General features: G+C 43.3%; 4 protein-coding genes and 1 long non-coding RNA gene across 9 annotated transcripts; all 5 read right to left on the bottom strand.

The window, feature by feature from the left end:
* Positions 1-52,327: 52,327 nt before the first annotated feature.
* phf2 (PHD finger protein 2) lies at positions 52,328-84,387 on the bottom strand. Of its 2 annotated transcripts, none has more exons than XM_056437691.1 (22): positions 83,755-84,387; positions 73,981-74,066; positions 73,634-73,748; positions 73,113-73,273; positions 71,414-71,555; positions 71,115-71,301; positions 70,367-70,529; positions 68,755-68,842; positions 68,405-68,511; positions 66,513-66,604; positions 66,329-66,418; positions 65,229-65,582; positions 64,927-65,043; positions 63,183-63,295; positions 62,794-62,972; positions 61,004-61,071; positions 59,640-59,878; positions 57,955-58,304; positions 57,015-57,110; positions 56,820-56,929; positions 56,423-56,738; positions 52,328-54,658 (listed from the first exon to the last, which is right to left on the bottom strand). In XM_056437691.1, the coding sequence occupies exons 1-22, from the start codon at positions 83,850-83,852 to the stop codon at positions 54,570-54,572; spliced, it is 3,360 nt and encodes a 1,119-aa protein (XP_056293666.1). In that variant the 5' UTR covers positions 83,853-84,387; the 3' UTR covers positions 52,328-54,569. The 2 variants fall into 2 exon arrangements, with proteins under 2 accessions (XP_056293666.1, XP_056293667.1); XM_056437692.1 differs by having other exon boundaries at positions 57,955-58,283.
* Positions 84,388-86,525: 2,138 nt separating this feature from the next.
* LOC130208348 (constitutive coactivator of PPAR-gamma-like protein 1 homolog) lies at positions 86,526-106,943 on the bottom strand. 4 transcript variants are annotated; one of them, XM_056437417.1, is made up of 17 exons: positions 106,174-106,939; positions 104,980-105,226; positions 104,804-104,886; positions 101,642-101,770; positions 98,478-98,568; positions 97,788-97,879; positions 97,507-97,706; positions 95,925-96,018; positions 95,622-95,843; positions 95,269-95,440; positions 94,570-94,819; positions 94,419-94,440; positions 92,319-92,528; positions 89,342-89,501; positions 89,133-89,271; positions 88,948-89,044; positions 86,526-87,916 (listed from the first exon to the last, which is right to left on the bottom strand). In XM_056437417.1, exons 1-17 carry the CDS (start codon positions 106,645-106,647, stop codon positions 87,572-87,574), a joined length of 3,027 nt encoding a protein of 1,008 aa, XP_056293392.1. In that variant the 5' UTR covers positions 106,648-106,939; the 3' UTR covers positions 86,526-87,571. The 4 variants fall into 4 exon arrangements, with proteins under 4 accessions (XP_056293392.1, XP_056293394.1, XP_056293391.1 ...); XM_056437419.1 differs by having other exon boundaries at positions 94,326-94,440; positions 105,076-105,226; XM_056437416.1 differs by having other exon boundaries at positions 94,326-94,440; positions 106,174-106,938.
* Positions 106,944-108,486: 1,543 nt separating this feature from the next.
* On the bottom strand, positions 108,487-131,587 carry cass4 (Cas scaffold protein family member 4). Its single transcript, XM_056437534.1, has 7 exons — positions 131,443-131,587; positions 112,936-113,358; positions 111,748-111,831; positions 111,593-111,646; positions 110,158-111,480; positions 109,652-109,735; positions 108,487-109,465 (listed from the first exon to the last, which is right to left on the bottom strand). Exons 1-7 carry the CDS (start codon positions 131,443-131,445, stop codon positions 109,049-109,051), a joined length of 2,388 nt encoding a protein of 795 aa, XP_056293509.1. The 5' UTR covers positions 131,446-131,587; the 3' UTR covers positions 108,487-109,048.
* An 860-nt stretch (positions 131,588-132,447) lies between these two features.
* Positions 132,448-141,791, bottom strand: cstf1 (cleavage stimulation factor, 3' pre-RNA, subunit 1). Its single transcript, XM_056438100.1, has 6 exons — positions 141,743-141,791; positions 139,998-140,186; positions 139,620-139,897; positions 139,319-139,516; positions 138,730-139,120; positions 132,448-133,631 (listed from the first exon to the last, which is right to left on the bottom strand). Exons 2-6 carry the CDS (start codon positions 140,164-140,166, stop codon positions 133,372-133,374), a joined length of 1,296 nt encoding a protein of 431 aa, XP_056294075.1. The 5' UTR covers positions 140,167-140,186; positions 141,743-141,791; the 3' UTR covers positions 132,448-133,371.
* LOC130208777 (uncharacterized) lies at positions 136,312-138,723 on the bottom strand. Its single transcript, XR_008834483.1, has 2 exons — positions 137,026-138,723; positions 136,312-136,674 (listed from the first exon to the last, which is right to left on the bottom strand). It is a non-coding gene; the product is annotated as an uncharacterized LOC130208777 (long non-coding RNA).
* Positions 141,792-144,179: the final 2,388 nt, after the last annotated feature.

Below are 144,179 nucleotides of genomic sequence, written 5' to 3'. Positions count from 1 at the left end.
TAAGAAAGCAGTTTGAGTTTGGGCTCAAGGCTGCAACTGATGAAGTGATTATTATTGGACCGTTCAATTCAATAAAAAAACATAAATTGCTTGTTTTTGTCAAAAAATGTACAATAATAGAAAGTGGGGACAATCCATCCCATCTGAGAAGCTAGAAGCTTTAAATGTTCATCTCCTCTGGATTGTTACAACATGAGGTTTTAGTTTTGTATTGCTGCTTTTGGTTATGATAAGCACACCGATTTGAGACAAACCTCCAGGTTAGTCAAACTTATTTGGAAGAGAAAACAAAGGCGAGCGGTAAGCTTATTACTGAAACTGTAAACACCCATCACAGTTTAAAGAATAACTTCCTGGTTCCACTCTGATTTATTGTGCTTGTGCACGCATACAGTGCACCGAGGTATTATTACCGTACCTCCACAAGGGATCCTGGGAGGAGATTATGTGTTCACTCGAGTGCATCTATGACTGTATGTCTTCTGTCTGTCCGTCTGTCTGTATATGTCTTCTGTCTCTGTCTTCTGTCTGTATTTTTTCTGTATGTCTGTCTGTCTGTCTGTACGTCTATACAGTATGTCTTCCGTCTGTCTGTATGTCTGTATGCCTTCTGTCTGTCTGTATATTTTCTGTCCGTATGTATGTCTTGTGTCCGTCTGTACGTCTGTACGTCTGTATTTCTGTATGTCTGTATATGTTTATTTTGTATAGCCCGATCTAAAAAATTGGACAGATGCAATAGATGTCATGTGTACAGAAGGAATCATTACAAACACATTCAATGAGTATGACAGAGTGTATGAATAGTTGGTAGTAGGCATGGACCACGATCCAGACCTCCATGACCCATCAGGCAGATGGAGGTAGAGAGGAGGAGTGGGCGGAGCATCAGCAGGGCCATGGCATCCGACCCAGCCAGGTCCAATGGAACCTATAAGTAAACATAGTTGAATCTATATTGAGAAGTGAATTGCAATTTTAGACACTTAATCATCTTCTTGTGCCACTACCAGACAGTAAAATTAGTGCACTATATTAATTAGACACAGCCTGGCCCCAAAAACATGATTTAAAAAAAAGTCTCCATCCCAAGTGGAAATCTCACCCTTATTTCTTTGTGCTAATTTTGTTTTTGTTTTGTTATCTAAATGTCTTATACCTTCATAGGAAAGTGTATGAAAGATTGTTTGTTTGTTAAATCCTCCATTGCTGCTTGAACATTGTACTTTTTTCCTTTTATGTTTTTCCTCTGCATCGGACAACCGAGATCATTAATACATTGTTTGAAGAAATGTGTATAAATGGACAAATGATTCCCCTTAGACCAAGTACAATGAATGTTTTCACCGTTTACAAACTTATGACAGCTTGACTGCAGCTGCATCATATTATTGCAATTATGCGTAATTCTAAATCCATTAAACTCGGATCAAAGGCGAAGCATAAAGCAGAAAATTGGTGTGGCTACGTAAAAAAAATCACAATGCCGTTTTGTTCAGGGTATTGTTTCAGCCGTAGCGCTACAATACATCACAAACACTAGTTCTACAAGGGACATCATGAACTCTTAAGAGGATGGAGGTTTGTCCTTTTGTTTTTTGTCCCCGGCCTCTAGTTTGTGGTTGTAAAGTTTCATGAGGCTGTGATTATCATTGAGGTCACAACAGGTCATTTAATATTGGCATCACATTTTTTTTAAATGGTCTCAATGTGAACTGGCTACTATGGGGACTAACATCATCACACATGAATATACAGTGTCTGGGCTCAATGAGTCCACAAAAGTTTCAGACCGTAATATCGGCCGGTTGCAGAGGATTAAAAAGTGTGCATCGCTGCAGTTTCCCAATCCATGTTGTCTGGATATTTATTTGAACAAGACATGCACAATACAATTATCCTCCATAATTTCCGGCAATTCCTTTTAATGTTACAACCTCCTGTGGTGTGTCCAATCCTCTCTCATATGGTTTGATTGCGGGCTGTTGGAATATTCAGCGTGGATTAAAATAGCAGAAGGCCTTCGGTGTTTGTTGAGTGGGAGACGCAGCCGTAGTAATCTTCCAGATGTGCCTCACATGGTTGTGGAATCACTGGAGAGGATTCCAGTGTATGTGGATTTCAGTGAAGACAATCAGAAACTCCTGGCACAGGGACTGTAAGTAATTCTATGATGGCCTCGGAGACGGTAACAAGAGGTGACAGTTATAATCACGGTTGTATGGCCGAGACTAGTGGCAAGATATGTGGAAAGGATTTCTTAACATGGATGTAAAAGATGTGCATGGAAAACATGTTGGACATGACCTGGATGACGGTGGAGGACCTAATCTCCTATCCAGCCTCCTATCTGCTCAAGCTTTATGATTCATTTCTCCGTACATCGAATTTAGTGAGGCTGTTCTGAAAATGAGCAACAGCAAATGTAAAATAACAACATGTGTTTACGATCGAAAGGACAGAGCCCTCTTGTGGCGAGAAGCAAAGGAGGAAGTTAGGTGACGATATTAGAGCCACAAAGTCCACATGGGGACGAAGTTAAGGTGGCAGGGTTAACAAACTTTAATTTTGAAGATTAAAACAGGTTTCTGTTTCCAACCCGTTTGTTGGAGCTATTTAATTTGACATTTGTGTTTAGGTTTTATTGTAAAGTAATATTGATTATGTATTGCTTATTTAGGTTATATTTTGATATGTTAGTTATTTCTTATGATAGTTGTAGTTTAGTTTAATATATTTAGTTTTAGGTTCACTGATTGGGTAACACTGGGCACCTGTGGCTATATGTAGAGGTGGGTAGGCACCAGCATGCACCAGGGTGGGTGGCCAATGTTTTTTTTACCACAGCACAAAGAGGAAGTGTCAACATTTTGTTTGTTCTTTTTTGTTGGTTTAAGAAATAAATGATCAGAATAATAACAGGCGGAAATGAACATTACTTTCTTTTGCCTGCGTCAACACCGAAACCCACGGTGCATCAGTGGCGGTTTGATTTATACTTTTGTTTGAAGTTGAAGGACAAATGGCCACGACACCGTTGTCTTTCCCAACTTGTCCCATGTGGGCGCTTGGTCAGGACCCCCTTGGCGTCACTAATTCCCTCCTGCCTAGGTTTGGGTTCAAATAAGTACTCTACATAAAGTTTTTACGTAACTTAAAATAAGTCAACTGTTGACTTTTAGTTTTCCACGGCACACCATCTGCGGTCTCTTGGGTTGAAGTCCTACAGTTGCTTGACCTTTCCATCCTGCCCGTCCTCCTTCCTTCACTGGCTCCTTATACTCGGCTGTAGCTCAGTGGGGAGAGTGGTCATCCCGTATTTGTAATGTAGCCGGTTCAATCCCCGTTCTCCCCATAAATTTGCATGTCAAAGTGTCCTTGAGCAAGTCACTGAACTGGTCAAATGCAAAGAAGAATGTGGGATCAATACAAGTTTACATTAGTAGGGAAGTTACATGGGACACAAACAGGGACACTGGGTGAAAGTGTTTAAACTGTGACCTCCACGCAATGTGGACTTGGACATTCTTTATACCACGGCACTTGTCTTGATTCACGATTACATTATACACCATTAAATACATAAACATGCTGAATAGAGACACACGAATGGCTCCATTTGAAGACTGGACTAAATTTGAGTTTTAGAAAAAAAAATCTGATCGAATAGTGCCAACTGCTCTTTAATGTAGTACTTCTCGGGTGACTGCAGAAGCAAAATAGTTTCACTGCAGAAAATGAAGGAATAAAAGTTAAAGGTTTTTGCTGCCAAATTGCATTTCAAAACCTTCGTCATGACACATTAAAATCCCCCTCCAAAAAAGTATTGTTCGAAGGCCACCCAGGCCACAGTGACACATTATTCAAGTGTTACTTTGCGCTATTCATATCAAAGATGGACATTCAATCAATACCCCTTCCCTTCTACTCACTGCCCCCCCCCTTCCCCCCGCCGCTGCAAGATTGACCAAATACAACTGCAGCCGCCAAGAATATCTCACCGAGCCATACACGGACTCATGTCTCAACGAAGAAGAAGAAGAATTACAACTTTGTCTTAACAGTTTGGCGCATAAATTGGCAAAAGATTCATGACCTGTTAACACACTCTGGGGGGGCAGAGGCAGATATGCCAGCGCATCCCATTAAAAGCCCCGGGACAGTGTGCATTAAGGAGCTGGCTCTCTTAAACATACCGATCAAAATATTAATGGTGCGCTATAAACACCGTGCCTCTATCTGACAGTGATTTACTTTACAGAGACCTTAATCCGAGAGCGCGCCGCGGCTCTGCTCATTAGCGGTGGCCTTTAGCTCACACTCCCGGGTGACACACACAGGTGGACGCCGAGCCTCGGACCGACTATTGTGTTTATGTTATCTTTTTCATAAGCTCTGTTTGAAATTTGTCAAACTGCATCACTGTTTAACTATGTGCCAGTCAAACTTCCCACTGCCAGATGGGTGCCTTTCTGCTAACCTTGCCCAAGGCTGCTCCGCCACACAGCGTTTCCACCCTTCCTATCGCTCTTTTTTTTCTTCCTCTCCGCCGTTCCCTCTATTTCTGTGTTCCTTCCCAAGTACCGTCAGCTCTGTCAAAAAAGGGCCACCGATGTCTCTAATTTCCTTTTCAAATGAAAGCGGCATGCTGGCTGTGAATGAAAGTCCTCGTGGCTGCGTACGAGCGTCAGCGCTACGGCGTAAAGAGCGCTGCGGTCACAAAGCAGTGGCACACAGAGGTAAGTTATGTAGGGTGTTAATGTTTATGGAAACAGGGAGGGGGAAACCTTGACAGAAAACAAACCTGGTAATTAGCTGCAATTTAGATTTAGCAACGGGACACACACACACACACACACACACTGAAAGAAAGCAGCTCAGCCTCTGTACACACTCTTTAAATCGCCTGCATGGGTAAAGTGGAGAGGGAGGGGGATGGTACTTTTCTCAAATATGTCAAAAGATTTCACAACAAAATTAAGAAAAGTTGGTTTTCTTTAGAGTTTTAACTTATTCACTCATAAACCTTCCTGTTGTGTTTGAGAAAGTTAAATGGCCTTTCCCCGAACATTTTCCATTAATTTATTTAACATTAAACATATATAATTTCAGAGACTTACTTGTGTTAAAAATACTACAAATATCAAGTTTATTATTTTGTGTGAAAGGTACTTTATGTTGTGAAATGTAATTTAAGCACCGATCTACCTCACGGAAATAAAGAGAAATTCAGGGAAATAAATGTCAGCTTTATTTTCACTGTACAATTTGAAGAAAAAGTCTGGTGATGTTCAATGTTTGACTTAAAGTTAGTGTTTAACTTAAATAAAAAATATTTGTTGTCATAGTTGCTCAAACATGTCTCTATGTCTCGACATGTTGTTTTATAACAGTTTATTAAATTCAATTTGTCATAAAACTTTAAATTCGTGATTGAAGATTTGCTTTGTCTTGAAACCAATAGCCCAAATGGAAGCCTAGACATGGTAGGGAAGTCAGAAAATATTATTATTAATTTTTGGTTTTGGTGCTTTAATAGGTTTTGTTGATAATGATAATTAAAAATAAAATAAAATTGATTAAAACCAATGGTGAATTGAGACCACAGCAAAATATGTACAAATACTTTGTACAGCTTTAGAAATTGCACATTTAAAAAATGTAAAGTTGTTATGAATTGTAGATTCTAGAACATGCAAAAGACTAATATAGTCCTTTAAAAATGTTTGACTTTGACTGTATTAGTAAATGTTGAAGCCAAAATGGTGGTAGACTTCTGTCATAATGGCCGACAAATTCTTAAGCTCTAATATGTATTAATAAGCTAAAATATGAATGTAGAGCTCTATGACTATATATAGGTCCTTATTCAGGCCACTCATCTTGTTTAGGCTTAGTCCCACAAACTAATATATTATCAGGTCATGTATTTTAGGAAAAAACAAGAACAACATTTTTTTCCCGTCGCTTACATTTATGGAAAAAAGTCTATTCACAAGACTTTCATAAACAAGCTAATATACATGTGTAATCTAATAACTGTTTATAATCTATGTGTTATTTAAATTGAGCCGGGGACAGTTGAACTGAAATGCCGTGGCCTCTACGGCCACACAGTTTTAGGAAACTGTGAAGGGAGCTGTTGGAACAGATGTAAGGCGGAGTGAGTCAGGAATCTGTTCTGAACAATCATCCAAAAGATTAAGGACGTTAAAAGCCATTGCGGGGCTTTGTTTTGACAAGCTAAAAATGTTCCTCTAGCCTAATATTTACAGCAGACAAGCATCTTCGCACTGGACACTAGAGCGGTGGATGAGCTCCGTAAGTGCTCTGCATCAATTTAGCCCTAATGTCCAAGTTGGATTGTGAGCCGCGCTCTTGTCATCGAATGCCGAACATACGGCGAAATCTAATGTGTTTCTGTGTTGCCTTCTTCTTCTGTTATTGTTAGCGCTGTTGGATGTAATGATAGAGAGGTCCAGCTGGCCCTATCAGCCTCAGCTCCCAATCTAAACACGATGATATAGTGCAGGTGTCCGCCGCTGCCTCCCCTGGCACCTCAGTGGAACACATTAGATCAGAGCAGGGCTTCCTTTATAGCTTTTAAATGGAGGCGCAGGTCAAGGGCTCCCATCCAAGGGCCCCAGATCTATACCGTGACCCCCCCACAGTCCGCCTACTTCGGCCTGGAACAGGGAGGCGTAAACCAGACGCTGACCGATGACCCTCCTGCCAAACTACCTGCACCTACAAAGGAAGCCTCTGATGGATGGCGGTGGAAGATTGCTCTCGCCGCATGTTTGTATATAAGAGTTTCCCAGCTGCTTCTCGCCGTCTAAGTACGCAGCAACTAAAGGTTTTTAGTTCGAACAAATTAAAAACCACAACAACCCGTTGTGGTCAAATCCAAAACTAGAAACCTTGAGGTGTAAAATAGTTTCGGTCATTCACAGGGCCTCTGCTGAGTAACAAGCTAACGTTAGTAGGCGTTAGCATTAGCCATACATATACCCACGCTTTGTCTGAGTGTTCTGTTGGATCGAAAAGGCTTCCACACGTTACTTATTTTGTGATAATCCGTTAGCGAAGACAACTTTAGCCGAGTGGGGACGCCGTTCCTCACCATGCTAGTGTTGTTTTAGCTAATTTCTCAGATTGAGAAATCTATTTGAATAGAACATCTCTCATATTTGTATTTTCAATTCCCATTCAAGAGAAGATTAAAAATGTTATTTTGCATTATGCTGATGACAGAGGTTTTAATCAAACACAATGCCACACAAATTCTCAATAAGGAATTCTTCCATAAGTTATCCACAAGTCTTTGATCATGCACTCTACAACCACTGTGAAGTTTGGAGTGAAACATGTCAGCTAGGTGTCAAGGTTATGTCACAGCTCTTAAATAAACCACCTCCTTTGGTCGTACTGGAATTAACGAGCATGGATTTCTATTTATTTTTTGCAACGTTCTACTGCAGACGGAGCGGACCGGGTCAGTTTTCAGGAGCAACGGCATGCTGGTTCAGTTGAAGATCTCATTTACGCCGAATGGCATGCAGAAGTGTGACGAATTGCATCTTATTAAGGAAACTCACTGAAAGGTTGTGGAAAAGAAAATGGGAGACATAATTGAGAAAAGGACATGATTTCTTTTCACCTAAAACTTCTCATTAACCGTCTGATATTTCCACCTCAGAGACGCGGCCCTTTCTCGCCACAATGTTGAGAGTTGGTAATGTCCATTCAAGATGGCGAAGCGGCATTCCCAAACAATACATCCAGTCAGGTTTGGCTCTGCCTCATCAGGTTTCACCAAATGGATCCGTGGCGTAATTCATCAGACATTCAAACCTTTCAATAAGACATTTGGCACCATCTGTCAAAGTCATACGCCGAAACCTTTTCCACGTCTTCGGCTTGAACACCAAGAGGATTAATGTCACAGCCAGGGCGCTCGAAGGAAGCAGGGTATTGAACAACATATTTAAAGTATTTAATTACATTGATCGAATTGATTGAGCACTGTACTTTAGTTAAATGTAGTAGTTTGGTTAACCTTCACTTTATGCCAATTCATAACATTTTAAAAGGGAATATTGTACTTTATTCAAGGTTTTTGCATGATGAAGTTCTACATTTACAGATATACTATGTATAAATATTTATAGAAATACATATATATATGGACATATATATATACATACATTTACATATGTATATATATATAATCACTGTGCTATACAGGAACTTAGATGGTTGCTGGCATGTTCCCAGTTTAGAGTAGCAGAGGGTAGCGGTACGGAAGCTAATCCATATACTAATGCGGACGTTAGCTCAAATCCAAAAGTCAAAACTGATCGATGCGGCAGGAGACCAGGTACACATCTGTTCTGTGAAGAAAAAATACTGTTTATAGCAAAGGAATGTAGTGACTTCGAAGACTGACTGAGAGCTGTCTGATGGCCAGGTAAAACGGTGAAAATACAGAGAGATTTTTTTTAGGTGTCTAAAATATAGCCTCTCCACCAGACCAGGCCCTACCTGAAGCAGTTATATTGCTTCTCTTCAAAGCGACAAAACTCCATTGACAAATTATTTGCAGAACACGGGAGATACAACCAATCTTCAAGAAATCCAAACTCACCCGTTCACGTTATTCACAACTTTATAGATGAACTTGCTTTGGTAATACATCACAGATTTTGCTTAACGACTGATTTCCATTGGCAAAATAACAGAAAATAACAAAGCTGAAATTGTCTTTGAAGTAAAGGATAGGAATACTTCCTCCACCACTGATTAATACACTCAGTAATTATTAATCATAAATGTGACTCATTAGATTTTCAGACCGTGAAATTGCACCGTGAAAGAAAACCTATTGCCATGTGTGTGTTAAGAGCCCCAGTTTAGTCCAATGTAATCACTCCTCCGTATTTTCGGCAGAATGTCACTTTGTTAATCACAACAGCATTTAGGTAATGGAATAAATATCAGCCCACAGTTTATAAAACAAAATAACACAAGGCCACACACAGATACGGCGCATACTTTGCGTCTGAAACAGTATGTTTTGTCTCCCTCACTAATCACCACTGTGATCCCTTTGTAATTGTAATTGTGCGTGTTGCAGTCATCGGGAACAAAATGTAATATTTCACAGTGATGTTATGATAGCCTAATTCCTCCGGTCCGCCCCGGGCCTGTGAAACGCAGCATAAGCTGACATGCTAGTGCAAACAGGGGAGCCGACCACAGGTGTTAAAACACTGCATTGAGCGCGGGGTAATTTTGACATGTTTTTGTTTTATTAACACTGTATTAATCCATCTGAGCGTCCAGTACACCTGTGCTGTGAACCCGGGACGCGTTCCTCTACACTGGAGCATTCCTCAGTGACAGCCTCCACTTGTCACACCTCTCCATCCCCACGTCCCCACCTGTGGTAGTCACAACAATTTTACCCCCCCCTCCCACTTCTCCGGCCCAAACAGCCCACCTCCGCCCGACTCGACAGTGTTGTTTTGACAGACGGTGTGTAAAGAAACAGCTGCTGGAAGTGTACGGCAATGCTCCAACCGCCCCGAAAGAAAGGTCGCCCGAGTGTTGGCTGACACAATCAAATGCAATCCATTAAGAGCTCCGGGATGATAGCAGCGGCGGTTTGTAACTCAGCAGCTTTGTTAATGGGCTGTCTTAATGTTCACTGTGAGCTGATGTCATGGCACGCCAGTTGAGCCTCGATGAACAAGCGAGGAATGCGTTCTGTCGTGACACGCAGTGGTTGCAGCACGCGGGATCGTTTTATGAGCACGTCTCAGTGACTCACGTGAATGTGCCTCATAAATGTTTTGGAGTGAGAAGGGACAACTCGGATGAAAGGACTGGCACGTCTAAAGTGTTTCTACACCACCGGAACTCATATCTTACTCACGGTTTTTTCTGATTGAAGATGAGGAATGTAACTATTGGTGTGGGGCTGTTTTTGTAAAAGTCTTTTTTTTTTAAAGAGCTGAAAGAGAAGCCAACATAACATCTTACTGGAGAATCAGAATGAGCTAAAGCAGAATGGCCATGAGGTCGAGAACATATACATCATTAAGTAAATTAAATGTCAGCTAATCATATTCTGAAATGCATGCCATTAATAATTATTTTGACAAAACGACTCCAAGCAAATCATAAACGAGTTTGAGTTGAACAGCTGACAAGGTTAAACACCAACTGACCTGTAGCGACACTCCATCAACACGAGCCAATACAACCCTTTATACTGAGAAATGGTGTTCCATACAACTCAACTGCTGCAATACACTTCTACTCTTCTACATTACAGAGGACAATATTGTTCTTTTCACTTTGCTACATATATTTAATAACGATGGTTAATGGTTCCTTATTGTATTTCAATGTTACATTTAAAATACACATCAGTTTCTATAATATGCTAATTTGTTATGAATAAAATGACCCAGCAGTTGATCATCCGGCTATTTAGTGTCGCTAATTTGTTCATGCATCATAAATAGTAATCCAATCATGTTATATGTTGTATTTTTGGGAGTTTGACCTGATCAGATGTGAGGTCAAAGGTCAAGGATGTCGTATGTGTACAGATTGAAAAGCCCTCTGAGGCAAATTTGTAATTCATGATATAGGGCTATATAAAATAAACTGAATTATACTTATATTTATACTTTACATTGTGATTTTACTACTTTTACTTTAGCCAAGTCCCTTAGTCCCTCTTCCACCTCCTTCTCCCAATTACATTGTTGCTGTCAGTACATGAGAACATTCTGTATATATACTGTACATATATATGATGGGAAAATGAGTGGTTAGTGCAATAACACACCCTGACAACCTGTTGCACACAAAGCTACCTACTTGTTGCTTTCCACCACTGTACAGAAAGATGCACGTTGGTTGGCAATAAGCTCCCCCTGTGTCTCGTGTGTTTATTGTGTCAGTATCATAGCAATGAGGCTTTCGGGAGGCTCGCTTGCGGCGGCTGAGTGACGTGAACCCTCGTTGGCCCCTCTTAAGAGAGGACATGCTGATTAGGTAATCACCTGTGTACACAAAGCCCCGCGCGCTCCTCTCCCTCCACATCCTCTCTGACAGACATGAGCGGGACGACACGGTTCTGCATTCACACCCCTTTTCATCGCTCTGTGGATAAGAGCTTTGCTGCAGGCCTGCGAGATGGTAAAACATATTTACCGTCTCGACAGGTGAGGTCTGGCCTGCTCTATTGTACACTCGGTGGGGGGAGCAGAAAAAACCCGGTAACGATGAAAAGTTAATCTTTTAATGCAAGCCAGGTAGAGGCTTATTATCGGCTTTGCATCCTGAACCTGAAGTGGCTCATGAGCTTTTCCTCTGCCACTACAGGACAGGGTCATAGCAAAGACATTATTATGAATCATAAAAACATTTATAGGTTTGTCTTTCCTTTTTCTTCGTCCATGCTTCTACACAGCATTTATTTGTTTGTGTACTACTTTATTATGATCCGCTTGGCTCTGTTATTAATAGGAGAAATACACTGTTGCGTCAAACCGCTGTGCACACATGTTATCTCAGAACGTGCGCGGCGCTCCATTGGCCGATCCATGAAACTCTGTCCTAATTAGCTAAGCGCCGCTAACAGATGAGCCGGGGAGACGGGGCCCCCGGGTGGACCGACTGGCCTCGGAAGGCCTGATGTGGCTCAGGCCTGTCAGTGCTCGGCAAATTGATTCAGTGGCACGCTCCGCGCCGAATAAAAGAGTGGCGGGGTGGGCGAGAGACTGGCGCTCCATTCATTAATCACTGAGGTAAACAGGCCATCCAGTGACACCTGGTCGGGTTAATGCCCGGGACCCCGGAGTAATTACCACTCCCCACCCCCCCTCCCCAGTCGGGGCCCCGTACAGCCACTCACATGAAAGCCTGTGATTATAAAGGAAATGGGAATTAGCAGAAACATTTCAGAAAGGCGGTCCTCAGTTCACCGGTTGTAGGGGGGGGGGGGGGGGGGGGGAAAAGTTGGTGGAGATGTGGGCTGATTGGAGTTTCCCCCACGGGGCATGAGGGGGGTGGTGGGGCGCAGGGGTCAGGCCCACACCAAATTAGTAGTGTCTGTTATTTGAAACCAAAATAAAGCAGGAGCAGCAGCAAATGATTTCCCCAATGCCGCAGTGCCTTTCTGGGCCCTCCTTGTTGAAAATTACCGAGAGGCCACGTCGCAATTAGTGGTTTGTTTCTTTTAGACTGAAATATGGCCATAATTCATAGCTTTCAACTCATTCCATTGGGGAAGATGTATTGGCCGGCCTAACTGGGGAGGTAATTGTAACACATGATATGGCAATTTGTTACCCAAGCAGCGAGTACACAAGGCATTTTGCATGGACGTGCATAATGCTGCGCTGGTATTGCGGGGGAATAAAAGCCATTTGTTCCCCAATAGGGTGTAATCGAAGCGTTCTTACTATTCATTTGGAAAGATGTGAGGCGAAACACTCGTAATGCTTCCAGTTAGTGTCTTTAATGTTAAAGTGAGCCTGGATGGAACATAGCTTACATTTCCTCTTCAGCAAATGTTCTCCAGAGCTTTGGCTCCGGCCGAGGCCCTCGTCAACGTTTTGTTTTTTCTAAAAACAGTTTTTTAAAACCAGACTAGTATCGGTTACTCGATCACAATAGCAATGATAAAAACATTATTTGATCATCCTGGATGTTTTTCTGCACGCTCGGCGTCCTCCAGGTACTATGTTTCCTTGAGATTAGCGAGCTAATCTTCTCGCAATGACTCATTACGCTCCGTATGTAATAATTGCCGTGTGAAGTAACGATCTAAATACAAGTGGTTCCACTCATAACCACTCTTTTATTTTTTCAGAATGTTGACCTGGCCTCGGCAGCTCTTGGGTCTTTTGCCAAAGTGGATGCAGAACATTAAAACCCTTTTTCCTCTTTTTTTTAAAAACTATTTTTTTCTTTCTCTCCATCCCGGAGACTCAACATTTACAGTAAAACTTCAAACTTCCCCAGCGATTGTGCCGAGTTCAGATTTTCACAAAGACCACAATGGGAGCGAGTGTGTGGCGTTAACGTGGCTTCATAACGGAGTTACGATGTTGTAATAACCTGCAGATTAACAAATAAACTATAGTATGGGCATAGCAGCAGGCGCTGAGCTGGATCTCTCTGCAGTCCTCCGCCAGCACCAGAGGGGCTATTACACAAGTCCCTTAATGACACTTAATGATTTAATTGTGTAGGAATCATGGAAACTAAGTGATACATGGCTTACTCATGTTGACGTTCAGCAGACCCAAATCCATGTGTTCTCTCGCTGAAGGGAGTGTACTCCCCGCTCCCTCTCACCCATCTTCTGCTATTTCCACACGGCTATTTCAATCCAGCTAGACTATTCCTTTCTTATTTTATCAAGTTGTCTCCGGCCTTCACCACACTGGAAACCTTTTTAGTGATCACTGCCCAGAGTGAAAGCCAAAGATTTTTAAATCATAATGTGATAGACGATTGATATGCGCCTTTATGTTGTCACTGAGCTCAGCCTCTTCCCGCTATCTGCACTTGTTTCCGGTAGTCTCCGTGAGATGTTCACTGACTCCGGATTTCGTCGGACGAGTCGTCCCAAAGCAGAGCTCGGTCAAAATGGTGAAGCAGTTTAGCAATTAATCGCAGCATTGAAATTCTTAAGGATGAGAGTGCTCTCTCGCTAATGTCTTCAGAGGAAAAAGCCTGGCTCCGGCGGGGCCGGACGGCGCGCACATCTGCCTGGCTGCTTCCCCAGCCATTGACAAATGGAAAACTACACTTAACATCCTCAATCGACGCACACTTTGTTTTTAGTTCTTCTTCGTTCTTGTGGAAATGGGAAAGTTTACAAGTGCTCTGAAATAAATGAGGCCTCAAGTGCACTTAAAGTGACAGCAAGTGTGGATTGAAATGTCCACGTTACTCCGGGGCCCGGGGGTTGCCACTGAGGATCTGCACACGGCAACTGTTGCTCATGCTCAGACGGAGCCTTAATGGTGGGGCTAAATCCTCTCGATCTGGACCAGTATCAACAGTCCTGTATCAACAAATTACTTTTAAACTCAAACCACGCTAAAAAGTTTGTCAGGATAAAGCTTAAAAGGACAGGTGATTGAGTAAAAAAGGCATTGCTAACCGACATGTTACAGTAAAGTTTTTACTTTTTTTCATGATATTACTTTTTTTTGCATCAGGATGGCAAATAATGCATATGAAAACATCAGAACCTATTGTTTTCCATGAAAAACCCACATACTAGTGGGACCTCTTCAAGTTGACGAGTATCAGAGTGTATCACCGTTTTACTTCCCAGTGACATTTAATCAGAATGTTTTCACTCCCAACTTGTGAAACACCAACACTTCAAAGTATGACGCTCGATCGATTCCTCTTGTGTCTGTTCTGGACGTGTGAAGTTTGTTTCCGTGTATAGTGTCTTCCTACGTAGGTCGACATAGTTCTTTAGGTTCACTGATCCAGCAAAAGTATTCGATTAAAGTTAGGCAAAAAAATACTTGGTGTTTGGGCATCAATAGCACTGGGTTAGGTTTGGGCATCAAAAGCACTGGGTTAGGTTTGGGCATTAAAAGCACTGGGTTAGGTTTGGGCATCAAAAGCACTGGGCTAGGTTTGGGCATCAAAAGCACTGGGTTAGGTTTGGGCATCAAAAGCACTGGGTTAGGTTTGGGCATCAAAAGCACTGGGTTAGGTTTGGGCATCAAAAGCACTGGGTTAGGTGTGGGCATTAAAAGACCAACAACATTGTTATTGGTGTTAAAATAAGCATGTGTGTAGGTAAAACAAGAGTGCCTGTTACGTAACTGGCATTAGTGAAGAATGGAAGTTACAAAAGGTAGGGTCCAATAAATTAATGTTAACTTGGATTAACAAAGGACACTAACAGCGGTTTCCTTGGTGAAAGTCCTGCTGTGTTTGAGGGCACACTGGGGGAGATGTGGAGCTGCTGGTCAGAGTTTACCAGCCATAAGAAGCTCTCTGTGCCTCTGCTGCAAAATCTGGTGGAGCTTTTTCATCACAGCTAGGGAGGGTCAAGAGAATGTGACATAACCGAGCCTTCAAATCCAAGCAGGCGGATACAAACCACTTTAAAGCAGAACAAATATGTTCCAGGGATTACTACTTGAAAAATCAATCATTAGATTACAGTTAGTAAAAAAAGCTCCGTTACTTTGACGAGGGGGGCGAGCAGCTATCTCACAGGGAGTGAGTCGGGACCGTTAACTTGCGGATGAACGCACCACTTATTTTGAGCCCGAAGCTAACAAGCTAAAAGGGCTCAATCTAATGATTGATGATGGAACTGTTGAGAGAAAAACTAATCAGAGGCGTACAAAAGCCTTTTCAAATGGTGCTTGTTTTTGTTTTTGTAGACAACCCACATAATCAGCATATAGCTCCCCGATAGCGGTGAGGGGGAAAAAACTCACATTTCCCCATTAGCATTGCAACACTTTAGCTCTGTGCGCTCCTAGGGTTTCTTTAGCAGCAGGAGTTGCTTTTGGCCAAAAAACAGCTAAATAAACTTGGAGGAATTCCCTCTGGTGAACTGCGCCGCAATGAGTTGAGTCACAGAGGTAGAAGGGCAAAAGGCCTCTGGCTGGTACACATGGTCAGAGAAAGAGAGCCGCTAATAGACTCCAATATCACACTAATAATGGACAAACTCTCCATTTCTTTGAATAATATAGCTCACTCTGCACATATTGGTGCCACTTTTGTCGCTTCCTTTCACTCACATGTTTTCAAACAAACTATTTTTAAGTGTTTTAATGTGCAAAGTCAGTTTTGCATCAGGAGGATGTTTTCTACAGGCTTCCATGACTACACAGCAAAACACATTTTTTCCTCTTTTCGCCCCCACTGCTTACGTGCTGCTCGGTGCCTGGTCTCAGTTGAACTTTGCCTACAATCGCTCATAGTTTAATTGAAGGCGTTTCATCGTGTCGGCGCGATTTCCTGCGCAGCATGACAGCTCTCCACTATGATAAGATAAGATTGAAGGGTGGCAATTTTCACTCTAAAAAGCTCATCGCAAAAAGGCGAAACGTCCTCGCCGTTCAAATGTTTCGACATCATCACACTCGACTCTTGCAGCTCTGTTTGAAGATGGATGAAATGGCTTTTAAAGAGTCGGCGTGAAGAAGTGCAGATACCTTGATGAAATATGTCTTGTATACAAAAGAGATTTTATTACTCCGTCGCTCGGACAAAGCCATCAGCTCAGTGCACTTTTCCCACTGGGTGCCTAATGTAAATTCCTGCTCGGTGTTTATAATTTCCACAGCAGGTGATTCACTCAATCAAAGAGAGCTCCAGTTTCCACAGGCCCTGGACTAAATCTGGAATTACACGGAGCATCAGAGAGGTACAAGCTCATCACTGGGACTTTGGAGAATAAAACAAATTTGATTGAATAAAAATCATCCCGCACAACCATCGGTACACATTTTCTATCCCAAAATAGACTTGATTTTGTCAGAGTGAGGTTAAAAACAGTTACCCAGCTGCAGAAGTACGCTGAATTAACAGAGGTTTCTGCATCGATAATCGTCAATCCCCCATGTCAGGAGAGGGGCCTTCAGTGCAGGTCAGAGGCTGCCACATGTAATCAGGGAAGATCAGAAAAGTCTCCAGGGGGAACTGGAGGGACCTCTTACCAATCCCAGATGGGATCCCGCTCACCCTCACTGCACGTGGATGTCAGGCATTACCTCAGCAACTGTAGGCTCCAGATTCCTGCCTGATCCCAGAGTTACGTTTTGACACGGGTGAGTGGCACAGTCTATCTAATGATAGAGTAATGACAGAGACGATCTAATGATAACTATATATTTTAATGTATTGGTGACACTATATTATTTTATCTTAGTTATTAGTATTTTAATTGTTTGATGTTTTTTGTAAAAAACAAAACAAATTATGGCTGTAACAATATCAGATTTTTTATTCAGCTTTATTGTAGCCAAAATAAAAAAATTCTATAGAACATTTTTTAAAGTAAAATAATAATGCTATCACTCAAAGCCATCTTTGTATTTAGAGTGTTTTGTCTTTTTTTGGAAAATAAATTAGACTCAAAGTGTAGGGAGAGTCCATACAACTAGAAGTGCAATTTGGGATTATTTACAACATATTATCAGACTTGTATTATTAACATGATCAATGTTTCATTTTCTTAAATATCCCAGTTAAATATTTACAAATCCTATTCATTGTCCAGCCTTTAGATCTGCAGTCACATATGTTTCTACTTTGTAATACTGAATAACGTGACATTATTTCTTCATTGTCATATTATTATGACGTGTGTTGCTGTGTATCCTTTATGCTGCTGCTTTGAATAATGCTATCAATCCACAGATGCTGTACAAGTGGTCTGTGTTTATTTACAGCATTTGTTTCCGCTGTGTATATTCCGTGTTTCTTTGCTCTATCCTGTTACTGTTTAGGCTGAAACGACCCCTTCTCCTCACCGGGGTCATTAAAGAAGAATCTAAATGTGGTTTCTAAAGTTTATCATTAGCATTTTTATTGATGTTATTTTGTCGAGATGAATAGGTCGCAATAAAAAATGGTTTCACGCTCATTTTAAAGACTGAAGGAAGTGGAAACATTAAAAACATAAATGATACATATGCTGTCGAACAGAGGTGGCTGTACTTTTCCTAATTATTATTCATTATCTTTTAAAATCTCAATGTCGGCATACTATTGTCCAGGAGTCAGAACATGATTAGTTTAAAATTAACTTAACATTGCAACGTAGCAATGTAACGTTCCAACTGAAAATAGCATTAATAAATAACCATATCAGACTCTCATGTGATGACGTAACAGGCTTAAACTCAACGTTGGCTTTCGGTTCCACACAGGACTTGAAGAACGGTCTCCTTTGTCCAACGTTTATTTAAATATAAGTCAAAAGTATTATTGTATTAAGCATTTTTGTAACAAAACTGCCCTTTAATGTAAAATAAATTAGACTAATCTATAATAGCTTTTCTTTAGATTGTAATTGGAGCCCCAATAAATAATGCATCATACTTTATAAAATCTTATGTTCTAAATTCTTAATCTACATAATGACTGGGACATTGCCAGACAACAAGAGTGGATCAATAAATTCCACATTAAATATAACTATTTAATGGCAAATTTTAAATTAATACTTAAGTACACACATTTCCTAAGCGAGTCATTACATTGTAGCGCTTGATTGTTATCTAGAAAAACATTAAATAAAAATAATTATACTGTCATTTCCAGTCTGCATGGCATAAGGATTTATGACATGTTTTGTAATTATTTTAGTTTGTGTGAAATACTGAGCATTTCATTACAAGAGTTACTTATCACTGCAGCCATTAATTCTCCTCCACTTACCCCCAGAACTGAAAAAACAAATGTCCTCCTGCCAGCTACGCTCAGGGTTCCACACGATGTCCTCGTGACGTGGATGTGAACTCACAAACTGTGTTGAAACGCGAGCTGACAGACGCACACGTTTTCTGAAGATTTGTTGAACTCTAACTAATCAGCCAGCGCTGTGTTTCAAGTTATGTTGTACTAGAAGAAGTCATTCGAAATGGATAGCCCATAAAAAGTGTTTTGGAGAAATCTACTGGAAAGTCATTCATCAGGTATTAAATGTTTATTATTTCTACTTATTTACGTTAAATGTCATTGACACAACTTAAACTAATTCTTTCATGGGACTTGGAGCGATGGATTTTCTGAAAGTTGTCTGAAAGAAAACATAAAAAATGCTTTAGGTTTAAAAAAACAAAACATTCTAAAAATAATAATAAATAAATAAAAAAATAATTTAAAAAATATATATATATACACACATACATACATTAAAGTAATAATGGCTCTTTAATTGCATTTTCAACTTAAAAAATAGAACTGAAAAAACGTGCTGTTTAGTCAACCTGGTCAACGTGGCGAGGGATAATTCAAATTAGGGAATGCACCTTTAAGATCAAGCGGCTTTACTTGATAAGTACAGTGGCAGGTAACACCGTGTGATGGCGTAACAGGCTTGCATAACTGTTCGTGCTGTCATCTTACAATCACAAATATGTCATCTTTCTCTCATGATATACGAACACGGAGTTCCCTCTGTTCTTTTTTAAGCCGAGCACAAAACCCCCAATAACGGGGCCGAAGGCTAAAGTTACTCAGCAGGAAATGACAGTAGAGCAAGAGATAATGAGTGATCAACATCTGAAGACGAGGTTTCAATCTGAGCAGAGAGGCGAGCCTCGTGAGGTTTTGATCTTTTTTTCTGCACGTCAGTCCAGTGAGATGAGCAAATACTTGAGCCATGCATACGATGAAGTGCACACCAGCTCTTCTTCACATGTGCAATAAAACAAACTTGAATCAATAGTCAGGAATTCATTCTTGTCCAATTAATGAAGGATTAGTTTATCCAAATATATATATATATATATAGAATTTGTTGTCCAGGTTTGGAGATATATTTCTCTAAAATATTCGACAATTTGGAATTGTATTTTGATAAATAACTGAATATGCCTAAAACTTCCTGGTCAGCGACATCTTCTTATCCTCATATCAAAGTGTCAGGTTCTAGAGACAGGCTGGACGCAATATGAACAACAACAACAAAAAGGCACCCTTTAATGAGGCAAAACAGTTTACAAAAAACAAGGTCCAAAAGGGGCAGGCAGAGAATCCAGGTTCAGGGCAGGCAGGGTCAAACAGGCAGAACCAGGAACACGGACAGCATGACGGGAAAAGGACACGGAACTACAGACAACAATCCCACAGAAAACAAGGGAAAGACTGACACAATATATAGGGGGGCAAACAGGTGTACGACATCAGACAGTAACGAGACAAGAGTGGCTGAGGGCAGGTGCAGGGAATTAAACAATTAAGACAGAGAAGACACAGAGGAGACATAGGAGACACGGAACACAGGAGAAACCGAACAGGGTGTTACACAGAGATCAATCGTGTGCAATAGCATAGCCATAGTTGCATGAAGTACAGTTATCGGGCATGTATTGGCTAACTGGGCGTTAAGCTTACATGTGTATGCAGATTTTAAACAAAGGAATATGTAAATCATGTTTAGTGCTAAGCTGATCTTCTACCTAATGATGATGAGGATGCTCCTACGGGAGCGAGCCAAAGAACCCACGAGGCTCTGAAGTGCAGCTCTTGAATCAGAGTGCAGAGCAAACACTAGCAACTCTAGTCACACTGAATGAAGTAGCCTGACAATCACACAGCATCCACATCATTCTCGAGTTGACTTTGGGTCATATATGTTTAAAAATTCTGAAATATTCAAATTGATAAGCCAGCACATGTCAGATGGACAGCAGCTTGTCTCTGATTGTACGCCCAACGACTGAAATCATTTTATGTGAGTTTTTGTTGAGTGGAGCTGGAGTTCGAGCCGGAGCATTCCACGTCGCCAAGGCCTGATGAGACGTTTGTGATCGAGTGATCTCATTCTTCCAGTTTTACATGGATGCTCAGTTTGTGAAAAGGGTTTCCAACATCAGCCCGGGTTAAATAAATAATGATGTCAGATTATGGATGCTCTTTATGTTCTGTATCTGTGATTAGATCAGCACAGACCTGCTGGATTGGTGGAAATAAGCATATACAGGATTTTAGGGTTGCATTTCAGGAGACGCAGAAGTTCAGTGTAGAGATTTTTTTTAAATGTCATTGACATGTCACATTCTCTATGTGTGTTTGGAGCGGGCCTTTTGCTTGGTCTTCACTATTGATGCTTACAGCGCCGTCGAGGGAATGAATGGCTGGAACGCGTGCGTCTATGTAGCCAAACAATTGGTTGGTTACAGCCTTGAAACCTCTGAATTTTCTGAATTTGTGGTAACAAGTAGCAATTTTAAACATGTATATAAGTATATTCCTGCTATAAAGTTGGGAATTTTAACATGGGGGTTAAACCTGATGTTTTTCTTGAAAATAATTGACCATTTTAGAGTCTGCCTCAAGTGGCCATTTGAGGAACTGCATTCCTTTCTCGGCACTGGAGGCCAGCGGCAACTTCCCGTTGTGCCAAATGAAGTCAATGTGGAATTTTCTTGCATTACATTCTCTCTATTCAATTGGATTCCGTTTAGAGGTCGGGCCACGGAGGCAGGAGGCCGGCCCATCAGGCATGAGGCATCGCGAAAGAAACCAGACCAATGAGGTCGGCCCTTGAGGCAGGAGGCACAGAGAAGGAGACAGGGCTGTTGGGAAGGAGGCCAAATCCAGGCCAGGGGCTGGATGCAGGAAGCAGGGCCAAGGAGTCAGGAGCCAGAACCAGCATCAGTCACAGCCAGGTCCAATGGACCCTATGAGACGTGAAGTCACAAAGACTCCGGGGTGGAAGTAGGTTTAGTAATGTGAAATGGAGAGATGAAAATTCATCCATAAGGAGACAGAGAAGAGGAGATAGGTGCTCAGTGTATCCTAAAACGTCCCCCAGCAGCCTATAAGCCTATAGCAGCATCTCTTAAGGTGTGTTCATACCAAAAGCGTTGCAAATTGTTCACGCGACTAGATTCCAATGCAAAGTCAACGTTACAGCGAGTCAGCTTTCTACGAAATGTAAATTATTAAAAAACAAAGGCTCACCAATGAGTCCCGACACGTGTGCATGAAACTCCCTTCAAGCCAAGATTCAAACAGCTTGCAGATCTTTATTTTTTAATTTTTAAAATATGTTTTATTGATTTTCACAGTTTTTATCCCACCAGGGAAGAGGATTCACACATGTCTCAGGGCAATTACAGATTGAAATTTAAAACCTCATTCCCGACCCCACCCACCGACCCTACCCACCCCACCCACCCATTGTAGGCTTACAGGGATATTTTCATTTTTTTTAAAAGGGGGAAAAGACTGTAATTTTGATAGCATTTAGCAAGAGAAAGAAGATCAAAAATAATAGTCACACAACATCTTCACCTGTATGTGTGTATCAACAGTAAAAACATCAATGGTGCTTCATTGATTTCTTTTACCCACTGACCACAGTGACAAACACAGTAAAGTGTGTTGGTAACAGATCTGTGATTGAAATGTAATTATATTCCCATTCATCACGGACGTGAAAGGTTGATCTAAGGGGAGGACACGTCCTATTCACTGAACATGATTCATAAAGACAGACAATACGCAGTCAGCTCAAGAATGATGGTGTGAGGCAAATGGCCCGCGGCGAAGTTCAAATACCGACACTGGAATGAATGTAGTTTGTGGATGTGTCATAAATCTCCAAGACGCCGCACAGGGTGACATTGTATCCACATGTCACACCCGGGACTTCGCCGCCGCTGAATACCTGGTTATCATTCACCCCGTGAAAGCAATTAACTCGTTATTGGCTGTGTTTACAGGGGCTCTGGTGTGAAGGAATTCCCCTGGAAATGGTGATTACCGCCCGATCTGGAAATCATTTGAAGACACTTGAGTTAAGTTGTCTCACAATGCGATTTCTTTTCCTTTCTTGCCCATTTGTGATTTTAGCCGCGCTGAATATACGCAGAACATTTCATATGTGGGCTTCAGCCCGCGTGGCATCCCACGGGGAGAGCAGTGCAAACACAGAGGATCAACATTGCAGACCGTGGTCCCTGCCGTGTGAGCGGTGCCAGAGGTTATAGAGTTCCCAGGCTTCGCTTTCCAAACCGTTGCTAAACTGAGCTGTAAAACATTTTGTCACCGAGAGTTTAACTTTTAAAAAAATATGAAAGAAATATGCTCCTGCAAAACTCCTGCGAAGCTAAGAGGTGTGATTGGAGATCGGTTCCCCCGAAGCCGCTCTTTGGTTACAAACAGACCCGCTACACTTTTGTAATTTCATCAAATTGTATGAGACACATGTTTCATCTAATCCTGCATTGCTGTGGTCAATCAGCATTATATCTGCAATGTACCAAAAAAAAGAAAAGAATAATCCGTGGATTTCTATCCATGAATGTTGGTCTGTGAGAGAAGACGGATCGAGTTTATGAATCACATCCGTCAAACTCAAAGCTGAGTGAAACCGTCATTGCAGGCTTAATTATCAGCGTGCGGCGAGCGTCTTGCTTTTCCTGGTGGGTGGTCCCCCTTCTGCTGGATGTGGAAACTGAATTAGCACCCGGCCAATTTTTTTCTTTTCGCCTGCGATCTGGAAACATTCTTTACCTTTCAGAAATGAGCCCAATATAGCGCTGTAATAAAACACCTCCAGCCTCTGGCGTGTTGTTTTACCAAATAACATCTAACTGGCCATTACTCCCCATTAAGGCTAATGGTCACACTAATTAGGATAATTCCATAAAAGGCGCTGTGTTTAGACCAAACTGTGGATGAGCATTAACTTAATGACGAGGCTGACCACTCTAAAACGCTGCCGGTGTGCACTTTTCTTTTCTTTTTTTTGAAGCAGGCTATTAGTTTGCAGCTTTTTGGATACTGCAGTGTTGAGAAGTGCTCTCTCAGCGGTATCCCGAGCAGTTTAGCTGGTTCTGAGGTCATGTTATGCTTCATTTCTCTTCATAATGTAACGGTCAATTAAATTGGTCTCAAGCGATAATAAGGTTAGGGTAAACAGAGGGAATATTTCAGGTCGCATGAGAACTATTACGCCGCTGAATCACTTTAAAGCTGCCCCAATCAATATTTTGTATTTAACGTGTTTCTTGGGACAGGGGTGGCGATTAATGCAGTTTCCCCTCCACTCTGGAGAGCGTTTTTAGCCTCTTTCGGTTCATCGCTTCGACTTCACGGACGACAACTTGTCTCCCCGCTCTCATCAACTTGGTTCCCAGCAGCCTCAGCGTGCGGCTTCCAACCAGCTGTACAGCACCAGCTCCAAACAGCTACTCGGCAGCTAGCTCAGTAGCCCTGCTCCTCAAACTGTGACACTCTCCATGGACGAAGTTATGATAGGAGTCAAGGAGGAGGTTTGGTGATGGTGTGTTGGAGTGGATGCCCAAAACAAAGGACGGTCACCCTGGAGACCTCTGTTTGTGTCCTGTAGGAAAGCAAAAGTCAGTGTCTTATTTAAATGTGTGTTACGGTACTATGTCACTTACATAACATAGCCTACTTAGCTATGTCACAACTGTCCTTATTATAACCCAAACCATAATCGTTACCTAGACCTAACTGTGTACTTAGCAGGACTTTCACCCAGGGGACTGGTGTTTATGTCCCGTGTGAACCTAAAAGTCAATGTGGACTTATTTTAACTGCGTTGCTTGCACATGGTAGCATACTCGCAAAACTAATTTCAATCCAAGCCACAATCTTTTCCTAAACATAACCACGTACTTAGGTAGCACCGGACTTTCACCCAGGTGTGAAACCATTGGTCTATGTTGACTAAGTTTATGCTATGTGACATTAGAATGCGCTTATGTAACATAAAAAACACATTTGCCATAATTTTTTCCTTGTCCTAAACAAATTAATGTTGTTGCCTAAACTTAACCAAGCTGTTTCTTTATAAAAAAAAATATTTTAAAATGAGTGTATGCATGTAACAAAAAAATTAAGCTAGAGCGTTATAGTTTGAAGCGTGGGGTTCCTGCTGTATCTGACTAATGTTGCCGTCTGCTGGATGTGTAACTAGGCAACTGCTTTCTAGCATGTTAGCTATAACAATATTATAACATTATTATTATAACATTATATCCCTTAGGAAGTCATTCAACCTTTCTACTTGTTGTTCTGTTGTCATTTTGTAGAGTCAGTGAACGAAGCGATGTCATCGTTTCACCGGATCTCAGGAATTACGTTGGGTAGCATATGATGATTGACAGAAATGATCAGAACCTATAAAACAATAAGTTACAAGGCAATAAACTAATGATCCAATAACTCTCTGGCAATCCTCACTGGCAGCTAAAAGAGAAATGAGTCAGTAATACCTCGGCCTGAAATCGAGCAATGTGGAGTGACACTGAACAAATTCCAGAGGACGTGTTTTGTCGGACCGAAACAGAAGAAAATAATCGACTGCAGTGGAGCAAAAGAATGCTTTTAAAGCTGCTTGTGTTTTTTCCCTCTCTTTCATGTAGTTATACCATTCAAAGACTTTTCTTTGAAAACCTTGCAGCAATCAAGACGATTTTCTCCGGATGGTCCACACAGATTCTAACAAATTCTTAGCGCAGTTTAACGCTGTAATTTCTTGTTTGAATAAGTGAGGCGGCAGGGCAGCATCGAGAGCCAGCACACCGTATTAATTGTATTCTTGTGGGTACCGCTGATTGCCAGCCTGCATTGCTGCTGATTAACACCGGCTCTGGAACGGCCCGCTGTTGTCCCAGGTGCTCTGTGTTTGGAGAAAGAGCTTCCAACATTAAATACTTCACAGAGGAAGTCTCTTCCAGGGCCAAGGCTGCGCGGCCAGACCACATTGAAACACTTTCTGTGCGATTTTCACTTCCTCCGCTTTGTGTTGCTAAATGTTAGGATTTATGTAATGGTGATCACAGCGAGTCGCAAAAAAAAGGAATTTGCAGGCTGAAATCGCCCCGGCAAGTCCAAACAATTAGCTCTGTTTTTTTGTTTTTTCATACTAGAGCCTCCCAGAGGAACGGGCGAAAACCTGCACCAGACGTTTGTTTGGATCACCGCTGCGCAGCTTTCAACATGCAAGATTAACCTGAATTGGTGTCGTTTGAGCAGATGGAAATTGGGCGGATTAGTGCCATGTTGTTTGGACTGGAATTGTCATGTACAATAGACACAACAGCTGCTGCAGAGAAACAGACCCAAGGACAATAATGTGGCAATTTTTGCTCCCCTTGCTGCGTTCTACCAGAGGTGAGCAGAGCTGATTTGTGCGACGCCGTTTCCCCGCCTGCGTTCTCTACAACATGTGTTCCAACAGGCCAGAGTAAAATAAGTGTTATTATTTCTGACTGGACTCTGGAATGGTGGCCTGAGCCCCACTGCTCCCAGTGTGCAAGTGTGTGTGTGTGTGTGTGTGTGTGTGTGTGTGTGTGTGTGTGTGTTCAGCAAGCGGTGTGGCGAGCCCCCCTCGCCGGGTCGAGGAGCTGCTAAACGGAGTTGATTAGCGCAATTGGAGTATTCAAGAGCAGAGCAGCTGCTTTGATTCTGCCTGATTGCTGTTTGAAGGAAACGGCCAAGAGAGGCACTGTTCTGTCAGGAACTGTTTGGCAGACTCCAGATGCCCCTCCCCTACTCTCTTACACACACACACACACACACACTCGCAGACCTCCCACTCTCATATTTTCACTTCATATTCCACGGCCTGCTGGCTTCAACTCCCGCGATCTGAATATTAGCCGCGTGTCAAACTAACCATGAAACAATGAGAGTAATGCTGCTGACGTTAGCGGCGCATGGCGGTCGGCACTCAGCAAACATGAAATGGCACCCAGAAACGAGAACACACAAGCAGGGAGCTTTTTATTGGGGGGGGGGTTAGGATCCCGAGACGTGCCGAGCCGTCCAAGACGGAACCAGATTGTTTCCGTTTTGGATGGGCAGGAAGGGGGGCCGGGCCCAAACGTTTGAGGATGCTTGGCTCGGGAGTCTGGCCGTGTCCGCTCGGCGAGGTTGAGCGATGTCAGTCGGGGATGACGATAATGATCACCTTCCAGATCTGTGGGGTCTCTGCTCGCTGGAAGGCTGGCTTCTTTTTTTTCCGCTTTCCCACTGGCGCTAATTCAAAGGTGATGAATGCTACGTCCCCAATAAGCCTTGTCGAAAGAAATGATCCGAAGAGGAAGAAAAGCTACGTGTGTGTGGGGTGGGGGCGGATGGTTTGAAACAAATCAGTTTTTGCTGAATTCAGGTGTGGCCGCTTCGATTTCCCACCAACTGTTTTGTTAGAATTGGAAAAGGAGGCTGTCGAAGACGCATGAGTTCATATCCCGCGATGATTTCTGCCTCACAAGACTCCTGCTCGGATGCTTCGGTGAATAGCCACGGCGTCAGTGGAGCCCCGGCACTGTGTGTGTACTTTGTTCTGGCAGTCACTCACCGAGCTGAAACACATTATTTCTCCCCCTCCCATGCCAAGTCCGCAGTAATGAATGTTCATACACGCTGACCCCCCCCCCCCCCACCACCACCACACACGCTGCTGAAACATGAATGACTCAAAAGCAGTTGGAGACGTATTTAACAATACTGTCTTCTCCCCTCAGAACCACTCAATCAAACGGCATTTAAGGTGACAGATGGTGAGGCCAACGCTGTGTTATCGTGTAATTTTCGCTTGCTTTTATTTGGAAATGACCTTCCCCGCCCTTCAGTAAAGAACACGTCAGGGGAGGAAACAGACTTTAACTGACACTAATTTGCACCTAATAACAAAATATCCAGCATTACTTTTTTCATTTTTTTTCACAGGGTCAAGTAAGAAAAGCCGTCTTGTTCGTATAAATTCTTCATGAAAGGAAAAATACACAAGGCGAAGTTTAAAGGGAGATGAATTCTTGGAACTGCTACCATTAATAGGTCTTTCTACTTATTCACTTCTGCCACGACTCCTCTAAATACGAGGCCATTTCCACCCCATTGCCAGCAACTATTATATACTAGTATTGTTGGATTAAATAGGTTTTCCTCTGCACTCATATATTGATGTCAAGAGCACAGGACGTGCCTCCAATTTTACATCATTAGGCTTGAAATTATGGCTTTCTTCACTTATGGTGGGAACACGATCCAGCAGCAAAAATGCAATTATCATGCCCAGAATCATTCCTCGTAGAGGGAGAGAGAACGTCAGACGTGTTGACGTCCGATGAAAAAAAGTTTTTTAACCTTGTTAACATGTCCACATGCTGGATTTGATCCTACGTGACATAACGCGAGCTAAATAAACGCTCAACGCCGTGACCGGTGTTTCCGCAAGCAGGTAACCAAAGACAATGAGTCTCAAGTCACACGATCAGCGTGACGCTTCGGCGAAACCAAAAGTACGAGAGGACTTTCAAATCGTAATGTTCCAGACAAACTTCCAGAGAGAAGTCGGCTTTTCCACCAAAAATACGATGGATTTTCCAATTCGCATTTTTTGAAGCCCGTATGACGATCACATCACGCAGCAATCCTTAAATGTCTCTGATTTGCTCGTTAGACTGTCGTGAGGCAGCAGCTTGTGTTTACTTGATGGATTTATAATATTACTATTCTACAGCGCAGTCCGCTGTACATAAGTGCAAGTCATTCAAATATTGCTGTGGTAGTAGGGAGCATGGTTGTGCACGGAATTAAGAGAATTGATTGTGCAATGATTTGTTTTTGTCATTTAACATAAAATATATAGTATACTTTATAATATATTATCACTCATTACATTTATATTTTATGTCTACTCGGCATGACATTGATATCATTTTCTATTGTAGCTTACACTACAGTGCCCAAGTCACCTGTGTGTCCATTTTAATGCATGAAGGAATTTCTTCTATGTGGGTCTGTGGAGGGGATGGAGGGTGTGTGTTGGGTGGTGTGTGTTGGGGGGCGGGGGCACATCTGAGAGCAATCTCGGCGTGTGACAAAACGCAGACATAACAGTCTGCCCCGACACTTGTTACCAGCACATAAACACTTGCCTCGGCGAGATAGCGGGAGAGAGAGAGAGCGGTGGAGGGCTTGTGTCGATCTGTCATTTATCAAGCGCTAATTAAGTGTTAATTTGCCAACCTTTGGGTTCAAGCATGCAGCCAATTCATCACGCCTTTACAAACAGGGGGTCCTGCCGCTCCAGAGGGGTGGTCCACCCGGGGCCCGGCCCCCCGTCGCTGACAATGTGGATCGTCTGCTCCCTTTGTCTCGGCTGCACCGTGATCTTTCCGAAAATGGAGGTGACCCTTGTAGTAACAGGAAGTTGAGAAGACTGATAACCCGGTGTTTGTTGATCACTGCTACTCAACACAACCAGAACACCGTTAGACGGATTAATCACTTTGCTGATTTAACTGTATGGCATAAAGCAAATACAATTTATGGATTTTTTTATTTTGTATTTTAATCCCATGTGGGCTGTAAACTTTCTTTTCTCCACTTGAATTAAAGATATTGTGTGTATGTGTAATGGGTGTTTATCCTCTTGTGTACTTATGTACTGTTAGCATGCTAGGCTATGCTTTATCTTAGCATCAAATACTAAATGTTACATTAATATTTACATGCAGATATTTACTCTATTTTAAAATCTCTTCTTTTGCACATCAATAGGTTTTTTATTTGTCTTATATTTTCTCAATTTGATTCTATGATCCAGAAGAATCATTTAAACTGCATTTTCTATTGTTTGTAATGTGGCTATATTAGTATTAATGCCAAATCTGAAGCTGATAAGAATCCATTCCTGTTTCTATACATCAGGATAAAAAACATGTGTTACAAAAAAATCAATTTCAATCCTTTTAATTGTGTTTGAAACAAAGTCTGACAAATGCCATGCCAATGGACAGACAATGAGACTTAATATTGGGATGACATCAACAATCTCCCAGTACGGTCCTCAGAGAACGTCGCTCGACGCCAACCACACCGGAGAGGCGGTCGTTGAGTTCAGAGAAAAGGGAGGAGAAGGCACACACTCAAAAAAACGATTCAAGCCCTTCTTAGAGGTGACACATTTAAATATTGTTTGATACATTTAAATAAATCAATTCCAAAAATAGATATTTATATTTAATGGGTGTAACACAAAATGTATGAATACTTTCATTTATTAGATTTATTTAGGTTAGATGGTGTGCATATCAACTCAAAATAAATGTGTTTCATTGGGGACTACCCTTTGCGCATGCGCCAGCTGAAAATCAGTTGTTTGCATGAGGTGAAGACACTTTCATGGCTGTATGGTGGTGTAGTGGCTAGCACTGATGCCTCAAAGCCAGAGGGCCGTGGGTTCAATTCCCAGTTGGGGCGGTCCTTCTGTGTCGAGTTTGCATGTTTTGTTAGTTAGTTAGTTAGTTTATATTTTGAGTTGGACAAACACAAATTAATTTAATTGAATGAATATAGTTATTTTATTTAAGATGTATTTGATACAAATGAGTTGGACTAACTTAATTACATTTTATTGCACTGATGTGATAAATTTGAGTTGGAGTTGCATATAATTATTGGATGGAAAACCTGCCAACAATTTAATTGAGTTCATCCAATGAGTCATTTCTTTGAGTGCACCACACCTAAATTAAGCCGGGGCGAGTGAACAGTTTTAGGTTCCTGGAAATCAGCAATCACAGAGCACCTGAAAGATGTCCTCTCACATCTCCACCCTGGTAAAAAAAAAAAAAAAAGGAGCTCAATATGCAGATTCCCATGGAAAGTCATTTGCAATAGAAAATGCTTCCTGACTGGAGACATGACAACCTGCTGTGGTTTGTGCACGGCCCAGGAGAGGAGGGTTCTGCAGCACGTGATTAACACCCCCCCCCCCACCCCTCCTCCTCCTCCTCCCCATTCACAGTGTATCAGTGATATCAGTGCCAGTTGTTGATACTGTGTGCTTTCACTAATAACATCCATATTGACCCTCGTGTACGCATATCAGTGGAAGCCGAATGCACTCTGCAGAGTGGCAAAGAAAACACACACTTGAAAATTAAATGTGATGAAAAATGTCTCCGACTTCTGAGCCAAATCGTTAAATTATTCCGGTGAAAAGCTGTCAGCGGCTGAAATATTCCTAATCCTGATCGTTTTCTTGGCAGACAACAGGGCTGTGTGTGTGTGTGTGTGTGTTTCAGGGATACCTGATAGTGGGTGTTCTCCTGAGCGTGTGTGTTTACTGACAGCAGTGGCTGTTAGCCGGGCAGATGGAAGTGTCTACCACACCGAGGTGACAGCACATGTCAGGGCGGCGGAGGAAATGCTCCCATAAAGCATCGCTGTTGACAGCTATGGCTGGGTTGGCCTGACACCCCCGACATGAAACGCCTGGCCCCCGGGTCACGTCTACTAACACACACACGCACGCACACACACACACACACACACACACACACACACACACACACACACACACACACACACACACACACACACACACACACACACACACACACACACACACACACACACACACACAACCACTCTACCAGTTGTACCAACACAAAAGCTCAGCCCTCAGTCTCACCAGAGAAGTCGGCTTGAGCTGCGGCAGCTTGCACCGTGCTGGACGCCGGCGGGCCGACGGTAACGTCCTCCGCCGACCACCAGAGGAGGCCGGTTACACTCGTGCGTGCTTGTTGCGCAAACGCCAAAAGATAATGTCCAATAATTAAACCGGGTTTCCGAGAGCCGCGCGCACGCTCCACTTGAGCGCAATTGCGCCGAAACAGAATGCGCTGGGCCTAATCCATTTAGAGTGAAATCGCAAAACTCTTTGTATGTAAATAGAGCGGCTCGGTGAGCGGCATCTGAAATCCTCTCTCCCCCCCCCCCCCCCCCCGGGCTAATCACCTCTCTCGGAGCAAAACGCCGAGCGGGTTTGGATTTCACTATAGGGGAAGGAATGCCCAGAGATAGCAAACCTAAAGCTGGACCCCCACCCCACCGCCAGCACAAGCAATTACGCTCACTCAAGCGTAGAAGTTGAAGCCCGGTGCCAAATGAGGTCGTTTTGCAGCAATTTCACTTCCTTGAGCAAATCTCCGAGGCCCTTTTGAGAAAGGACAGACTGTTTACCAACAGTCTCTGATTGCATCTGTTAAGTCTATGAGGGAGAGGTGCAGCACACCTGTCAGACACACACACACACACACACACACACATACACAAACAGACCTGAAAGTACGCAGACGTTAATAACTCTCTACCCAGTGAATGACATAGCGTGACACTGAATGAAAGGGCAGCTTTATCCGCTCCGTCGGCCGGCGGTGGGTCCTTGTTTGCTTCCGCCTCACATTCGCTATTTCATGATGAACGTCTGCATAAGTGAGGTCCCGGGACAGAAGATGTCGTATGTGTACAGATTGTAGAGCCCTCTGAGGCAAATTTGTAAATTGGGATTTTGGGCTGTACAATATTTGTGAAATGGCAAAATTAAGCCTCTTTTTTTTTCTCTACCAATTTGGCTAACTTATTTATATTGGGAATAAAGCGGCGGGGCGTTTAGCGGGAGCTGAAATACTGCCCCAGTGTGCTCCCCCTGCAGCCCGCTCGCTCTAATACGCTCAGAGAGTCCCACCAGAGGATTTCCTTACACCAGCTCCTGGGCCGCGGCTCGCTTGATCAGGCCCAGGCCTCAGTGCGCTCATTCTTACGTGTGCGTCAGTGTGTGTGTGCGCGTATGTGTGTGTGTGCGCGTGTGGGTTCGGCATGTGAGAGCTCACCTCGGCGGTAATGACAGCCCACCGAAAAGGGGACCCGTGGTGAGCCCGAGCCAGCCAGATCTTTTCAAGATGGCTGCAATCAGGGCGCTGGGGACCGTGTCATTGTTCTGCCCGCCGCCGCGCTCTGCGCACACACCGGCCGGTCCGGGGGCCCGCTGACGATCGAGGTCTCCTCGCACTCCGAACTATCTGAAAAATATGCATGAGAGTGTGTGGCCTTTTCTGAAAGGGGGAGGGGGGGATTCAAAGTGAACATGTCCTGGACAATCTGGCCTCTCTGCAGAACTCCCACTTCGCTGTTCACATTCAGCTTAATCATAAGTGAGAGCTTTTTTTTTTTTTTTTTTTTTTTTTTTAAACGTTCAAAGCTTGAAATGCTCGACCGCTGTAAACATCCAAACCGTTCAATGTGCTTTACACAATGTGACTCGGGACAACGGTGAGGCATAGATGTCTCTGAAGTGTAATTCCTGTAACACATCATTTAAGGCCGATTGATCCCAACAGGTCATTAAAATCCCTTTAAAGGGACAAAAGACTGCGAATGTTTGTGCCACAGGCCGAAACACAGCGTTCAATCAAAGCGCTTTACTTTTAACCGGTCGTGTTTCCTTTGCAGTTTGGTGCCCACGCTTTGAAACCGAAGAAACTGAAAATAAACACGCCGCTCCTGGTAAAGACAACACACGGGACGAATTACCCCCGGTGTGTCTTTGTGATCTGGGCTCGGCCCCCGCTCCGCCCTGGGGAAGCACAGCACTCACACACACGCATATACACAGTTCAGGTACGTCTATTATTAACATGTGTTTTTAGGTTTGACATTATGTTAAACCTGTAGTGTAAAAAAATACCGTAATTACATTTGAAATAACATATGTTAATAATATATGCACCATTCTCTCTGTGCAGTCAGGGCTGCCATGGGAGGTGTTGCTGCCAGACTCTGGCCATGTGTGGACACTGTGCAGGCCGGCCTGTGGAACCCGGACACTCTACAGCCCGCTCTGTATTATTACAGCTGTAAGCGTGCCAGCCGGGGGAAATTTGTCTGCAATTCACCTGAATTAAAAGCTAACCCAGCTCTCCCATGGCACAGCTTAATGGTTTGTTTATTTTTGAGGTTTTGCTTTTTGCAAATCATTCCTTATCTGTCATTTGCTTATTGTCGCATTGAGTAGCTCCAAAACGGGGTCGTGGGGAGGAGGAGGTTGCCGCCACATGGCTCTGGAAAGTCCCACCTTTACACTCTGTAGGTGAACCAAACCAGTCCAAAAAGAATGACGGCAGTGTTTGCTTGAATGGGGATTTCGTTAATACGTTTCACAGCCCTCAGACCAGACACATATTTGCAGATATGCAAAACAACATGTGGTTGACATTGTGAAAGCTTAAGGAAACCAAACTAGTTGGTTGAGGTTTGAAAAAACATTATGGTTTTTGTAACGAGAATCACGAGATAAGTGTTACAACCTACGAAGGTAGGTTGTAACACTTATCTGTTACCGACTTGGGTTTGCCAGAGCACAATGACAGCTGCCTGCCGCCCTCTCTTCACCTGTTCTTCCCTGCTACCATCGGATATATCGAGTAGATACTAAATCAAGCACATCCGTTGCAGCTGAGGTTAATTACGCCACCTACCAGCACCGTTACCAGAACCACTCCCACACTCCGCCCCCTCTCCAGCTGAGCCTCACCACGTCACCACCACCGCATAGGATAACAAGGTAGCTTAACAAGGTAACTCAACAAGGTAGCTTAACAAGGTAACTCAACAAGGTAGCTTAACAAGGTAACTCAACACGGTAGGTTAAACACAACTTGCTGATAACACATCCATCCAACTGCATGCATGATGTGATCTCTGCTCCACTCACTCACTGTGTGTATCACTGTGTATCCAGTTTAAGCTTTTAACAACTACTTTGAACAAATGCCACAATTACTCTCAAATTCAAAATGACTAAAAATAGTCCTTGATTATTGAGTTTCCCAGCGATCGCGGGCCGACTACAGTGCATTGTTGTAGCAGTGCAACTCTCTGTAATCAGCGAGGCGGGCTCTGCAAATCCTGCTCAGTAAGCCACATGAATGAGGCCAACAACTAGATGTAAATAATCACATGATTGTCTATAAATCATGTCATATGGTGCACAAATATGGTAACGTGGGAGCGTCTCGAGTCACCCGAACGCTACATTTTCTCTCAAATGAGCGGGGGATAATGTTATGCTTGTCAATTTTCCATTACGCATTTCTTTTTTTCCTTCTGCGCAGTCAGTCAGGATTTGTTTCCATAAACAACTTTAAAGAAAGTCAGCGCGGAGACGTGGGCGAAAAGAAAAGCAAAGTGGAAGATGTCTAAAAAAAAAACGACCCACGGTCGTTAACAGACAAACAAATAGCCATTTGTGTGTGTGTGTGTGTGTGTGTGTGGGGGGGGGGGGGGGGGGTGGGGGTAGCAGGAGTGGCACAGCTGCAGAGCGCTCCTTGATGTGCAGCTAAGTGTGTGTAATGGCCATGCAGATGTCTTTAGCGTTCCTCCCCGTTGAGATGTGGTCAGTGTGGGATGTGGAGAGGCCTTTTATTTGTCTTGCTCTGCTGTTGTCGTTGCTGGGGTTGAGGGTTTACACAGAGCCGGGCAGCCTTAGCGTTCTAAATCAGCCCGTCACACACCACTGCCTCCCTGTCAGAGGCCTATCTGCTACCACTTACTCAGATATGCAACAAATTTACTAATAATTACTTAACATTTTGTCGTGCTTGTGAATACTTGTGTTCTGACAGTTCATTTATTTTCTTTGATTGCCGCTGACTATTTATAGTGGAGGGCTGCCTCTGTGCGTCCTCTCAATTCCACAATGAGACAAAAGTGGCCGCGATGATTATCCACTAGTTTCGGAGTGTTTATTTACTCACTGAGGTCGGGGGAGAATGTGGCTGTAATTGTCGTGCGTTCAGGCTTAGGATGGCGATCCCTGGATCCCTTCAGCATGATGTCATCATTTTGTTCACTATGGTCTCATTGAGGCTAACTCCCCCATTGCTCATTAAATGAATTCGTCCATTAAGCACAGCTCGTTCCCTGATGACTGGAAATGTGCCATTGTTACACCTTTTTTAAAATCTGGAAATCGTCTTGAAGCGAGTAAATATAGACGGGCAGAGAGGCAGCAGGATGCTTACAGACATAGTGGATGTGTTCCCTTCCAGTTCATCTACAAAATAATATGTTGACTAAGAACTAAGTGAAGAAATGGTTTGTTCACAACCTGGTGGATCTTCTGATTCCTGCAGCATTTATCTTTGTTGTAGAGTTGCGTGTGTGTTAGCAATTTGGTGCGTACAATGTTATAATAAGCACTGGCTAAACCTAAAAAATGTACAAAGGAAATGGCCTTAAAATACAATGTTGTAAACATTGGACTCCGGTGTTGGACGCCAACATTAACTAACACACATGTTTATGTTTACTGCTCTGGGTCATTCTACAGAAAGGCTGGAATCTGTGTAGAACAGATCTTCTGACCGCATTATAATTTAAATAACGAAGCTACGCAGCTCACCGACCAAGTATAGGAGCAGCCTGACCACCGGAGGATTTTTATGTTCAGCTGGAGCGACTGATGGTGCCGGGTCCGACCCGGGTAGAGGACCGTTGGCTACTGGAGGTGTCGTGTTTATGGATACAAATAAGACATGAGCACAAACTGCTTTTAAATGGAACACTGTATTTCTTGGCCCCGACACATTAATTAAACACATATGAACATCAATATATCAACATACATTCAAAACAAAGAACACAAACATCTCTCTAGAGAACAATGGCATCAATAAAACACATATGAACATCAATATATAAGTTGATTAGTTGGTTAGTTAATAAGGGAGTTAGTCAGTTGGTTAGTCAGTTGGTTAGTTAGTTAGTAAGTCAAAAATGGTTTAGCCTGGTAAGGACAGTTAATAAGTGAGTTAATTAATTAGTTAGATAGATAGTAAGTGACCCAAATGAGGACGAGCGAGAGCGCCATGCTCAACACCATATTAGGACAGAAGGCCACTTTCCTTCCTTGTGTGGCAGCTGGACGCTGCACACCGCCTCTCCAGGACTCTCCAGGACTCGGCGGGGTCCCACCCACTCTCCAGCTTTGGGCACCTGCCGTTCCTCCTCTGTGGGCTGTACTCCCAGACCAACTCCCCAACTTCAAAATGGTGTCCTCTGGTGTGCACATCGTAGTTCCTCTGTTTCCTTGCCCCCGCACTGGTTCCTGGCTCGTGGGCAGACTCCCAGCGGTCATCCCGGTCAAGTCGGAGCCCGGTTTGTCAAACACGACAGAGACATGCGCCTCAAAGTTTCTGCCCTGATCTGTGTGGATGACTTCAATTTTCACTACCATTAAAATCTTGAGCCTGAAATTCCCTCCCACCACAGCCCTGTCTCCAGGTCTGGCAGGCAGTACGCTCTTTGTGGCGGCAGTAGTCCTCCATGTCACGCCTATGTTGGCCCCAGTAGAACCCCTGGCAGAGGAGGGGGAGGGGTATTACTCACCCTGAAGTTACTCCATTGCATATTATCACCTGTTATCAAATGGCTAACTGGTAAATTTATAAATGCTATATATCAGAGGTAGCCAACACAGTGCCCATGGCATGTTCTAAAAATATTCAACATTGGTGTCAAGATTTTTTTTTTTAAATGGCCATAAGCTATATATATATATATAAATATATATACTGTATATCTTTTAAATATATATATATACTACCAAAATATTATATTATATATATATAAATATATAATATAATATAATAAATAGTTAGTTGTTAAAGAGTGTTATCTGCTTACATTTAGCTTTACTTGAAGGAAATGAAAGGGAACTTAGAAACTGTCTTCATTGAGCGAGCGAATTAGAAATACAAGAAATAACTATCGACATCTCTCTATTCTTTGCATTAATATATATTATTATGATATTCTTTCTCCATTGAATGGTATATTTGATAGTGAGCTAGTTCATCTTTATCTTAGTGATCGTGTCCGATTGAGGATAAAATATCACTCTGACCCTGAAATTCTGTCTCTAAAAATGGATATCCGAGGCCTCAAAATCATAGCCGTGCTGCTTGTTATTATTAGGGCCCGAACACTGACAGTCGGAGCGGAGGACCTATTTTCCTAGAAATGTTAGTTTTTACTGTCCGTGTTTCAGCTTATATGTTCTTAATCAGATCAGTATAGAACGTTGGTCAAAACAATTAAAAGCCGGTCGCTATGAAAGCTTCAGGTTTTATCAAACCACGTGGATGTCGTGTGGCAACTCATTATTAAAAGGTGATCTGTGCAAATTTAAATCATTTTTTATCATTAACTAACATTTTATAAATTATCTAAATCATAAGTACTTAATAATTGGTTTGTAATGTATATATTTCTTAATTTAAAAATAGAGAATCCATCATTTATGAAGTATGAAAACCCATTAATGGAACGCATAATTGTCAAGCGTATTGATTAAGAACAAAACATGTATGACTGTCTTTATGAATTGCACACTAATGTGAGTTAAAGCCCCATTATGGAGTTTTTCCCTTTTAGCGCCCCCTTCAGTTTTGGAGGTATTTAACGTTTACTTCAGTGTCGTAAATACCCAGTTACGATAGATGCAGCCTCGCATACACTTGTATTGATGACCAGACGAAGTCAGAAACCAAGAAATGATGTCAACCGATAAGGTAAGAATATGCAAAGATTTTACATCAATATGACTGCATAGTTTTATTCATTGTGATATCGGAGATGAATGCTAACATAACCAAAAGAATGACAACATTTAGTTTAAATGAAATACCGATCACGTTTTCAGCCTATATACGTTGTTTTCTAAATGTTTGAATGTGGAGTACGTGTGATCGAATACAATATTGTTGACAACACCAAAAAGCTACATATTCATAATTTACATTGGAACATGTAATTCATTACAAGAGACTTCGCTTGCTTCGCCCTTATACTGTAGCTGCGAGCGTGGACTGGCACTATATGACATTGCGTAATCACTGCCAGAAAGCAGGTCGAAGTACATCCGCCCCGGATCGGGCGGCCCCAGAATCCTACATCGCGGAGTTATTTCCCCACAGACCCCCGATGGCAATAGCGGAGGCGCAAATCGCCATATTAAAAGTCATTGTAGCGGCACAATTTTTTTCAAGCTGTTATTTTAAGGTACAATTGTTGCATAATGTTACTTTAATGTTGGAACAATGCTTTATACATGATGAATTAAGTGTTTACTCAGACTTAACTAATGCTATATAGCGTGCAGCTATTTTAAAGTACAAACATCCTTTTTTGTATTATGTGCTAACATCAAGTAGTTGTTGTTAAACACGTAGTTGAGATGGTACAACCATCTGGGGCAAGAGGGTAATGAACAAACCACAGGAGCAACAACAACAACAACAACAACAACAACAACAGTAGGGCGCAGCTTCATGACCTCTAACAGGAGGGAAGAGGATGCCGACTGCGCATCTGTCCTTTCAGCCTTCATTTAAATCCATATGTGTTCATGCAGCAGTGTGTATTCATGTTCAATATTCTGCACAACCATGACATGTTGCTCACCTTTCAGGGTTTATGAGTCTTTGCTTCAATTCTTCTGTCGTGGCATTAAGTCTCATTCGTAGAACACAAGGCTCATGTGAGCACAACTGTAAATAACCCCTTAAAAGGTTTATTGTTCTGTGTTGATTGCCTTATTTTGTATCTGCTTTATTGGTTTTGATGTATGCCTTTTTATATTGTATTGTTTTAATGATTTTGTATATGTTTTAATCTACTTCCGCTTTGAGCTCAATATGACTTTTATTTTGAAATGTTAAAAGGAAGCGCACCTTTATTTTATGTTAAAATACAAACTTGATGGTACGGCAAAATGTTATGGACGGATGCGCATTTCATGTGAAGTTTTAATAGTTTTAATGGTCCCGTATGAGGCTAATGCTCTTACGTATGGAGGACTTAAAATGACTTAAGTATAAATAAATAAATGCATGAATAAATACAAGAATAAATAAATAAATGCTTAAATAAATGTATAAATAAATAAATAAATACAGGAATAAATAAATAAATGCTTAAATAAATGTATAAATAAATACAAGAATAAATGTATAAATACAGAAATAAATACAGAAATTAATAAATATAAGTTATAACTCAACAGGACATCATTAAATAAATGTATTTCTACATTTCTGTATTTCTTCATTTATTTATATCTCTATTTATGTGTCCACACGTATTTCTTCATGAAGAGATATATTTATTTAATGATGTCCTGTTGATTTATAACTTATATTTATAAATTCCTAAATTTATTTATTTATTTAAGCATTTATTTAAGCATTTATTTATTTATTTAAGCATTTATTTAAGCATTTATTTATTTATTCCTATATTTATTCATGCATTTATTTATTTATACTTAAGTCATTTTGAGTCCTCCATACTTACGGTGGTGACAAGGTGGTAATATTTAAGAGTTTTGGTTCATGTTTATACAACGAAAGAAAGGAAATAAAGAAGTTCACCAGCAGTAAAGTCTCACGCCGAATGATATACGGGGATCCGTTACAACAACTAATCGAGATCGTATTTGTCTCTATGCTGCTGATGTTTTACTTTTGCCTCCTTTATATCTACAGTTGTTATCCTCAACTAATTTGGGCACTAAATGGTCCCTATCTTTATCTGTGTTAATACATTGTGAAAGTGTCACCTGTAAACTTTCATTGCCTGGCAGAATTGGGGACACCACTACAGGTTTAGATCCAGCGTGAAACAAATATTAACAGTATATCTCTGGTTGTTCCACCCTGGAGGTTCAGGCAGTCCGGCTACAAACGCTCTTGTGTCCAACTTTTTAAAAAAATCCAATTTACAAAGAATCTGAATCAGGAAAATAAATAGTCTTCGTGGCGGTTATGATCTCAGCACAAAATAAACACACGCACACACATCTTTTCAAAAACATGCCGGAAGGTGCCGGATCTTGAAGGCTTGCGGCGCAAAGCTTCATCCAGATGTTGTGGCCCAACGTGAGGCCGAAATGCTTTCTGCTGACGCCCAGAACCAGAGGAAAGGGGCACATTTAGACACCGCCGTGGACTTCAAGTGGGTCAAAAGTGATGATTAGGAAAGGATTGTTTGTGTTTCAGTCTATGTATTGTTTGCTTAATATACCATTATAAAAAGAAGGGTGAAAAAAGGGACGTCTTTGTATTTGTAGCCACAGATTCAGATGTTCTAGGATCAGATTCTAGAGAAGCTCTTCAAACACATCTGGACTGGAGGGATGCTTGTGGAAAACCAAAACAGTGACACGTACGCGTTTTCTTCTTATTTTGTATGTTCACTTCAGTCACGACAAGGTTGGTGTTTAGGGAGGAGACGCTTTAATTTGCCAGTCTTTACTTGTGTTGCCTTAAGAGGGAGTTGTTTAGATGATAGATAGATAGATAGATACTTTATTAATCCCCAAGGGGAAATTTGTCATCACAGTAGCAGCACCAATAAACTAAACACACGAGAATAAAATATAAAATATAAAGTATAAAAAACAGGGATGAAAGATATAGATGTATACAAGTAAAATATAAAATACAAAATGAAGTATATATATATGTATATAAAATTAAACATATATGTATATATATATACACACACACAAACAAATATAATACAATGACTGTGCAAAGTATACAAAGAAAAATATAAAATACAAAATAGAATATATATGTGTATATATATATATATACACAACATATATGCATACACAAATATAATACTAATGACTGCAGTGTAAAATTTAATTAAATATAGACAGTGTGCAAAATGCAAAGTGTGTGTATGTGTGTAGTGTAAATGAAATGTGTGAAGTGCAGATCAACATAGTGTAAATATGAATGTGTACAGTGATAATAATTATTATGTTATTATTACAGTTATAAAGTATATACTATTACAGTTGTTTGGCAACTGTGTGTATTTGTAGTTTCTGTAGGTATCGCATCCTTCATTTGTTTAACCCTTGTGTTGCCTTAGGGTCATTTTGACCCGAATCAATATTACACCCTCCCCCCGCCTTTGGGTCATTTTGACCCGATTCAATGTTTCACCCTCCTGTTACCTTTATATTTACTAACATATTTTACCCTTTGGGTTCAATTTGACGCCAGCAATTAAAACCTCCAGAAAATTATTAGAATTAATAATGTTTTCCAAGTTTAAGTGTGAGGCACTTTATGTTTGTTTGTTGACTACCGAAAGAACACCGACATTAAATATTGAATGGGGTCAAATTAATCCTAAGGCGGGGGGAGGGTGTAATATTGATTCGGGTCAAAATGACCCTAAGGCAACACAAGGGTTAAAGGGTTTTGCCAGCCAGTAAATGCAATATGTTCACCCTGTGTGTTATTTAGCGAGGTCAATGTGTTTAGTCACGTTTTTACACCATTCTGCGTTTTGTTGACGTCTTTTGGGGCATAATTTAATTAATATCCTCTTATGCTCGTGTTGAATTTGATCCACAACACGCGTCCTCCTGCCTGCCTCCTCAGTCCTTCCTGGCTTTGTGAAGCTTTCCTCCACATCTCACGTCTTCTCCCGCTAACGGAGGTAAAGAAGACTACTCCATACAGTATTTGAGTGAAACATGACAACGCCTGAGTCAATTAGTAGAGATGCACGAGATGAATCCCAATCTGGAGTTTAGCTGAAGCTGCTCATCAACATGTGTATATCATTAGCATATGAAATGATAAGATAACTGTCACCACATGCACATGTCGTGATGGAATGATCTAAGCATCTTCCAGCTCATTGTTTTGGTTTTACAGCCTGCAGCTCAGCACCATTTAGCATTTTAGACACAAAAACATGCACAAAATAAAAGCACCTTAAATGTTCTCACACCGCTGTTGGTTTTTGCTTTCACTCGTCATCCTCTTGCAAACACTCACACACATTGACTGCAACATTTTTGAGCTCAGGTTAAAGAATTAACTGTCGCTCTGCTGGTATTACATCACCAACAAACCAATCAGAATCATGAAAAAATTTAACCTCTCCCACGAAACAGGTGCAACAACACTAGCAAACACACTCTTATCACGTGCACCTTGTTCATTAATTCACTACTCTTGATAACTGGACAGTGGACACTCAATAGTTAAATCCTGGGGCGGCAAAAGAATAAACTAGAATAATTTCTAAAATTGTCTTTATTTACATTGCAGACAAGAGGTTAAACAATAGATGTTGGGGAGGCTACATTTAATTAAACTATCTTTGTCTTAAATATGAATAAATATTTGATCATTTCTACCTGTTCTGTTGGTTACATTCTAATATTAGACGAATAATCACATCTTGTATTCACTATTTATCTTTAAATATTGAGATGGGCCCTGAGGCTAAGAACAGAAATCTGCAACGTAAAAATACTTTAAAAGTTTTCCCCCCACTTCAGAAAATGAACAGTATAAAGAAAAAAAGTTCTTACAGAAAACATAATGTACTTATTTGTTATGTGTCACAATCAAAATTGAAGTAATGGACATAATGTGCTCAGTAGATCAGATAGTAATCTAGTGAAAAAACTATTTCTCATCTGCAGCTGAAGGAGTACTGACACACACATAATACGATATGTATGGCGCTCCGCGTGGGAGCGTCCGATGGCGACGAGGAAGGCTTGTTATCTCACGTTCTTTGCAGAATGACTGCTTCCCTTTGTTTTCTGCTGCAGTTGGAATACCTAATGTGACTGCGGTGCATGAACCCAAACCAGTGGAACATTTCACACACAGAGTAGGTGTTAACTGCTCGGCAGTGACCAACGGCGTCGAGACGGAAAGAGTCTAGTAACGCTTTTTGGAACCTGTAGAAATATCTATGCAGCTCATTGAGTCCGTTGGTTTCCATCACCTCTTCTCCTAGTAAGACCGTAATACAGAGCCAGGCCTACAGAACAGACTGGGTGTAAGAAGTGGACACGGTCGTTGTGACATCACTTCTTGGGTTCTGGCCTTTCGAAGCCCAGATTTGACGTGTTGGCCGTCGCCATCTTGTTTTTTTTGCAACCAGTGAACAGAGTTGACCGTTTTTGGACTGCTGAGAATGACGATGTGGTAGATACACTCTATACGGCTCTAGTAGGAAAAATACAAGGTAGCCCCGCCCTACAGCCTACCTTGCTTTATGGTCTATTTGACTCTATGGACCATAATTAAAATTGAACATCGTGCTGTATTGAAGAAGACTTGAACATACAGATTGAGACCATAAATCCATGTTTACAATGGTTACTGAGGTAATAAATCAAGTAGAGTCATTTTCTCACAGAGTCCATCAGGAGTCGCCCCCAAACGGACAGCAGAGAGAAAGAGAGAATGCAAGTTAAAGGCACTTCAGTGTTGGCTTCACTTTTCAGAACCAAAGGTTGCTGCCTGTTCAGTAGACGTGTGACCAATTGTCGTATGTTGCATTAAAATCTGCACTCAACAATATTCCTATATTAACAATGTGTCAAATGACTATGTGTGAGGTGATGTTTGTCACTCGTGATCAACCCAGAGTTTCCCTCTAACTGGCTTGTGAGTTAAAAGAAAATAACTTATCTTCTCGTCGGCTGTCCGACATCTTCTCCCCCCCCCCCCCCCCCCTCACATCCCTACGGCACAAAAAGGAGTGACAATGTGGCTGCTGTCCGTCTCCCGAAAGCCTCGAGCGGCCGCCACGCTCCACTTCAGCTCCACAAACACACAGCGACGTTCCCCTGATTGAAGGCCCGATAGCGTGGCTGTGCGTGAACAGCTGGCGGTCAAGGGGAGAGGATTGCTTGAGATAACTTCCAACTGAATTGCCACAATCAAACTATTAAAAGAAGCTACGCTGATTACATTTCATTGCGATTTCAAAAGGGACCATTTCCTTTGAGCAAGGCATGCCGAGAGGCTTCAACACCAGCGAGTTGTAATTTCCCATGAGCACACAAAGACTTCTCTCACCCCACAACCGAATCATTTCCAGTTCCAGTCTCACGCAAACATTGTTTAAAAATAAAATCACTTGAATATTATATCGTCGTTAGTTTCGGAACAGCGCCGTGGGTAAATGCCTTCTTCACCACGGTGGCCCTTTAAACTCCACGCTGTGTGTGCAAGCTCACGGCACACCATTCATCTTCATAATAGAGCCTGGCTGGATTTGTCCCCCCATCAGGAGCCCAACTTAGCTGGGTTAAAGGAAAGCATTACAGCCAGCAGGCATGTGACCGCATAATTTCAGCCAGAGAGGCCTACGCTTCCTCTGTTTGCTGTCATTATGCCCTCAGTCAGCCACATGAAGGCCCAGCCATCCTGTGGAGATCATTGCACTCCTCGCCGCTCCGCCTGATTGGCTATTATCTAAATGAACCAATGTTCTATATCAGGGCTTTTGACTACATAACTACCCTGTTAATATTCGGAGGAAGTGCTGGAGGTCAGGGAGCTCTCAGCCGCTTGACCTCGGGGTCGCAGGAACCTGAGCCGCAGAGTGGCACATGGCAATGAATGAGCCCTAATGATTTAGGTGGTATCTGTTACACAGCCCGGAGAAAGCCAATCTCTCCGGGCAATCTGGCCATGGAGAAAAGGCAGAGGCTCGAAAAAATAAACCCCCGTTTGTTTCAGAGAGAGTTCGCGCTGCCTAGCCAGCGCAGCACGTCATTGGAATTCCCGTGCAGAAGGAATAATCACACACAGATGACCGCGTGGCAGCTTTGGACGTGCCGCCGGGCAGATGGGTCTCGAGTGCAGTTCTTTAGGGAACCGAGTCCAGGAAATGCAGCGAGTGATTGTTTGTGTGTTTGCCCGGCGCTTAAAAGACTTCGGCACCTTGTTAAAGGGGCCTCGCGGGGTTCTTGGCGGCGGGACCCTCCACCGGAGCCTCTTTCAGAGGATTAGGAGAGCGTTTTGTTGTTGTTGCCTCAGTAGGTCTGAAAACGGGCCCTTTGTGCAGTCGTTTAAGACACTTGTTGATGCGTGGTGTGGCTCCCAGTTGCCTTAAAATACTTGCGTAAACATTGGGCTTACGCACAGCAACAAAAGCATGACCTTAAAGAGCGCTTTCAAAAGCAATTTCCCTCCCTTACTACTGCATGTAAACAGAGTAATTGTACTTGGGAGACTCCCAGTGCCAGCTGAGTGTAATTTATTTCCACGTCATCCACAATCAGAGGCACTGTGATAACTGTTATGACAGACAATGCAAGTAACATTTCTCACAAATAATACCACTGTTATTACAGCCCGACTGATACTGAATGCTGAGGCACATTTACAGTGATTTATTTGTATTGAATTTTAGTTTCTAGTTACAATTTTGATAGGAATCTCTTGACTTGTTTGGGGGGAGTTTTAATGCAGCAAGACATTTTACAGTTGATTCAAATTCATGTTTCAACTGTAATATACACTGACCGTAAAATAACAGTACATTAACGACAAGCTCATTCACAAACTAGAGATGATAAAAATATGACAATATTCCAATCAAACTTGTGTGTAGTGCAATAAACTTTTTTTTTAAACAGTTGAAGTAGTTTGGGCAGTAACAGTCACTGATTAATGTAAAGTAAATATTCTGCTACAAGTCAAACGACCACTAATGTCAGTACTAACAGATTTGCTGTTACCAATTTACTGTATTCCGCTTGAGCGGGCTCTCCTAAACAATGATCCTCTAAAAAAAGAACTGCTCAACTGTAACAGATGTTTGCGTTGCTGTGTCGTATCTGCTGGTCGGCTCCTCCGTTCGCAGCTCGGGCACAAAGTGCAGCTCATAGATGTTTGTGGCACGAGGCTTACGGCGTTAAAACACTCGGAAACAAAAGCTCTGAACGCGTTTGTTTACGGCGTGCAGCTACATGTGTCATGAGCTCGAGCCAGCGGCTGGAGTTGGATGGCAAAACACAAATAATGTGGAATCAAAAATATGCAGGAGGTTCGCTAATAAGAAAAGGAAATGAAAGAGTCATTTGCCGTCGAGGTTCTGTGGAAAGATGTTAATGCGCTGCAGCTATAAAAACATGTATTTCAAAGAACATGCTGAGAAGAAAACTGGACGCTCTTCAGAGAGCGCTGCGGATGGGCCTTTTGGACTCGTTTGTTTCAGGAAATGCCGTGTTGATTCAACGTATCGTTGTTTTGCTGTATCCGCCTGTCCATCACCCTTTTCTAATCCGGACAAGATACTGTAATATGATGAAACAATCTCCAATATGTTGTTTAAATTCCACAGGAGTCAAACGATGAGATTGCACTTCCTGTCACCTAGCTGAGCTAGCAGGACCAGCTGACCGGGTGTTTGGTTTTCAAGATTAGATTTAGCTGCTAACTATGTTACATTACTGAATATAAGGAGTGGACGTAGTCATGGTGACGTCACCCATTGGTTTGTGTACTAATGTTTAGAAGCCTTGAGTTCAGAGATCTTGGATTTCGGCCGTCGCCATATTTGGAGTGCGGAGGAGTGACGAAGATGGATGTGGAGGAGACCTGTCAATCCCTGTAGCCCCGCCCTAAAGCATACCCTGCTTCATGATCTATTTGAATGGACCATCATTTACTAAATTAACTTCTTAATGTTCCAACCCACACAATTATGCAGTTTGTGAATGCAACTATTATCCATTAGGCATTTCAAAAATATACAGTCTGGCAAGAATAGAGCAGAATGAGGGACACTACTCGGACAAAACAAAGATCTATATGGACACAATCCGGAGAAGAATAAAAAAAGCTGATGTTTTTTCTCTTTTTCTTCTGCAGAGCCACATTGGCACTACAGGGAAGCCAAGCGCGAGATTTTGTCTCCAGTATCCGAGGAAGCTATTTCATTTAATTTATCCTATAGCTTAAAAAAAAAGAGTTATTTTTACGCCGTTCAAAGTTCCACTAAACGTTTCACTCCCACCATCATTACATCATTAGCGTCAATGGATGTTGGATGAAGACTCATTAGAATACTTAGGTTAATGTAACTTCGAGCAATTATTTTGCTTAGTTTGCCCCACTTCTTTCAGAGAAATTAAAAATAAGGAAGTAACGCTTTTAGAATTAGTGTGTACTTAGAACAGAATGAATAGCCACCGATTTGACTGAGGCTAACAGGAGTATACAAAAATAAAAATCGGGCCCTAAAATAAGAGCGCTGTTGCGCAGAGCTTGTCGCCAGTGACAATGACAATGATGTAATAATATAGCCATGAAAATAAGTCTGACTAGAGCTAACTGTAGTCGGGATAATGTAACCCAGTTAGCTTAGCGAAACATTGTAATCCTGAGGTAACGTTGTCCTGCTGCTCCCATGTTGTGTCATCCTCTCAGAGGGATGCTTGAGAGCTAAAGGTCTCTTGTTCTTCTTGCTGTTGTTCTTGTTGTTGTTGTTCTTCTCCTTTTGATTTTGAAAAGCACACAAGGAAGCAAAAAGACATTTCTCTGACAAGCTAGCAGCGACGCTCCCTCCGCTTCCCAGAGACCAACTCAACGTTAAATCTGATGATTTGAACACATTGTTCATGGTTCCTGTCTTCTTTCAAAGAAGCCAACTTCAAGGACAAATGACAACAACGCTACACGTGGTAAATACCCACGGCTTTAACGCTCAAGGTTTTCAAAACCATTGAATAATAACCAATAACGACACCAAGGGTGTTTCATGCGACACATTAATCCACAATTATATTCATTTCTAAGATGCTAAGTGCCACTCAAACCACACTGTTTGTGGCTGCTAATGTGGGAATTAAAGAAACTATAACTCTTTCCGTTCAATGCGGCATGCATCTGTATGTATCTGCACATATGACATGTTGGTCTTCAAGGAAATTATGCACTTTTATGGTTGGACATTTCTTGTCTGCTAAGAACAAATGTCAAAGTACTTGGTCATGATCGTGTATATGAACATGAACTATTGGTATAGAAAGTACTCCAAACATCCCGTACTGCTGTAGTGTGACTGCTGCAGCCAGTGAGTGAAACAACCTTTGCACGAGGCCTCGATCACGCTCACATTAATAATACTCTCAGTTGGGTGGGCTCTCGCTTCACTCGTGACACTCGTTTCCTTGACGGGCGTCAAAAAATTAACGGTTGAGAGTTGTTTTCCAGGTCCAAACTATCGGGCCTGCCAAAGGTTAAGGAAACACGCCGCCATGAAAAACAGAGCCCCTGTGTTTGCCTTGAAACCGGGCAGCGTTCCGCTTGCACTAGTCAAGCTGTCGGACGATCATTTTTACCCAAAGACAACGCTGTGTTTTTGTTTGACAATGCTTTTTGAGCTCGAGCTTCCTCCCGCTTCCATTACTGAAGGATGTTGAAGCCCTCGAATGGAAAGCTTGCAGACGATTAACCCTTTAGCAGCAGTGTGTCTAGGAGGGCTCACAAAAAAATAGCCAGTCGAACGTTTTCGTGCATCATGAGGATAACCTGCCAAATGATATCATCAGTAAGAGGGATACAATTCTTCTTTTTTTTTGGAAGCACACCAAACCAAACCAACGTGTGTGTGTGTGTGTCTCGGCAGAAGCCAAACGTCTCTCTGCACTTCCGCGTTCCCAGTGCAGCACCAGCAGAGGGCTTCCTGTCGGTTGATCCACGATGAGGGGAGCGGCTCCCAAAATACTGCCGAGCAACACCAGCTCCCGGGTCTGTAGCCACTTCTCCAGCAACCGCCACACAAAGCAGGAGGCCTCTTTGTGAGGCTCCCGGGGGCCCGCGCACAGTTTGCAGATCTCTGAAGCTTTACGGATCTGTTGGCGGAGGATTCACTGTGCCATTATTGCTAATGACAGCCCTGAACTCGGGAGAATGGGATGGATAAAAGGCAGAGCAGAGGGTGGTGGTGGGGGGGGGGGGCATCGTTGCACGGCCACACAAAGGCAAAGCTTAACCTGACATTCCTGTGTAATTAAGACATCTCTCACATGGCACGTTTCTCTTGACCACTGGGGACTCTCATACGGGACCGGAGGGGGTTTCAAAGCAACCGAGGGCGGCACGTTCACATCTGCCATCGCTAAGCCGGTGCAGCGTGGCCATGAATGCAGTTAGACTGTAACACTCCGCAGGCATTGTTTTTAATACACTGACGTTTAAATTGTGATCCCACTTGCCCTTTCGAGGTGGACCAACAGCACAACTGACAAAGAAACGAGGACGAGGCGTTCAGGGACCAGATATTTGATATGTAGGGCAATATTATTAGCTTTTTTTTTTTTAGATGTGCTCCATTTTTCCAGTAATAATGTTATTGTTATTATTTTTAAACATGATTCAAATCAACTTGTTGCAGCAACTTTGCTTCGAATTAATTTGTATTGTGAATTCCTGCGCTGCTATTTTCTATTGATTTACTTTGTATGCCACACCAAATTATCTGAGTAAGTGCTGATATAATACTTCATAGGGCCATTAAGCTGGGGAAGAGTAATTGTCTGAGAAAAAAATCAAACACAAAAATGTAACGGGTCAATTTACGTTAAAGAAAATCACAAATTTACAAGAACAAAAGTATTATTCTCTATCATTATAAAGTCATAAATTAGCAAGACTTCCCCAAACAAATGTGGATTAAGGCTTTGTTTTATGTCTGAAGTAGATGAACTGAACAAACTATGTACATTATAGGAAACCATATACTGATTTAAGTTTGGTTTTCTTGTACATTTTTGATTTTTCTCCTGCATTTACCACTTTAATTTGAGAGAATATCACGTTTTTATTTACAATTTATTTACAATCTTGGAAATTCTGGAATACACCTGAATAATGTGTGTCCCTGGCTATACCTACTATGGTCCCAGCAGCTTTTTGTTTTTCTTCCTGCCAGTTCAAGATCTTTTATTGTCGTTACACTGAAAACAGCCTCGTGGTGAATCCATCAGTGAGAGTCGGCGTGTGAAAATGATCCTGAGAGGACAAATTATGTGATTGTTTCATTTCGCTGAAGTCGGAGCACTTCGCGTTCTTGTGTTAACAATTAGCCAACAATAACAACTCACTTTGATGCTAACCAGGGTGGAAGCGGGGTCGCGACCTCTTTAACAGCCGCGCGCCCTCCTCTCATCCACACAGCCGCGGAGGAGACCGAGAGGTGAGGTGAGACGTGGACGCGGGTGAACATGCAGAGTCCCATGAAGATCGGTGCACGCTGTGTGTGTGTGTGTGTGTGTGTGTCCAGATGTGTCATTAGGCCAAAACCAGCTCAGAACTACCCCATCGCTCTTTAATTACACTTAATTGCCTTATTTTTGGCGGGGACTCCAATTTAAGCTCTCATTATGATAATCTCCTTTATGTTAATACAATTCGCCCCTTTTATGTAATTATACATTGTATGATATGACATATAATTGAAACACAACGTGAAGATGATTTGAAAACATGTATCCGTTGCAATATTCATATTTTTCTGGACGCCATCTAGTGGCATAGAGTTGCCGTTGCTTAAATAGAAATCTTTAGAAATAACTATATATATATATATATATAAATGTAAATATACTTGAGAGCACTTTTGAGGTTAATACATATGTAATGGTGTTGGCTTGGTTTGAATTAATTACTATAGTATATATATATGAACATATTTATATATATATATATACTTTATAAATAAATACAAAATATAAGATATATAAATAATAAGATGTATACAATATATATATGTATAAATAAATGTTATATAATATACATATTTTTTAAATATGTATATTATATAACTTGTTTATTATATAATATGTATATTATATATAAATAAAACATATAAATATTATATACATGAATACAAATATATATTATACATAAATTAATAGATACATTTATATATTAATATATTTCTGTACTCCATCTAGTGGCAAAAAATTGCCAGTTACAGTATATATAAAAATGTATTAATTAATGTGTAAATATAGATATTATATATATATATATAATACATATATGAATACACATACAGGACTGTCTCAGAAAATTAGAATATTGTGATGAAGTTCTTTATTTTCTGTAATGCAATTAAAGAAACAAAAATGTCATGCATTCTGGATTCATTACAAATCAACTGAAATATTGCAAGCCTTTTATTCTTTTAATATTGCTGATTATGGCTTACAGCTTAAGAAAACTCAAATATCCTATCTCTAAATATTAGAATATCATGAAAAAGTATACTAGTAGGGTATTAAACAAATCACTTGAATTGTCTAATTAACTCGAAACACCTGCAAGGGTTTCCTGAGCCTTGACAAACACTCAGCTGTTATAAATCTTTTTTTTTACTTGGTCTGAGGAAATATTCAAATTCTATGAGATAGGATTTTAGAGTTTTCTTAAGCTGTAAGCCATAATCAGCAATATTAAAAGAATAAAAGGCTTGCAATATTTCAGTTGATTTGTAATGAATCCAGAATGCATGACATTTTTGTTTTTTTAATTGCATTACAGAAAATAAAGAACTTTATCACAATATTCTAATTTTCTGAGACAGTCCTGTATATAGGTATTACATATTGATCCCCTTACTGAACCCTGTTTGGCAAGCAGGCGTCCTCGAGTAAAAAGAGTCCGACTACTTGAGAGCACTTTTACCGTTAATACATTTTTAATGGTGTAGACTTTGGCTTGGTTTTAATTAATGACTTGGCATGAGCCGCTGCTCGAGAATCTTCAAAGTGAGTCTAGAAGCCGAAAGATCGGGCTCTCTTTTTTTGGCAAATAATAAAAAGAAGAAAGAAGAAAAAAAAGCCAGTTTTGTAATGAGTGCGATGCTGAAAGCACGACAACATGTGAAGCAGGGGAGAAAAAACAAAACACGTTTAGTCGTCACCACAGAAGCCGTCACATTGCAGAGTGGGAGAGGAACACATTACAAAGTAGGGTTGTTGTTTTTTTTCCACATTAACTGTATTGCAAAAAGTAAACAAGGCGGACAGTCATATCATCCAACAACAATATGCTTCTTCCTCGGAATCTTACCATTTCCTTGATGAAAAAAAAGAAAAGAAGAAAAAAAAGAAAAGAAAGATGAGCCCGAATCGTCTAATTACAGAAAAATATAGATTCAGGTCAAAAAGTGTTGTTGTAGATACTTACTATAGTAGTACTGTGAATAACAGTGAGGGAAGACGGCTACGACAGGTCGCATTCACTGCCCGGGCACAGTGGACGCATTTTAATAGGTCGGACATAGAAAAATAAACCACAACAAAGCAACACACGTATATTGTACAAAATAAAAACCTGACAATGTCCCACTGACAGTTTGATCGGAGCGCAGTGGAGAAGTTCATGAACACTTGCAGCTCCTTGTCCTGGCCTAAAGAAAACGGTGCGATGGAGGCGTGAACGCAACTGCTTAGAACTATAATATTAACAATAATAATTATAATTATAATAACACATTGGAAATGTTTCCCATGACAACATTGACATTGAGTGAAGATTGAATGGAGCTTTTGAAAACAAATTGCTAATGTAGATTCTAGTGTGTACAATGTGCCAAACACACAAACACACACACACTTCCCCCCCAAAACAATTATAAGTTGATGACATATTTAAAAACAGAACAAAAAGCTCTTTAAGAATTGTACAAGTATAAAAAAGCTACAAACATTAATAAATTACATCACTGACACAGAAACACTTCACAAGGTGCTAGTAAAATAATTCCGAAAACCCTTCAGGATACTAGAACTCGAACAAGAGGCTGGTCAGAGAAACTTTAAGTGTTTTTCTTTCTTTTCTTGTTTTTTTAACATAATGTTGCCCCTCAAAGCTCCGTCTCTTGTTCAAACAGAATCACAATACAATTAGCTTTGTGTATGTTAGGCCATATGACAATAAAATGTATTATTTCTTCAGTTGTTTTCCAGGCAACACCTTTTAAATCGAACGGAATAAAAAATAAAAAGTTGAAATGAATCTGTTTAAAAAAGAAAAACTATAAAAGTTGATAAATCAGGACTATACTAGATATATACTATATATATATATATATAGTGTAGTCTATATATGTATATTCATATGAATTTTTTAATAATGAGCAAAAAACTGTAAAAATGTAGAATTAAGCCTCAAGGGGAAAGGATACAAAAAGTAGTAATTTTAAAGGCTATATACAAGCTACATTCTATATACTGTACTGTGTGAAGACGATGAGAGATGAGTGGAGGTGGTCGGTGCTGCCTGTGAAAGCAAAGGAAGAGAGAAAGTATCCCCATGTAACTGCAGACATGACATGGATGAGGCTTATCATTGGCCACAGGTCTCACGTAGTGTCACGCGTTCGATACCCGTCGTGTCCCAAACACATTCAGTCCTATGTTAGCCTCGCGATTGACCTTGTGCTTTCCAGTTGTTCCTCCAAGTCTCACTGCCAATCTATGAACTCGACATCAATAAATAAATATCGGTGCCGATAGTGCTCTGCAAACCCAAAGTGTTCACGCAGAGAGACAAAAGCTCCGGTTGACTTCAGTCAACAACAAAAAGCGGCCGGCGATGCACACAGACAATCTTGGCTGGGAGGGAAGGAGGTTTTATTTTTATTTTTTTATTCCCGTGTCAACCCGTCGATCATCAGCCAGCGTGGCAATGATAAGCTGCATCCATATAGTAGGAATTAATGTGTAAAATCCCCCAACCCTGACCCAAGCGGAGCATGCAACTGAATACATGCAAGGGATACTTTAAAAAAATCTTGGAATGACGGCAATGTACTTCTACTTCATGTTTTAGCGACCCCTGATAAACTGACAGCTGTAGTAAAATGAGACATGTTCTCTTAAAAAATATTTATAGTAGGTTCTGTACACTTTAATATCTGAAAGTTATAAAGTAAAAGTAGAGGCAAAAACCTATTTGAGTGATGTTCTTCTTAGAAATTGAAAAATGCATGATTTTCTTGATGTTTTGTTATGTTGTTGTTTTTTCTCCATTATTGGCTTTAATCAGTGAACAGGGGGGGGGGGTGAGGTTGGGATGGGACCCCGCTCATGAATTCCCAGTCCGACAGCAGTCTGCTGCTGCATGCTACAGGAGGAGCTTTCCATTTCGATGGATCTTTAAAATCTTTCCAAGTCTCTGTTTGGCCGTCGCCATGCCTTTCTTTAGCCGCTTAGCTGCGAAGGGAACGAGAAAAGAGTGTTAGTATTCCTGCTGCAGTCATAACTTACAACAGTTTTTATTATTATTAAACCATTGCTTCCATATGAAGCAAAATATTACATATTTCAACTGCCTTGTCGACATGCACGCTTAAACCCCATCTCCCACAAAATACTGTTCCCATACAACTTAATTGAAACATATTTTCTCCATCTGCACTTTTAAACATGTGGCTTGGAAATTCAAACTAAACAAAAACGCAACTAAACTACTTTGTGATGTTTAGAAAAACATCATGGTTTGGCTTAAAAGTTAGATAATGTTTGTATTGGCAAGAATCTGGCGGTACGATAATTATCACAACACAGGGGTTACAAATCAATATATTGCAGTACTAAATGCAAGGTTATATACTGTATGCAAGGTTATAGACTAAAATCTCATTTTAGAATTTTTTAAATTAAAAACACACCATCATCTGCAAAAAAAGGCAGAGTAAAAGAAGTTTACTTTTCTTTGACATGTTTTCACAAATATTTTTTTTTAGAGCGACACTGGCGCGACGTATTGTTGCGATATGAGAGCATTGGTATTTTTTACACCTCTATTTGTTATGTGTTGAATTTACGGGCGTAAATGAAAACAGGTCAGCGTTGATCTTATTCGGGACACAGCGGCCTCCTGGGTGAACGTCCCGTGTTTGTTTTGACCCCCCCCCCCCGCCCACTCTCATGATCGAAAAATGTATTTGCCTATATGTCAAAAAACAAAAGTAATGCAGGAGAAAATATGTTCGCTCAGAGTGTAACTGACAGTGCTGTCTCGTTTTAGGTAAAAGGTCATTTTTAGGAGCTTGCTAGTTCGGACTCTTCTTCATTGCCTTCATACTGGAGCATGGGTTTGTTAATTAGCTCAATAATGCACCCGACTGTCGGTCAGTGGAATAACGTCAACATTGGTAGGCGTGCGTATGCGCCTCCTAATAACATTGTTACTATGGAACCGTGAACCTAAAACCCAACTACAATCATTCGTGTTGCAATTCCTCTCCGTTGAGGTCGATCATTGTCACAGATGAGTTAATATTCCTTTTAATTAAGAGAAATGTTGTTATTTGAGCTCATTTCATGTTTGATTATAAATACAAATGCATGTACTGTTGAAATGCGTTCATTAAATGCTCATTTAGTTCAGGATCAGAGACTTTCTCAGAGCACCTTGGAGGCCTTGAAATCAAGGTGCATGTATCTGAAGGGTTGTGTTCTCTGCATCCGACCATTTACACATCTGCAGTTCATAGAACTGTCGAGCAGGATGAATATGCTTTGCATGCGTAAAAGGCAGCAGCTGCTCAACCGTGCCGTTTATTACTCGTTCCATTCAAGGAGCGCTTTATTGTACGAGCCTGTGAGAAGAATGTCGTTCTATAGGGAAAACAAGGGGAATAAATGTTTCCCTTGAAGAGTCGCTCCATTTGATTTCTCGTAATACTTCATTATACTCTGGCAAAACAATATATTGCATGTCAAAAAATAAGTGATGTAATGCTTCTTCATTAATAATAAAGCTCATCAAGGGCATCAACCCATCGTGTATTCCAAGCGCCGACAACAGCACAGAGGCTCCGTGATTCAAAACCACGAAATGTTACAACTCCTTCTGACCGTGACCAGATCCACCACTTCCTCCGTTTCGTTCTGACCCGTCACACTAATTAATAAATGCTTTGGATTCCCGTCCGCCTCAAGAGGAAGTAATCCTCGCTCCTTCCGACTCACCTTTGGCGTCTGCTGACACGGCGCGATCCCCCTTCGCCGCGCCGCCGCTGTTGGTGCTCGTCGTGTTGGTGCTGTTGGGAGAAGACATCGACGGTCGCCTCTGGCTAAGAAAAACCCCCGGCGCCATGGGCTGCGGCCCCCCCGCTGGCGACTTGACTGTTCCAGTGTTGAACTCGTGGTCCGTCAGGCTGCCGTCTTGGGAGTCCAGATTGTGCTCCGGCGAGCTACTGTCCTGAGAGATTTTCGGGGGCTCCTCGACTACTATTGCCTTCTTTTTGGTGCTTTTCTTCTTCTTCTTTGTTTTCTGCTGCTCCTCCTGAGGACAGGACACTTTGTTGGTTGCGGGCTGCTCGAAGTACGCTCACCATCACGACGTGGAAACTGTGTCACGACATACCTGGTGAGAAAGCTTCGCTGCGGCGGCAGCCAGACCCGTTTCGATGGCGGCCACTCGGGCTCCGTCTCTCGCCGGCCGCTCCTGGCGGGGAACCGAGGGTCCCACGCGTGCTGTGATGACATCCACGTCAAAGGTTTTAGAACACATTTAGTCTGAAACGTGTAGAACTCACATCGCAAAGGCAGGTGTATTTACCTGTCGGGCTGTACGGAGTGTCGTCGCTGCTTTTCCGTTTTTTCGATCTGGATTTGAAAACGGGATTGTCCTCTTCGGACTCCAGCGAGGGGTAAACTAAAATGGTAAAAGATGCAACCGATTAGTAACGCATCCCGACGAGAGGATGTAGGAAATTAATCCCTACAATTATTGTCACATATGTAGAGCATAGAAGACTCAAGTGCACTTATTTCTGCTTTCCGTGCATCTAAAAAATGTTTCCATTGACAGCCTGCGGGACAGCTGTGTGACAGCTGTTGACTCCCCCCCCCCCCTCCCTCTGCCTGCTCACAGCCCAAATTCCATCTGAGACGTTTAATATCGGATAATTGGATAATCAAGATTAACAACACAAAAAAGAAAAAGAAGAAAGGAGCGTGTGCCAGTGTGTGAGGAAAGCTTCACACTGGTCCGAAGGTTTCAGCTCGGGAATGTTCGTGCTACGAGCGACTAATTAGACGCTAATTAGAAGTTAAAAATGCATGTAAAATAACAATTCGCAACTTTTTAATGGCGTATTAACAAGCTGGGAGGAACCCATTCAGCTGTGTTTGGATAGAGCTCACATAGAAAATGTTTCAAAGAGGTTGGGGGGGGGGGGGGGACCACAAAATAAATCACTCTAAAGGGCAGATTTGGAAAAGGAGGCACGGAGAATAAACACGAACCCTATCATCTTCTCCTGATGAAAAGTTCAAGGCCACATTTAGAACTAAAGGCCCACATGTTGATCCATCAAGTGTCAATCTGTTTTGAACAGCACCTGCTGGCTGCGGTGACAATCGGGTGTGGCAGATAATAATTTCTCATTCCATCGCCCTAAGGCGTGACCCCGTGACACTGGCCTGACCCCGGCTAACTCCGGTCCTTCATAATAAATACAAATGCTGCTCAAACGGAAACAAGAGGGATGAGTCACCGTAGTCGGAGTCCTTGAAGCACGCGTCCATGTGGTCCTGGTCGTCGTCGTAATCCAGACTCTCGATGCTGCTGCTCTTCCTGGGTTTCTTCGGGAGCCGCTTGGTGGGCCGCTTGCTGTTGCCGCCGCCGGCCTTCTTGCCGGCCTGCGCGCCGTGCGAGTTGCCCTTGGACTGGCTGTTGCCCTTGGACTGGCTGTTGCCCTTGGACTGGCTGTTGCCCTTGGACTGGCTGTTGCCCTTGGACTGGCTGTTGCTCCACGGCTGCTGCAAGCTGTCTGAAGACGACAGGTTGGCCATGGACAGCATGCCCTGAATGGCCTCCTGTGTGCTGGGAGATGCAGGTGGCTGACTGTAAGTACGTCAATAAAAAATACACAACAACACAGCCATTACACAGCCGTCGGCACGCTGACAAGAGGTGTAGAGTGAAAGGAAAGAAAGGCTTTGAAGTCAGCAGTTGTGCCATTGAGCGTCGTTGGCGTTTGGAAATTCTCGCGCAAAACTCCGAGGACGCGTGATTACTTTTAGAAGCAGGTGCGGAAAATATCTTCACACACCTATTATGCTGCGTTCACAGCAATATTGTTCGCGCGAGTAGATCCCGTGCAACGTCAATGTACCGACGCGAATGGTTGCGATTGACGCGATTTTTTAGCGGGCGCCGCGAATGACGCAAATTGAGGGAAGCGAAAAAATCTGCCTCATTCGCCTCAATAAATATATTAAATATTTCAACTCTGGTGAAAAATTTGCCCGACGCTGAGTTGCGAAAGCCAATCAACGTTGAGATGCTCAACCATTACTGAATCTAACTGGCTGCTGCTGCTCTAGTAGCGCTGGAAGCGGCAGTCATTCAGACGAAGTCGGTGAAAATCAGCGAGCTGTGTGAGCATACGGCTGATGTTATGAACCCAAACACGAGGGCGCTAGATGTTCAGACGTTTATGGGATTGATATCTACAATAAGTATAAAGCAGAACTAGTGGTTAGTTCTTCCATGGTGGATGAAGGAAATGATAACTGTTTCCATGGAGTAAAGCCACGGAGATAAACCACGCCCCCTCACAGTCTTGAATGTAGCGAATAAGCCACAAATCGTCTAGCGAGTAAACTCACGTGAGTAAAGCGTTGCGAAAATTCGCAGCACTTTTGGTGTGAACGCAGCATTAAGTTGTTCGCTGCTGAGCTGCAACAACGAGCAAAGCAGCTTTACTTCACGCGCTCACCGCGCTGCCTCTTCAAAGCCCCGCCAAACAATTTGAGAAATGAACATCATTTCAGCCGATGTTTCTGTCTTTCTTTCACTGCTCATTTGTGGTGGGAAATAGACCATCAAGAGCCGAACCCGACAGCAAATAAGCAGGAGGCAAAGGGAAGAGCCCGGAGCAACGCAGCGTTTGATGGATTACGGCGTAACGAACCAAACATCGACTGAACACAAACTGCCGACCGCTCGAAGCAAAGTTATAAAAATTCAGCTTTTTCATCCAATTACATCCCGGTTTGAGCGTGCCGTTTGTTTGTCAGTTTATTATGGACTCTAAAAATTTCTGCTGAGAGGGGAAAAGAAAAAAAGGGCCCCACGGGGGCCATTCAGAGAGCAGCGCTGCACATGTGCCGCAACCCAAAGTGTGTTTAAATTGGTGCTGAAGGAACCAAGGTACATCATGGGGGGTCAGTCTACCTGTTGGCGCTGTAGTCAATCCCTCCCACTTGCTTGCTCGCCTGCAACAGGTCGAGAATCCCTGCAGCGCTGCCGCCCTTTTTCTTGACCTTGGAGTTGCGACTCTTCGCCTCGGGCTTGGCCTCAGACTTGGCCTCGGACTTGGCCTCGGACTTGGCCTCGGACTTGGCCTCGGACTTGGCCTCAGACTTGGCCTCCGTGTCTATGTGCAGAGTCTCTTCGTCTGAGGAGTCCAAAGTCTGTTTTTGGGACAAAGTGGTAGAAGAGAAGAACAATGTGAGAGAACGTATGAGAGACACGGCCATTCGCAGCCAACCTTCCTGTTTTCGATGGGATTTATAATAATATAATATTTTTTTAAGAATCAAAATGTTACAATTTCCCGAAGTGAAAGCACGCTGTGAAAGGGTTAAAGTTCTAAGACAAAAACACAGATAAACCCTAGACCTGGAAAACGCCATGCTAGCAACCTGTCAATCACAAGGTAGCCTCGCCCTAAGGGACTGCTTTATGGTCTATTTGATTCTAAATGGACTATAATATACTAAATTAACATCATGGTGTATTGAAGAAGACTGCACACTAGAGATTGAGAACATAAAATTCATGTTTACTGAGGGAATAAATCAAGTGAGTAATTTTCTTCTATACAAGCAGAGGAGTTGCCCCCTGATGGACATTAGAGAGAATGCAGGTTGACACCTGATTTTGCTGCAGTTATATTGTTTGTTATATGACCGAGGCCAAAATTACCCAGACCTCAGGACAAAAATTAGGTGTAGACCTCGACCGACACTCACTATGTGGTTATTTAGTTGCACACAAATGTATTTTGAAATTTGCACCATGTCAATTTTGACAAATGTAGACAAAACGGGTAACAACACAACCGCTACAGGGCCTTGTGTCACTTTATCGACGACAAAATTATGAATTCATAATAAATCTGGGGCTTCTGAAACCCCAGAGGATCTGAAGTAAACTATAAGACCGTGTTCTGATTGTCAGTAACCTCTCACTATTAACCCAATAGCATCTGGTATGAGTCTGTTTTTTCTTCTTCCCCCGGACATGCCACAGCTATTTCCTTCATCATTATGTGGCGGTTCACAGCTGAGGGAGCTTCCTCTTCTTCTGATTCACCTAGAATTCACTTTTTCCAATCGTTTTTGGGGTTGTTGTTTTTTTATCTGTGTTTTAAAGGTGTTTTGCAGCATGTCCTTGTGCATAAAATCTTTTAGAAAACGATTGTTCATTTTCACAAGTTCAGAGTGTTAGAATGAGTGGACGGAGCTGTCCTTTGTTTGATCACTGAACAGTCTCTTCATGTAGAAAGAGTAGTGTAAGTGTCATGTAGGACGTACCTTGGTCACCGAGGGTTGGAACTTTGGTTTCTTGGCTGGCTGAATGGGTTCTTTGATGTCTGACAAAACTAGAAGAAAATACATTCAACAATAAGCAATAGCATAAACAATAGTTTGTTGATCAAAATTATATTTGTTCCTTATTAATAGCCTGGCTAGGCATCAGTGCCAATACAAAACCCGATCCTCGGTACTCCTGACAAAGCAATACATAAAGGACCAACATGTCGGATTCAGTGGAATAGCGTGGTAGCAGGCTGAACCGACTGAAACTCCCCTGCTACTCCTCCCTTTCTAAGACTGCGGTAACATCTACCGCAGAGTGCAAAGCCGGGGGGGTGTTGCGGTTGTGGACCTTCGCCTCTGTAGAGTTGTAACGTTTTTTATCTTCTATGTCTATGTTTTAAATGAATACATAAGAAAGATATGATAATTAATAAGGGATAAGAATATTATGAAGAATGTATTAGGTAAAAAAGAGAAGAAAGTCACTGTATCTCTATGCTTATTATAATCTGCTTATGTTTATTATAACTATAAAATAGATAGATAGATAGATATGTACTTTATTAATCCCCAAGGGGAAATTTGTCGTAACAGTAGCAGCACCAATAAACTAAACACACAAGAATAAAAAATAAAATATAAAAAACAGGGATGAAAGATAAAGATGTATACAAGAAGTATACAAAGTAAAATATAAAATAAAATATATATGTATCTATACAACATATATGCATACACAATACAATACTAATGACAAATTAAATTAAATATAAAAATATTAAATATAGACAGTGTGCAAATAAGATGATTCAGGTATGAATGAAATTCAAATGAGATTTTTAAACTGAGATTTTTTAAATTTCCCCACTGTGGGACAAATAAAGGAATATCATATCATATATGTATTGATTATAGGAGGTGTAGTTAAAAAAATGGAGGTTGCCCTTGGCGATCGTATAAACAGCTGTTTTCCAGCCGGGGAAAAACATTTTATTTTGAAAACCGTCTTATTGTGAAAACTGGAAAGAGTTTTGTTCCACAAACAAGAAGTGGGGGAAACTATTGAAAGTAGCGAGCTGTTTGTTAGCGAAGCCTCGCTTCCCGTGAAGCGGTTAGCGAATAGCATGCTGTGTTGAATGAAAGGCGGAGCACGTTACCTTGAAGCCTCACGTGGATAAGACAGACCGTTAACTATGAGCAGAGAGCCTGTGGCCTCCGAGCCACGTGAGCGCGCCCACCCGGGATAACATATATACTGATGACCCTTTTTACTATTAAATACTTTTTATTATAAATCTCTGGGTTTGGGAATCCTTCTTCCACGCACGGGCAACTCGAGATTCTTTAGACTTGACACCTCGCTAAGGGACCATCCTTTCCGTAAAAACACGACTAAAGAAGCAACGAAATTTGCGGCGTGCACTGTTTCACGAGTGCGGTGGAGAACTACGGCGGCCTTCGGGTAAAAACGTTAGTCACCGTGACATCAGCCATAGTTTTGTAGACTGCGATTTTGACATTTTGGTCGCGGCCATCTTGGTTTATAGCTGTCGCCATCTTGTTTATTGGCAACCAGCAGTGACACGAGAGGGTGGAAATAAGTACAACCGAACGCTGACTAATATATATTTTTAAATAAAATAAATGTCCTCATTTTTAACAGGAAATATCAGATCAAAGAAAACACAACTATATACTATATCAGCCACCAATTTAAAAAAAGCATTGAGGTTGATACCCAGCCCCAGACGATACTTTAAATAAACTGACGAACGAACACTCACAGGACAGATCTCTCTTGATGGTGTTCTTTTTCCGCCTGATGGGGAATTCGTCAATCTTCAGCTCCCCCTCGTCGGAGACGTACTCGTACTCGTCTCTCACCGGCTTGGATTTGTCCTCCTTTAGGTTTTGTAATGATCCAAAAACACTTGAGTTGGTCTGAGGTTTCAGTGTCTTGGAGCTGAAAAGGAAAACCACAGGACAATGAGTGAGTTGAAGCGAGACTCAGCCGGGCGCTCGCCAAGAAGTCCTGGAGTTGGCTCTCATGGCTCTGGTGCTGATCGCCACATAGCTCTATAATCACCATAACGCACCACATGAGACGGTGAACACGCTCTCCTCTCCTCGGAGAACCAGTCCGCCAAAAGGTTGCTGCGGCAATTATACGTACCCGAGTGTCTTCTTGTGTGACATGGTGAAGCTGAATCTGTCTTTTTTGCCCGACAACGGTGTCCTGTCAAACTTGCACTCCTCCATTTTCAGCAGGGAATCTGGTTTACTATTCTGAAAGGTCAAAGAGGGAACAATGTCAGAGGAGCGCGCACGCGCAAATGAAAACGCCACGCATCTTTAGTGACGAGAATCAAAAGATCCACTTGAGATTTGACACTTCAGACAAAAACATGTTTTTTCACACACTGTTTATTTTAGAGATTTTAGTCTATTTTGCTTCCATAACATGGCTACGTTCAGACTAGTGGAAAGAAAACCTTTCGAAACACATCCAGGTGTTTATTTTACCGCTTTGTCGGCTTTCATCTGTAGATTTCTCTTAAATTCGCCTAGTTACCATGAGCGAATGCCTCATTTGCATATTTAAAAAGAACATTTAAAAGAAAGTATTGTCTTAACGTCAGTAATCAACTTTTTTTTACCCTCTTCATTTCGAGAAAAGGCTGTTTTCTCTAAATGAGTTAGTGCTCAGACATCTCCCCTTCAGCAGCTCTCACATCCACCAACCTTTACACTTTCTTTCCTCTCTTTATTTAAAGGTTTTGTCGAACAGTGTTTTTAATTTATCATTCATAGCCTCATTTATAAAACATGTAGTTCCTGAAAACTGATTTATTTTGTAAGTAGTTGACTGAATAATTTGTTACCTAAATGAATCCTGACTCCAATGTTTAGATTTCTAATCTAGAAATGTATGCAAATTGACACATATTTAATAAGATAATGCCTCATTTCAATATCTAAGCATAACATTTTCAGAAGAAATTGGAAGACATATAGTATTTCTTTTATATAATGGTGATATATTTTAGTGTTTAACCGTTACACCCCAAGTGATGTCATTTTAACATCTGTTAGACCAAAAAGTTAAATGATACAAAACGTATCAGCAGTAACTTTCTATTCAACTCATTTTAAAACACAAGAAAATAAAACCATTTCTGTTAATAATAAAAAAAAGAAAAATGAAATCATCATGACAGTTGATATTTTCTTGTGACATTTTCTGACCCAATTTAAAGTGAATCAAATTTCCAAATAAGGAATGCAATGCCGCTGCCATGAAGGAAAATCACCACTGAGCCGACTGTGTAATTAACTGAAACCCAAGAATATGCATTTAAAAAAAAAATATTCACTCCCAAACTAAAAAGGCATGCGCCGCCGCCGTGTAACCTGAAGCCGACAGTTAATGTTTGTCTTCTTTGTAACCGACGGCGACATCGTCCTTAACTGCCCCTGGACGCGCTGCAGGGAAGCTGCGAACACTTTGACGTGATTGGACGGCGTTCACAAACCCCCGCCCCCCCCCCTTGTTGTCCAGCCATACAACAAAGATGAGGCCATGTGTAAATACTTAGATGGAAGGCACAGGATACGGACGTGGCCTAATTCCATTAGATAAACTCTGGGATTGTGGATTTTTCTGGAGCAGCTCTTGATGAGCTGCAGGCCTCAAATGTGCGACTCGGGTGCCACATCATTATTTTTGATGATTGCTTTGAAGTGAAGTGTCCAAATCACTTCTGGATGATCCTACGTTTTATTTTCCCTTTTCTTCTGCTAAGCCGCGTCACCTTCACACGTGTTTGAGTCGTCTTTACCAAATGTTTATTTGAACATGTGAAGGATTGTGATATTTACTCTGGCCTGTAACGAGCTGCCATTCCATTGACTCTTACCTTATACTTCCATTTCGCTTCGGTCTTGTTTTTATTCTGCTCTCTGATGTCAAACTTCTCCATGTTGTTCTGCTTTGACATTTCCTTCTCCGATATGCTCAGGACGTTCTTCACAGCCTGAAGAAACACGCAGTGATTAACACACAGAAAGCGGCTGTGGGTGGCTTTTACTATTCTGCAAATGCTTGACTTTGAGCAAGGGGATGCAAAATGGCTCACACTAAGCCAAACCTATGGTTACAAATAATCGCTCCACAAATCAAGGACGATTACATTTTCCGTTCATGTTGCCGTGCGCTCACCTTTGTCTTTTTCGGCTGGTCCATTTTACTCAAGATGTCCTTCGCATGGGACTCAAGTGCAGCGAAGCTGGAGGGTTTAGGAAGCGGCGATGACTCTTTCGCTTTCTTCTCTTTCTTCTTCCCTCCTTCCTTGACCGTGGGAACCTTCGCAGGCTTGTGGGCCTTGGCCATCTTCGGGGGTTTGGGAGGCTTGGGAGGCTTGGGGGGTTTGGTAGCTTTCTTCCTGGCCTTCTCTCTGCTGGGCGAGGGGACGGGGGCCGGGGAGTCGGGCTCTTCAGGCTCGGAGTGGGTGGACGGGGAATCCTCCACCGGGGCCTTAATGCTAGGCTCGCTCTTAATGGCTTTTGTTGCAGTCTAGAAATAAAAGCACGGAATTGTGAAGTGAGCTATAGTTTTGTCATCGGCAATCCCAACTGAGACAATTGAAGCCCCACTGCACGACCACTGACATTACTAGTTAGTTGGCCAATTAGTTAAAAAATGTAAAAACACATCACAATCAATACTTAATTTACTTCACAAAGACACCTCTGTTTGTCTTATTTCCCCAATTTCAGTTAAATTGGTGTCCAACAACAGACCTCAGAACTGAATAACTCCCTTGACTTTAAGTAGTGATGAGATAACATTCAGGAACCATTTCAGTCTCAGTGGTGCTTCTTCTTGAGCTAAATGAAGGTATGGTGACTTTGGGTAAGGGGTGCCTTATGTTCTCTTGTTGGAGAAGCTAATGTTGAATGGATAATTCTGCTCTGGGGAGGATGAATGTTCTTGCAATTTACATGGATTATGTGATATTAGTGATAAATCCCACTTTAATCCCTGCATGGACCCATATCAATAAATGTTTTTTTACTTGACTTTGATGCTACAACAAAAGGCATCAGAATCATTGGGGGCCATGAATATCCACAGTAGATGAATGCAGTTGTTGCAGTCCTAACAGTAGTTATTGAGAGACTCTCATGTTGCACATACGGCCGACATCACCTTCTTGATCTAAAATTTCAAACGGACGTCTCTTCCCGCCAAATTGTCAAAAAATACCTGTAACTTTGAGAGAGCAGCTGATTATATTGACAAAAACAAAATGACATTACCTCTGACATTCTGATCTCTTTGGCGAGATCCTTGATGAGCTGTGATGGTTTCATGTTCTCTGGAAGCTCGTCTTCATGTTCCAAGAGGGCCTGTTCCGAGGACAACAAACAAACCTGTCATTGCTTTTCTTAGCCGCTTCGATGGACGACCGACACACACAAACGCAACCCAACGTGTCCGAACCTGTTTTTTAGTCCAAGACCTGAAAGCTCCATTGATGATTTTGGCACCATGTATCAGGTATGGGGCTGGCTGCTTATTTGCTTTGTGTAAACCTGCAGGAAGAATGCAAATGTTAACACTAAATGAATCCGGACTTTTGAACTTGGAAAAAGTCAAAGCTATTAAGTTCTGTACACGCTCATAGCACCCCGAGAGATTCACGAGATGTAACCAAACGAGCTGACGAAGAGACGCCAAGTGAAGTTGTTCTGTCAGAGCACTCAAACAAACACAGGGACATGAACAAGTTGTTGAGCTACACAATCAACATCTCTCTGCTCACTCACTCACTCTGGACTGTGCATCAGCTCTATTACTAAAATATCATATGAGAATACAATAAGTTAGTTTTCCTGTGTGAAATAAAGCTTATTTAAAGGAATACACAGGATACTATACAATATACTTCTTTTATAAAGTGTACACTATGTATGTGGTTTTTGTATGTTTTGTGAAAAATGTTGCCAACAACACTGCAGTTCCTCAAACAGCTGGTTGAGTTTGGCTCCAAAAGAGAGTCAATCCTCATAGATCTCCATGTTAAAATGGCAAACTTTCAGGCAGAAATAAACATGTTTTCAACCTGGTACAAAAAACGGTCAGTTAATCTTTATATAGTTCACCTGTTTAAGCTTAAAGTTGTTCATAGTTTAGGGCTTGGCTGCTCTGAGCGACAGGTGGGTGCAGTCACATGCTAGCGGCTGGCATGCTTACTTGCACTAACAGAGCGTCCAAACCTGTGCTCCAGGTTTAAAACAATTAAATGATTATATTATTCGACATATCTCTTTGTAATGTAAATGTCCATTTGTAATGTACTCCGAATTAATATCTCAGTTAAAATGAATTACGTATGCCCCTTTCAAATGAAGCTAGCTCTGGGTGACCCCAAACCCGGAGCCTTAAGTGTGTCGCATGTTCATTTACGCACATTTATGTATGCACTTACTGATACACTCCAGGCCTTTTTGACATTTTATTTGAAAGCTGTATACTAACACTAGTCCAATAGGATTGCAGTGCTGAAAATATAAGTGTATACCCTGCACTTTACCACTGCTTCGATGACAAGCTAAACGCTAGCTAGCCATGTCCTAAAATGACTATTGATTACGCTTACTGGTGAGACTGCAATTGAGGGGGGGGGGGGGGATATCTAGTGGCTTAATGTTACCAATTATACCTTTAATTTTACTAATTTAATTGTAACCTTTGGCAAAGACTCACCAGTCAGAAATGTTTGTGAAATTATGTAAATTCAGCTGTCACGCAGATGTGGATTTCCTCTTTAATTTCAGTTTAAAAGCACCAAACACCTAATTAGCTCCATCAACCGAAGTGGATTAATGACAGAAAACCGGAAATTACTCACAACATCATAATCCACTGCGCTGAATGAGCTGACCTCGAAGTCAGCCCTCGAAGAGGAAATAACGTTATATTGTGGGCGAGTGTGCATCGCACACAATAGCAATCTGGCTCTCACACGCACGCACATGCACAGTGAACGGTGGAAACATAAACAGATTGGCCCGAGCCAGCTGAGGGGAGTTTAAACACAGGCTTGTAATGGAGCAAGTGATTCTAGCTGGGCCAAACCGTTTGAAGCTAATCATCTGTGAACTCGGCGATTTCACCGATTTAATGACTGAAATAATATAAAGAGCATCCAGCTCCTCATCTGCGCAGCAGACACGCAGCCATACTTCTGACAGTGTTTGTGCTTTCTCTGCCGTCACGCATTCTTCTGTGGCAGCGCGAGTTAAATGAGGATTTACGTTTACATTGAAATACCACAAAAAAAATAAAAATCATTAACAAAAGAATCCACAAATACATCTGACTAAGTTTACCTTTGAATCGTTCGAGGAGATGTCGTCCCACGTACCAGCACGCCGTCTCGAAGTTGGCGAAGGGAGTGAGAGTTCTGACCTTTAGCCGCTTCTCGATTTCATACGCTCTGAGGGGGAATACACCGAGATGTTTCAGCTAAACATTGTCGCGAGGTAGCAACATGTTTACTGCAACAAACTATGCAATTCACGAGGTATTTTCCAAACGTGGAGAATTCGTAAACAGATGGATGGAATCTGGAGCTAAAAACACAAGTCCTGAACGGAGAATCCATTTCATAGAATGAAATAAAAAGAGAGATATATAAAAACATAGCATAAAAGACGTGCGTTATGACAGGTGTCCAAACCTCATCTGCATCTCCACACTTAGGTTGTGGATGAAGTGTCCCGAGAACGCCAGGCAGTCGACCGGCGTCAGTATTGCATTAATCCAACCTGAGGAGCCAATCACATTTCAACAACCACAATTAAATTAAACCCAATGACTGTAAACAATAGAGATATATACATTAATGCAATATCGCCCTTACCCAACATACAGTATGTACCAACGTTTATTATGTAACACTGTTACACTATTCTTATCATTGATTTTATACTTTAAACACACTGCATTCTTTTCTTAAACTTCCCCTGAATTGAAGATATGGCAGTGTATAACATGATGTTAATAATAATTATAATTATTATAACAGTAATATTAATCATTATAATAATAATAACAACAACACTTATTATCACTTGAAAATAAATAAAAAGCCCCCAAAAAGTTTTAAAGTACTTTCAAGTTTAAGTAATTTTAAGTAAAAAATTAAGGGAATAAATTAAATTGACAAAAAACTGAAAAGATTAAGAATTCAGATTGCCGAATACGTTCCTCTTCCTTTTAATTCATTCTCAAAAACTTTTCCCAGATGAGCTAAAACTCCAGAGGCTTTATCTCGAGCGAACATGTTTCAACCGGTGGCCAAAAGCGGGGCAACCAACATTATAGAAAAGTTCTTTCTCTGGAGTTTTTGATGGATTCATTGATTTATTACGTGTCCCGGAACCACAAGGGAACACATGGTGATAAACAGGAGGGGACAGCGGTCGTCAGAGATTCCACAGCCTTTATATTGGGGGAGCTTTTCCTTTAATATCCCTGGCTGTGTTGGACCAATGAGGATGGAGCTGTGAATAAACGAGCAGCACTTCTTTAAGGTGACGATGTTCTGTTACGTGACGTACTTTAATTATTCAGATGCTTCAATTCCCATTTGTTTGCGTAATTTCTTGCTTTTGTCTATTATCTATCTAGAAAACATCTCATCTGATTTTTACAACGTAAAGTATATTACTACTTTGACATAACATTTAATGGAATGTGATGAATAATTATATCCATATCTCCAACAAAAGAAAAAAAACCTGCATGTCATTTTCATTTTGTTTCATATGATTAATTGTGAAAATACAACATCTACAAATTAGACAAGAGAAGTAAAGTATTTGAATCTCTTTTAAAGTAAAAAATTATCACTTTTATATCTCTGTACTGTTTTTAATGAATTACTTTGTGTCAAAATATAGTGAATACATTTCCAAAGTGGAGTCTTTAGAATAATTATAGTGCATGAGCAACAGTCTAAAACGAAAGATATCCATTTACAGTGGTTTACAAAAACTGAAAGGAAAGCTGGATTTTTATTTGCTTCCAAACGACTTCAATGATGATCCAATTCTGAGAAATCAGCTATTTTGTTAAGAGCTAAACATTCTCTCAAATCCAATGGACATATTGTAAATGTTTTCTCTGCCATTTTGTACACACATACCACACTATGTTTGGACTCTTTGGGATCTCTCCACTACAATTGCAAACCGTTCCGATTGGTCAGTTATAACGGACGCGGGGTTGCGGTGGCAGTATCGTCTACATTACTGGGTGTTCTCCCACGGTCGCGGTGCAGCTCTGACCTGATGGGATGAACAGAGTCTGGCCTTGCTTCAGACTGCATTTGTAACACTTGTCGACCTGGTCGGCGAAGAACATCTCGCTGTGATTGGACGATGACCTCCAGCGCTCGTACAGAGACAGGTTGGCGGAGGTGGGCTTGATGAGGAAGAAGATCTTCTCCCCCTGCAAACACAAACACCGTCACGTTATCTGGCACAATCATCAGCATCCTCATCCTCGTCAGCATCATCAACATCGTTGTATGAGATGGAGTTGAATTAATTCCAAATACTGATAATCTTGTGTATCGCGATATTTTGTCGCGTGATAATGTATCGATTATCAAACACTGTGTTGATTTTTATTGAATTGTAAAAAACAGACAAAAACATTTACTTAATTTGTTTACCTAAAGTGCTCTTTTTCTATTTTATTTTACTGGTGGACAATTATTCATTCCTTCGTTCAGATTGCATAAAAAGTGCATGCTCTGATGTTGGATGCTACAGGGACAGTGATAAAGGCAAACTGTTCTGATTGCATAAAAAAGTAAGACCTTTCGTAACTCAGATTTCATGCATATGGTGGTGTATTCTTTTCACTTTGACAGTTATCGGAAATTATTTTTCATTTTTATTGCAATTTATGCAATATCACGATATATAGAATCGTAAACAGTAAACGTTTCATATCGCCAGATCCCTGCCAACACACAGCCCTCCTATAAACTAATATTTCTGATCACATCCAACCATAAGTGTCACAGACCTTCAGGACGTGGTACCAGACGGAGGCGCCGCCGCACTCAATGTGGAAGTCTGTGTAGCTGTCTTTGACACAGATGAGACAGTATTTGGTGACCTTTGGCTTCCCGAGCAGAGCATCGTCGGGCCAGTAGTTTCCCACCCAAGACAACCGCCGCACGATCTGCGGACTCTCCACTATCGAGTTCATCCTGTCGCAGAAAAACACAACTAGTCAATCAGTACCGGGGGGGGGGTTCAGAGTGCCGTCTTCACACGGCAAAATCTGACTCTGTTTCAAATGTCCCCACCAGAGAGCCTTACCTTGCGTCAGAGAACTCCAGGTTGATGACGTTTAACACTTTCTTTCTGTTCGTGCTGTAGTAATAGTCGACAAACTCCTTGAGCTTCATCTTGCTGTCTGATTGTCTGGTGACGTCAACGACGTCCACGCCGACGTCGGGACCTGGAGACAGGGACGGAGGGACTCTGTAAAACAAGCTGGAGGAACAGTAACCGCCTACAAGCTAAACAGGAAGCTGGTGAACAACATATGTCTGCAGCAGCAGTGTGCTATTGATGTGTAACAAGTGATCTCATCACTGAGCACCAGTGACCAAAGAAAATATAGGACAGATGCGCCCCCTACTGATAAGCAAGTAGTATAGTGCAGTGTTTGTCTTGTTTATTTCCCTTCTTTCAAATATATAGAATACTTTTATAGTAAGAAAGAGTAAAACACTAAGCATATATAATGAAGAAACTACTCAATTAAAAGTTGGTGTTCCCTCTTCAATTTTGCATGCTTTTATTTTGAAAGTACTGACTAAAATAACTTTGACCTGCTTTGTAAATGAAGATATTCATAACAATAGTAGTATAGGAGCATTAGTTGTGTATTTATAGCAGTAATAGTTATACTGGAGTAGTAGTAAAGTAAAGTGGTAAAAGTCGTTAATACATAATACGGCACCTACGACTGTGAGGACAGCAGTAATTGTAGTAGATGTACTAGTACAGTGCGAGCAGTCCAACGGTTGCAGCAACAGTAGTGGTAGTGGTAGTGCAATAGTAGTCTACAGCACTCGCAGTGACCACAGTAGTACTAGCTCCAGTTTTGCTGGTCAAGTAATTACTTAATTAGAAGTGGCAGCAATAGTAGTAGAAGTAGAATGATAAACCGTATTGGTAGTTTTCCCAGTATCAGTAGTGTTGTTAGTAGAAGTATTAGTAGTAGTAGTAGTAGTAGTAGTACTAGTAGTTATGGTGTTACTCATACCACTAATTCCTGTAATAATAATAGTAACAGTTCCGGTGGCAATAGTAGTAGCAGTGATAATATAGTTAACCCTGTGATCCCCACAACCAGCTGGCAGGTTGGAAAAGCATGTTGTTGTTTTGTTTTTTTAAAGACCAAAAATGTAACACAGCCAGAAACTATCGTCGAATTTTCTAATTTCAAATGCTCCATTAATGTATCATTTATGACGAAACTCTTCATTCTGTAAAAGTAACCAAATATAAGCTTAAAATCGTGATATATTAGTAAAGTGTCTCGCTAAATTTGTTGTTGTTGAAATAATAAAAATGCAGGCTGTTTACACCGAGCAGAGAGATTGTAAGTACAGGTTGTATAATGGGATTTATTGTTATTTTTTCTGTTTTTATGTGTTATTGTGTTTTAGAGACTTTTAGGTCTACTTCTAGCCATGTTGGTGCTGCTTCCATAGATGGTGCAGGACAGGAATACAAGGCCACAGTGAGTAAAAAGACAAAATAAAGTAGCACTAGCACAGCAATAGTGTAAATATTATAGCTGGTTATTGCAGTACCAGATGCAGGATAAACAGTAGTGCACCAGCAGCAGCAGTAGTAATAGTATGAGCACTAGTAGTAGTTATAGTGCAGTAGTGGTAGTACTGCAGTAGTAGCAGTGTCAAAAGCATTGATGTTAAAGCCTCGTAGCATTGACAGTTGTAATGGCAGTGGGAGTTGTGGTAACCGTGGTCACCGCGGTCCTTACCGACATAGTTCTCCACATCACTGATGTAGAAGGTGGGAGCGGGCAGGGACATGCCCAGGCCGTCCTTCTTCTGCACCAGGATTGGCTCGTTGAAGCCGCCCTCCTCCAGGTAGTCCATGGTCAGCTGACTGCCGCTCAGCTTCACCACCACATCGTCCGCGCTGGAACCCACGCAGAGGGAGTGTGTTAAGGGGTTTCACCAGTGGAACCAATGCAATGGGCTGATTACAGAGCCAGCAACTGAAGGCAGAACTTTAAACGTTATTAGACAGTGCCCCCTAGTGGGGTTAATGCAAGGAACAATATCGACAAGAGGCCAAACTATCATGACGAATCATTTCATGAGGTTATAATTGGATCCATGAAAAGGCGATCCCAGATAATTATGTCAGACTATTTCAATTGTTATACAGGGTTTACCAGATGATCTCACAAGAGTTCAGCATGTGTTAAAAGTCGGAAAGTTCATAGAGGAGTACAAAAACAGCGGGGGTGTCTTCATGCGTCTGCAGTGTCTTTACCTGGGAAAGGTCCTGCTGCGCAGCTCCTTTATGAACACCTGACTGCCGTTCTGAACAGCCTTGATGTCAGTGCTTTGCCCCGTGTCATGTTTGCTCCAGTTCTTTTTCTTTTTCACTGAGGAGCACAAAAACACTTTGAACACTTAGAACGCAACACGACACAGATCGAAAAAAAAGGACAGATAATTGTGTTTCAAACTCAGACAAAAAAAATTCATGTTATACCGTACTTAAAACGGTTTGATGTGTGCTTAGAGTTTTATATCATGTGAAGTGCTCACTTTGCCACGGCAGGTGTTTCGCATCTGTCATCATTGAGAAGAAACAACATTTAATTTGCTACTTACGTGTGGTTTTGCCTTGGGTCTTCTCGCAGTTTGGGCAGTGATATATGTCGATATTTGGAGCGTCATCTTCATCCACCTCAACACAGCTGAAACAACACAAGAAACCTTTTTTATTGTCGAGGAATGTGACCCTAAAGGACCCCTATTTTTCCCGAAGCATGTGGACGTTTGTTCTCTCTCTCAACTCCCCTGCAGTATAAACGAGAAGTACCGCCTCCCCAGTTCCCACCCATGCTTCTCTAAGACGGCATCACTTTAGCATTTTATCCTTTTAGACATCTGTGTGAAATTGATGAAAATTGGGCATATGAATGTTTGAGTTATGGCCAAAGTCGACATGTAACTGTGACCGTTGACCCTTACAATTCCAATCAGTTCCTCCTTCAATATGAGTGATTGTTTGCGCCAAATGTGAATATGGTTCACTCAAAGCTAGTTAAAGGTGTCGCAAGAACCCGATTGAGGTCGCAGTGATCTTTGACCTAAAAAATCAGTACAGGTGGAGGTTTGTGCCAAATTTAAAGAAATTACCTGGTGCTTTCATGAGTGTGGATGGACTGAAGCAAATAACGGCACAAACACTCAATACCTCTCAATAACGGTAGAAGGAATAATACAAATAAAGTTTGATTTAAAGAGATTTATAAATTAGTTGAGTTCCATCAGTGACACCATGTATGCTTTTACTTCTGTCACAAATATACAGTTATCACTGCATTATTGCAAACTCACCATTAGTTTATGCTCTATTCATTTTGTGAAACGACTTAGGTTCAACTGTCATGGAAAGTGCTAATGTCTCTAAAGAGTCTCACCTGATACCACCAACACATTACAAAAGATAGAGTTCCAGCTCTTTAAAAAAAAAAATACAACAGAGTATCTGTATAGAACTGATATGTTCAGTGAGGTGACATGATCAAAAATAAGTGGTGGTTAGGGAGAGAAAACACACAATGGCCTGAAGCAACTTTAAAGGACACATGCTCATTTTCCCGTTTGTACTTGTACTTGGGGTTTCTACTCGAAAAGGTTTTCATACTTTAATGTTCAACAAAACACTATTTCTCTCTTACTGTCTATTTAAATATACATATATATATATATATATATAATATATAAAAATGTATATTCTGTCTGAAACACTTATATATATATATAAACAATATATATAAATGTATATTCTGTCTGAAACACTTCGGTTTAGCGACCTGTCTCTTTAAGACCCCCCTTACTGGAGAAAAAAAAGCCCAGTTTGCTCTTATTGGTCAGCATGTTCCGCTCCTCTGCATCAGACTCGAGCTTTGTTTATACAGAGTGCAAACTAAGCTTCATTGTGTGAGTCAACTGAACAGGGTATCGTGGCACTTCTACCGGCGACTGAATAGTTGTGACATCACAACCTCGAGGAAGTCCCGGCGGCTCGTTTAAAGGTTTCTGAATACGGGCTGTGTGGACGTGCATACTTCCGCATTATGTATGGCTCGTTAGATCGGCTTCACAATAAAACACAATACAAACAGGGACATGGGAAATCTCCCTTTCTACACTTCGCCTGGCTAATTTCAAGCGTTCTTAATTTGTACTAAAATGTAAAATGGACTACGAAACCACACAGTCCTTTAAAATGAGTCACGGTGCACAGCAGCATTGGGTCCTCGTCTGCAGTACAGCAAAGGAGGACAGGACAGCACCTCCGCCCCCCAGTCGACTTCAAACGCCCCTCTTCCCTGCAGAAGCATGCTAGATTTGAACACTGTGGCTAACGGCTGCTGGGAGAGGAAGTGTCGGTTGAATTGGCGCGAGTTTTTTTTCTTCATAAAAGCTCTTTTAAAAAAAGAAGAAAGAAATAGAAACCTGCACGAGAGATATAAACTGAGGCGAACACGGGACCGGTCTAGTCGATTAGTTTGAAATGATGACGGTGAATGCACCGCTCTATCCAAACAGCAGCTGTCGCGGCCTTTTTTTCCCTCTTTTTTTTTTGCACAAGCAAATTCCACCCATTTGGAGCCGCTGCTCTCAACCTTAAATGAGCTGGGAGTTTCCCCCACAATCTTCCTTCACGTACCCCCCCCCCCCTCCTTGTGAACTGCACAGCTTTACTACGACCGCCTCCTCGCTTTCACCGTGTGGAAACACACGAGTGGGCGGGGCGTGTGTGGACATCGTGGCAATGCCTTTTTCTGATCCTTGACGTGGCCCTGAGGACAACTCCTACCATTCTCACTAAAAATGAAGCGTACATAAAAATAAAAAAAGATGTTAAGACTCTTTCACTTACAGCGTTTTGTGATATAAAAGAGTCCGTTGAGAGTTTAGAGAGGTGTGGTCACGTCAATGTTTCTGCTAAGTAGGAGGGTAAAGTGCACGGTACTTGGTTGGGGCATGTTCTTTTTTTTTCTCCAACTAAGGAGTAAGTTTGAATTTCAGTAACACTGAGAACGATATAAACATCTCTCCATGACGACAGTAAAGCATGGCAGAGCTCCAGACTAATTGTGCTGTCAAGTTTCGGGTTTGAGACGAAACGCACATCAACTTCTCCACATTGCTGCTGCTGCTGAGTTGGTTTCAGAATGGATTTCATAAGTGTAGGACGTATTTTTAAACCAGATCTGAACCACATCGGAGTTCTTTCATCACTTCGTGAGCTCCGCTGCATCATCCTTGAACTCTTCAGAAACTGACTTTGACCTTTTAACTTCCTCTGTGGGGAAATTACTTCTCCTCTGTAGAGACTGATTAAATGTCATACGATACGATTCGGCATACTTTTTATGTGATAATACATAGCGTATGTTAATCACTGTTATAATGTTGTTAAATTTCTACACGTGTGGGGATTATCATACACTCTGAGGCGCTGTGCTGTAGTAGTAAAAACAGTCCATATACACTGTGCAGTGAATACAGTTCGACAATGCTATTTAAAGGGGCACACTAGTATGTAAAAAATGATTGTATAATATCTTCTGGGGAGTCGGAGAATGTACACTGATGAAGATGTCATGATGATGTCATCGTGGTTTTCTCAGTATGGGTTGTGTACATTCGATTGTGTACCAAACTAAATTCGAAAGATTTTTCTGTTTAGGCATGAAACAAAGAAAATACACAAATTTGATGCATTATGGGAAGTGTCGTTTTCAGTTGTTTTGGAGCTTGGTCCATACTAAAGGTCTCTCTCTCTCTCTCTCTCTCTCAAAGTGTAATGCTGTGTTCATACCAAAAGCGACGCGAAAAATCGCGTCACTTTCGGTGTGAACACAGCATGACACTAAGATATATGAGTAGCCCTTTAATAGATTTACTGCCGTATATGCTGCTCAGTAAGTACTAAAGGTCAGGCTACATCACATACTGCAGGTCTGATCATAACATGCTGTAGAAGGTGAAATCAAAGGCCTTCATCAAACTGAGATAGACACCCGAAACAGTAATACATCATAATTATTATTATTATAATAATCATAATTATTTTAATTCTAATAATAATATATTGAACTATGGAGCCTTCATTGCCACTGTTAAATTCCTCTTTCTCTGTCAAATGGATCAAATACTTTCACTTCATTCTTGCTTGAAATTTAAATTCTTCATTAAAGCATTGAGGAAATAATGCTCAATTTGATTCAGAGTTAAGTTTTTGCCTTTTGGTCAGACTGATCACAAATAAATGCTATACAAAATGTAAAAAAATTGTTGAACAAATGATAAAGTCCATATAATACCAACTACAAACCATCAATACCATGATACCATCCATTAACATCAGACAAGTGTCCCACTTGCACCCTTCAGGAAAATTATAACCGTCCTTTGAGTATACGTTGTGCTTTTACTCAAAACCACAAGCATGTCAAATCAAATTCAAGCTGATGCAAAACCAAAACACTGGACAGCGGTGTGATATGCCCACTAGACATCTACTACTTGATTGGCATATGTCTGAGTACAATTGAACACCATACAGGTCAATAGTATGTCATTACATTTGCTCGGGTATGTGACTACGAGATACAAGGTGAGGTTTATGTGACCCAAGGCATCGGTTGGCTAGTATGTATTAGCCGTGCTAGCTTTTAAATAAGGAAAGAAACAAACAACACAACTGTCCGATAACAAGCTCATGTTTGTCCAACAACCTCAGGCGTCTCCTGCAAACACTATCATCGTCTTGCGCAAACACTATAATCGAGTTTAAAAGCTACATGTAGCAATCCCTTTAGTGCAGTTCAACCATAAGAGAATTGTGGCACTTGTGAACCACACTCACTGCTAGTGAGAGTCGCGCGCGAGCCGAGAAGGATTGTTGACGGGGGAGGGGGGGGGGGGAGTGAAACTCGATGGCTCTGGGTTAGATGTCTCAATGTATAAAAGAGGCGTGTCCGTCAGTTTTATTTTTTCTTACCAAGCTATAGTGATTTGCAGGCAGTCTTGCGGGCCAGAGTTAAACTCAAACGGGCCGCATGCGGCCCGCGGGCCGCTAGTTGAATAGGCCTGGTCTACAAGGTAACAGTGCAGTTGAATCCATGTCGTCATGCTCTACTGTATGTCAAAAGTGAATGATCTCATGAATGACATGCTTTTTAAAAATGAGTCGTCTCTGTAGAGAGAAGCCAGATAGGAGCGCTAGCTAGTCGCTAGCTAATTCATTCGTTAGCTTGCAAATGTTTGTAAAATCAATGCCGTTTGAGGCACACCGGGTAATGTTAGCCATTATGCACACACACGGCAATTAACATGAAACAAGCTATATCGTCAGGTAAATGTCACTAAGTTGTCTAAACAAGAAATACATTATTCCCACTTGTCATTAGCTTGTATATTATGGATTAAGTATTGTAAATCGCAGAATGATTGGCCCGGTGAATGAATCCCTATTGTAACTCTTCCTACTGCAGACAGAAGCCATATGTTAGTGGGGGTAAGTTGTTTTTTTAGTCCGGTGTGAGAGGGCTCTGTGCAAGAATAGGATCAATATTATCATGACAGCCGATATGTACAATACATAGCTGACCTGATGTCCCATACGCCTTGGAGATCACCCGGATCATTTCTCTTATGGCTTGTTACTTAAAGCTGAAGGAATGACTGTTTTAAGGATGAAGATAGACAGTAGCTCCAATGGAAATATGTTAACAGCGTTTCCACTTTTTCTTGAAAGACTTATCCATAAATACCCTCAGCTCAACCAATGACATTTAATTTACCCCCATTTTATTGGTGTAGCAGGAGAAATCGAACTAGTCTCCAAATATATCCATACATCTCAAAACCCCTGCAAATGAAGATAGTAACCTGACACCACTAAGCTGGAACCATTAACACTTCACACTATCAATACAGGAGCTGAATAACAGCCAGAACCCAAACACTGCGAAACAGCTAATCGACTGACAGTCAGGCAGTGTGGACTTCTAGTCAAGACAAGACAGATTCATCAGTGCTTTTAAAAAACAGGAACAGATATGAAAGGAACATATAGTAGTTGCCTTAAATGGACTGTTTGTATTTTCATTGTGTGTTTCTAGTATCTATCTATTAATCTCCAAGATAGTCTACACAGGTGAGTCACAGAGCTGCAGGCTATTGTGTTTCCATTATGACTGATGCTGATGCAATTAGGGTCCTTTTGATGTTTATTGGTGTATTCTTTTTGTTTAAAGGCCGAACAGAGTTTTTTTTTTTTTTTACGTGTTTATAGCAAGCTCTAAAAATGTAGCTTTTGTGGAACAAAAACCTTCACATATTCAAGCTACTGTCTGATATCATAGATTAATCTGGAAGAAACTTTTTCACAATATGTTAATCTGGAAGATGGTTTTAAAGGTGCTAAATTCTAAATGAAGAGCAAGCCTCTGTGCGGCTCTCAACATGGTGACTGTTGACGGCCGTTAGCAGCTAGCAGTGCTAAAAGTGAAAACTACATCACGGTGCTCACAGAGCTAGCAGCGTTAACCTGAGAGGGGAAATGCAGGACAGACACTTTCGCAACGTCGCTCTGGGTTTTCACTGGGACTCACATACTCACGCACACTCGGCCTGACCGGGCGACGTAGACAAAGCACAGAGAAGCAATTTATCAGTCGTTTTGTAGCTCCTATATGCAACGTAGCGGTTAATGCTGGTTATAATTTGCCATCCTATTTTACAGTTTCTCCCTTAACACACCGTTTCTTGATCAGCGGTTCTGTTCTGTGCTTTCAGAGATACGGTGAAGTCTTAATGTCCTGCCATTGGACACTTCCTGTGGTTCCCTATTTCCAGTGAACTACCAGAAGGCTTTTATTTTGAAGCAGCTGCGGGAAGCGTTGACTTATTTTCTGCCTGACAGCTCACTTACTCTTTGACAATTGTTTCTCAACTTAAGATACTACACCTGTCTCCTGTGCACTGTTACCCTGCGGTTACAGTCAGTGGAATTAAATCAAGCTAAGCAGCAATAAGCACTATTCTATAATAAGACTGTGTGTGTTAAAAATGTTGCTCATAGTAATAAAACCGCAGAGAATAAGCGGTTTTTGCTCATTATTTTGTTTTTACTGCCTCTGCGTCACACACAGAGGCAAAGAAGACATCCCAATGGAGCTCCTGGTGACCAAAACACAGATAAAAGAAATGTGAATATCGGAAAATCCATTTGTCTGTTGGCCAGAAACACAACGTCAGTGGGAGGATAATCTTGCTCCGTGTCTGCTGGAGGTGTGAATGCGCCACACTTGGCTAACAGGTTAACCTCTGCTACTTTAAACGGGAGTTCCTCTCGAGAGGAGAGCAAAGAGAATAGGGTAAGTAAACCGTGCCTCCAGCACAGCTGAGACCTGCGGTCACCGGGGAGACTTTACAGTGAAGTGTGAATTGTAAAATGTGTTCATCACCTAATTAGCAGAGCTTTGCTCGCGGCTAAACCTGCTGTCTGAGTCCTGTTAAGTTACGGCTTAAGAAAACTCATAATTTATTGATTTAGTTCCTTCAAAATAAACACTTTTAAGTGTCTAAATCACCTTATTGTGAAGAACCAATTGGACAATGTGTTCATCACTGGATTATCATAACTTTGTTTGCAGCTATTCTTCAATAAAACACGTCTACTAATACCGCAGGGAGGAAGAACACGCAGCAAAATATAACGGACCTTTATTGTGAAGAATTTAGAGGAAATAAAATGTGTCCATCCGCTCCTTTGACCACGATCACCATCCGATCAGGCAGGTGGCCTTGAAGTGTCAACAGGACACACCCACGCACAGACACGTGTTCTAATCTGGTGCATCGGATCACAGGAGAGGAGCGCATCCCCGGCATAGCGGAGTGTTCACTCAAGGCAGAAATGTGCAGTAAAAACAAATCTTTGTGGTTTTTGGAGCCGTTAAGAGTTTGAACTATTTCCTGATAAACAACACATGGGCAAAAAAAAGAGTCTCTCTTGAACACGGTCGTGACTCAACCGCGGTCGAAAACAAGATTATTCCTAAATAACACCTTAGGGGTTGTGGAAAATTGTCTTTTTTGCTATCCAGTTTTGATGGAGCTGGTCTAGCAGTCAATCCCCCCGCTGTGTGACTTTGTGAAGCTTAACACGCCTCGTTGAGCAAAAAGAAACTGATACCAGTCTTCTTATCTATGACAGCAATAAGCTGGTTCTCCAAAATGTGACTTGTACCTCCTTCTGGCTACATAAGTACCGCATGCTCACAACCAAATACCGTGTATATTATATCTTGTTATATTTCCACAGCACACAAACTACCCGCTCGATATTTTCTAGAACTTGACAATGTTATTACCAGTTATTACCTCCTCTTGCCACGTGCACATGTCAGATAACGGTCGACAATGAAGTGCCACCCTCACCCTGTAGCAGATGTAGTATCTTCATTACATCCTCTAATCTCATCATAGAGGTACATAGAATATTTGTTTTTTTCACTCTTAAATATACACAGCTATTATAGAGATGTATTTGTTTAACTATAATCATTTGTAATTTGAGTTACATGACTTAGTCCATCCATTATTTTTAACCGCTTATCGCCAGGCGATCACAGCGACAATCATTCACGCTGATATTCACACCGACGGGCAAATAACCGAACAATGAACTGAATTAAATATGAATTAATTCATCAATTAACCGCTGCATGTTTTTGGAGAGCGGGAGGAAGCCAGAGAACCCAGAGGGGACCCCATGCTGACCCGAGGAGAACATGCAAACTCCACACGGCGGGGTCTGTCCAGCCCAGAAAAAAATGGACCAACTGGGGGCCCTTCATGCTGTCCACAGTGCTAACCACCACACCACCTTGCAGCCCAACAGGACTATTCATGTAACCCTTAATAAAGGTCACGCACAGGATCCTGAATGACTGACCTAGAAGAAGAAGCGGAGTGAGAGAGATCCATCTTAACACACTTTCATGAACAAAACACAGGTGTTGGCGACGTGTCAGGGAGACATAAGCCTTCTACTTGAACTGATAGCATGTCCTACTGGATATTATAAATGATACATTCAGCAGCATTAAGCGGATGTTATGGTCTCGATTTGAAGAAGGGAATTTTCCTAATTATGCTGGTATGTTTGATTTTATGCTGACGCGTGACTGGAGGTCATGCCCCCACCCCCAGCATTTTAATTCGCTTTAACACATTAGACCAGTACGGCCCGAGCGGAGCACGAAAGGGTTAACGTTCAGGCGCGTAAATACTGTTCGCTGCTCTGAACGTTCAGCGAACGAGAAGAGAAGGAAAAAAAACACGATTAACAAAACGACCCCCCCCCCCCCCCCCCCCCACACACACACACACACACATTAAAAAAAGACAAGCAGAGTGCAGCCGAACAGCGTGAAACATGACAAACACAAAGACCGAGAGCAGGAACAGACATGTGCAGCGACACAACCGCGACGGCGGGAGGGAAGCGGAGCACGGCGAGAACACGGAGTCGGCCGAGATCATTGCAGCTTATGCTCGGCGGGGAAAGTGACGATGCGTCCCCCCGTTTAAATCGCAGCGAAACACAAATAGCAACATGCTGAAGCTCAAAATGCAGAAAAAGCTTTAGAGAATGTGAATATGTGTGAATATGTGTTTCCCCAACACCCCCCTCTCTCGCCCGCCGAAGCTTAAAGGGCATCCAGGACGGGCTATTGTCAGCCATAGCTGCCGCCCGGAACGAAGGCTTGGACGGGGGGCTGAGCTCAGACTCGGGTCGTGATTTCCAGCCGCGCTTTGATAAATAAAATAAAAACACTCGGCGAAAGCCCGGAGAATGTTTGGAATGTGACATTTTACATACAATAGTGGAGGTAATGTCGGCCCTGAAAGCGGTTATGGAGGGAATAAAACGGGAGACAAAACAAGCGGCGAGTCCGTCGAGGCTTCCCCCTGCTGCCTCTGCCGCCCGCTGCAGCGGGAGAGGATTAGTTCGCGGCTATGCGGGGACGTTGAATACCCGCTAAATGCAATTAATGGACGAAGCCCGCACCGACATCCCTCAATAAACTAGCGGAACTTTTAGAAAAGAGGAATACGTTTCGTGTTATTCTCCAAAAAATGTCACAACCCCGGTCGGCTATGTTTTAACTCCGCCTTCTTCTTCTTCTTCTCCGAGCGGCCTCTCTTCAGATGTAGACGGGAGACCGAGAGCCACAAAGCTGTCAAACGCGCCGAGACCTCGCCATTTTTGTTTGTTTAAAACAAATGCAAACCGCCACACACACAAAAAATCCGCCGCCGCCAACGCGGCGAGCGATCCCGTCTTACCTGCCGTGGAACCAGTCCTTGCAGGCGTCGCACTCGATCATAAACTGGGTCACGTCGTAAGGTAATCTGCAGATGCAATATACTGGTACAGTCGCCATGTTCAATTCACAACTACGTCGGGATGGACTGGGGGGCTGCAGGAGGAACAGCGTCCTGCAAACAATATGATCCAATATGATCTTCCCCAAGAAAAAAAAAAGCCAGGGGCAGACCCGCCGGACACATGAAGCCTAAGCGCACATCTCCATCACACCACGGCCGTGTGGTGGGAACGATGGAGGCTCGTCGTATTAGCAGGCTTTCCTGAAATGCATTATTATTATTATTACTATGTGCATGCCCCCTGGTGACTGCTCGGCACCGAGGCGGTCACATTAAGGAGCCAAGAGATGCTGTAGCGGCGATGTCGGGGCGAGATAAATAAATAATACAAACAGAAATGTGAAAGTTACGTCAGGGAACAGGTTTAAATGAACAAATCAGATGAATGAATGTCCGGATCAATCAACACTGCGGATTGTTTTTTTTATTTTTTCGGAGGGTTTTATTTCCTCTCAGCAGCCTTTCTTCAAACAAACGATGGAGAAATAAATAGCATTTATTACACTGAATAGATATTTTTAAAATGTTACATTCGGATGTCAGATAATTGGAGATTATTTTACGATTACGTAATTGAGGTTAAGTAAAACATATTTAATCCAATTAAATACCGATGTTTAAAAAATGCAATAATAATGATACTAATGATATATTATTATACTACATATATAATAAGACATATATAATACATACTACTTATAATATAACTATATTTATATATTATATATAATTATATATACAGTATATAATAATATGTATGTGTGTGTAAAACACGTTTTATTCATTCTTATTGTAATGTTTACTTTTCTATTTAAATATACTTTTTCCATCTTTGTGAGGCTGCGACACTTGAATCACAATAAAGGCTTATTTTATTGAGTATATATTAGGTTTTATATCACAAAACAAATAAAGACATTATGCTATTACAAAAGCTTTTTTTCCGCCATTTTTGTCAAATATAACATAAAATATAAAATGTAATTTCTTGTGTGACTTTTTGGGGGGATGGGGTCTTAGTTAGCAATGAGGAAACAGGTCATTTATCAGTATTGTTTATACATTTAAGGGTTATCCATTACATACACATTATACATGTTTTGTATGTATGTTTAAAATATCCAAATGTTCAATGTGGTTTTAAGTACTCCGCTAGTCTCAAATATCTTTGGTTGGTGGGGTCCTGGTCCTGGCAGCAGCCCTTTATAGGTGGGGTGTTAGAAATGATCAATACACTATTAGTATTGCAATATTATCTTTTGTGATTCCGCATCGATTCTCAATAAACACACATTCTAATTTATTATATCTTTAAAAATATATACATATACAGTCTGTGTACATACACTCGCCGGCCAATTTATTAGGTACACCATGCTAGAACCAGACGAGATCCCCTTCAGAATTGTCTTAATTCTTGGTAGCATAGATTCAACAAGGTGTTGGAAACATTCCTCAGAGGTTTTGGTCCACATTGACATGATAGCATCATGCAGTTGCTGCAGATTTGTTTTCTGCACATCCGTGATGCGAATCTCCCATTTCACCCCATCCCATTTGCACAAAGGCGCTCTATTGGATCGAGATCTGGTGACTGTGGAGGCCGTTGAAGTAGAGTGAACTCATTGTCATGTTCAAGAAACCAGTTTGAGAAGATTTGAGCTTTGTGACATGATGCATTACCCTGCTGGAAGTAGCCACCAGAAGACGGGTACACTGGTCATACGGCACCCGGTGTGGTCTTCAAGCTTCCACGTATTGTGCGTTCAGAGATAGTATTCTGCATACCTCGGTTGTAACAACTGTTATTTGAGTTACTGTTGCCTTTTCATCATCTCCAACCACTCTGCCCATTCTCCTCTGACATCAGTTAAATCCCCTTTCTTCCCCATTCTGATGTTCGATTTGAACTTCAGCAAGTCGTCTTCACCATGTCTAGATGCCTAAATGCAATAAGTTGCTGCCATGTGATTTGCCGATTAGCTATTTGTGAAAATATGCAATTAAACAGTTGTGCTTAATAAAGTGGCCGGTAAGTATATATGTTACACTGTCTACATTTTATATTTATTTAATTTGATTATTTTGACATACATACAATCTGTATTTGTCAAACAGTGTTGTGTTCAAAGTTTCCTTAAATTAGATTCTCTAAAACTTTATCTCACATTACATTGAATCTCAACACTTGAATCATTAGATTCAAAGAAATCTTCCGACTATTCTCTAAATGTCTGTTTGAGAAGTGGTCCGGCAGCAGGAGATCTACGTGTCTGTATGTGGAAGGATGGTTTAAGTACTGCTGCAGGTCAAAGGTCACCCACACATGTCACTTTAGAGTTTTGACAACTCTTCTAATGTGGTTGAAAGCTCTGAAAAAAGAAAGTTGGGTTTGTTTTATACATTTTTGAGTATGTATTCTATCTTCTGTCTGAAATGGTTCAAATCAGAGGATCAGTTTTCCACAAGGAAAAATAAAATAAAACCCTTACAAGCCATCATTTTGTAATGTGGCCTCTTTTGCATTTGGAGCAGATTTACTCACTCTTAAAAAATTAATGCATCGACTTGAATATGCAAAGTGAAGTCAGCGAGCAGGGGGGTTGAAATATGAATGCCTGCATGCTGTTACTGTGTGATGAGGGATAAATAAACAAAAGAGCAACAACTTGTACTAAAAGAATAGAGTTTTATTAAGCGTTGTAGCCTCCAAAACACACCGAGCCACAATCCATCCTCCAGTATTCAGTCAGTTCATTCTATTCACGATCCATGAGTTAGGAAGAACCTGATCGACTCGCATAGAAGGTAACCTATTTAAAATCTGACGGGGGTGGGCATTTCTCTGATCACGAATGAAAGATGCAACGCTTGAATAGGAGTCAACATTCTAAACGAAGATTTCGGTGCAGAAGGAGTACAAGTGTGACAACAGCACAGAAGTCAATCTCTATATCGATGACTGGTGTGACGGCTGGGTTCTTAAAAGAGGTGATCAAAAGATTTGTATGCGATTCTTTTTTAAATATTTGACTAATGCAGAAAACGGCAACAGAGAACAACATTGTGTGAACGTGCTACTTCCAAGTGGGTAGAAAAACTTCAAGGTCAGAACCGATCAAATAAAAAATTTTGTGTGTGTTTTTTTTTTTTTTACTGTTTACATCGCCGATGTCAGCCAGCCGTTAATTTGCGACTGGAGACGCGGTGCTGTGGGAAGATATAGGTTACAGGGACAACATGCACAATAACTACACATCTCTGGCACTGTGGACCATGCAGTACTTTGTGATACTCAAAAGGAACAAAGTTGATGGTCAGAGTTCAATTTTTTGCGTCTGATTTATTTGGGGTCGCAGCTCATCCGAGCTGCCACACCGAATTGTTTCGATAGGACCAGAACACAACAGATAACGGATACTACGGGTACGTGGTGGAGCGTCAACCTAGAAGAACTCAAATATTTCCAAATGAAAGCGTCTTAAATATTGTAGTGATAAGGAAAAGTATCATTCTCACAAACATGTAAACATATCAGTGATGGAGTGAATTACTCCTTAAACTAGCAGTGTGTCGTGTATCTCGTTTGTTTGACTGAGAACACCATCTTATTATCTGAAAGGGAAAAGGTACTTTGACTGTAGGCTTTTTGAAATTTCCAGATAACCTAACCCTGTTCCACCTCTCATCCTTCACCTTCTCTAGAAAAATAGGCTTACTCTTCTGTATTTAAGACGGCGGCCTCCAGACCTTCCTCTCCGCAGCGGCCGCCGTCCTCGTTTAGTGCATTTAAGTGAGGATTAGAATCGCTCGTCTTGTAGTCATTGCTAAAGGCACTGTCGGGTTGGATGAGAGCCCCGTGTTCCTCTTCCTCTCCGTTCAACCGGTCTGGTTCGCCGTCGTCCTCGACGCCGTTCTCCGTGGTCGAGCCGCCGCACGGTGCCGGGGAGGTTTTCCTCTCCTCGCGGCCGGGCTTTTCCGTCTCCTTCGCAGCATCGTGGTCGGCCGTCGGAGCCGGCTTATTAACCGGCGTGTGAGCCGGCTTAGGAGCGGGCTTACTCTGGGAGAAAAGAGACGAAAAGGATTTTAAACTGATGCCAAAGACGGTCGCTGCAACGGCGACGACGAGGGTTCTTCTTTAAATCATGTGCACGTGGAGAAAATCCAGATGTGTCGCTGGAAGTCCTGGTGAAAAACAAAAAGCAACTGATGAGTGAAATGAAAGGGTGCGAATCAGAACAAAGGCCAGCTGAGGGGCCGTTTAGTTCCCACGCGTCCAATGCCGAGCGCTCGTTAACAATGGTTATGCATTCTGTCGCTGCCCTGTGATTAAACAGTGAATAGGGAAACAGCTGTTTGAAAAAAATCTTTGTTAATGCAGTCCATGCACAAGCACAACCGCCATGATCACCTCACATTCCTAAAAAAAAATAGAAAAGAGGAATTTACATTCAGCTATCTCTGAATCCACTAAAGTGTTCAATGCAAGATCAATAAATCGGTGAAGTCTTCGCCGACCTCTTAAGTGAGAATTAACTCTTTTTTGTTTGCGGGGTGAGAGGGAGACACACCTGGTGGCGATCTACTGGGAGTGCCTCTATACCAGCCGGCATGTTAAATTGCCGCTATGTTTACGTAAAGAAGTGCTCGTCTGAAAGGGGCTGAATTCAGTAGAGCTGCATGAAGCTCAATCCATCTTTGGGTCAATGACGTGCAACAAGAAGACCATGGACCCATCTCTTTGCTTATGCTCATGGCCTGTAGCCCCCCCGCCCCCCGTGTCCTTGAGGTCGTATTTCCATCGTGTCCAAAGGCTGTTGAACCGCTCACCTTGTATTACTCAAGTTAAAAACTACTAATGCTGACTGTGCCTCCAGTTTCTTACAACCACACACACACACACACACACACACACACACACACACACAAGATGAGCGAAAACAAACGTACATCTGGTCAACAGCCCTCTAAGGTAAATTTGTTAATTGTGATATTAGGCTATACAAAATAAACTGAATTTAACAAAAGATTTACTCCAACATGAACGCCAAGGGATCCTAAAAAGGGAAAACGGACTCATCCTTCACTCACCAGGTAAGCTAGCTGACTCCTGAACACTCGAGTGTGGTACCTGCCTCCCCGACCGAAGGTCCGGATGACGGGCGTGGAGACCACCCCTCTGGGACGACTGCGGAAGACAGAAAACGAGTCCACGCGATTTACAAAAAGAAAAGCATGAAGCACGTCTCGCCTTCGTTCTGTGGTGCTTCGCTCACCCTCTGTTCGGTCCACCGACAGACACCACCTGCACAGGGAAGCCTCCTCTTCCTCGGGGGCGTCGAGTTCCAGCCCACTGGCCCACCACCGTGCCGGCTATCTCCAGCTTCCCGCCCTGTGATGAGATGCCGTCGTGTCCTTGAAGAGGGAGGAAGAACTAATGAATCTGAGCACGTGTTTCCGGCCGAGCTCACCGCACTGCACTCACCAGGCACCACCGTGCCTCTCCTTTGAGGGGGCATCATAGGGGGCGGGGGGTAGAAAGGCATCCCGTGAGGCGGAGATGGGAGGAACGGAGGCGGCCGAGTGAAGTTGAGACCTTCCAGGATGCTCTGACGCATCTTCTCCACCTTGGCAGCCAGCTCCGCCTGACGGGGAACAGACCAACTCCTGGTGACCATCTCGACCTTCAACATTCAGATGACTTCCGATCCCCAGAAATTACGACCATTAACGAACAAGAATGTATTCTTCTCTTCTAGTTTTCATGCTTACCCAAAATATAACCGGCTAGTGTCTGCACCAAAAAACAAGTCTGACAAATTTAGACCAAAACAATCGACACTGATTGATAGCACTATAAGTAATGGGACTTAATAAGGATTTAGTTTTTGATTTTAGGGTGAACTGTCCCTTTAAGTAGTTTCTTTATTCATAATAACACCTCTCTCTCGCTGTGCGTAATGCATAGCACGTTTAGTAACAACTTTGGGATTGAAGCTGCATGTTGGGACACTGTTTATGGCTGCGTATTGCCATGGCAACCTACATCACAAGGCGCCGTCGTTTCATCTTATTGAAACGTCCGTACTTACTTGTAGTCCGGACGTCTGGGACAAATATTCATCATTGTTGGATGTTTTTTGTATTCCTACACATGGATGTGGAAGGATTGCACTCCTAACTCAAGTCGGCTGGAACTTTGACCCTTAGAGACTCTCACGACCCTCACTTAACTTAGCCGGTCAACAGTAGATGCCACTCCGAAGTGGTGTACAAACATCTGAAAGCTGGGAACCATAATTTGAGATGCAGCTCAAAACTGGGTGTCAAGTTATTCTAGTTATAAAATCAGTAAACATAAATCATTTAATTAAACTGTGTAAAGGGGCAGAGATTATTTTGATTGGAGTATATGATGCAATCCCTAAACTCACTTATGTCTCATGCAGTTGATACCATTTATTACACAGATATGGAGCTAATTAAAAATTTACAGAAATTGACCAAAATCCCTCTCGAATTCCACTTTAAGACAGTCAGACCTCGAGGAATTTTTGTCTAAAACCGTCTGTTCTGGAAACTGCCCAGAACCCTGTCTGAGAGGTCACACCAGGTCCCGTGTACAAGACGTTAATGGCCTCACTACAAAGACATGGCTACTTTGAGGACTTCATCACACCCGAATACAACCGAGCTCATTGGATCCACAAAAGTATAGTGAGATTAGCCTAATTTTGTTGCGTTATTCTGCCTCATTCCGACATAGCAGGACGTGGTGGATTCATCAGATCGTCTAGTTTCATACAACACTTATATCTCCGGTCCGCTACAGCCTCTACAGTGATGTCGGCCGGGATCATCGGCGATGCTCTTCTTAGAAGATTATGAAAAATATCGTCCAGCCGGTGCTTCTCACCAAAGCTCCCCACGTGTGCGCCAATGAGGGATAACAAATGCGTTGAATGCATAAAACGTTTGTCACGCTGGCCGTTTGAATCGGGCCGTGCATTATTCAGCACCATCGGCTGGCGGACGTCAGCCTCACCTTGCTGCTGTCACATTTCCAAACAAAAAGAAAAACAACTTGTATTTTCTTTTTTCACATTATGACTCTTAAAAGAAAATACGATCCGTTTTCCTGTTTCTCCCAATTTGGATTTTATCCAACAAACAAAAGTATCAAAAAGTAGCTGCCGGGGGCAGATGAGAAGATGACTGATATTTTGACAGGCAGTCTGGTCAAACTCTTGCCCAGTTGTCAGTTAGTAGAACTGATGACTGAACATGTAGGTTGTGTAGAAGTGAAACTCTGCCCCCTGTTTGTTTGGAGTATGTGGCTATTACATAGTTCAAATAATTGGAACAGTTCTCCAACAGAAAAGAGCACAGACTCAGTTGTGTGTTTAAATGTTGCTACGTGTCAGTGTTGTGTGTTCTCCCCTCCCCCCTTGTTTTCTCTTCAGGTGGCATCAATCACCACCTCAACAGGCCAATCCGACTGCACCTGGGTGCAAGAAGGCGAGCTGGCCAATCGGCTTAGTGGGCCCGGTTTAAAAGAGAAGACGGAAGAGTTTCAAGAGGGTGGTTTTTTTGATTGGGTTAATGTGGACACTGCCACTGAGAGAGGTGGAGGTTTGTGGTGAGAGGTTGTGGACAGTAGGTACGTTTGGGGTACCCTGTACATTTATGCACTCATGTAGGTACTTTGTGTCTAGAAACACTAGGCTATTGGTTAAATGTAACCACCTGTTTTTACTATATTGTGTGTTTGTGAGCGTAAGCCTCTGAAGAGAAGAACAATAGGCAAAGTTTCACCACTGCTCATTACCTTCGCATTGAAAATGCGGAAGGTTATGTTTTGATCGCCGTGTATTTATTTATTTATTTGTATGCGTGTTATTCGCATAACAAAAAAAGTTTTAAACCGAATCGCATGGAATTTGGTGGGATGATTGGTTATTATCCGAGGACCATTTGATTAGATGTTGGGATCAATCGGGTCAGAGGTCAAGGTCATGGAAAGGTCAAAATTTTCTTTTTACCATTGCGCGGTAAATTTTTATCCAATTGGCATGCAACTAATGCCAAAATGTTCATAATTCAACGCCCAATCTTGTGATATGCGAAGGTATGCGCTCTAGTTTTAACAGAAATGAATCAAAGATCACCGTTTGTGACAGAGCGAGCGTTAGCGTGATCATCACTTGATCCTGACTTTGATGAAGAAGAGCTCGATTCGTTTTCTGGCTGCAAAAAAGCTGGCGATAGCAACAAGTTTAAGCGTCGCAGCGTGGCTAATATCCAATAAAAGAAAACAACCGATAGAATCCCAATTTGGACGACAAACCCCGATCTCAGTGCCGTGAGGAAGGCAGAGTACAAACACCGACATTCACTGTGGCTCTGTGGACGCGGTGCGATCACACACATGAGGTCCTTTAGCGTGGTGTGGACGACGTTACCTGACCATCACAGAGGTCAATGAGCTGGGCCTTCTCCCGCGTGGCACTGCCGAGTTTACTCTGCAGCAGCTTGCCGTCAAAGTACATCCAGGGACAGCAGTGCTCCCAGGGAACGGGCTGACCGCACGCGTCGTTCGCAAACAGGGCCATGTCCACGCCGCTCATGAACAGAGCGGCCAGCTGGACTCCTCGAGGGTCCAGGTTGTCGATCTGCAGAGGAGAAACATCCACACTTGTTAGCTTTCCAGATGACAGGAGGGGAGGGGGGGGGGCAGTATGTTTCTGGAACAGCCCAACCGAGCATTCACATGGACAAAGTGCAAAGCAAAGCACAGAGCAAGCGAAAGCAGCCCAGTTCACTACCAGAATACAGCGGTGCACAACCTGGACGCCGCTCTGGCACAGCGTGGAGCAGACGGGGCCGACAGAGACGCACACAGACGGACCACAGGGACCAAAGCGCACAGCTCATGTGGATGGTTTATGTGAACAAGAGGGCCAAATGGGAAATGAGGTCCGGGACACGGAGTTGATAAACCAACCACACGCGACACAAGAACCCCTCCGAGTCACTCGGAGCATCTCTTTAGCGGGGAAAAAAAAAGCACCGGCTTCGGGAACAACATGCTCGTACAAAACGGTGTTTTGCAGAGGAGGCTGTTTATGGTCTGCAGAATATGAGGAGTGTCCAGAGAAACAGAACAGCGTGAGCTCCAACGGGAGTCGGACAATTTGACAAATCCAGAGGCCGAGGTTACGCTTGTGTTGTCAGCGAGACTTTGGAGATCGGACGCGCCAGATGGGAACACGGTCGTTTTTGCATTTGTGGACACTTCAATGAGACCTCCCTGATCGGAGGCTCAAACAGTGGATAAACACACTTCCTTTCTGATACATTCTCCACAAGAAAAGCCTCTATTTATATATATATTCCTCCTGGCAGTATTAATAGACTCATTGAAGTATCGCCGCTAACAAAGTTCTGCTAACTTAGTGACAAACACTTTTTCCTTCTGATGCTTCACACCAAAAGTCCATTACTTTGTCATTCAAAAGCTTTTATTTTGAAGGAACACTAATCTGGAAATGTTGCGTTTTCATCAGCAGTAATTTAACAGGACTCGGACAGCCGGTCTCAGCTGCGCTTCGGCCTTGGGTTTTACTCCTCTCAGGAACTCCCATTTGTGGTGGTGGTGGTGGTGGGGGAATAAACGTTTGATGAATTGTCTGGATTGTTCCCACAATCTGTCCACACACCACTGAGATCAGAACTCGATGGCAGCCCGGCCACCTCGGCGCGTGGTCTGGCTGATGGGATCGTTCAGACTCGACCGTTATCGCTTCCTGGTACGATCGGATGACAACAGACGAGTGTACCCGTGGCCCGACTGACGTTTGGAGCTGTTAAACACAGACAGACCAATTGGAAGCCGTTGACAGGATGGCTCATTATGGACCATTAAGGACTTTCATCATTCAATTCAATTCAGTTTATTTGTAAAATTACAAATTTCTACAATCTGTACAATTAGACTTTACAATCTGTACACATAGACATCCCTGCCCAAAAACCCCAAAAGGGACCAAAAAAACTCAAAAAGGAAAAAAGGGAAAAAGAAAGAAAAACTGACTGAAGTATGAATAGTTATATAGTAGGCATTCACCGATGGAGAGATCTCCACGATCCATCAGTGATGATGTGGGGAGGAGGAGGGCGGAGTCTCAACAGTGCAACAGACAAACAGGACAGTGGGCAGTCATGAGCAGGAATTCAGGAAACCAGACCAATCCATCGGGCAGAGAGAGATCCGTGCCGTCTCATAGTCCCCCCCCCCCATGAGACAGAAAAAAAAGGAAGGGGAGGAGAAAGAGTTAGTAGTAACAATTGAGAGAGAGACATTCATCCATCCAGAGAGAAAAAAGAGGAGATAGGTACTGAGTGCATCCTAAAATGCCGCTGCTTGCGTTTCTCAGACACTCCCCATACAATGAACGCTACACAATCACCTTCAGTTCCTGCAGCTGGTCAGGCTCATAAAGTTTAGGAGAAAGTGCTTGGGCTAGGAAAGCGTCAAGTTCGTTACGACGCAAAATTCTTACTCCTGGCCAATGTAACATAAACCTGAAGCAAAACACAGAAGGTAAACAGCGTTACAAATACCAAAGAAGTGTCCTCAGAAAGCCTCGCTCCCTTCACACTGGACTCCACACCGTAAGCGTGAAATCGACGTACTGTGTCCCATCTACTCACCGCAGCACACAGCAGAGTACCAGGAGGGGCGTGGGGACGTATGCGGGGTTCAGCATGGCCGGGGTGTCGGAGCGCATGCAGGCCAGGAATGCTCTCATCCTGCGGTTCTTGTCCTCCACGGCCTTCCCCAGCCACAGCTTCTTCAGGTTGGGACAGGTCCACTCCCTGAAGGACAGAGCCTCCACCAGCTCTGGAGTGTGGGGAGACTTGCCTTTGTAGGCGGCCCACTCTTTGACAATGACATGTGCATCTGGGGGGAGATCATGCACGACTGCTTCATTATGGCAAAAATAATTAGCACTCTTACTTCAGACAATGTAAGAATACAAATCATTTAACTCTCTTACTTTGGTGTGTGCATCATTTATTATACTACATTATAAAAAAATTAAAAAAATCTATTTCTAACAATGGATTATCTCGACTTTTACATGTAATTCAATACAAAAAAGCGAAAGTAAATAAGTCTAAATCAATAAATATTCATTCATAAATATATATAAAAATCTATTTTTTATATTGTATATATTGATGAATATTGATGACTGAATTATCGATTTATATTTATTTCCAATCACTTTTTTGCTTTTGAATTATATTTAAAGGTCGAGAAAATCATTGTTAAAAATATTTTTTGATATAAAAACAAATGTATAGATAAAACTATAAAAAAAAGAGCTTTCTAACCACGGGACTCACATTCGGGGAGGCAGTTCTTCCTCATGGCGACCCTCTCGGCCTTCTTCCTGGCCTCAGCCAGGCTGAAAAGCACTCCGTAGATACACTGGCGTATAGGCCGAAACAGCTGCACTGCTGAAGGCAGGTCTTTGTTGGCTTCATCTTCGATGGTGACGGACAGCTTGATTTCTCCCTGCAGAGAAACACCGTTACCCAAATGCTGCACAATGCCACTGACAGATGTCAATACTTTCTTTGGTTGTATGTTGCTTTGGTTGAACATGATAAAGACCGTCGTTACAAACAAAAAGCTACGAGCAGCTTCAAACCCAAAACACAAATCAGAATGGGACTACAGGAGTCCCGCCCCTGACCTTAGTGAGAGTGTGATAGATGTAGGGGTACATGAGGCCCTTCTGGTGTCTGTGCTCGGCCACCCGCAGGACCTCGGGGGCCACGGCGGGGAGGGCCGGGATGGTGACGTCCATGTGGTTCCTAGTGGGCATGGACAGCAGCGAGGGAATCTGAGCTCTCAGGCCACTGAGACCCTGGGCTCGTGACCCCGGAATCGCAGCAGGGGTCACGCAGAGGTCGGCCTGAGGACACACGGGACACGACACTTTCAACTCGGTTGCTTGATCAGATTTCTCAATGAGTGTTCCGGACGTTCCACTCACTTTTGTCCGTTCCCCTGGGTCGCCCGTTGGCCTGTTTTCAGAATGTGGAGCACATCCGTTTTTCTCCCATCCTCCCTTAAGGTCGCTGACATGACTGACTAAACGGCAAAAAGAGAAAAAGAAAAAAAGGAGCATTTAGAAGACGACACGTTTAAAAAGTAAAAACAAAACCTGGAGATGTGGAGTTTTAAAGAAGCGAGTTCACCAGACCTCGGCTCCTCTCTGCTACAGGCGACACTAGCTGCTACTAGCGTAAAGGTGTGTTCAGAAAAAACACGAAACAGATTTAGTTTTCCGCTGAATGAGACATCATACGCCATCTGCCTGATGGATTGTGGAGGTCTCCATCGTGGAATATGCCTACTATGAACTATTCATACACTCTGTCACATTCATTGAATGTATTTAAACTCTAAATCTGTCCTTCTGTACACATTACATCTATTGCATCTGTCCATCCTGGAGAGGGATCCTCCTCTGTTGCTCTCCTGAAGGTTTCTTCCCCCTGAAGGGTTATTTGGGAGTTTTTCCTGGTCCGATGCGAGGTTTTGGGGCAGGGATGTCTATGTGTACAGATTGTAAAGCACTCCGAGACAAATTTGTAATTTGTGAAATTGGGCTATACAAAATAAACTGAATTGAATTGAATACACATCATACAGAGTTACAAAATAAATGTACTTAAGGCATGTGGTATTTGTGGGGTAAGAGTACTCCCATTGGCTGTGAGAAAGAATATTCATGACAAGGTGAATATCCACGATGCGTTTGGTCTGAACTGGATGGGTCCATTGTGATTTCTAGGTTTTGTTTTTGTTGTTTTTAATATCATGCTGTATCTTCCTAGTGCTGCTCATTATGTATTCACATTATGGTCGACGTACATATGCTTTAGCATCCCGATACCTTCTTAAAAAACGGCTGCCCATGTGACCCGATGTAGGCTACTGCATGATGACGCTGCTGCACATGATACATCTTTGCAGATGTGGGAGTCATAGTCGGTCAATACATCTACAACACGCTTCCAGTTCGGAGAAGCGAGACAGGAGTAGCGGCACCGAAGCTCATAAGTACCGCTGTGGACTCCACGCTAGTTTGGATTCAAAAGTCACACAACAACCAACTAAGCTGCCGTGTTCTTCAAAGTGAAATCCCCGTCTTGTGGCTTTGACGACAGCAGTATAACAGAAAAAAGTCTAACACGCTTGATTCTCAGACGGAACTTATTAACTTCCCTTTTATTTAAATGGCCTTGAGCGTATTTGAGTTCCCGCTGGTCAACACTTTTATTGTGAAAGTTAAGAATGGAAAGAGTAGATCTGTCGGCTTTTGTCAAGGTTGGAAGGAGTAACAGAGTTTGCCGTCCTTGGTTTGGATATTTTGTTGTCCATTACGCACAACGTGACACCGGCTGGTGCCTTTATTGGCCTCTTTTGAAATGTCTTAAAAACAAGTTGTTTGCCATTTTTATATTGCCGTTCTGTGCTCACAATAGTAAAGTCTAATTGACGTGGGAATAAATCACACGTTTGTGGTGCGAGTTTCAGTAACAGACAGGAAAGTGTCGCGTCTGACTCACTTGGCGGTTTTGCCCGAGCTGTCCGGGTTCCCCGAGGAGGAGGCGTTGAAGGCGGCGGCCTCGCCGTGGTCGCGGGGATCGACGGGAGCCGCCCGCTCGTACAGAGACGTGTGCTTCCCTTCGCGAGGGACGCCGGCAAAGCTGTCGCGCTGCGGCGGGTCTTTCCCCGCGGGGTCGGCAGCCGGGTACGAGTGCTGCACCTGGAACACGGCGCATGTTGTTGTGAAGCCAAAACCCACGTGCGGAAGTTTAATCGTCGAGTGCGTCTCTCACAGACTTACCCCGGCGGGTTTAACGGGCAGCGGCTCGTGTGGAATGTCCAGCATCTTTGGAAACGGCCGGGCAGCCGGCGCTCCCGTTGGTTTTGGTCTGACTGGGAAACGGACACACAAACGGGCTGAATAAAATAAACTGAATTGAACATTTTTAAATGGAAAGCACAGATCTCCTGAGTTTGAGTAAGTAAGTTAGAAACTATTTAAGGACTAAGCGACATGGCAAAACGATCTCACGGCGATTGAGAAATATTTAAGAATGAATATTTCCGTATCTTCTGTATAATTAATTATTCACCAAAACACAAGCGATAACTCATTCTAGAGTTTGACCAACACAACACTGGAATCAGTCAACATATGACATCATATCTTTGTGATGAGATGAACAACATGAAACATATTTAGCTGCCGAACTGTGAAAACCTTAAAATCACCGTAGAATGTTGATTCACATGTGATTAGATGAAATAAATTAATTAGTCGCAGCTTTTGCGATTGGAAACCTGCGTTCCACCACAGCTTGATGTGCCCAGGTCTTTCCGTTTGACCGGCAGGTGTCTCTGCTTCATCCAACTCGTGTACAAGCCACGTCAACAAAGACCACACCTGACGGCTCCTCTGTGTCTATTAACAAAAAAGAAAAAACACCAGCCACAGGAGTCGAGGCCGCATGGCCTCATGAGACAGACCCACCTAACTGTGGAGGGAGGTGGGCGGGGCTGCTGGCCACAGAGTAGTACCCCACTGCCTTCTTGAAGCGGAGGACTTTGTCATCGGTGCACGTCTAAAAGAAGATGACAGCCGATAAGACAAAACACACACGGAGCAGCACCACAGAAGAAGAAAAACATCTCAGTTAACGACTACTTTTAAAAACTAGAATGGGCACTCGGTAGATCGCATATCACAAGATTGGGCATTGCATTATGAACATTTTGGCATTAGTTGCATGCCAATTGGATACAAATTTACCGTGCTATGGTAAAAAGAATATTTTGACCTTTTCATGACCTCGACCTTGACCTTTGACCCGATTGATACCAAAATCTAATCAAATGGTCCCCGGATAATAACCAATCATCCCACCAAATTTCATGCGATTCAAGAAGATTTTGACCTGTTCGTGACCTTGACCTTTGACCCGATCGATCACAAAATCGAATCAAATGGTCCCCGGATAATAACCAATCATCCCAACAAATTTCATGCGATTCGGTTAAATACTTTTTGAGTTATGCGAGTAATACGCATACAAATACATAAATAAATACACAGCGATCAAAACATAACCTTCCGCATTTTCAATGCCAAGGTAAAAAGGTGTAATATGAGGCCTCCTAATCCAAACAGGTAGGGGGCGACGTTTCCCCTCAACTACTGTAGATGCAGTCCACAGTCATAACAAATAAATACAATTTAAAAAGCCAACTACTTTACTTTGACAATAACCTGGAGGCTGTACGCTGTGGTTATATTCTTACATATATGTTTAATGGATTCAATCTAAAATTAAAATAATGCAATAACTGGTGTCGTTGTTCCGTCGGCATTTTTCCGTAGAGCGATATGGACGACTGTAGATACAGCAAACTTTCTGTGTCGGCTGTCCGTTACGCAGCTGAGACTAGGGCTGCAACTAACGATTATTTTGATAATCGATTAATCTGTTGATTATTTTAACGATTAATCGATTAATCGGATAAAAAAACAAAAACACTTTAATTTTCAACCCTTTATTCAAAACAGGGTCCGTACGGTCATGGAAAACCTGGAAAAGTCATGGCATTTTTAAATGGCTATTAGCAGGCCTAGAAAAGTAATTGAAAAAAATAAAATCCTAAAATATTTGGAAAAGTAATGCAAATTTGTTTTATTCTGATGTTAATTTACATGGTATATATACAGTATGCTTTGGAATTCTCATTGTTAGTTTAAATACTATATCTTTTCACTTTGTCACGTATGGACAGTTTTCACAAAATGTTTAATCATGGAAATTTGGTTTAAAGTCATGGAAAGGTCCTGGAGATCCACTGGTCATGTGGATGAACCCGTCACAAACAGACTGACAGCTTTCCTCTCCTGAGCAGTGGTCCCCATGTGGCCCCCTGAACAATATCAGAGACGCGTTCAGATTTTTTTTTTTTCACCTGGCCCGCTGCCGTTGAGATTGCAGTGAGACGCGGAAAACATGTGAAGTGGTGCTCTTCGCAATAGAACATCTTTGATGAGACGTGTCCCGATCAGAGCGCACGCGCTGCTCCGCTCCGTTAAATAGCTGCACGCGCAGCGCACACAGCGAGTGGCGTCGTGGCTTATCTCCGTTGCCTTTCTCCGTGGAAAAATATTTTCCGCTATCCGCCACGGAATAAATAACCACGTTTTCTACGTTATACTCTTGTGGAAATGCCACACACGTCGTGACATGTAGCGCCCTGGTGTCTGGGTTCATAACGTCACCCGGAGGCGCACTTAGCTCCGTGAATGTCTCCGACTACGTGAATGACTTCCGCATCCAGCGCCACGTGAGCAGCAGCAGCCAATTAGATTCATCAACAGAGGAGCAGCTCAGCGCTGATTGGCTCTCACAACGCAGCGTTCCTTCTCTCCTCTCCCTCTGCTACACTCTTGTTTCTCCTGCGCGGCTCTGCGCTCAAATCAACTTTGTTTATACTCCGTGACTTATTGAGCGCCGTAATAATCGCGCGACACAACGAATCGATAATGAAATTCGTTGCCAACTATTTTAATAATCGATTTTTATCGATTATATCGATTCGTTGTTGCAGCCCTAGCTGAGACCCAGTGCGCCACAATCCCTCACGACGGCGCACCGTCCCCGTGCTCTATAAAGTCAACACTGTAATCTTTTCACATTCGGGGGACATTTGCGCACTCTTTGAATGCCTTCAACTAAAATGGACAGAATGTAGACGTTCTGTTTTTGTCACTTCAAATCCTCTTTTTGTGTGTGTGTGTGTGGGGTTTTTTTCTCGTGTTTTTTTTGTTTGTTGAAAACTTAAAAAGCAGAAGTGCTCCGGATGTTTCATATTCAAAGTAAAACGACCGACTGACCCCTCACGACGGTCAGAACACAACATTTCCCCGTTCAGTTTTAATGTCAGCTGGAGATTCATTTTTCAGCCTTTGTGTCTTCGATTTCAGAGCACACTAAATTACATTCACGGGACGTGACGTCAAAACTGTATCTCGGATGACACGCTACGAAAGTGCAAAAAAATCTAACGATTATTTAGGTGGTTAAAGAACAGAAGTGAGAGCAGGAACTGGTGACTGTGGTATAATGCAGGACTATATCCTGAACAGTGGGATCGGTTTGTCCTCTTTTCAGAGCAGCACATTTCTCACTTCCACAATCCACTGAAATGACAAGAGGGAGGAAAAATGAAGCCACTTAAAAAAAAAAAAAAAAGGAAAACCTTCCCTGGTAGATTGTTAAATGTATATTTCATCCCAAACAGTATATATTATGTAGGCCATACAACTGAGGCATGGCTCAGGACTCACAATCGAGTCCCATGAGCTTTGACGTACAAGTCCAAAGATGATTTTTTTAAAGAAATGTTATAAAAATAAAGAAAAAAAAGATAAGTTTAAAAGTTTTTGAATCCAGCTTTGTATCTTCTTATTTTCTTTCCCGTCATATTACATTATTCTGCGGCGCTGTAACACTTTAAATCTCTGTTCAGCTCATTTCTGAACGTTTCAGAGGGATCCTGCTCAAAAACACCCGGCTTGAACTTGAAATTAAATTTGACTACCAGTGAGCGATCATGTCCATTCAGCCAAACGGCGAGCAACCCCGTCACCGTGACACGTCTGCTCAGGTTTCATACCTGGGAATGTTTAAAGACGTCCTTCCCGACGGCGTCCAGGTCGCCGACGTCCGGGATGTTGCGGACGTAGTCGGCCACGGCCTTGATGACGACATCGCAGGGAGGGAGCACCAGCTGGTGGGCGCGCACCTGAGGAACGACCACAGGTCAACCACTCGCGTCTTACAGGACTTTATCCCGAAAGAAGTTTGAGTTATGGCCCAAAACATATTTTGTTAGGTCAGTGACCTTTGACTGCCACATTTGAATGAGTTCATATTTGAGTGGAGGTGGACGTTTGCACGAGAAACTCACTCCAGGCGTTCTTGGAGATATCGTATTCGTGAGATCGGGACAACCCAAAAAGCAAAATCCATCGAGTTTCAAGTCTTCTTCCGTGCAGCGGGATGTTCATTCAGTAAATGATGATCCTGTAAAATGTCGTCATGATTTCACTTTGTCGCCAAGTGTACTTTGCTAGCGAGCCACGGTTTCAAATGAACTGCTTTGCTCGTCTCTCGATACTTTCCAGATCTCACACTTGTCTTGGCCCTGTGTGTTTGGCTAAATGACAGAAATTGAAAGGCAAAGAATTCATTGCCCGAACACACTGAAGAAGACGAATGGGTCCACAACAGTCCGGGCGACGGCAGCTGCAGAATTAAACACTTTGTACTCCCCGAGTGCTCTTAGGTTATGGATGCCCACACAGCAGCAGTTTTGGTTACCAATATTCACAGTGAGATGGGCTAGTCTCATGTGTAGAATACAGACTACAGCAACCAATAAAGTGTGATTTATTATGTATGAATATGCATTTGTTTGGCTATCTTTTCAAATATATTTATACATATATTTGTTCTTTTTCGTTTAGTCCATGCTATTTTTAAGTCAATATGAGAGTACATGGTATTTGTGGGGAAGTGCATGCTCCATTTAAAAACAATCTTTATTACTTTTTGAAAGATTGACTGGGTGCCACTGATGGGAGCCAAGAAAAGAGTAAAGAGTAGAGTGGAGCGTCATGCAGCAGTGGAACTTAACGGGTCCGGACGGTGGGTAGTTCAGCCTCTGTGAACCAGATGGCTTTCTGTTTAACACAGCCAAACATTTCAAAGCTAACAGCTGGACCATTTACATACTGCTCCCTAAATCGGTCTGGCACTGCTGTCACGCAACTGTTTGACTCAACCATTCACCAACCCATGACCATCCTATTTCTGTATTGCACCGGCCGCACGTGAACATCGAGCCAAACCACTCCGTCCTGCTGGCAGCTGGCGCTTAAGCCCACAGCGTTGTCCTTATTTACCTCGAGAAAGATCCTTCACCCTTTCAGATTTATTTGTGGTCCAACGAGCAGAGGTGGGAACAAATCACGGTTTTGGAAGCCACAAGTATGTCCTCAAGTCCCAAATCAAGTCCCAAAACAGACGAGACCAGAGTCAAGTCCCAAGTCGAGATATTTGTGTCTCCGTCTGGAAATTCGGACCCACACATTTTGCAGACTGAACTATGTTTTTATTGAAAATGGCATATTTGTTGTAGATGAATCAATTTATCTTTGGTAAAAAAAATATGCACCTGCTGCTCAGTAATATAACATGAGTTTGTCATGTTGTGTATATTTGAGTTTGGAGTCTTTCCATTGTCTTATGAGACTCTCACACAATTCTGTATTTGATTGGGTTTTCAGTATTTGCAGCTATGTGTTGTGAAAATATCCTCTGCATTTGCAGCTATGTTTTTTCTAATGTGTTGAGCTCCCACAGCCACCGTAGAAAAGCCTATAACCTATACTTTAATTAAGGGTGATCAATTTGAAATGTAGAGCCCAATTATTGCCTCTGCACGGCGAGCAGCTGAGGGCGTTTACAGCTCTAACTAGAATGGGCACTCGGTAGAGCATATCACAAGAGTGGGCATTGAATTATGAACATTTTGGCATTAGTTGCATGCCAATTGGATAAAAATTGACCGTGATATGGTAACAATAAGATGTTGACCTTTTCATGACCTTGACATTGACCCTTGACCCGATCGATCCCAAAATCTAATCAAATGGTCCCCGGATAACCAATCATCCCACCAGATTTCATGCGATTCGGTTTAATACTTTTTGAGTTATGCGAGTAACACGCATATACATAAATAAATAAATACACGGCGATCAAAACATAACCTTACGCATTTTCAATGCGAAGGTAACAATGCAAACAACGGCAGCAGAGCTGACGGAGCTGACACTGACGGGGCAACCGGTGGGGGTGGGGGTGTGTGTGGGGGGGGGGGGGGGGGAGGCTTTGCCTGCACAACGCCAGGGGTCGGGACAGTTCATCAGCTGTCATTTGGATGCAGTTCAGAGTGGCGGCCATTAGCTCACGTGCACTAACAGGCGCAACTATGAAAACAAGGCGTAGAGAAGCTCAGTTTCCAACACACACAGAGGGAGAGTGACTTCATCCTCTGCTCAGGTAGACATTACTATATCTTCACATAGACACTTGTTGTGTGATGCTATATTAATTCTCTGGATATCTATATAAAACCTTTAAATAATGCATTCAGAGGGCGTTTTAAAAAGGGATAAGTATGAGAGTTTTGCATTTTCGCAATTGCAATCTTGGTTGTTGGCAAACGCCATCTCAGTTGTTGTTGTTGTTTTTACACGAGAGGGTGGAGCTAAGTACATCAGAAGATATTAATAGGTGATTAGAAAAAGATTACAATCGACTTTCATGAAGTGAAAACACACTGTGAAAGGGTTCAAGTTACCGACCTGTCAATCACAGCAAGCCCGCCCTAAAACATCCTCTGCTTTTTGATCTATGTGGCTCTAAATGGACCATAACTGACTAAATGAACATCATTCTGTGTTGAAGAAGACTTTAAGCTAGAGGTTGAGAACCATAAACTCATCTTTACAATGTTAACTAAGGGAATAAATCAAGTCATTTTCTCATAGACGTCTAAACAATCAGAGGTGCTGCCCCCTTGTGGCCAGTAGAGAGAATGCAGGTAAAAGGCACTTCAGCATTGGCTTCACTTTTCAGAACCAGGAGGTTACAGCCCGGCTGAAACACTGTCCCACTGCTACTGCGAGTCACTTACAAAGCTTACAGCAACACAACAGATAACCAGTCCCGTGATGATGAAGAGAAGAACGCCCGTTCAAAGTGTTACCTTCAAAGATGCCAACGGATGCTCTGGACCGAGTAAGCTCCAGTGAAAGGCAGCCAAGTCTTCATCAGGCAGTATGTGATTTCCTAGAAACACACGAGACAGCATTGTGGTGTTAGTCAGTCTCATTTTAAACGAGCACTTCCTTTTGTATTCTGCCCTGCAGTGTCACAACAAACCTAAAAGCGATGCAAAAATGACAAAGCGATTTGGGTTGAGATCGAGCTGCCGGGCCACCTCGTGCATCAGGTACTGGCAGGTGGTGAGGCTCTTGCCGTTGCGGCTCAGCTTGAGTGCGTGGGCGCTGAAGTAGCACGGGATGTTGCACAGGGCGTAGTCCGAGTCGTAGGCCACCAGGCCGTGGAAGCCACCCTCCCTGCACATGGCGATCACTTCTAGGTGGTGGTCCTCCACACTCTGGATAACCTGCGGAGCGGCCAGGACAACAATTAGGCCGTAAGATGATTAAGCCTTAAAATAAAACCCAACACAGACATGGTGTATTAGACATTTGAAAGAAGGCTATACGGGAACCGGATTGCAAACCGGTTGCAGTTTGCTTTGAGCTGCTCTCAGTGATACCCGAAAGAAAGACACATAATGAGATGGATATCTAAAAAAACACAGAGTATGTGACGAACTTGATTTTAAAACAGCATAATATGAATACTGACACCCCGTTTAATTAATTCCATCAATGCGTTTCTCCCTTTTCTGATTCCTTAAGGTTTCCTTCAAGAACCCAGTGGCGAGTCGTTGTTGTACAAACCCGTCCCTCTGTGGGTGAAGTACTCGTTTAATAAAAAGGTCAGTATCGACCCTGTGGCAACACGGTTGAAGAGGAGCATCCCTGATCTCTTTATATGCAAACAGCGCCTAAATATGGGATACCAGCTCTGTTTTAGAGAGTAATGAACTAAAGATATGAATTTGTGTATTCTGTAGAGTTCCTGCATAGCAAACATGTAGAGGCTATATAAATAAAATAAACATATATATATATATATTTGCAACAACAATTAATCTGCACTTTGGCCTACTTTTTTCACAATTACAGTATTATCACAGCTAAAAGGAGACTTTTTTCCAAAATCACTTGATGATCAGTGGACTTGCTTTTCTTACTCCCCCCTGACTCTGAGACAGTTCAGTGGTTTCCTGGCCTTTGACTGTTGATCACATGCATTCACAGAAATAATGTCACAATAATGTCCACTGCTGACGCTTCACACGGAGTCCCACATCCCTTCTCTAATGGGGCACGATGACAGTGATGGAGTTAGCCGGCTAACCAGAAAGCCGGCTAACATCCACCAGCGGCGGTCCGGAGTGGCTCCGCTCAACAGGCGTCGCCAGGCCGAGTTCTCACTTACCCCGACGCGGAACCTGAGGAGCGCCAGCCAGATGCAGTGAGCCATGCACACGGGAGGAAGGAACCAGACCTTGGGCGGCGGGGTGCCCTTGTTCTGGACGTGGCTGATGATCTGCTGGGCGGTCTGCCTCTCGTTCACCTGCCGCTTGACCCACTCGTGAAGGCGGCCTTTCTCCAGGGCGCCATTGAAGCACACCAGGAGCTCAATGTTGCCGTGGAAGCAGGCCTTGGAGAGGGCGGCCAGGTAGCCCAGCATGTGGTTCCACTGGCCCCCGCTGACCCAGTCGGTGTAGAAGCCCCCGTAGAGCCGGTGGAGGCAGTTCTCGGCGTCCACCAGCAGCCTCAACGGACTGTGCGGTGGTCTCTGCTGGCCGCCTCCAACAATACTCCCGCGGGCGAGCTTCTGGAGCTCCACCGGCACCACAGCGCTGGGGCAGTGCTTCTCGATGTACTCTTGCAGACCCTGGACCCCCATGCTGAGCGTCTGGTAGAGGCGCCCGTCAACGCGAAATAGCGGAGGAAATGAAACCAGTCCGGGGTTGCAGTCAGTGTGCCGCTCTCTCCCTCCCCGCCCCCGACAGTGACTGACAGCCGGCTTGTCGCGGCGAATTTTGCAGGAGTTGAAACAATTTCGAAAGAAATCACGTAAACGTGCGATTTAAGCGCCGTATTTTTTTGGGCGAGTTGTTGTTATGTGTGTTCATGGCTGATTGCAGACATGTGTTGGTTCACGTAGCCATGGAAGAGGTTGCGAGTCTGTCGGGAGAGCGAGTGAGAGTGGAACAGGTGACGTCATGACGTACGTGTACGTACAGAGGCACGCGAGGTCAACAAGAGAGTTCACTGCTGCTCTTTTCCGCAGCTCTATAGCGCAGCACTGCTCTCTGTTGAGGGACAATCATTTTCTAGTTAAAATAAGTCTTTTCATAATTGTCAATGGATATGACTTTGGCAAAGAGAAAATGGTGATGTTTTTTATTATTAACAACAACACAACGCAGACAACCTGAGCTAACCTTTCGTTTATTTATTTGAATTTTTACAACATTACACGTTGTTTTTGGTGAATGTACACCGTATTTAGGAGCACAGACATGCACAATACGGACGGCTAAAACAAATAGACGACATAAAGTGAACTATAAATTATTCTGCAGTCATTTAAATCTCTGATTAAAATATCACAATAACTTTTATTATGTACTGATATAAATATGATGGGAAACACCTTATGACATAACGTATAGGTGTGGCCAAAAAAGGCTACATATTACTATACAACTATTTAACAACGTTTGAGAATCCAGCGGACCTGGGGTCCATATGCTGGAGATGAACTATTTTACCAAATTTGAATCTTTGTGTGTGCGTGTGTGCGCGCGCGCGTGCACGTGTTGGGTGGACGACATGTGTCTGCTGTTTTCATGGCAGGTAAGTTATGCATGTAACAGCTTTTACTATTTTTTCTAAGTCCTCATTGACCAATTTTTTGGACCAAAATATTTTCCTGGATTGTCACCGTATCATGTATCAGCCCAGGCACGTTTTGGTTTAATAATATTTACAGCTAGTTTTATAATTTTTTAAGTTATGAGAAGCAGACACCTGCATATAGTGATTATGGTGTACAGATATGTACATGTGATCGGTAATGAAGTAACGTACAAATGTCATGTGTAGATAATCAGAATATAAAATCCTATCCACGCAGTACTGCTAGAGGGCAGCATCTAGTAAGGAACTGCTTGTGTGTGGAGTTATTTTTGTTTTTGCAAACTCAAGCTGCATTCTTTTTACTGTGAGTGGATAGTGCAGCTGCCCTTACAAAGTAAACACAGATGCAAGCAGCATGCGTCCAACTGGGACCAACTATTTCCTCATGACAGTGCATCTTGAACTTTGACCCTGTTGCTCATATATCTGTAGAGCAGATTATTGTTGGTCAGGGTAGCCAGAAAAGCTGTTTGGCTTGTATATTTCAAAATGTGCTAAATGTAGAAGAACATCCTGCTACTTTAGCTATTCTGTATTTGACATGCGATGTATTGAGATAGACTCAATCTTTTTGTGACATTCTGAATTGTCGCATGGTAGAATGAGTATTCGAAATGATGAAAATGGGAGACATAAGAGCATTAAATGAACACTGGCTATTTTCAAAGAATCAATTATTTGACACAAGCTGAACCTGGGGCTTTCGGGAACCATTTTGTCAATCAGATGACCTTAAAAGTACTTACTGTGACAGAGGACACTGTAAAAAGTAAATTCTCTGTTCATTTTCGTCTGGTTCGAATAGAAAAAATAAGAGGAGTTTCAGTTTTTAACTTTAATATCAATACAAATCCACCATGTGTTTGGGAATGCATAACACATTTTTTTTAAAGAATATTTACATCGATATTCATGAAAAGTAGTATCAAACTACTACTCTGGAGATTATACCTCTTACATAATAACGTAATAGAATACATAAAGCAAATAATATTCAGAAAATACAAAAATGTTGAAAATCATATCAAACAAATGATGTTATACTTTACATATTTTGATTGCATTTAAAAATGGGCTTGTGTACAGGATCCTAAATGTGCAATTAATGTTGGACCTTCACTGTGGTGAAGTCTTCAATACTGGTACAAAATACAGCTCCATATTTCAATTGTTCTGCTCGCCCCAGCAACATTTTCAAACAATATAAACATTTTAACCAGTACCTCAATTCATTATGAGAACAAACATTCAGCATAAGTCATGTTTTCACTGTTAAAGCTTGAACATAGTTCAATATGGCATGAATGCAAAAGGAAACTGATGATGAGTAAACCGATGTCTTTTGCCGTACAAATGAATCAACGTGCTTGAAAGGTGCGTGCTCACAGGTCAAGCGATATCCGAAAGTGCTGTGCTCTTTGGGCCAGTTCCTTTGCAAACTCTTGAGCCTCGTGCAGAGATTGCTTGTCCGGGTAGTGCAGCGCCGCCTTCTTGGTGGCCACGGCCAGCTGCTTCAGGAGAGCACACAGGTGGTTGCTCTTGCACAGGAGGCTCTGGGAGGACTCTCCCCGCTGGGCCTCCCTGTACAGGGTGTTCACCAGCCTCTGGCCCACCATGATCACCAGCTTACTTTGCGAGATGAACTTCTCCGGCGGCTGGCCGTCCCGAAGGCTGCCCACAAATCCATTGATGGCCTTCTGGAGAGCGCCAAAGTAAAGCCGGCAGTGCTCCGACATGGAGGCCGGTCGCTGCTCCTCTGGGCCGCTGCCGGACTCGGAGGAGTGACACTTGTCATCAGCCTACGCAGCGGAGACATGGAACAAAGAGCCTCACGTTATGTCTTCCGGACCACAATGTTGTCTTTGACTACGAGGAAAGTCTTACATCTTGGAGATCGATATAATAATGAAATTGTGATGACATTGTTGATAACATCATGCTCATGAGGTAGGAACATATCCCTTTTGTTAGTAGAAGGTACTCACCTGTGTCTTGATAGAGACTGGTGTGACGTTTTCTTTTAATTCCTTCTTCACTTCCTTCTGCTGTTTTTCAAAGTCATTCTTCGTCTGAGAAAAGTCCAAATGAAATTAATTAGTGTGAAAGTTACATTACCAAATAATCTTTGGGTTTGACATGGTTGAATGGCCATCATTAAGTTACCATAGTAACTTATATTATGTGATGACTCAGGGCCTGATTAGATAACTCAAAGTGCATCGCACTGCAGTTTTGTTACCTGATTTCTTTTGCAGTTTGCTGCGTCTTTTTTAATCGTTATTGTTTACAGGAAACCAAGCGCTAATGTTAGCTTAACGCAATTCATGAACTGTACAGTTTAAATGACTTGCGGAAAAGACGTGAGGCGCTCAGAAACACAACAGCAGCAAGCAAGACACTTTAATCTCATTGAAAACAATTCCCAAAAACCTCACCGGGCTGCAAAAACATTTCTTTCCGATCAGGGTCTCAGAAGATAAGGAGCTCGTACCTGTAGCTCTACGTAGTCGTTATCATCCTCCACTAAGTTCCCTCCTTGTTCGCGTCCATCGGGACCTTTCTTCGTCTCTGGCTGACCGATGGTGTTGAGGGGCTCCGGAGCTTTCTGTGGGGCTCTGAACAGAAGCTTGCCATTGGCATTGATGATGGACACCAGGCGCTTGACGTCCTCCGGAACGGTCCGCGCCACCATGACGAAGCGGTCCAGTTGGTCCGGGGTCTGGACATGCCCAGAGTCCTGGCAGAGTGTGTTGAGGGGCCACCTAGCCATGTTCAGAGCACTCACTGTTTGTTGTAGGATCACACCCGAGTCTTCTACGATGGACAGCTGTTTAAAGAGCCTCGACTGAAGGTTGGCATCGGTCAAATGACGAGCGTTGCCCTTAACGTCCAGCGCGAAGCTCAGAAAGCACGTCAGACGACAAGCGATCCCCTCCGCTGCTTCTTTGATCTCCGTCAGGTGTTTCTCCAGATGTTCTCTGCTCCTCCAGTGACTGCTGACAAACTCCATGAGACGGGGGACGGCGCTGCAAACGGAGTCCCGCAGGTCCAGAAGTCTGCAGCAGGCCTCGTCCTGGCTGAGCGTCACCTCTCGCAGCGGCTCGGGAGAGGACGAGCTCAGGGCCAGAGAGTCGCAGGAGCTGCTGGAGGAGCTACTGGAGGAGCTTGAGGCGGTGCTGATCCGTTGACTGTCGGCTGCAGAGAGACGCAGGGTTCTACCTCGCTCGTTGTCCTCCTGCGCGAGCGACTCCCCGTTTACAGGAAGTTCACGGAGTGTCGCGCAGGTCAGGAAGTTCCTCATTCGCTGCAGACGCACCCTTGCAAGTTCATGTGCATTGCTTGAGTCACCCCTGCACTCTAGGGGTATATGATCACCGGGGGGATCACTGATAACTCGACTGAGGGGATCCTCCTGGGGTGGAACCGCATATACCAACTCCTCTGTAAGCCTCTGAGTTGGGAGCTTGTCGTAAATCGGGACCCTTGGCAGCACTTTGGGTGGACTCGAGATGCCAGGCGAGTTGGGGTTTGGTATATCATAGAGAGAGGGAGATGGACTGCCTCTTTGAATGGGCCAAGCACGTGCTGGAAAAGTGTCATAGAGTTGCCCGCAAATGGATTTGGAGGGGTCATAGTGGCCTTGGGGTGGACTTTGCTTTTCAGGACCCACTGGCACATCATAGATCCACTCAGGCTTGCACGGGCTGGGAAGGGTGTTGTATCCACCCGTCATTTTCTGTTGGGCTTCTGTGGCCGAGGGAACAGGGATGTCATAGTTTGGGTCTTGAGGCAAAGACGGTGGAACGGCATACACCTGCGCACAAGAACAAAGTTGTCAGAAAGGGCCGTTAGACTGCATGATTAAAAAATTGAGCACATCATAGGTACGTTGCTTCGTTAATCCCTTCTAAAGGTTTGAAACTTACGTAAGAGTCCCCTGGACTGCTGCACTGTGGCACATGTTTTTGAGTTGTTGACATCTGCAAATGGCACATCATAATAGCAGTAAAGAGTCAGCTCATCTTTAAACAGCCGCGACAGGTTTGATGCATTTTGTCGGTGTCTAGTTCCAAGAACTCACAGTGAAAAGGGAAGCTCGTCTCGCCTGGCTCGGGACATCATAAACCTCCCCAGATGGACGGGACGCCATGCTGAAGAAGGAAGGCTGCAGGCGAGACAGAGGGGCTGTAACATCGGGGTCGACTAGTAACACCAGCTTTGCTTTGATCAAAGCTGCTTCTACCTCATTGACCTCTGCATCGCCACATTTATGGGTACAGTGTTCGCTCTGAAGCCTGTTGGGAGTGCTGTAGAGAACCCCATGATGCATGCACTTTGCCAATTAACGAAGCCCCTATAATAGAAACCATGCTGCTAATTGAATATCAGGTGGCTACCACAGAAGGGAACAGGACTCCCCTGGAGCAGGAAAGGAAATCGTGAACATGTGGGTTTATTTCTCCCCACCCTTCTGCTGCACATTCACCCGTATAGACACTTCTGTCTTTCTGGGGTCCCTGGTGGCAAGAGCTGCTGTTTGCATTTAAAAGTGTCTGAAGTCGATGTCTGTTGGTCTTTTATGGGCCCATAAAGACTCCGGTGCTGCATGCCTGTCCCATAGAGAGGCCCCTAGTCCCCATCTGTAAGCTCTTTTGCCAGCAGGGGTTTCACAGCATTGCATTTCTGCAACAGTCTACCTCTCTAATCATGAGGGTGAAAACTTCCCAAGGAAAAAGGTACAACTTTGACCCCAGTAAACAAGACAGGCTTCTGGCCTTCACAGACCGGGGGTGTTTTGTTTCTGTGATTAACAATCACATCAATATATTTTTCCAAACTGTTTGGTCATGAATACATTAACACCGAGCGAGAACATTTCACGGTGCGGGGTACATTTTTCTAAACTTTTGCACAGCAAAGAAAGTCATCAACCAATCACGTTGTTAAGTTACGCATATATCTATGAGGATTTAAAAACGATAACTTGGAGGCTCTGTATTCAACAAAGAAGGTACATTTTATGACTCTATCCAGTATATAATGTATAAAGGCCTTACCAACTATGGATTTGGTGTGTGTTTCCTTTGACAAGAGGAGTAATTAAGTTTGCAGTCATGGTTTGGACAATGGTGCCTTTAAGTTGTTGATTTGTAATCCTCATATATATCAAAACGGTTGGCAGAAATATATTTATTTGTGAATTATTCAAATAAAAAAGCCCACCCCCAGTGTTCAACATAACTTGTACTTGTATAAAAACAATTGTTACCTTGAATCCCTCCAGTCCGTCTGTGCTGTGCCTATGTGCTGCCGGGACCGCCACTTTTGAAGGTGTTAAAGGAGTGCTCGGGACCTTGTAGATCATATCCATGCGTTCATAAGCTGGGCTGCTGCAGGATCGGGGTACACTTGGGATCTGGTATATATTTTGCGTGTTGTCATCAGTTGCAGCATCCGTTGATTTGGGTTTTTCTACGTCATGGCGCAATGAGCCCGCAGTGGTTGTAGTTTGTGGTAAAAGCTGCAGTCGGTTTGCCGGGGCCAGACCATGGCGTCCATAGAGAAAACACATCCACCATCCGCTGGTGCCGGCCACGTTTTGATCCATCACTGTGACGATGTCCCCTTTTCTGAAAGCCAGCTCATCCGCACACTCCGCGGTGTTGTCATACAGAGCCTTCGCAAGTTTGTTCTAAAATCAAGAACAAAGAGAATGGAAATTAGGATTTGGAGTTAAAATGGCAGATAGTGTGCAGCACATTTTAAACTAGAATGGGCACTCGGTAGAGCACATACCTTCGCATATTACAAGATTGGGCATTGAATTATGAACATGTTGGCATTAGTTGTATGCCAATTGGATACAAATTGACCGTGCTATGGTAAAAAGAAGATTTGGACCTTTCCATGACCGTGACCTTGAACTATGACCCGATCGATCCCAAAATCTAATCAAATGGTCCCCGGATAATAACCAATCATCCCACCAAATTTCATGCGATTCGGTTTAAAACTTTTTTTGTTATGCGAGGAACACGCATACAAATAAATAAATAAATAAATACACGGCGATCAAAACATAACCTTCCGCATTTTCAATGCGAAGGTAATGACAAAAGTAAGATTCTTGACACAAAGACTAAGTTTCTATATTGTAATTTGCATGGCATTAATACACATTGAAAAGTTGTTACTTAAAAGTTGAAACAGAATGTAGTGCATTTATTTTGCTGCTGTAGGCCTCTGACAACATTTCCTCTTGCAAAATGTTGCTACAAGTTGCATCATCAGTTGCCATCCGATTCATAAGAAGAAGAAAAAGAAAAAAGGATTTTTCTTTCTTTTTTTAAATGAATAATTAACACATAGTTGTGAGTCTTTACCTTATTGTTAAATGGATTGTTAAACAATAACATATACGTAGACTTAAGCTTTTGGTTTCAACATGACATCTTCCTTGACTGTATTTTCACTTCCTATTTGTGCTTTCTGCATCGAGATAAATGATATAACAGTTCCTTCTTCCTCTCGCTGGCTTGCAAGCATTCTATCTCAAAGACAGTGACTTACTCTACATATTTTGAATCAGAACTATAGTGCATCCTATTGTGACAAACCCTCGTGCACGCTGTTGTGAAGGACCCTAGTGTACACTCTTACTGTATGAAGGACCCTAGTACACGCTTTTATGAAGGACCCTAGTGTACGCTCTTACTGTATGAAGGACCCTAAGTGCACGCTTTTATGAAGGACCCTAGTGCATGCTTTTGTGACAGAACCTAGTGCACGCTGTTGTGAAGGAGCCTAGTGCACGCTGTTGTGAATGAGCCAAGTGCACGCTGTTGTGAAGGAGCCTAGTGCACGCTGTTGTGAATGAGCCAAGTGCACGCTGTTGTGAAGGAGCCTAGTGCACGCTGTTGTGAAGGAGCCTAGTGCACGCTGTTGTGAATGAGCCAAGTGCACGCTGTTGTGAATGAGCCAAGTGCACGCTGTTGTGAATGAGCCAAGTGCACGCTGTTGTGAAGGAGCCTAGTGCACGCTGTTGTGAAGGAGCCTAGTGCACGCTGTTGTGAATGAGCCAAGTGCACGCTGTTGTGAAGGAGCCTAGTGCACGCTTTTGTGAATGAGCCAAGTGCACGCTGTTGTGAAGGAGCCAAGTGCACGCTGTTGTGAAGGAGCCTAGTGCACGCTGTTGTGAATGAGCCTAGTGCACGCTGTTGTGAAGGAGCCTAGTGCACGCTGTTGTGAATGAGCCAAGTGCACGCTGTTGTGAAGGAGCCTAGTGCACGCTGTTGTGAAGGAGCCTAGTGCACGCTGTTGTGAAGGAGCCTAGTGCACGCTGTTGTGAAGGAGCCTAGTGCACGCTGTTGTGAAGGAGCCTAGTGCACGCTGTTGTGAAGGAGCCTAGTGCACGCTGTTGTGAAGGAGCCTAGTGCACGCTGTTGTGAAGGAGCCTAGTGCACGCTGTTGTGAAGGAGCCTAGTGCACGCTGTTGTGAAGGAGCCTAGTGCACGCTGTTGTGAAGGAGCCTAGTGCACGCTGTTGTGAAGGAGCCTAGTGCACGCTGTTGTGAAGGAGCCTAGTGCACGCTGTTGTGAAGGAGCCAAGTGCACGCTGTTGTGAAGGAGCCTAGTGCACGCTGTTGTGAAGGAGCCTAGTGCACGCTGTTGTGAAGGAGCCTAGTGCACGCTGTTGTGAAGGAGCCTAGTGCACGCTGTTGTGAAGGAGCCTAGTGCACGCTGTTGTGAAGGAGCCTAGTGCACGCTGTTGTGAAGGAGCCTAGTGCACGCTGTTGTGAAGGAGCCAAGTGCACGCTGTTGTGAAGGAGCCTAGTGCACGCTGTTGTGAAGGAGCCTAGTGCACGCTGTTGTGAAGGAGCCTAGTGCACGCTGTTGTGAAGGAGCCAGTGCACGCTGTTGTGAAGGAGCCTAGTGCACGCTGTTGTGAAGGAGCCTAGTGCACGCTGTTGTGAAGGAGCCTAGTGCACGCTGTTGTGAAGGAGCCTAGTGCACGCTGTTGTGAAGGAGCCTAGTGCACGCTGTTGTGAAGGAGCCTAGTGCACGCTGTTGTGAAGGAGCCTAGTGCACGCTGTTGTGAAGGAGCCTAGTGCACGCTGTTGTGAAGGAGCCTAGTGCACGCTGTTGTGAAGGAGCCTAGTGCACGCTGTTGTGAAGGAGCCTAGTGCACGCTGTTGTGAAGGAGCCAAGTGCACGCTGTTGTGAAGGAGCCTAGTGCACGCTGTTGTGAAGGAGCCTAGTGCACGCTGTTGTGAAGGAGCCTAGTGCACGCTGTTGTGAAGGAGCCTAGTGCACGCTGTTGTGAAGGAGCCTAGTGCACGCTGTTGTGAAGGAGCCAAGTGCACGCTGTTGTGAAGGAGCCTAGTGCACGCTGTTGTGAAGGAGCCTAGTGCACGCTGTTGTGAAGGAGCCAAGTGCACGCTGTTGTGAAGGAGCCTAGTGCACACTGTTGTGAAGAACCTAGTGCACGCTGTTGTGAAGGAGCCTAGTGCACGCTGTTGTGAAGGAGCCTAGTGCACGCTGTTGTGAAGGAGCCTAGTGCACGCTGTTGTGAAGGAGCCAAGTGCACGCTGTTGTGAAGGAGCCTAGTGCACGCTGTTGTGAAGGAGCCTGCACGCTGTTGTGAAGGAGCCTAGTGCACGCTGTTGTGAAGGAGCCTAGTGCACGCTGTTGTGAAGGAGCCTAGTGCACGCTGTTGTGAAGGAGCCTAGTGCACGCTGTTGTGAAGGAGCCTAGTGCACGCTGTTGTGAAGGAGCCGAGTGCACACTGTTGTGAAGGAGCCTAGTGCACGCTGTTGTGAAGGAGCCTAGTGCACGCTGTTGTGAAGGAGCCTAGTGCACGCTGTTGTGAAGGAGCCTAGTGCACGCTGTTGTGAAGGAGCCTAGTGCGCTGTTGTGAAGGAGCCTAGTGCACGCTGTTGTGAAGGAGCCTAGTGCACGCTGTTGTGAAGGAGCCTAGTGCACGCTGTTGTGAAGGAGCCTAGTGCACGCTGTTGTGAAGGAGCCTAGTGCACGCTGTTGTGAAGGAGCCTAGTGCACGCTGTTGTGAAGGAGCCTAGTGCACGCTGTTGTGAAGGAGCCTAGTGCACGCTGTTGTGAAGGAGCCTAGTGCACACTGTTGTGAAGGAGCCTAGTGCACGCTGTTGTGAAGGAGCCTAGTGCACTGTTGTGAAGGAGCCTAGTGCACGCTGTTGTGAAGGAGCCTAGTGCACGCTGTTGTGAAGGAGCCTAGTGCACGCTGTTGTGAAGGAGCCTAGTGCACGCTGTTGTGAAGGAGCCTAGTGCACGCTGTTGTGAAGGAGCCTAGTGCACGCTGTTGTGAAGGAGCCAAGTGCACGCTGTTGTGAAGGAGCCTAGTGCACACTGTTGTGAAGGAGCCAAGTGCACGCTGTTGTGAAGGAGCCTAGTGCACGCTGTTGTGAAGGAGCCTAGTGCACGCTGTTGTGAAGGAGCCTAGTGCACGCTGTTGTGAAGGAGCCTAGTGCACGCTGTTGTGAAGGAGCCTAGTGCACGCTGTTGTGAAGGAGCCTAGTGCACGCTGTTGTGAAGGAGCCTAGTGCACGCTGTTGTGAAGGAGCCTAGTGCACGCTGTTGTGAAGGAGCCTAGTGCACGCTGTTGTGAAGGAGCCAAGTGCACGCTGTTGTGAAGGAGCCTAGTGCACGCTGTTGTGAAGGAGCCAAGTGCACGCTGTTGTGAAGGAGCCAAGTGCACGCTGTTGTGAAGGAGCCTAGTGCACGCTGTTGTGAAGGAGCCTAGTGCACGCTGTTGTGAAGGAGCCTAGTGCACGCTGTTGTGAAGGAGCCTAGTGCACGCTGTTGTGAAGGAGCCTAGTGCACGCTGTTGTGAAGGAGCCTAGTGCACGCTGTTGTGAAGGAGCCTAGTGCACGCTGTTGTGAAGGAGCCTAGTGCACGCTGTTGTGAAGGAGCCAGTGCACGCTGTTGTGAAGGAGCCAGTGCACGCTGTTGTGAAGGAGCCTAGTGCACGCTGTTGTGAAGGAGCCAAGTGCACGCTGTTGTGAAGGAGCCAGTGCACGCTGTTGTGAAGGAGCCTAGTGCATGCTGTTGTGAAGGAGCCTAGTGCACGCTGTTGTGAAGGAGCCTAGTGCACGCTGTTGTGAAGGAGCCTAGTGCACGCTGTTGTGAAGGAGCCTAGTGCACGCTGTTGTGAAGGAGCCTAGTGCGCTGTTGTGAAGGAGCCAGTGCACGCTGTTGTGAAGGAGCCTAGTGCACGCTGTTGTGAAGGAGCCAAGTGCACGCTGTTGTGAAGGAGCCAGTGCACGCTGTTGTGAAGGAGCCTAGTGCTGCCCGCTGTTGTGAAGGAACCTAGTGCACGCTGTTGTGATGGAGCCTAGTGCACGCTGTTGTGAAGGAGCCTAGTGCACGCTGTTGTGAAGGAGCCTAGTGCACGCTGTTGTGAAGGAGCCTAGTGCACGCTGTTGTGAAGGAGCCTAGTGCACGCTGTTGTGAAGGAGCCTAGTGCACGCTGTTGTGAAGGAGCCTAGTGCACGCTGTTGTGAAGGAGCCTAGTGCACGCTGTTGTGAAGGAGCCTAGTGCACGCTGTTGTGAAGGAGCCTAGTGCACGCTGTTGTGAAGGAGCCTAGTGCACGCTGTTGTGAAGGAGCCTAGTGCACGCTGTTGTGAAGGAGCCTAGTGCACGCTGTTGTGAAGGAGCCGCACGCTGTTGTGAAGGACCCTAGTGCACGCTGTTGTGAAGGAGCCTAGTGCACGCTGTTGTGAAGGAGCCTAGTGCACGCTGTTGTGAAGGAGCCTAGTGCACGCTGTTGTGAAGGAGCTTAGTGCACGCTGTTGTGAAGGAGCCTAGTGCACGCTGTTGTGAAGGAGCCTAGTGCACACTGTTGTGAAGGAGCCTAGTGCACGCTGTTGTGAAGGAGCCTAGTGCGCTGTTGTGAAGGAGCCTAGTGCACGCTGTTGTGAAGGAGCCTAGTGCACGCTGTTGTGAAGGAGCCTAGTGCACGCTGTTGTGAAGGAGCCTAGTGCACGCTGTTGTGAAGGAGCCTAGTGCACGCTGTTGTGAAGGCCTAGTGCACTGTTGTGAAGGAGCCTAGTGCACACTGTTGTGAAGGAGCCTAGTGCACGCTGTTGTGAAGGAGCCTAGTGCACACTGTTGTGAAGGAGCCTAGTGCACGCTGTTGTGAAGGAGCCTAGTGCACACTGTTGTGAAGGAGCCTAGTGCACGCTGTTGTGAAGGAGCCTAGTGCACGCTGTTGTGAAGGAGCCTAGTGCACGCTGTTGTGAAGGAGCCTAGTGCACGCTGTTGTGAAGGAGCCTAGTGGCCACTGTTGTGAAGGAGCCTAGTGCACGCTGTTGTGAAGGAGCCAAGTGCACACTGTTGTGAAGGAGCCTAGTGCACGCTGTTGTGAAGGAGCCTAGTGCACGCTGTTGTGAAGGAGCCTAGTGCACGCTGTTGTGAAGGAGCCTAGTGCACGCTGTTGTGAAGGAGCCTAGTGCACGCTGTTGTGAAGGAGCCAAGTGCACGCTGTTGTGAAGGAGCCTAGTGCACACTGTTGTGAAGGAGCCAGTGCACGCTGTTGTGAAGGAGCCTAGTGCACGCTGTTGTGAAGGAGCCTAGTGCACGCTGTTGTGAAGGAGCCTAGTGCACGCTGTTGTGAAGGAGCCTAGTGCACGCTGTTGTGAAGGAGCCAGTGCACGCTGTTGTGAAGGAGACAAGTGCATGCTGGTGTGAAGGAGCCTAGTGCACGCTGGTGTGAAGGAGCCAAGTGCACGCTGTTGTGAAGGAGCCAGTGCGCTGTTGTGAAGGAGCCTAGTGCACGCTGTTGTGAAGGAGCCTAGTGCACGCTGTTGTGAAGGAGCCTAGTGCACGCTGTTGTGAAGGAGCCTAGTGCACGCTGTTGTGAAGGAGCCAAGTGCACGCTGTTGTGAAGGAGCCAAGTGCACGCTGTTGTGAAGGAGCCTAGTGCACGCTGTTGTGAAGGAGCCTAGTGCACGCTGTTGTGAAGGAGCCAAGTGCACGCTGTTGTGAAGGAGCCTAGTGCGCTGTTGTGAAGGAGCCAGTGCACGCTGTTGTGAAGGAGCCTAGTGCACGCTGTTGTGAAGGAGCCTAGTGCACGCTGTTGTGAAGGAGCCTAGTGCACGCTGTTGTGAAGGAGCCTAGTGCACACTGTTGTGAAGGAGCCTAGTGCACGCTGTTGTGAAGGAGCCAAGTGCACACTGTTGTGAATGAGCCAAGTGCACGCTGTTGTGAAGGAGCCTAGTGCACGCTGTTGTGAAGGAGCCTAGTGCACGCTGTTGTGAAGGAGCCTAGTGCACGCTGTTGTGAAGGAGCCTAGTGCACGCTGTTGTGAAGGAGCCTAGTGCACGCTGTTGTGAAGGAGCCTAGTGCACGCTGTTGTGAAGGAGCCTAGTGCACGCTGTTGTGAAGGAGCCTAGTGCACGCTGTTGTGAAGGAGCCTAGTGCACGCTGTTGTGAAGGAGCCTAGTGCACGCTGTTGTGAAGGAGCCTAGTGCACGCTGTTGTGAAGGAGCCTAGTGCACGCTGTTGTGAAGGAGCCTAGTGCACGCTGTTGTGAAGGAGCCTAGTGCACGCTGTTGTGAAGGAGCCTAGTGCACGCTGTTGTGAAGGAGCCTAGTGCACGCTGTTGTGAAGGAGCCTAGTGCACGCTGTTGTGAAGGAGCCTAGTGCACGCTGTTGTGAAGGAGCCTAGTGCACACTGTTGTGAAGGAGCCTAGTGCACGCTGTTGTGAAGGAGCCTAGTGCACGCTGTTGTGAAGGAGCCTAGTGCACGCTGTTGTGAAGGAGCCAAGTGCACGCTGTTGTGAAGGAGCCAGTGCACGCTGTTGTGAAGGAGCCTAGTGCACGCTGTTGTGAAGGAGCTGTTGTGAAGGAGCCTAGTGCACGCTGTTGTGAAGGAGCCTAGTGCACGCTGTTGTGAAGGAGCCAAGTGCACGCTGTTGTGAAGGAGCCAAGTGCACGCTGTTGTGAAGGAGCCTAGTGCACACTGTTGTGAAGGAGCCAAGTGCACACTGTTGTGAAGGAGCCTAGTGCACGCTGTTGTGAAGGAGCCTAGTGCACGCTGTTGTGAAGGAGCCTTGTGCACGCTGTTGTGAAGGAGCCAAGTGCACGCTGTTGTGAAGGAGCCTAGTGCACGCTGTTGTGAAGGAGCCAAGTGCACACTGTTGTGAAGGAGCCTAGTGCACGCTGTTGTGAAGGAGCCTAGTGCACGCTGTTGTGAAGGAGCCTAGTGCACGCTGTTGTGAAGGAGCCTAGTGCACGCTGTTGTGAAGGAGCCTAGTGCACGCTGTTGTGAAGGAGCCAAGTGCACGCTGTTGTGAAGGAGCCAAGTGCACGCTGTTGTGAAGGAGCCTAGTGCACGCTGTTGTGAAGGAGCCTAGTGCACGCTGTTGTGAAGGAGCCAAGTGCACGCTGTTGTGAAGGAGCCTAGTGCATGCTTTTGTGACAGAACCTAGTGCACGCTGTTGTGAAGGAGCCTAGTGCACGCTGTTGTGAAGGAGCCTAGTGCACGCTGTTGTGAAGGAGCCTATTGCACGCTGTTGTGAAGGAGCCAAGTGCACGCTGTTGTGAAGGAGCCAAGTGCACGCTGTTGTGAAGGAGCCTAGTGCACGCTGTTGTGAAGGAGCCAAGTGCACGCTGTTGTGAAGGAGCCTAGTGCATGCTGTTGTGAAGGAGCCTAGTGCATGCTTTTGTGACAGAACCTAGTGCACGCTGTTGTGAAGGAGCCTAGTGCACGCTGTTGTGAAGGAGCCTAGTGCACGCTGTTGTGAAGGAGCCTAGTGCACGCAGTTGTGAAGGAGCCAAGTGCACGCTGTTGTGAAGGAGCCTAGTGCACGCTGTTGTGAAGGAGCCAAGTGCACACTGTTGTGAAGGAGCCAAGTGCACGCTGTTGTGAAGGAGCCTAGTGCACGCTTTTGTGACAGAACCTAGTGCACGCTGTTGTGAAGGAGCCTAGTGCACGCTGTTGTGAAGGAGCCTAGTGCACGCTGTTGTGAAGGAGTCTAGTGCACACTGTTGTGAAGGAGCCTAGTGCACGCTGTTGTGAAGGAGCCTAGTGCACGCTGTTGTGAAGGAGCCTAGTGCACGCTGTTGTGAAGGAGCCTAGTGCACGCTGTTGTGAATGAGCCAAGTGCACGCTGTTGTGAAGGAGCCCAGTGCACACTGTTGTGAAGGAGCCTAGTGCACGCTGTTGTGAAGGAGCCTAGTGCACGCTGTTGTGAAGGAGCCTAGTGCACGCTGTTGTGAAGGAGCCTAGTGCACGCTGTTGTGAAGGAGCCTAGTGCACGCTGTTGTGAAGGAGCCGAGTGCACACTGTTGTGAAGGAGCCTAGTGCACGCTGTTGTGAAGGAGCCTAGTGCACGCTGTTGTGAAGGTGGCTAGTACATGCTGGTGTGAAGGAGCCTAGTGCAGCTGTTGTGAAGGAGCCTAGTGCACGCTGTTGTGAAGGAGCCTAGTGCACGCTGTTGTGAAGGAGCCTAGTGCACGCTGTTGTGAAGGAGCCTAGTGCACGCTGTTGTGAAGGAGCCTAGTGCACGCTGTTGTGAAGGAGCCTAGTGCACGCTGTTGTGAAGGAGCCTAGTGCATGCTGTTGTGAAGGAGCCTAGTGCACACTGTTGTGAAGGAGCCTAGTGCACACTGTTGTGAAGGAGCTTAGTGCACGCTGTTGTGAAGGAGCTTAGTGCACGCTGTTGTGAAGGAGCCTAGTGCACACTGTTGTGAAGGAGCCTAGTGCACACTGTTGTGAAGGAGCCTAGTGCACGCTGTTGTGAAGGAGCCTAGTGCACACTGTTGTGAAGGAGCCTAGTGCACACTGTTGTGAAGGAGCCTAGTGCACGCTGTTGTGAAGGAGCCTAGTGCACGCTGTTGTGAAGGAGCCAAGTGCACGCTGTTGTGAAGGAGCCAAGTGCACGCTGTTGTGAAGGAGCCTAGTGCATGCTTTTGTGACAGAACCTAGTGCACGCTGTTGTGAAGGAGCCTAGTGCACACTGTTGTGAAGGAGCCTAGTGCACACTGTTGTGAAGGAGCCTAGTGCACGCTGTTGTGAAGGAGCCAAGTGCACGCTGTTGTGAAGGAGCCTAGTGCACGCTGTTGTGAAGGAGCCTATAGTGCACGCTGTTGTGAAGGAGCCTAGTGCACGCTGTTGTGAAGGAGCCTAGTGCACACTGTTGTGAAGGAGCCTATCAACCAGAACCACTTAAAAAGTCCAATTCTCTTTCCAGGCCACCCTGTTTCAAGAGCTCCAGTGCAAACACACTGTCTTCACTATCAATATTAATGCTCTTGGACAGTTTAATTTATTAGTGTCATCATCGTGCCAATGTTATCTTTTTTGTGTGTTTCTTTTTGTGCACGCTGTCAGTATGAGAAACCAGCTAGTAATGATGAAATGAAGCTACGAGAAGCTTGTGGTTTGACTGCGGAACCACCCACTGAAATAACCGATGTTCACACTTATCTCCTCAATGCATCTCTTAAATTCCCACGGGAAACCATATATGTTAAGATTAATGTGAACCAACTGTGCTGTTGGTGGGACAGGATGTCGCACTTTCACATTTTGCTAAATCCTCCTGAGTTCCAGTAAGATCACAAAAAGGTGACAAAGAGGTGCAACCTCACAGTTTGCCAACAGCCTGATGTAGGATTCAATCTGCAATAAAGATATATATGTACCGTAATCAAACTGAAATGATGACTGTCAGTGAGAAGATGTTGTGATTCATAAATAACAGCACTGGTCTCATCCCTGCTAAACCAATTACTCTGAAACCACATCTCAATAAATAGATCGAAGCTTCGCTTTGTGTGTTAATTCTGTAGCAGCCTGCCGTCACTTGCAAATGATTTAATATAAATGTATACTGCACTATCAAAACACATCCCCAATTAGGAATTTATTGGGCGGAAGGAGAAGCTTTTTATACAGATACAGCATGAATCACTCACACAATTAATCATAGACCAAGGCGGATTGATTTACTGCCGTTCCCGCTTCATCCACATTTTTATGTTGTTTCAAAAGCACCTCCAGGCTGGGCAGCCTTTAATCTCTGGAGGGGATGAAGTTTTCAATTGTGTGTATGTGTGTGCGCATCTCTGTCTGTCTCGTATTATGCTGGACATTGTCAAACACGTAATCTTCTGATGTAATTTCTATTTTTTTCATTCATCTTTTGATATCTACAAAGAACAGTCGATACACAAAATACCGACATGACAATACGAGTTGAACCAACAACAGTTCACAATGATAGTTTTCTCTTGTGATCTCCGGAATTTAATGTGCGCCCGCTAAAATAGTGACGCCGCATTGGGAGGCATCAGTAGTCGTTGTTATCCGTTTTTTAGTTCAATGATTCATATCGTCACGTTTGACATCATAAAATACCTTGAATTCTGTAAATTCGTCGCTCCTCGACGATACATCCTACCCAACGACGATACAGACATCTGTGTTTCCCACAGGGTCAACTGTAATAATTAGCTGCAGACTAAATCTCTGCAAAAATAACGACATTCATCAAAAATAAAATGACACATATTGCTCAAAAGCCTCGGATTACAGATGTTATTATTTCCTTATTACTGATGGCTTAATATATCTTTAAAATTGTAGGTGTAGTGGAGCCTATTTGAACTACTTTATATACAGTTTGATAGTTTAGTAGGGGGGAATTGTTGAAGAAACCACGAACAATAACCTACATAACATAGTGAAGTAAAATATTATATTCGATTAATGCTAATTTATCCCCAGAATGGCCTCACACTGGCCCTTTAAATGTAGCAAAGTACAAACATAGAAACATTAAATGGATTGAATTGTTACATTTGAGAGTAATCAGGTCTCTCCTGATTGTATTGTCTCGTGTTATCTCTCTCTTTGTTCTTTCTCTCTCTATGTTACACTATGAACTCCAATGCTATTATATTTCAGTGTTATTGATCATCATTTTATTTATTCTGATGTGGAGGGGGAGGCCATATGTTCTATGTGTGTTTTTGTATTTTTAACACAAATTAATAAAAACAAAGTTTCAAAAGAAAAAAAAAACAGTAAAGGAGCTTCGTTATTACATCAATGCCACGAAGACAGATTCAAGGCACTATAGGAAAAAGGGTGCAGACGAACCCTCTGCAAAACAAACACACACCCCTCAGCTGATGAGTGCGTGTATGTGTGTGTGTGTGTGTCTGCTGTCATCGGCAACAAAGAGCCCATTCACCATCAGAGACCAAAGCGTTCAGCACCTGTCGGGATGCAGGCCTGTGGAGCACACTGACCGCAGCCGACCATCCCCCCCCCCCCCCCCCCCCGACCCCCAGTCAACACACACACGCACACACTCCCCAAGCCTTAGCAAACTGCCTGCCTAATCCTTTGGGTCATGCCACAGACATGCAAGTTAAACACGTGGGGTCAAATGACAGTCGCCGTACACACTGCCAAGTTTCACGCTTTTGTACTTTCGCCGTGGCATCATCAGTGTCACTATCCGAAAAAGACGGCAGCGACTGATTGGTTTGGTGATCGTCACTAAACACGCACACAATAACTTATCAACCACGACTTTCAGTCCCCTGTTGTTGCAGCGGGGCATTTAAACCACAGCCAATCGTGTGACCTGATTATCAGTCACAGACTTTTTTATTGGTTACTCGTCCAAATCAGATGTTAACCCATTGAATCCAGGTCCCTCGGTCCCCGGTCCTGGTGGCGTGTTTACGGCCCTGTTTGTGTGTCCTGCATGTTGATCACCGAGTACAGTAACAAAGTCAGATTCAGCTGTGACTCTTTTGGATTCCTGCACACGCCTGCTTGTGCGGATCAGCCCTCTGACAGCTGGCCCTCAGCACTTTAAACTTCACAGCTGCCTCTGCCTCTCCCGTGTCTCTTCGCTTCATCCTGTTCACAAATTAACGTCGGCCCATCGGACACAACAAAGGAAATGCTTTGAAAAGTTTCTCAGCCAAAATGAAGATACTTCAATCAAACGCTGGATGTGGGAGTGGATTGTTTTGCATTTTTTCTAAACTTGCAGTTATATGATGTCAAACTTGTACTTTGGGCTGCAGATTATTATCGTTTAATTTGTCGATTGTCGTTTCAATTGATTGATTTGTAGTCTAGTCCAAAATATAAAAAAGAAAGCAGTAAAACATATCCATCACAACTTTACAGACACCCAAGGTAACGTCATCACATCATTTTTTTTTTGTAATTGTCAAACTACCAAAGCATATTTAAGTGAGCAAGATGACGATTTATTGCTTATGAATTCACCTTATTATTGGTGAGAGAATGACTGTCGTTTCTACTTTCATACTCAAGCTTCAAGCCATTATCGAAATTGCTTTTAAGTGACTCACTAAAACGTTGTTTGTCCTTAACGGTATCATTCATATATAATTAGGTAACTAGTCTGCAGTTATTGACGTGTATTTTTTAACCACACAAAGTAATGGTAAACCCCATTGTTGAAACGGCAATGCTGTTGGATAATTGCTAAATTTTCCCCATACAGTCAAAGAGCACTTGTAGAGATGGATTATTGAGTCAACATAATAAGTCTCAGTCCCAGATCGCTCCTTGAACAGGAACTAGCCCAGGAAGTGGTTCCCCTTGTGGAAATGACTCCCTCTTGGTTCACACTGACCCTTTACCCCTGGGCACGACCCCGGGGGTCAGGTCAGCACCTCATCCATTATACATTCAGACACACGCCGGGCCCAGAGCAACAACACCGACGGCGGCGGTGAACAAATCTGCCACTCACGACTTCAGGTCCCCTAAAATCAAACCAAATAAATGTTTCCCTCGACAGAGCTGCGGAAGCAGGGTGTTCAGGATGAGGCAGAGCACATCGTTAAGATTATCCCTTTGCATGAATTTGGACAGGAAGTCATCCTGTAAATATGACATATTAAACATTCCCACAGTATCTTAGATAAAGAGAAAGGGGTGGGTGGGGGGGAGGGACTGGGACAGAAGACAGGGAAAAAACACAGAGAGAGATTTGGTATCTCCCTAAATTATTTCCTGACATGCTGGGAATTTGTTCAAAGGTCGATGAATTGTATCATCTTAGATGATCCTCAGATGTGCTCCATGGAAAATCACCTTGGCCAACCCTCTCCAACCCAAACAGACGGATTCCGGCTCCATGGCAGTGACATTGACATTGACTCCCTACAGCTGCCCTGGCATTTCCTGATGGGAACTGGTGAGAACTATGTCAAAACATCATAAACCAAAGCACTCACACAAACCTTGAACCCTTGAGTGGACATTTCACATAGACAGCTAATCTTCTTATTACAATATGAGAGTCACCACAACAGTAATTCAATTAGACTTAATGTTTTTTACTTTTATTTTTTTCAAGATAAAATAAATGTAAATGAGCAAAATGCACAATTTGGTAAAAAGGATTGTGTGGCTTTTTGCAGCCACGATACCTGCACAGATAAGACTAAATTAAACCCAACTGTGTAATTCTCTTGAATTTCGTAAAATCCTGATATTTGGCGGAAAATGTGTATCTATGCAAATGAGCCTCATTGCGAAAACAATCCATTCAGAAAGATCAGCTGACAGCCGCACACAGTTACAGCGAAATGATTAGCGTCCTCGGAGAAGTGATAGCAACTGAAGCACACAGGCAGATATATTAAATCCCAAATGCGTTTTCTCTTCATCCCGTTTAAATACCTTGCTGATCAAAATGACTATCGGCACTATCAGCAGCCGCAATCCATTCCTCAGGAATTCGCTTGTCAGCGTTAGTTAACAGTGGTTGCGGTTAGCTAACGCTCATAAACTGACATTTTAACAATGCAATAGTCAGTGAAATTAATGAATGCCTCTTTGCTACTAATGCTATTGTTAATCTACATTTAAAATGTGAGAGATAACCATTTTAACAATTTAGTGGCAAACAAATAATTGAATGAACAAATCAAGCCTATGAGCCATAGTTGAAAGCTAGTGTAAAAGCTAGAAAGTGGAACTAAGATCTTAGATTATATTTTTACGTGTGAACAGATACCAGTTGTGCCAGTACGAATAATTTAATGAATTAATTTGTTTTATAACATTGACTATTACACTACTGAACTAGAATGGGCGAGAATGGAAATTAGGATTTGGAGTTAAAATGGCAGATAGTGTGCAGCACATTTTAAACTAGAATGGGCACTCGGTAGAGCGCATACGTTCGCATATCACAAGATTGGGCATTGAATTATGAACATGTTGGCATTAGTTGCATGCCAATTGGATATAAATTGACCGTGCTATGGTAAAAAGAAGATTTTGACCTTTTCATGACCTTGACCTTTGACCCGATCGATCCCAAAATCTAATCAAATGGTCCCCGGATAATAACCAATCATCCCACCAAATTTCATGCGATTCGGTTTAATACTTTTTGTGTTGTGCGAGTAACACGCATACAAATAAATAAATGGCGATCAAAACATAACCTTCCGCATTTTCAATGCGAAGGTTATGACAATTAGGCCCCAGAGTTCACAAGAAGGGATTATGAACACACATGTAATCACTTTCAACCAACAGCTGAGGAGATTACTGAGAATACTGGTTCAGCCATTTGAAGGTTTTTAGAGATTCAATGTTGGATTCTGGCTGCCAGACAACATGTTTAAATTAAAACAAAAGCCTCCTCTTGTTAAACTGAATCCTACAACGAACAGACTTAAAATAAATGCTGTCGTGAGCAGTTTGGTGCAACAGTGGATTGACGGACTTGGCAATGTGAGGAGCCGCCGATAACAGCTCGTTGCTCCGCGGCAGGAACTTATCTCGCTGCTCACACTCGGGTTTTATTTATACTCGCACTTCCTCAGTCTCGTCCTCTGCTTCGTGTCACAGTGGATACATTCACTGCGAGGTCACTTTGAAGCTTTATTTGTAGCTGTTGCATTGACACATTTACAGGGAACAGGAGCATGTTGGGTGAATGAGATTTTGGACTCATGGTGAGAGTAAGCGGTGGTGTGTTGCAGTTCTGTTCTCCCTGCACACACACCGACAGTTTCCTTACCTGTTGTGGATTTAACGGTGCTACATTAAACATTGGATGACGACTACCTTTGAGCCTATTCACTGCTTTTAACTTTGTGTGTGACAGTCAGACTTGCAGTCATTTTAAAAGGATCCCTTTTTTAAAAGGTAGCATGTTTAATTTGTGACCACCAAAGGTGCAGTGGAGCAACGTTTTATACCTGCAAATAAAAATGCAGGTTTCAGAATGTAAAAAAAAATGCACATTAGACTTTTCAAACTGCGAATCCTTAGCCCTGGGGTTGACCGTGGGATAACAGCTCCCTTAGGCTACATCCACACTAATATTATTACCATCTCCGTCCACACGGGCGCTTCAGCACACACGGTCACCTCTATAAACGCATATGAACATTCACGTACACTGGCAGTGTGAAAATACTGCGGAGGAAGAACGGCAATGATGAAAAGAGGGACCAGATATTTATTTGCTTGGACCTGAGTCATGTGCTGAATGAGGGAAGGACACGTCGTGACTGCTAAAACCCAATCAAGTCGGGAACGCAGGCGTCTACGTCATTGTTTTCCAAAATTCAAAGTTCAAGCCCATCCAGATCAGGATGTAACCCTGGAGTTTTCAAACGCCTTCGTTTTAGGTGCTCTAAAACGCCGGCATAGTGCGGACACTCTGTAAACGTAACAAAAAATATGCTTTTAAAATAGAAACGTAGTGGTGGGGACAGGCCGTATACCCAGGCTAACACATCACTTGGCATAGAGTTAATTCCAGTGTGAAAAGCAACAATGACCGTGTTTACATGCATTCGAATAACTGGCTTAGTCGGACTGAAATCGAATTATCCGTTTCATGTAAACACCTTTGTTCGACTATGTGCGGTCCGACTACGATCCGATTAACACCCCTGGATAACTCGATCCGATCCGGTTGATAATTCGACTACCGCGGCATGTAACGGTGAATTGGATTAGGAACTGGACTTTGCGTCTTTGCGCATGCTTGAGATCCCGCCGCCCTCCTCCCCCCTCCCTCCCATGTCGGGACCCGGCAGTCGAAAGAGTCGAAAGAGACGATAATGTCACTATTAACATCATGCAAGAATAGTCGAGGGATGTAGCTTCGCCTTGCTCTCTGTTCGCCATCTTTCTCGAAATGTTGATGTTGTTGGTTGTTGTTGTTGTTGGTAGTGGTGAAGAGGTCGAGCGGAAATGGCTGTATCACCACGAGTTGTAATGAAAACAGCGCCACCTATGGTATCGGATATGACATGCTTTCGGCCACTGATTCGAATTACTCACTGCCATGTATATTGGGATAACAGCAGATCCCCCAAAAGATAGCATAGTCCGACTAAAGCAAGATTCGAATTATACCATCATGTAAACGCACTGAGTGACTTCAACAATGTAGTTTTAGGCTAATCGAGTAATTGGTTTCGCTTGTTATAAAACTTACGTGAACAATTTTAGGTACGTCAGTTACTTAAGGAAAGTAAGGTAAAGTAAGTCCACGCTGACTTGTCGTCACACATGACACAGACAGCGGTCTCCTGGGTGAAAGTCTGTGTTTGTTTTAATACTGGAGAGCCTATAGCCGAGTTGGCATACGACAGGATGAAACGAAGGCGGGCCCTCACGTCTGCAGTAGATTAATAATCCTCAGCAGTTAAAAACATGGACAGTTGCTGGATAACATACAGGACGGATGGAGAATTAAACTTCCTCTGCGGCGACGTGAAGAGGATGCTGCCGCTTCTCCATGTCGGCCTCCTGCTGCGTGCAAAAGCCCTCATGACTGTCTACTGACTCCTGCTCTCAGATGATAGAAACAGACAGCCACACAGCGCACGAGGACTCCCAAAACAGCTCTGAATGAACTAAAGACAGAAATAAACTCCAATACGAAATCAATGTATAGGACGGAAATAAGTTTGCTTAAACTGACTGTTAGTCATCAACCAAACCAGCCGGTTGTTGTTGCTTTTTCTTCTTCAAAGAAGTGATGAATAAGATGAGCTCAGTTGCATATTTGCTTTGCATTGGAAAATGTCAGGATGATGTATATCCTTTCCCTCCACTGTGAGCCTCAGATAAGACTTGAGTATGCGTTGCTATTAATCATGTTCATGCTTTAAAAAAAAATGTTCCACTCATTTGAACTCCAAATCCAAAAAACAAGATACCAATTGGTTCACTAGTTCTACCTTTTGGATAGTTTAGTTTTAAATGTCTTTTTTATGTTTTTTTAACTAAAAAATAGGAACCCAACCACTTGAATGCTGAGAGCTGAGACACATTTTATGATTCAGAAATCATCTTGGAGGTGAAGCGGAGCTTATTGAGGACCGCAGAGAGCAACAATGAAGAGATGAAACATCTGCTCAAATATGTGAGGGAGTTTCTCCTGAGCAGCTGGAGCTGATAATGTCATTCCTCAAGGCCTGTGTGCTAATGAGGCTCACAAAGCCCCCCCCCCCCTCCCCCAGCCTGAAGCGTGGAGCGGGTCAGAGGGGCCGTGTGTAGAAATAGGTGGTAGCTGACACCGCAAATTAAATTGCAATCCAAGCAGGTGGTCTTTTGGGGGCAAGCGACAGCACGCGCACACACACGCACGCATAACTAACAAACCATCGCGGTGTGCTGTCAAAAGTGTTAAACTATTCAAATAAATAAACACGAGTTGTCACAATAACACCGGGACGGTGTCGGATGCAGCACTCACCATGTTTGTGAGCCGGGTTGCGTTCGGCGGCCCGCGCACGGAGAAGAGCTGAGAGTTTATTCACTGGCCCGTCTCACTCACGCATGAGTGTGTGCGCGCGCGTGCGTGAAAGCTCCTCGTCGGTGCCTCTCAAGCATATTGTTTAAGCTGTCAGTGAAGAGCCACGGTGTTTTACACCCATGGGCGGGGTCACCGAGGTCCGCGTCATCGACGGAGCTGCAGTGCCCGCAGCCCCATTGGCCGGAGCCCCCTCCCCTACAACTGCCCCACCCCACCACTGATGGTTTGTTTTTGTCGTGCCACTCTGCGCGCCCCCCCAACCACCATCTTCCAGAAAAAGCAGAAGTGCATCACTGCCTGCTAGTTTACTTTTCTCAGTAACTGAGGGAATTTGTGTCCTTTTATTGTGCTTCCTCTTTTCTAATAATTCACAGACATTCCTCCATATGCAGGACCTTTTTATATGACAGGGTTAAATGTTTTGGGTGTTTGTGAGGAGGAGGGGGGGAAGTCTGTTTGAAGCAGAAATTCTTCATGGCTTTACTCGGCGTTGTCCAGAAGACAGTCTGAGAGAGTCCGGGTTGGGGGATGGAGCGGAGTGATGGGGCAGTGACCTTTTAAATCTGTGGGCGCAGGCTGGAGCTTAGAGGGATTTCTTCATCTGCTTTTTTTTCTTCTTCTTTCCGTAACTTTTTATGAGGATGTCAATAAACACAACACCGTGTTTTAGAATGAATAATGTGTCGTCAGCAAAAATACTGATCCAACATTTCAAGTTCAGACAGCATCTAGGTTAATGAATCAAGACTTACAGAAACCAAAACCACCATAAGTACATGTGCATCTACAATGACTGTGTGTGCGTGAGAGACGTATCATCACTCATTCGTGCTCCCTGCAGGTTGCTCGCTTTTTGCAGCAACAACTGTGGTCTTAAAATACCCACACGATATCACCATAGCTGTGGTTCAGGAGCTCTGAAAGGGGACTTTTCACAGAAGAGGCTTGTTCCTTTTAGTCGTTTAATAAAAATTACAACAAAAGGACAAAGACAAAATAGAAAAGTGGGAGGGGAGAAATAAAACAACTCTGGTAAGGAAGAAATATAGCTAAGAAATCTCAAAAAAGTGTTCCGAGCAGAGAACGGAGTTTTAAAAATGGTCAGGCTTTTGAGACACAGGTCAAGTGAGTCGTCCTCAAAGTGTAATCATCAAAACGAGAAAATCTAAAAAGAAATGATGGTTTGTTCCGAAGGTGACGCAATGCTGCTTTTACTCCTTTTCTTTCAGGGTAACGTCAATATTTTTTTCCCCGCAACCTATTTTGCCGTGGTGACCCTCGTCTTTTCAGTTTTTTTGGGATCCCATCGGCCAGACCGCGCTCACGTTGACTTCAGATCTCGTTGAGGTGAGGACAGCATGTGGACAATTGATCTAATAACCGGGGCTATAGTAAAGCTGAAACCGGCTGTCTAAGCCCTGAAAACCCAACAGTTCCCGATGATGTTTCAAAATAAAAGCTTTTAAAATTAAACAAAATGAGGGGGGAACGAAATGTGTTCGGCCAATGCTTTACAGCCGCTCCTTTGACCACGACGTCCATCCGATCGGTCAGGTGGAGACAAACGCCGAGTTCTGATCTGGCGTATCCAAACGCAGAAGTCATGCCAAAAAGACAAGTGAAACCACAGTCTTGGGGACATTCAATTTTGAAATTGAAAAACAGAGAAGTTACTCCTTCAAGTGGCGTCCCACAAGTTCCACTGCAAATTATATAAAAAAATAAAAGTCCCCACAGTTGAGAAGGAAATGGCGAGTTGGCCGAGGTCACGGAGACGGAACATTCTGGCCATTCCGTTTGGTTCTCGGACGAGTGGAGACAAAGTGAGAGGGGGAGGAGGCGGCGCAGGCGCCAGGGGCCGGACCCGCCTCAGTCTGTGGTGGTGCGCCGGTACCAGAAGCGGGCCCGGAAGTCGTCGCTGCAGGTCATGAAGCCGGGGTTGGTGGGCGAGTGCACGATGCAGCGGACGATGTTGTTGTGTCCCAGCGACAGCAGGTTCTTCCTCTCGGCCGTACGCGAGTCCCAGCAGCACAGGCTGATGGTGCGCTCGTCCGGCAGCAGCACGTAGTCCTCCGTGTGGTTGAACACGCCCTGCGTGCGATGCATCTGCCGGCCGCTCAGCCCCGCCCCTAAAACAGACCGGGACACAGGGTCACCACGGAGCCCACGCCGTGGAAATAAAGTTCTACACATTTCAGAACATTTGACCTTTCGCACACTGGAAGATCACATTTGAAACGCGGCATGACGACGTAAAGATTTAGTGTCGAACAGACATCTTCTGAAGAGCTTGAACGCATCATAATGTCACTCAATGCGGCCTACGGCGAGCTTTGTTCATACTTGTGCTTATAAAGAGACATATATGGAACGCTGCATTATTCTGCGGCGAAGAAACATAATTAACTGGGAAGAATCAAAAAGACAACGAATGCAACTCAAATATGAACATAAGCTGAAGGGTTAACCAGCAATACACCATAAACAAACATCCACAAAGACGAGGGATTGTCATCATCTGTAAACGCCTCTTCATGAACTTCTGTATTGCCTTTGTACAAGTCGTGTAAAGAAGAACATTTGAGTACTACATGCAGGGTAGGAAATTTACATATTTTTTAGAGGGTAGTTCTTGCCCTAACTGACTGAACTCCAGGGGCATTTAAAAAGAAATTGGGGGCACTTTTTGAAACTTGGGAATTAACATTAAACTGTTGTTAAAAAATAATAAATATAGTTATTTAGGCTTACAGTATATGAGCAATTGTCATTAAAATGGCAATAATAAGACTATTAGGCAGTAGTCTACAAATTCAAAGTGTTTTCTTAGATTCAAACAAAAAAGACAATCACATTCAATGTTATTCTTATTTCTTTGTGGCTATTTATTGTCATTACATTTTTTAACAACTATTAACAATTCTAACTTATTTCTTCTTTTTGTGTGTGTACCTATACAGGACACACAACAAAAAACAAAACGCTATTAATTTATTGAAATTAGCCTAGCGGCATCAGGGGCAGAATTATATTTCTTAGGGGCATTTTTGCCCTCGTGTATTTACGACGCCGACTACGTGTATCATAAAGAAACAAAAAAGGTTGAACATCCTGCAAACTATTTGATTTGGCTGCAAAATATTTACTCAAATTTAGTAGTTTCTAAAACATAAAAAAAAAAATTAATGTCTATTTTGTATGATCTCCAGACATGTAAATAGTGTTTATAATCAGTGAACTATTTGTGACAGTCGCGCAAGTTACAACAATCCAGTGGACCAAGCACTGGTATCCACGCGTCGTTTCTTTGGCGCGCGCCGGCTTCACGACGGCGAGTGCAACCGGCGCTTTAACGTTAGCCGTTAGCTTCGCCTTTTAGCCCATTTCAACAAACCCGCGCCTCGCATTTGGCGTGGCGCTTCTCAGGGAACAGTTTTTTTTTTAAACTGTGTTTTTTTTAGATTTGGGGTATCAAGTGCAAATTGCAGAGGGAGAAACAAATAAAGATTTTAACCTGAGGCGGAAACATAAAAAAGCGACGGGTTTTGAGAAATTCCTAAACTGTAGATGCAGAGAACCACAGAACGCGATGAGCTGAAACGGAAGCGATGGCAGAGCGGCCCCTTTTGTTTCATCTGGCAGCTTTAAGAGGTCTTTGGCAGCGACTCGTGGAGTACGGAGGAAGATGCCACGTCTGACTGTCGTGTGGTCTCACGGGGGTTACAGGAAACACAGAAACTAACTTAACTGTAATTGTTTTAATGTGTTGTACGGCGACCTAGAGTGCCTTGAAAGGCACCTTATAGATAAAAACGTTTATTATAAACAATAACGTCGGAAAACAGCTGCGGCTTCTTGCATCACCTTTGCATGATGCCACTATAATAATGGTAACAGGTATACATTTAAAAAAAGACAATAGGCAGCGTGTTAGCTTGTTTGATAGAGGTTCTCTCAAAATTAATATATTCAACCAACTAAATGACAATTTGTATATCAATCGAGCAGAATTAAGAGCATCACCATGCAAGGTCCCGAGTGTTTCCTGTGTGCCTGCGGTGAACGGTTTCCATAGTGATGCACCAAAAGCCTCATATAGAAGAGGAACTCTTGAACAGTTCTGCAAACTCATATTAAATGATTGGAAAAATTGACGTCAAGACGTGATGTCAACACAAGCGGAATTCATTGTCTTCTTACGCAAAATGTGTTCATTCGCATTTAGAAGGAAGGACACGGCACTCTGCCACCGCAAGAAATAACTGCTGATTCTTGAGTAGATGACGGCATTGGCCGCTGAAGAATGGCAGGCTTTTCATTCGACATATTTTAGATGAATAACGGCTGAAGCTGCAACACTCGGCATGTTCCTGATGATGTGACCAGCGTGACGAAACTGTCCCTCTGTGACGTGTTCGTCTGCTACGGTTGGTGGCTTCACAACGGTTGCACTCAGTCAAACCAATAGACAGTGGCCTGAATGGGAAATAAAAACTATTCATATACAGTGGTTAATTGCAGAAAAAAATTCCAATTAATTATTGTATTTTCACTTGGGATTACTAGTTTTTAAAGACATATTATAAACTGCTTAGCGCGAGTGTTAAACAGGTCATAAATAGTACAGGGTGTCTACAGGAATAAACCAGTGAAATTTAAGACTTTTTAAGACCACGTCTAAATAAAATTTAAGACCTAATTTACGATGGAAATATACATGAATCTAAATTAATTAATTCAAAGTAAACACACTGATGTCTGTTCAAAATTAACAGTATGGTGTAATGCAAAAGGATAACACAAATGTCATTGCTGTTGTAAATTATATTTATTAATACATTTTCAGAACATTTAGGTCCCATGAACAAATGTCTATAAAATTAAGTAAATATATTTTTAAAATACGTGCAACATAGTTCCTTTTGAACAAAAACAATCTATAAAATAACATAAACAACATTTCCAGCTGCTTTTAAAATGCAAATACATTTACATAATAGAATGTATGTGTGTGTGGGTGAGTGAGTGAGTGTGAGTTCTCATGTCTCTATGTAATGGATGTTTGTGCACAGGTTCATGTCTACTCCTGAGCTTTTGTGAATATACTAGGAAAACAATCCTTTTCAAACTGTATTAATATAAAAACTTCCAGTTGACATTTGGTCCATTCTCCTGGAAAAAAGAAAGAAAAAAGGCAGACATTAGCCATACAACAGTCAACACATCTCTTCATGACACCACCACTTCAGATTAATGTCAGACTGGATCAATATGAATGAATACTATTTTTACAAATTAAGCAACGCGAGCCATCCCTTGAGCCTAGTGTATACTATTTAGACATATTGACAGGTAAACACCACTCTACTACCATTCTAAAACTATTTTTAATTAGTCTAATTCATGTGTAGTGCGCCTATCCATAGCTGTTATTAATTTGACACATGAGTAAAGCTTAACTATATGATACACATACTCATATACATGAGTGAGTTAATACATATATATTTATGGCAGACTTACTTTGAGATGCTGAAGTAGGTCCTGGTGTCATGGCCCATGAGCTGTGCTCCATAGGATCCTGACGGGACGTGGTCATGTCACCAATAACGCACATGAAGTCCAGCTGTCTGCTCGCGGTGGTCTGGTCCAGAGACTCGTGGAACAGAATGAAGAACGCGCCGCAGCGTTGGTCTTCGGTGATGAGCTCTTTGTTGCACGGCGCTGGATTTCCTCCGGTGACCTCCAGCGTTGTAGCGTTGACGTCGTTGCGGGCGGCGGAGCAGGAGCTCGCGGCGGAGCAGCAGCTAGCCCCGCGGGCTGCTGGCGGCCTTCGCTAGTCTCTGTGCTTCTTGCTCTGCTCGTGAGATTCCACCGCTGGAAAGTCTCCCGACACATAACGCAGCTTCAGAAGCATTTCACCGACCGTGACCAGAAACACTCGTTCTTTTCTAGCCATTTTTTGTTGAACTTGCATCCCCCCCATGTTTTCTAAACTAGTCGATGCTTCACGTTGTAGGGGATTGATGGGACCGAATACGCGGGGCCCCTTTAAGAGAAGGGGCGTGGCCCCGGTGACACCAGAGACACCATAGAGCAGCAAAATGCGGACCTGGCGGAACAGATTGCCTCATATTCGTAATGACATGACACCCAAAAAATTTAAGACCAAGCCAATCTGAATTTAAGACAATTTAAGACTTTTTAAGGCCTTATTTTTAGGAAAAGCAATTTAAGACTTTTTAAGGACCCGCGGACACCCTGTAGTACCTCAGGAATATACATTTAACATGGCTGTGAAAACATCCTTCAGACTGTACTTGTACAAGCCTCTCACCAAAAACTGCCCTTTACAGGATATCGTCTCAACACATCTTGATTTCGTTAGAATTTACCTTCATGCATTTTTCTAATTATTTCATTGAATAGAGCCTGAACGCATCATAATGAAATTTAATGCAACCTCCGTTAAAGTTAACTAGCTCTTCTCCTGACAATTTCCTGTCTCACGCGCAGACACGTTTTGTTTGCCTTCAGTAACGTGTTGCGTTCATGTGCAGCACTTGGCCGGTGAAGGTTGGACTAAGACACTTTGAAGGCGGTTGTTGTCCTAAGCCACATACAAGTGTTTACCCGCAGGCGGGTAGGACCAGTACAGGTTTGATTTGTATTTCGTAGACAAACAACCTGGACACAGGTATACTGGAGACCTTTTGCAGGAGCCAAGAGATAAACCGTCACCACACTATTGAAAGAGGTTGAGTTGGCAAAACGTTAAGCACATTTGAGGTGTGCTTTTATGGTGACAGGGTTTTTCCTGCATAGAGAAAATTTGGAGTGAAGCCGACATGTGCTGCAGTTGGAGCGTGGAAAATAATCAAGAGTTGTCTCCGGCTTGTTTTACGCTGATGACAGGACCTGTGTTTTTGTGTTCCATTACCGAGGGGGGGAACTCGGCTTCACTATGCTTCAGCTGGATGTCAGTGGCTTGCGCGAAATGCATCCTGGAACATGTCGGCACAGCCAGCACACCTCCGCGAGCAGGGGAACTCAGCTTTCCCAGTTAATAATTAACAACCTTTAGCATCAACACCGACTGGACGTCCATAAAGAATAATACAAATAAAAAATGTTAAAAAAAGGTGCAGAAATTTCCCTTCAAATATATAAAGCATTCTAACATGTGACCCGTCTCCATGGGGCTGTAGCAAAAAGCTTGCTCCTTACCTGTGTACTTGACCAGTGTGCGGCCCGTGGAGATCTCCCACAGTTTGACCACTGAGTCTTTGCCACTGGACAGGATGTACTTGGAGTTCTTGGAGTAGACGGCGGAGCACACCTCGGCTCCGTCGTGGGCCTTGTCGAAGGTGGTCACGCAGCGGTTGGAGACGCCGTCCCACAGCTTGATGCTGCCGTCCTTGCTGCAGCTGACGTAGCTGTTGGCGCTGGGGTTGTAGCCGACGCCGCTGATGGTGTCCGTGTGCTGGTCCAGCGGGTTGCAGGACACGAAGCACTGGAAGGTGTTGACGTCATAGAGACGGAGGGTGGGGTGCTGCGTTCCCACCAGCAGGAAGTCGCCCGACGGGTGGAAGGAGATGGAGCGCAGCATTTCGGCTTCCTTTTTGGGAAACGGCCGACGAGAGCATTGGATTACAAAAAATTATAGCAGTCGGCAAAGAATTAAGAAATTAAATTGTTACCAGCCTTATTTACGTTAGCTTTGGCAATTTCTATGTAAAACGGCATATCGACAATTGTTATTCTCTCTAAACCTACGGGGGAAACTAAACAGAGACATATTTTGCCAAAAACTAACCTGTATATATTTAAAAGCTCTTTTTGCAGAGGGCTTTGAGTAGTCAAACAGCTTGAGGGTGTAGTCTCTTGAGCCAGAGGCGAGAATCTGTTCGGTGGGGTGGAAGGCGAGGCAGGTGACCTCGTCTACGTGGTCATACAGGGTCCGAATCACGGGGTGATTCTCCATGTTTTGCTGCGCCGTCTCGTTCATCATCACCTTAAATGGAAAGACACACACACACAAAAAATGTTAACACAACAATTCTGGATATATAAAAAAAAAAAAGGGACGGTGTACTCAAATCCCAAATCTGCCTCGCCTCAATAGGCATAGCACTCTTGGCCAGCATGCGCTCGGTGTCCAGGATCTTGATGGAAGCGTCTGCAGAGCCAGTGGCGATCAGCTGGCCATCACGGCTGTACGAGGCGACGCGGCACGGGCCCTTGTGGGATGTTACGTAGCAGGTCTCGTATTCCGACGCCTCCGGGGACATGGTCTGGACATCGGCATCGAACTCCATATCGATGCCCACGCTGGGCGTCACTGTGTCTGAGCGCCCGATGGCGTACTGGACTGCTGCGTCATCATTCTCCATCCCTGAAAGGAGAAAAAAAAAAATTTAATTGGAAACTGCAGTCCAGGAAACCTCCAGAACCATCTCGTCCCTCTGACGTGAGGGGTGGAAGTCATGTCCTACCGGTCTTTGCGAGCTGCATGAGCTGCTCGGAGGGCGACACGACATTCTGTGGTTTGACTTCAGTGATGAGATTGTTGGCGATGTTGGTGTAGCCGTCGTGGAGCAGCTGGCTGATGATGAGCTTGTACAGGTGCTGTCGGTCCTTCAGGGTCGGCTTTGAACGATACATGGTGTGACTGGAAGGGGCCCCTTCAATGGGGACACAATGAAGACACGTCAACCATTTATATCAGGACTACGTTAGCCGCTGTTACGTTATCCCCGTTTCACAAGGAGGCAATTATATATGTTAGTGCCGTGTTGTAGCCATCATAGCTACAGAGCTACCAACTCTCACGGTTTCGCCGTGTGACACACGCTCTCACGCCACACAACCAATTTTTCACGGCAAAAGAAATTCTGATTTTGGGCCGAGGCGCGTTGGTTCGTTTTCAAACTCCGCGACGACAGATGGCGCTAAGGAGCGCATCTATAAACCTATTCGCTGCATAGACATCCTATTTACCCCAAAGAGTCCCGGAGTGAGCAACAGAAGAAGATGTTAAAACAGACACAACGAGCAGAGACTACGGTGTGTTAATGCAGGGCTCTCAAGTGTCACGCATTGAGCGTGACAGTCACGCATTTCGGTCTTACGTCACGCACTCCCGCCACACATCGTATTTCTCACGCTGAAAAAACTCGGCAATTTAATGTTTTAATGTGCCGCAGCGCGCAAACATGAGCTGGCCGCGCTGCCCTCAACGTGGAGGAATCAAGCGCTCCCCTGGAGTTCTGCTGTGAGGAGCCACTTATCAGCCAATCAGAAAAAAGAAATGGGCTACACAATAGCCAATCAGAAAAAAACGTATCTGTTGTATCTGGGTAAGATTTCATCCAGCAACCAATGAAAATAAAGCATCCTGGATAGATATGTCACTCTTGCCTGTCTTCAAAACTTGAGAGCCCTGTTAATGACACGTGGTTCTCACTCTTAAACTTTAAATCTTGTGTTGTGTTTGTGCGTGTGATTTTGTGTGGTGATGTAAACTCAGCTGTCATAAGGAGCAGCAGGAGAGCACCGTGTTAACCTCTTGGTATACTGCATGCTCAACACATCAGAGCATTGTTTGTTAAGGCTGCCCACATAGCATTTATCACTTTATTTGCAGGCCTAGGAAAAGGACCCTCTCAAAAAAAATTCCAAACAGCACTTTGAACAAGAAAGATGTATGATAAAGAATTTAACATAAAGACAGGACATTTGTGCAATATAATTAGGCATGTTTTTGTAAATGAGAGTAGTTATTAAAAACATTTTAATTCTTTAAGGTAGCAAAGATGTCTCGTAAAAGACCTTTGCCAGGCCAGAATGCAGGGTACAACATGGGTACAACGCCACATTAATTCAAATTTCCTGATATTATAGCCACCAACGTGTGTGGCAAAATTTTGGTCACCCCCGACAAAATCTCACTCCAAGGTTTTTTGAAAAGTTGGCAGCTCTGTAGCTACGATATCTAGTACACGCGTCTGCAAACACACCGTGAGCTAGGACAGCTACAACACATGAATGGAACTTGTGCATGGCAGTGCTGCTAATATTGTTAGCTTGGATGCTAAAGTCGAAACTCAGCAGGAACGGAAACACGCGCGCGGATTTTATCCCCGAACCGGCTGCAGGTGCATACTACGCACCATCGGCGTTGGGCGCTATTTATGCACATGCGCTGAATAGTAAGTTTTTAAACATAAAAATATCTGACCCTCTTCAAACTTCCAATGGCGCTCCTGGACCCGAACGTGCGTTGTGCCGTACGCATTTGCGTCCTACGTCACAGTCCTGGAAGAGTCCCCCAGAGTGGCTTTTCAGAGTAAAAGTGCACGGTGATCGCTACATATCGGCGTAATGCTTTTATACTGAAAGGGAAAAACACCCTCCTTGTTTTTATTTTTGGTGAAACTGGTAACGCCTTAAACTATGCAATTATCGTTGATGGAGAAAACACGTGATGACTATTTGGAAATGAAAATATAACAATACACTTTCTGATTTGTGATCGTCTTTTAAACCCACGTAACGCTCTGTTTATGAAAAGAAATAAGAATAAATTAAAGATTATGCTGATTTAACTGCCTTATTTTTGTCATTAATAGTTTTAAAAGGACACTATTTGTTTTCCAACAATCCACATATCTGGTGTTTCCAGATTATACATTGTAATACTCTTCTGGTTCTCTTGGTTTACAGTAAATAGAAATGTGTTAGAGTGTAGATAGAGCACCTTCCATCTTGGAAACTGTGCCTATAATTTCCTATTTATTTTATAGTCTAATAATAACAACAACAACAACAACAACAACAGATTAAAGAAGGAAATAGAATGATATGCTTTCCTTCCCTTTTTTCTAATTTCTAACACATACATAATTTATATTAGACCCAGCAGAGGGGGCACAAGTACAGCATATCAAAGACAAAGAGAGAGAAGCTGTGAGCTTCTGCTCGGGATTGAGTGCAGCTTTGTTGCCATAATTCCAGTCTTTGCTTGACGGTTGTTTACTTGAAGATGCCTTCTGTTGAGTTATGTGCTGAACACAGCAGCTAAGACCGTGTCACAGGGTAAAACCGAGACAGTTATTATGGATTACACCATAACACTAAGAGGCACATGCACCGTGTTTGGCAGTTCGTAGTGGTGGTGCTATTTAAAGTGGTTCTGAAGACAAAAGTGGGGCACAAGACTGATATTTTTCATCTGCTACAAAGACACAAGTGAACATATGAGTGGATATAGCCCTCCAGCAATTCAGCACCCACCCACACTCAGTTGCCACTTCCTGCAATGTGGCTCATCGCTTCATTTGCTGGCACAAGAAGAACGAAAGGGAGTGTAAAACATGTAGATGTATTATGGCGGCTGAGCCTGTTAGAGAGGTGGGCTTTTTCAAACGATATATCTGTCATTTAATGTGCAAGTGTTTTGAGGCAGGCAACGTCACAGCCCTCACAAAATGAAGTCATATAGTTGAGGGCGAGGAACTGTTTGTCCCGCATGACTAAAGATGTTTTGTTTTTCTTGCAAAATGCTTTTTGAGAATTGTATGAGATGTATGCCTATTTTTGACTCCAAATTCATCCACATTGATAAATGTCGAAATAACTGGAAAAAAAAGTTCACAGGCTCAGCAACTTAAGGATCTGGGGGAGTAGCAGAACACATTTACTTGCTCTTTGGTCACTGCAGACCATCAGCTGTAAAACTTGACTCAACCCCCGTATCCAAGTAACCACAGTAACACGGCCAAAATATCAACAGCATTAAAAGCCTGCTGACTGTTTTGGAGAGGACATCTGGGCGAATCCATATCGACTATACACATACTGTGATTGAAAAAACATTTAATCTGACTCAGTCTCCACAATCTCGCCTGAAACTATGTTTCCAACCTGCAGGACTGTGAGCTGTAGAAGACATGCGTTGTAGGAGGTGTCTTGTTACCATGTCAACACAAAGCATGCTCTGGATCGGGCCTGCAGTTGCCTTGGAGACCAGAGTCGAAGCAGCTGAATGATATAAAAAAATATTTGTTTTCTTTAAGCAGATGTCATCTGATAGTTGCACAATGGATCCCACACAATGACGTATCGTTCATGAAAGATCCCGGCTTTAAAAACATCACTAACATTAGATCTATTGAGAGTCGGAGTATCTTTAAATGTTTTAATGGTTTCACATTTTTTTTAAATGGAATAGATGTAAAACAGCTATAGTCAATCATTTTGTAGTAAAAGGTCTGCAGAATCCACACGCTTGATTGAAAACAACCAATCAGAGCCCGTCTGATAGTTAGCTTGACCGTATGCGAAGCTATGCGCTCCTGTATTGCCGACGCTGCAAAGTTTCAGCAAAGTTTCCCTAAAAAGCTTAAACCTCACACTCTTGTCAAGCACATTGGTATCGCCAGATTAGTGACAACTTTATTGCTCGTCTTTTTTCAGTTTATGTGACCGGTGTCGCATGAAAGCATGGTGGAATTAGCAGACATTCATAGGAAATAGAAAAGTATCTAGCTAGCTAGCTCGATTTCTATCTGACGAGCAGCAATTACACATCAACACAGCGTTTTATAATCCTCCTGTTTCTGATTGGTTTCTGTCATGCACAGCGGATTCTTGCAAACGCCATAAGGAGGACTAAG

The sequence above is a fragment of the Pseudoliparis swirei genome, chromosome 18 (assembly GCF_029220125.1).
Source record: "Pseudoliparis swirei isolate HS2019 ecotype Mariana Trench chromosome 18, NWPU_hadal_v1, whole genome shotgun sequence".
In the NCBI taxonomy this organism is placed as follows: domain Eukaryota; kingdom Metazoa; phylum Chordata; class Actinopteri; order Perciformes; family Liparidae; genus Pseudoliparis; species Pseudoliparis swirei.
This window is presented reverse-complemented; position numbering and strand designations above follow the sequence as displayed.

What these genes read in the sequence shown, in the direction of transcription:
- cass4 (XM_056437534.1), bottom strand. An exon ending in GACGAGCTTCCCTTTTCACT is followed by an intron (nt 111,647 to 111,747) that starts GTGAGTTCTTGG and finishes TGCCATTTGCAG; the next exon opens with ATGTCAACAACTCAAAAACA. An exon ending in CAGTCTCTATCAAGACACAG is followed by an intron (nt 109,466 to 109,651) that starts GTGAGTACCTTC and finishes TCCGCTGCGTAG; the next exon opens with GCTGATGACAAGTGTCACTC.
- phf2 (XM_056437691.1), bottom strand. Translation starts at nt 83,852, where the DNA reads ATGGCGACTGTACCAGTATATTGCATCTGCAGATTACCTTACGACGTG. An exon ending in AAGAGATCAGAATGTCAGAG is followed by an intron (nt 65,583 to 66,328) that starts GTAATGTCATTT and finishes TTTTATTTCTAG; the next exon opens with ACTGCAACAAAAGCCATTAA. An exon ending in ATTGACTACAGCGCCAACAG is followed by an intron (nt 58,305 to 59,639) that starts GTAGACTGACCC and finishes ACGTACTTACAG; the next exon opens with TCAGCCACCTGCATCTCCCA.
- LOC130208348 (XM_056437416.1), bottom strand. Translation starts at nt 106,647, where the DNA reads ATGGGGGTCCAGGGTCTGCAAGAGTACATCGAGAAGCACTGCCCCAGC. An exon ending in GAAGAACTGCCTCCCCGAAT is followed by an intron (nt 94,820 to 95,268) that starts GTGAGTCCCGTG and finishes ATCTCCCCCCAG; the next exon opens with ATGCACATGTCATTGTCAAA. An exon ending in GAGAGGCACGGTGGTGCCTG is followed by an intron (nt 89,272 to 89,341) that starts GTGAGTGCAGTG and finishes TCCCTCTTCAAG; the next exon opens with GACACGACGGCATCTCATCA.
- cstf1 (XM_056438100.1), bottom strand. Translation starts at nt 140,166, where the DNA reads ATGTATCGTTCAAAGCCGACCCTGAAGGACCGACAGCACCTGTACAAG. An exon ending in AGAGTGCTATGCCTATTGAG is followed by an intron (nt 139,517 to 139,619) that starts GCGAGGCAGATT and finishes TTTCCATTTAAG; the next exon opens with GTGATGATGAACGAGACGGC. An exon ending in GAGCTTTTAAATATATACAG is followed by an intron (nt 139,121 to 139,318) that starts GTTAGTTTTTGG and finishes TTTCCCAAAAAG; the next exon opens with GAAGCCGAAATGCTGCGCTC.